This window comes from Glycine soja, chromosome 1 (assembly GCF_004193775.1).
Source record: "Glycine soja cultivar W05 chromosome 1, ASM419377v2, whole genome shotgun sequence".
Lineage (NCBI taxonomy): Eukaryota > Viridiplantae > Streptophyta > Magnoliopsida > Fabales > Fabaceae > Glycine > Glycine soja.
Window position 1 is genome coordinate 52,291,206 of NC_041002.1, and position 115,738 is coordinate 52,406,943.

General features: G+C 32.8%; 14 protein-coding genes, 1 non-coding gene and 1 pseudogene across 17 annotated transcripts; 9 read left to right on the forward strand and 7 right to left on the reverse strand.

Moving 5' to 3' along the window:
• Positions 1-3,304: 3,304 nt before the first annotated feature.
• LOC114421312 (cytochrome P450 CYP82D47-like) lies at positions 3,305-5,910 on the forward strand. The gene is made up of 2 exons (XM_028387185.1): positions 3,305-4,346; positions 5,087-5,910. The coding sequence occupies exons 1-2, from the start codon at positions 3,384-3,386 to the stop codon at positions 5,714-5,716; spliced, it is 1,593 nt and encodes a 530-aa protein (XP_028242986.1). The 5' UTR covers positions 3,305-3,383; the 3' UTR covers positions 5,717-5,910.
• A 44-nt stretch (positions 5,911-5,954) lies between these two features.
• LOC114421304 (extra-large guanine nucleotide-binding protein 1-like) lies at positions 5,955-12,129 on the reverse strand. Its single transcript, XM_028387174.1, has 8 exons — positions 10,570-12,129; positions 10,344-10,481; positions 10,140-10,244; positions 9,848-10,033; positions 8,957-9,134; positions 8,462-8,703; positions 7,481-7,644; positions 5,955-6,921 (listed from the first exon to the last, which is right to left on the reverse strand). The coding sequence occupies exons 1-8, from the start codon at positions 11,710-11,712 to the stop codon at positions 6,330-6,332; spliced, it is 2,748 nt and encodes a 915-aa protein (XP_028242975.1). The 5' UTR covers positions 11,713-12,129; the 3' UTR covers positions 5,955-6,329.
• A 5,311-nt stretch (positions 12,130-17,440) lies between these two features.
• LOC114421322 (protein JINGUBANG-like) lies at positions 17,441-19,205 on the reverse strand. Its single transcript, XM_028387196.1, has one exon. It carries the CDS (start codon positions 19,128-19,130, stop codon positions 17,748-17,750), a length of 1,383 nt encoding a protein of 460 aa, XP_028242997.1. The 5' UTR covers positions 19,131-19,205; the 3' UTR covers positions 17,441-17,747.
• Positions 19,206-26,271: 7,066 nt separating this feature from the next.
• Positions 26,272-28,304, reverse strand: LOC114421330. Its single transcript, XM_028387208.1, has 6 exons — positions 28,144-28,304; positions 28,000-28,062; positions 27,838-27,890; positions 26,956-27,132; positions 26,781-26,864; positions 26,272-26,683 (listed from the first exon to the last, which is right to left on the reverse strand). Exons 2-6 carry the CDS (start codon positions 28,045-28,047, stop codon positions 26,515-26,517), a joined length of 531 nt encoding a protein of 176 aa, XP_028243009.1. The 5' UTR covers positions 28,048-28,062; positions 28,144-28,304; the 3' UTR covers positions 26,272-26,514.
• An 8,292-nt stretch (positions 28,305-36,596) lies between these two features.
• Positions 36,597-42,938, forward strand: LOC114421337 (wall-associated receptor kinase-like 14). The gene is made up of 4 exons (XM_028387221.1): positions 36,597-36,844; positions 37,128-37,886; positions 41,029-41,109; positions 41,338-42,938. Exons 2-4 carry the CDS (start codon positions 37,172-37,174, stop codon positions 42,624-42,626), a joined length of 2,085 nt encoding a protein of 694 aa, XP_028243022.1. The 5' UTR covers positions 36,597-36,844; positions 37,128-37,171; the 3' UTR covers positions 42,627-42,938.
• A 1,316-nt stretch (positions 42,939-44,254) lies between these two features.
• LOC114421347 (thioredoxin-like protein HCF164, chloroplastic) lies at positions 44,255-46,228 on the reverse strand. Its single transcript, XM_028387232.1, has 4 exons — positions 45,903-46,228; positions 45,628-45,822; positions 45,004-45,107; positions 44,255-44,835 (listed from the first exon to the last, which is right to left on the reverse strand). Exons 1-4 carry the CDS (start codon positions 46,077-46,079, stop codon positions 44,553-44,555), a joined length of 759 nt encoding a protein of 252 aa, XP_028243033.1. The 5' UTR covers positions 46,080-46,228; the 3' UTR covers positions 44,255-44,552.
• Positions 46,229-48,634: 2,406 nt separating this feature from the next.
• Positions 48,635-49,530, reverse strand: LOC114421357. Its single transcript, XM_028387244.1, has one exon. It carries the CDS (start codon positions 49,488-49,490, stop codon positions 48,981-48,983), a length of 510 nt encoding a protein of 169 aa, XP_028243045.1. The 5' UTR covers positions 49,491-49,530; the 3' UTR covers positions 48,635-48,980.
• A 149-nt stretch (positions 49,531-49,679) lies between these two features.
• LOC114421366 (polyneuridine-aldehyde esterase-like) lies at positions 49,680-59,464 on the forward strand. 2 transcript variants are annotated; one of them, XM_028387263.1, is made up of 2 exons: positions 49,680-50,042; positions 59,229-59,464. In XM_028387263.1, the coding sequence occupies exons 1-2, from the start codon at positions 49,832-49,834 to the stop codon at positions 59,246-59,248; spliced, it is 231 nt and encodes a 76-aa protein (XP_028243064.1). In that variant the 5' UTR covers positions 49,680-49,831; the 3' UTR covers positions 59,249-59,464. The 2 variants fall into 2 exon arrangements, with proteins under 2 accessions (XP_028243064.1, XP_028243057.1); XM_028387256.1 differs by lacking the exon at positions 59,229-59,464 and adding an exon at positions 53,574-53,749 and having other exon boundaries at positions 49,681-50,042.
• Positions 59,465-69,180: 9,716 nt separating this feature from the next.
• On the forward strand, positions 69,181-70,845 carry LOC114421393 (dof zinc finger protein DOF5.1-like). Its single transcript, XM_028387286.1, has one exon. It carries the CDS (start codon positions 69,490-69,492, stop codon positions 70,498-70,500), a length of 1,011 nt encoding a protein of 336 aa, XP_028243087.1. The 5' UTR covers positions 69,181-69,489; the 3' UTR covers positions 70,501-70,845.
• Positions 70,846-74,842: 3,997 nt separating this feature from the next.
• On the reverse strand, positions 74,843-78,535 carry LOC114421384 (L-ascorbate oxidase homolog). Its single transcript, XM_028387273.1, has 9 exons — positions 78,393-78,535; positions 78,092-78,243; positions 77,887-77,996; positions 76,993-77,263; positions 76,726-76,822; positions 76,263-76,614; positions 75,801-76,166; positions 75,607-75,685; positions 74,843-75,470 (listed from the first exon to the last, which is right to left on the reverse strand). Exons 2-9 carry the CDS (start codon positions 78,233-78,235, stop codon positions 75,267-75,269), a joined length of 1,623 nt encoding a protein of 540 aa, XP_028243074.1. The 5' UTR covers positions 78,236-78,243; positions 78,393-78,535; the 3' UTR covers positions 74,843-75,266.
• A 4,270-nt stretch (positions 78,536-82,805) lies between these two features.
• On the forward strand, positions 82,806-84,372 carry LOC114421398 (annotated as a pseudogene).
• TRNAW-CCA lies at positions 84,213-84,284 on the forward strand. The gene has a single exon. It is a non-coding gene; the product is annotated as a tRNA-Trp (tRNA).
• Positions 84,373-86,144: 1,772 nt separating the features above from the next.
• On the forward strand, positions 86,145-89,749 carry LOC114421407 (probable disease resistance protein At5g66900). Its single transcript, XM_028387306.1, has 5 exons — positions 86,145-86,772; positions 86,960-87,369; positions 87,448-87,815; positions 88,013-88,278; positions 88,598-89,749. Exons 1-5 carry the CDS (start codon positions 86,181-86,183, stop codon positions 89,428-89,430), a joined length of 2,469 nt encoding a protein of 822 aa, XP_028243107.1. The 5' UTR covers positions 86,145-86,180; the 3' UTR covers positions 89,431-89,749.
• A 1,548-nt stretch (positions 89,750-91,297) lies between these two features.
• On the forward strand, positions 91,298-96,046 carry LOC114421418 (probable disease resistance protein At5g66900). Its single transcript, XM_028387318.1, has 5 exons — positions 91,298-92,230; positions 92,732-93,135; positions 93,319-93,689; positions 94,518-94,789; positions 94,994-96,046. The coding sequence occupies exons 1-5, from the start codon at positions 91,606-91,608 to the stop codon at positions 95,827-95,829; spliced, it is 2,508 nt and encodes an 835-aa protein (XP_028243119.1). The 5' UTR covers positions 91,298-91,605; the 3' UTR covers positions 95,830-96,046.
• Positions 96,047-96,949: 903 nt separating this feature from the next.
• Positions 96,950-106,276, reverse strand: LOC114421424 (serine/threonine-protein kinase SRK2I-like). The gene is made up of 9 exons (XM_028387331.1): positions 105,912-106,276; positions 104,623-104,697; positions 104,434-104,535; positions 104,300-104,353; positions 104,090-104,182; positions 99,550-99,642; positions 98,620-98,724; positions 98,434-98,532; positions 96,950-97,693 (listed from the first exon to the last, which is right to left on the reverse strand). Exons 1-9 carry the CDS (start codon positions 106,080-106,082, stop codon positions 97,406-97,408), a joined length of 1,080 nt encoding a protein of 359 aa, XP_028243132.1. The 5' UTR covers positions 106,083-106,276; the 3' UTR covers positions 96,950-97,405.
• A 3,161-nt stretch (positions 106,277-109,437) lies between these two features.
• LOC114421431 (upstream activation factor subunit spp27-like) lies at positions 109,438-114,533 on the forward strand. Of its 2 annotated transcripts, none has more exons than XM_028387343.1 (6): positions 109,438-110,003; positions 111,388-111,505; positions 111,671-111,845; positions 112,290-112,346; positions 112,672-112,877; positions 114,113-114,533. In XM_028387343.1, exons 1-6 carry the CDS (start codon positions 109,645-109,647, stop codon positions 114,236-114,238), a joined length of 1,041 nt encoding a protein of 346 aa, XP_028243144.1. In that variant the 5' UTR covers positions 109,438-109,644; the 3' UTR covers positions 114,239-114,533. The 2 variants fall into 2 exon arrangements, with proteins under 2 accessions (XP_028243144.1, XP_028243152.1); XM_028387351.1 differs by having other exon boundaries at positions 112,699-112,877.
• Positions 114,534-115,738: the final 1,205 nt, after the last annotated feature.

The window sequence follows — 115,738 nt, forward strand, 5'->3', positions numbered from 1 at the left end:
ATTAAATTATAAATGTTTGACAAAATTATATAAAATAGCTAAACAATTGTAAAATGAGAATATATATATATATATATACATATGATATTTTTTATATAAATTTCAATTTTATTTTATGGATAAAAATATATATTAAAGTGTTATAATTTTAGTTTTTCAATTATATTTAAACTCTCGTAATCTTAACAATTATTTTCATTACATTTTTCATATTAAGTATTTACAATTAATCTTATACTATATTTTAAATATTTTTTTATTAAGTTTAAAATAAATTAAAAAAACATATACTCAAGTAGAAATTATATTTTTATTATATTAATTAACATAATGGTTAAAATAAATCATCAAATATAAAATTATTCAAAAAATAAAAGAAAAATAAAATAAGCCTAACATTTATCGTTGTCAAATTCGTGAAGTATAATTATTAAATATTATAAATAGTACAATAGTTAAAATAAATAGTTTAATATAAAAAAATATGAAAATTAATAGTGCAATTGTTAAAATAATAAAATAATTTTTTATTTAAAAAGGAAAATAAGATAATTTAAAAAATATTTTAAGAATAAAAAATAATAAAATATAAACACTTAAAAGTTAGAATCTAATATTTTTAAAAATGTTACTTTAATTAATGTTTTAAAAAATATTAAAATTTATTGAAAAAAACTAATTTATAGAACAAATAAATAAGTTTTTCGACCAATAAAAAAAATTAGATGCTAATCTTAATGGTTTGTCAAATATAGTCATAATATTTCATAGGATAAATAAAATAGAATTAAGTCCTCCTGTTATTATCGACAATTACATTTGTCTTAATGTTAGTAATTAAGTTTTCCATAATTTCTTCATCTCTCTTAAATTTCTTTAGCCATTGAACCACTGCGAACAACCGATGGATCACTCAAATTTAGCTTTCTTTGACATCCTTAGCCTTTGTTGCCTCTACTTAAATGTCCACTTCAAGTAAAGAAAAAAAAATAAACAAATAAAAACAATAAATATCCACCTCACACAACCATATATATAGTCCCAAGTTGCATTCATTTTAAGCTTGGACCAAGTAATCTAGTCAAGGAAAATAATCAATCTCTACTTATGGGCAAAGATGTGTGGCGTTTATTTTACAACTATTGCATATTTTGTGTATAATATTATTTTTTCTAAGATTACACATATGTTTTATGGAAATCAATTCTATTCAATTCAAAAATATATTTATAATACGACGATACTAATTTGCAATTAAAAAAATTTCAAAATAAAAAACGTTTGAACGTTAAGCATCGATTATAGAAAATTATATATGTATTACTTGAATCAACCAAATAGACATTCTACTACCATTTTAAAAAGTTGATATAAAATATAAAAGAATATAAAAATAAAGATTAAATAAATATTTAACAAAATATTAAAAATGATAAAAAAAATATGTATAATTAATTTAAATGAATTTAGAAATGTTTAAACTTATAAAATATATTTTAAATAACTTTTAGAAAAAATGAAGAAATACACAATATCATTCTTTAGAATGAGTATTTTAAGAAATGCAACTTATCAAGTAACTAAACTTCCATTTAGTATATAAAGGTAAAATTAAAAGAAAAATAAAATCTATAGTGAATTGGAAAAGTAAAACAGAGTGCAATCTTCGGTTTTCCACACAATTAGAAAGAGAAGAAATAAAGTGATTGAGAGCGAAGTTTTTTAGATGGAATATTGTTGTGGATGATTTGGTTTGAATCAATTATTGTGAAGCAAAGCAATAGTGGGGTTGAAGTTGAACGATCTTACAGTCACGACTCACCACAACCCTAACGTGCACACACAAAGGATTGGAATTGGATGGCAGCACACAAAAGCAGGGCTTTCAGTTCGGTACCCAGTCAACTCGACAAACTAAAATCATACTGTATTTACATAATTTTTTTATGTGATCAAAATATAAAATAAAATAACTAGTACTATAATACAAAGAAATTAAATTTTTTTATAAAACAATATTATATAAATAATATTACTATATTATATAAAGAGTTAATTAAATTTTTAGTCCCTCAATTTTTTCATATTATAATTTTTTGTTTCTTAAAATATATTTTTTTTATAATTTTTAATCCTTCATTAATATCTTGTAATCAAATTTAGTTCCTCTAAAAAAAATTTCTCCATTTTTAATCCCTCATTTTTTTATTGCTCAAAAGTAATATCAAATATAAAATAAACAAGGACTAAAAATAGATAAAACAAAGACTAGTTTTGAGTAATAAAAATAAACAACGGACTACAAATTTTGAAAAATTAAAATTGTTCACATAAAATTAACAAAGGGCTAAAAGTTGTATAAAAAAATTTGAGGGAGTAAAAGTTAGATTTTAGAAAATTTGAGGCTCAAAATAATTTTCATACAAAGGTCTAACTCCATGTGTATTTGGACAACCTCCAAAATCATGATGAGGTGAGTCAACCTAGATTTTGATCCAATTTTACATGTTTGAATTATTGTCAAAATCATGATAGAATCAATTATGATGTAAAAAAAATTATGATCGAAAACAAGTAGAAATAGTTTCTACTTCTATCAAAATCGATTCTATATAATTAATTCTGTAAAATCAATTTCATTCAAAATTAATTTTTTTACGGTCAATTCAAACAGACTGTGTTGGTAGTAGTTTGTGGGAGATGTTGTAAACCTCCTCATATTTGAGATCCATTTTTATTGATAAAAAAAACTAATTTGCACACCTTGACTTCTCACAAAAATTCAAACAAGTCACTCCTTTGTTTTTGGCTCACCCTCCTTTCTTACAACTTTTTTATATTATGAAACTACTAAATCTACAATAGCCAATTCTTTCATACACTTTCTATGAGACTAAAAACTTGAAAATGTTTTAAAGTACCAATTTTAAGTGAGTCACTAAACATATTTATAATTACTCATTAATTAAGTATATTTTAAATGTTTTTCATTTAAACAACTTGGTTTACAAACCGAGCACGTGAATTAACTAATGAAAGGTTATTTTAATTTTCACCTTAATAAATGATTTAAGTTTATGTCCTGTGTGTGTTAAATATCCAGAAAAAAAAACTTGGTTTAGGATGTGATAATATTATGGACAAAGTGTTTGGTATCTAAGAGTTTTTGTTATTATTGGATCACTTAACGCAACTCCACTACTATTGAAAAAAAAAAAGGACTTAACTCCACTACTAATGGTGAAAATCTTGAAAAGAACACCCAAAGTGACACCCCTATATAGATGGTAAGATGCGAGGCTAAGCTAAGCAACTAGATAACCGACATATGTGTTGCCTATAAATTCTTTAGCTAAATTTGGTATTTCAAGAGCATCAGGGTCATGGATGCTTTTCAGTTCAAAATTCTTATTTCAAGCATTCTTGCCCTGTTAGTGTGCGCCTTGTTTTATCAATTTAAGAGAACACTTTGTGGCAATACAAAGAAGATCTGTAGTGCACCTCAAGCAGCAGGTGCATGGCCTATCATTGGCCATTTGCACCTCTTCAATGGTCATCAACTCACACACAAAACACTTGGCATGATGGCTGAGAAACATGGTCCAATTTTCACAATAAAACTTGGTTCATACAAAGTTCTAGTATTGAGTAGTTGGGAGATGGCCAAAGAGTGTTTCACTGTCCATGACAAAGCATTCTCCACCAGACCATGTGTTGCAGCCTCAAAGCTAATGGGCTACAACTATGCGATGTTTGGCTTCACTCCATATGGTTCTTACTGGCGTCAGGTAAGGAAATTAACTACCATAGAACTTCTTTCTAACAATCGTCTTGAGCCACTCAAGGACACAAGAACGTTTGAGTTAGATGCTGCAGTAAAAGAGCTTTATAAGTTGTGGACAAGAAACGGTTGTCCAAAGGGAGGGGTTTTGGTGGATATGAAGCAGTGGTTTGGTGATTTGACGCATAATATTGCTCTCAGAATGGTGGGAGGGAAGTCTTATTGTGGGGTTGGTGATGATCATGCTGAAGGTGAGGCAAGAAGGTATAGGAGAGTTATGAGAGACTGGGTGTGCTTGTTTGGGGTGTTTGTGTGGTCTGATTCATTTCCATTTCTGGGGTGGTTGGATATCAATGGATATGAAAAGGATATGAAGAGAACTGCAAGTGAATTGGACACTCTAGTTGAAGGGTGGCTAGAGGAACACAAAAGGAAAAAGAAAAGAGGTTTGAGTGTGAATGGAAAGGAAGAACAAGATGATTTCATGGATGTCATGCTGAATGTTCTGCAGGGTACAGAGATTTCTGGTTATGATTCAGATACCATCATCAAAGCTACTTGCCTGGTAAGTAAAATGTTCGGCTCTCTTTTTTTTCATGGTTGCTACTTGCTTTTACAATTGATGGAGTCCAAAAGGAATCCAAGACTTTGTGCTATAAACTACATAATTTAGGACATGCTAATAAGGATATTCATAAGACGCTTTTAAGCCTTTGGTTCTAAAAGAAAAGAGATAAATTATGCTGAATCTAACGTAGCATTTTATAAATCAATAAACGAACCATTGCAATCTTGAGTCCATCTAAGTAATAAATTCAAAAGGAATTATTCCAACAGAAAAGCAGGAGTACAAGACATAAATTTCGAAAAAAGTTGATATATATTTTCTTTTGAATAATGATTCGAAAATGCTAAAGAGTACAAATTTGTGTTGACAAAAACCATTACCACTACCACTGTTATTCCTGTCAATTTTCCCCCTTTTTTTATTTTGTTGTTCAACCTCGCTTCTTATTATTTCGTACGATGTAACGAACTCTTAATAATTTGGTTCGTCTACTCAAGTCTTTTCACAAGGAACAAAGAATATATCAAAAGCTATTAGTTTTGTTTTGCGAGGCCACAAGGGTCCACTTGTTCAGAAGAAAATCTCTCTTATTTTAAAATCCTTCAGTATCACAAGATATCAAAGCTATTAACACCCACAGCAGGAGTGCACTTCTCCAAATTTTACGTTGGTGCACATGAACGTTCTGTTTGACGTCTAATTTTGAATTACAACCATGAACTTGTATATATTTGCAGAATTTGATTTTAGCAGGAACTGACCCCACCATGGTCACGCTAACATGGGCACTATCTCTGCTACTTAACCATCAAACAGAACTTAAAAGAGCCCAACATGAACTGGGCACTCTTATGGGCAAGCACAGGAAAGTAGACGAATCTGACATAAAGAAGTTAGTGTACCTCCAAGCCGTTGTGAAGGAAACTCTGCGCCTGTATCCACCAAGTCCAATTATCACCCTTCGTGCAGCCATGGAAGACTGCACCTTTTCATGTGGATATCACATTCCTGCAGGCACACAATTGATGGTGAATGCTTGGAAGATCCACAGGGATGGTCGTGTTTGGAGTGACCCTAATGATTTCAAGCCTGAAAGGTTTTTGACAAGCCACAAAGATGTTGATGTAAAGGGTCAGAACTATGAGCTCGTCCCTTTTAGTTCTGGAAGGCGAGCATGCCCTGGGGCATCACTCGCTCTGCGTGTGGTGCACTTGACCTTGGCTAGACTCTTACATTCTTTCAATGTTGCTTCTCCTTCAAATCAAGTTGTTGACATGACAGAGAGCTTCGGACTCACAAATTTAAAAGCAACCCCGCTTGAAGTTCTCCTAACTCCTCGTCAAGACACCAAATTTTATGAGGACTAGATTATATTAAGCTAGGTTTCTCAAAATATATATGGTCAGGAAGCTTCTGGGTACTGAAATCGGGGCTTTCCATCTTGTAATAACATGTTTAATTAAGTTGCACTGTATTATGATTGCTGGAGCAATTTGTAGTATTCTGATAATTCTGAACTTGGGTAAAAGATAAATGAAAGTGAATGAATAACCTTCACGAATATTATGTCTTTTTTATGCCATTCACAAACAGGATAGTAATATCTTAGGCTTGAACGATATACCGCCGTGATACATCATGTATTTTCTAGCACGCAGATGCAGGTTTGCAACTCCAATGTAAGTTGACAGACCGACTAAAAGTGATATACAAATTTATCATCAAGTTGCTACCTTACAATATGAAAAATAAAAAATGAATTTGAGCATTACACCATGATCTGTGGTATGTGCTGACTGACTCACCAGCATACTCTAATCGCTGGAAACCTTACCTACATGTGTCTACGTCTAGCGAATCATACAAGTGGATAGCTAGTAGAGGAAACCATCCATTTTACTCTCAGTTAGCAGTATATGTACACGAACAGATATCAAGCCATACATAAGTATGGCTTGCAACTCTTGCCTGAATTAGCAATCAATGAGAGCATGAACTCGCCTCAGTGCTATACATCGAGTACTCACTCAAGCTAAAGTTTGGTCTCTCTTCGCTCCACTTCAAAATTTCCTTGGCGTATTTAAGTGATGAATCAACACTACCAGGCTCCAACCCCTTCACCAGGGACACATACAACTTTCGTCCTGTAAGAGATGAATAAAGCCTTTTAAACTTAACCGCTACGTAATGTGAAGCCAGCTGACCAAGGGAGGGATTATTATTAATGCTGTTGCTATTGCTGTTGGGACGATTGCAACTGATTATTGGATGGAAATCAGAGAACCATTCACACTCGGTCAAAGGAACTTGTTCGATTTTCTCCTCAAACAGATCATATTTGTTCAATATCAACAAGAAGTCCATTTGCTCAAAGGTTGGATGAGTGACAATGGTTTCAAAAAACTTTCTGCTTAGTACCATCTTGTTAGTGAGACAACCGTTGCCATCAACAGAAAACTGATCATAGTCAGTCAAGGAAACACAGAAGATGACCATTTCAACATCCTCAAACATCTCTAGCCACTTGCAATTTTCTCCTAGCCCCCTTGCATGCACCCTAATTAGTTGATACCTGTTAACCAGACAAAAATTATGAATCATCAGAAACATTCAACAGCAGGTGTAACAATGACCTTGAGGGACAATAATATTTCACTTTCCCGCATTTGCAACAAATATAGAAATTGGAGCACATCTTTCTCATAAGAAGTTCAACTTTTACACACTAAGCCCGACTATAAAAGCACTTCAATAACCATTACAGTATGATATTGGCACTTCTATCCAATGAATACAAAAATTTATCTAAAATATAAAAAATAGAGACATTAAAAATGAGAGCACTTCATATCCATATCCAGAGATGGGAGAAACCTCCATTGTGTTTCTTAAACATCATATTAGTGAAGATTATAATTCATCCTTACTACAATTCTACCATACTTATCCTGCATTTAGTTTCTTTAGATATTTTCTAGTTCTGATGTGCTTGCATTTACAACCCTTGTACCTTGGCAGTTTCAGTAGTGCTATTAATTGCCAAGAGAAAACAATTACAAGAGCAATTGGATTTAATCAGAGCGGCAACACATTTCTGATGCATAACAAATGGCACAAAAATTTTCACGTACCTGACTAAAGAATCATATCGATCGGTAGTGTCAACAGTTTCCTCAGACACTGATTGGGGAAATGAAAACTCCACACAAGCCACCCCATTAGATGAAGTAACTCCCTCGGCATAAAGGATATCTAAATCAGAGAGTTCATAATCTGTCCTTAATATTTTAACAGCCTAAAACAGAAAATTGTCATAGTTAGAAACAACAGTGTCCATGAACAGCACAAGTTGTCAAAGATACTAACTCAACAACTTCTTCTAGGAGAGAAAAAGTAGAAATGGAAACCTAGAAGAAAAGAAAATAAGGAAGCAAGCTCGTGCAACAATAAAATAATATTAATGAAGCATTCTAATAATGCTAGCATGTGAAAAGCGGTTTTAATTTATACTCATAAACAGCTGAATTTGCTAGACTGAAATTTAATGTTACTCCTCAAGCTTAATGCTTCTGCCCAATGTCCATTGTACAATAGCCACTACCTCTCCCTGAGAAATGATCCTTTTACAACCAAATTTACACCCACCAGTCCAACACCTACTCTCATTAAAACTTGTGAAACCACCATGTACAACAATTATATTTATCCCTCCATTGTTTTTCTCATCTTTGCAGAAGAAATTGATTAAATATAAAATCCCTTCATAAAATGAAAAGTCGTTATTCCATAAAGAACTCAGTTAGCCAGTTTTAAAATTTTTAAATGTATTTAAGGAGCTTCTTAGATCAAATTTACCAGCCTGAAGCATCAAATTACTTCTTACAAGTGCACCTTAATTAGTTGTTCCCTTTGATACTTTAGAAGATTTATTCATGCTGCTTAGTAGAGGATCTCATTATCTTCAATAATCACAGAATTCATTTTGTATAATTGAAAACGCACAACATTCTCTTCAATATGCAAGTAACAAACAAAAATATAGAGGGTTAAGGGTTTTACACAATTAATTTGACAAAAGCATACAAAGTAATACAATTTAAGAATTATCTTACCCGCTCTAAGAAATAACCGGCAACACTAGGCAGCATTTCTAATTCGCTTCTCCTTTCGTATGTAGCCTTAATGGCAGCATCATTCCATAATTCCTCAATCAATGGTGCATATTCACGAGTAGCAGCTGGAAAGATGGCATCAAGTTTGCCCAACACCATAGTTTTCAGTAACCAATCAGAGAATGCTTTCAATCTTGGACCAATGGAATATACAGTCTTCTCATCAAGCCTTGGACTAGTTCCTGTAGAAAACCATAATTGTAACAGTCAATTCTTTAGTATAATACAGAAAAAGATAAGAACAGAACTACGTACCATAACAATACCTCAAACATACACATAAGCATGCTACAAGCCATTTGGACCAACAAGTGACAACTAAATGGTGCACAATTGGTGCTTTAAAAGGAAGATAGCTAGGATACTAAGTCAAACCTCAATATAAAGCACATATTTCTGAGGGAGAAGTGTAAGGGAGGGAGACAAAGCTAATACCTGTGGTATCTTGTACAGATGATTGCCTTTTTTTTAAATCCCCCAAACTTTCCTCTTCAAAACGCTCACGTCCCTCGAGCAGCATGCCAAGGTAGGCATAAACATTACTCTGAATGATCAACTTTATATTTTCATGCTCATCTTCTGAGAATGGGACACTTTTGTACAGAATCTTGGCCTGCCACAAATAATTTGCAATTCTATGACTACATTGACTATTGCCAGCATCTCTATCAGTGACTTTGTTTTTATATATAGAAGGGAGCTTGTCAAAATATTATTTAAACAATTTCTCAAGTACCCATGAATAATCACATACTGCATCCAACTATGAATTCAGTTGTCATTTACCACCAAAATTGGCCTTTCTGATCAAGGAAATACTAGATGGGACAAAAAAGAGTAACACAATTGGGCATCCAATTAACATTTACAACAGCCTTTGCTTTTACATTGAGGAGGGGGCTTGACAAAATTTTATTTAAACAATTCCACAAGTACCCATGAAAAATCACATACTATGTCCAACTATGAAGTCAGTTGTCATTTACTGCCATTATTGGCCTTTCTGAATAAGGAAATACCAGATGACACAAAAGAGAGTAACATAAATGTGCATCCAATTAACATTTACAGTAACCTTTGCAGGATTGAAACTATTACTGTCCAGTGTCCACAATTTATTGTGATTAACTAGGTAAAATACTCATGTTTAGTGTTTAGAAAACTCACAGAAGTTTCTTTCCTTTCAGTTTAAGAGAATTAAGAAACAATTATTATGGTAGCAGGTGCCTACAAGAGTACAGACCATATTTTGTCCAATTTAATGTAACTAATAAATCCAAAAGAAATTTAAACATGACTTGATTCACAGATCAAATAAGAAATCACCTGCTTAAAAATAGTGCTCGTTCCAGATCCACTGCAACCAACTAAGAGAAGCTTCTGAACTATCCCATGCTCAAGGTAGTCAGGCATTGTTCTGCTAGCCAGACTGGAGGGTTGTTCTCCCAAAGAATTTGAAGATTTAGAAGGAACTGGCAGGGACAGGAAAGCACATACAAGCTTCGTTCCAGCCTAACAGGCAGAAATGAAAGAAGTGTGTAATAAATAACATTTGGCTGGAAGGAAACAAGAGACAAATACCTCCCCCGTCCAAAAAAAATAAAAGAAAAGAAGTTACCTTTCCCCATATATATCCCCTTGTATTCTTCTGCCCCTCTTCTTGGTAGGAACCATCCTCATTGACCCAAAAATGTGGGTTGCCAGCACACTGAACTCCTGCCAACTGCACACAACAACCAAAACAGGATTCTTTCAAAAATTCTGTTTCACAATAAACAAGATATGGTTATTAAGAGAGAGCCTCTCAATATGAATTTTCGACCTGCAACATACGAAGCTCCACTTTAGTTATTTCCCGACCATTGATGAAAACCTGAGTGTTTCCATTGCTAGCATCCGGTTGGATGGGGCCTCCAACGTTCAGATGCGGACTAATAATTTGTGAAGGCTTCTGTCCCTCCTGTGAAATCATAAACCAATCAGCAACCGTAGTAATAACACTCAAAATTCAAAAACCATACAAATCACAAATGCATTTAAATGAATACCTTCCCCCAAAGGCCAGATACTTTATCATACCAATAGTTTCCTGGCTTCAGCTTCTTCGGAGGGTTGGGGCAGTTCTGCAACGTAACCAATTCCTCATAAGAAAGTGGATGTCCATTCACACAAACATACTCAGGTGGAAGCTGATTCGCTTCACAAAACCTCTCAGCCTTCATAATCTGGCGAACCTCCAAGTCATTAAGCAAACGCTTGAGCATCCGAGAGAACTTCCCCAAACTCCCTCTTTTGGCTTCATCAATCGGGAATCCAATGCAAGTCACACATTTCCTCCCCTCGGGCATAGACCCCATAGCTCTAAGCACACAATTACCACAATATTTCGCATCACAGACGAGACAAACCTCTTTCTCAGTAAACCTACTCCCCTTGAAGCACCTATAACAAGACCCTTTCTTCCCCTTCGTGAGAGGTGCCCTTTTAACAGGTTTATTACTCACAGTGTCGTCCACATCAAACTCCTCATCCAACGCATCATCAGTGTCCACATCGAAAGTAACAATAGGGGGACGTTTGGCATCGATATCCTCAGCCTTGAGAGAAGAAACCCGAGTTGATGGATACTCCAAACTCAGCACTGACTCAGTGGACGCCCAATCTTGCTGATTCAACTCGTTGAAATCCAAACTCTCTTTTCCGTCTTCCAAAACCCTCAACGCGCCAGAACTTCTCCCTGACTTGTCCCAAAACTCAACGGTACTAGAGCTTCTAGTTTCTTCCAGCACTCTCGAACTTCCCCCCAAATCGGACAATTCGCCGGAGCCGTCGTTCCCGGTGGAGAACTCGAACGCGCCAGAGCTGCTCAGCTCGCCGGAGAGCTCGCCAACGTTGCTCTGCGAAGCTCGGTGCTCGAACGCGATCACGGAGGTGGGAGAGACCGTAGTTTCGGACGCTATCTTGGAAACCCTAGCTTCGGTTCGGAGGGGCTGGTGGTGTTGCGGCAGCAGGAGCGGCTGCACGACCGGTAGAGATAAAGCGTCGGAGAGAGGAACCTGGGAAACGACGGCGGCGACCGGAATGTTGTCGACGCTGATCGGAACCGCCCTAGGGAGGTCGCAAGTTAGCGGCGGGCCGTCGTACTCGACGGCGAACGAGTACTCGGCAGCATTGGGCGCCGCCGGCGACATGGTTGGAAGAAGAGAAGCGGTGGAACCCTAATCGGAAGCGAAATAGGAATACAATAAAACCATGAAAGGAAAACAGAAATGGTTTGTAAATGATGATTGAGAGAATAATAATGCAGTGAGAATGAATGCGTGCGTGAGAGTGAGAAGAAAGGAAAAGAAAAGAAAAAGGTAATTTTTAGGTGAGGGAGTGAGTGGGAGGGGAATTGGGGGAATCTTTCTTCTTTTTTGGGCCACCTTTGCACATAAGTTGCGTGTGCACTTGTTTTATCAAATCCTCCATATACTTACGTTAGTTTTGGGAAAAAGAAAAAACATGTAACGGATGGAGCCATGAAGGATTGGATTGAAGAAGAATCTGTTCTGGTGCCAATCTCATTCCATCACTCTCTTGCGCGCGATTACATTTAATCTCCCTGACTTCTCGCTATCAATGTTATTATTCCAAATAAACAATTCTTGTTGTTCATATTTACTTTTAATTCTAATCAACACGGATAAATATGTTACTATTAGTGGTATTCATTTATTCATCTAATTAAATATGGATCGAAAAAGCCCAGAATCAAACGGATTGAAAAATCCAAATACTTTGTATCGAATCAATTCAAACCAAACTTATATATAAATATATTTTTTATTCATAAATTTATAGTATCAATTATTTTTATTTTTATTTCTTATATTTGTAAAATTATCATATAATTTATATCTATTTTTAAAAAATATATTTAATTAAAGATATGTGTACTAATTATTTGAGTTAAGATCAATAAATATTCTATTATTACTTATATAATGAGATATAAATAAAACATGAAAAGTATGATTAAAATTATTTTAAATTGAATTCGATTGAATTAGAAATTTAAATTAAATCGATTAAATGATAAATTAACAAAATCAAAATAATTAAATATGATAATTTTTCTATTCAAAATCGATCTAATTCAATCTAATTTACAAACACTCTTGATTACTATCACTTTACTTTTAAAAAGACTTATCAATATTTAGTTTACACCTTATCCAACTTATAAATAGTATCTTTCCCACTCTCAATCAAAACATCATTTATTACAACTTAAGCATGTTATACGAGTTCAATCCAAAACATTAATCAATTAAATGACAGAGTCTCAAAATTAAGTACCGCATTTTTAGGCAAAGTAAGACTTCTAACAAAACAATACTAATAGTTTATCAAAATTAAAAATAATATATCCATTAAACTTAGAACCTTTAATTTTTTATATAAAAAAAATAAGATTACGATGTTAATATCAATGAGTGGTTAGATTTGAATTTAATTTTTTTAAAGTCTCTAAATTCAAATATATCGATAGAATTTAGAGTCATTAAAACGTAGTAAATCTGTACATAAATGACTTCTTAATATTTGTTATTATTATTAAGATGTTTATGTTCACTATTATTGATATTTATTTTCATTAAAATGCTTTTAAGTAGTAATATCTCACAACTAACCATTTAAGACTTGAAGTTATAAATATTTATCAAAATGAATTTTATCTTTCTTAAAAAGATTGTACACGTCGCTCAATTTATTAACATTGTCAGATATTAACGATAAACATATGATTTTTTTTAAAATATATATGGAAAGATAATCTAACTTAAATATTTCCAAAAATATAGAAGTGTAGTTTAGCTTCATTAGTTTAATTAATTGCTACAATGTTTAGTCTTACATCAAATATTAAAACAAACTATTAATTAACTGATTATAAAATATTGTAATTATTACATCAAAATGATGTAATAAAAAACACAACACACCTGATAAAACCCTGGTAAAAATGGACCATCAAAGTGAACATAAGCTAAATGTCAGAAGACATTTCATCCTAATTTTGTTTTTCTAAACCTTAAAATGACATGAATAAAATTTCTGAACATTTGAATTCAAAACCAATAGCTAAAACAGATAAATTAGCATCAAAAGAGGTGCAAAAGCAACAATTAGGGGTAACATTATATAATGCAACCTATTCCAAACTGCATAAATTAAGAATTTCTGATACACAATCTGTAATGACCCCCCCCCCCCCCTCCCCCAAAAAAAAAAAAGAATCATCCCTGATAATTCTAGGTAACTTAGCTCAAACGTTAATATATTATTAAAAAAATACATCTGAATTCAATAATCAATGAACAGAATCCAATCGAATGAAACAACGAAACGGCTAAAACAGTCAAATTAAAAGCAACCTCCTAAAACCCTCGCAAAACCCTAAAACCAAAAAAAGAGGGGAAAATCAAAGGATTTTCGGAAAGTAAATGACTTGTTGGGTGAATGGGGAAGAAAGAGTCATTAAAACGTAGTAAATCTGTACATAAATGACTTATTAATATTTGTTATTATTATTAAGATGTTTATTTTCATTATTATTAAGATATTTATTTTCATTAAAATGCATTTATAACTTAATTAAAAATTGAATCATAAATTAACAAAATCAAAATGATTGAATTGGGTGATTTTTCACTTAAAATTGATCTAATACAATCTAATCTACAAATACTCCTAATTACTATCACTTTACTTTTTGAAAAGACTTATCAATATTTAGTTTACACCTTAATCCACCTTATAAATAATATCTTTCATAGTCTCAATCAAAACATCATTTATTACAACTTAAGCATGTTATATGAGTTCAATCCAAAGCATTAATCAATTAAATGACAGAGTCTCATGACTTTAAGTACCGCATCAAATCCTTTTTTAGGCAAAGTAAGACTTCTAACAAAACAATACTAATAGTTTATCAAAATTAAAAATAATATATCCATTAAGTGGTTAAATTTGTATTTACTTTTTTTAAAGTCTCTAAATTTAAATATATAGATAGAATTTAGAGTCATTAAAACGTAGTAATTAAATCTGTACATAAATGACTTATTAATATTTGTTATTATTATTAAGATATTTATTCTCACTATTATTAAGATATTTATTTTCATTAAAATGCATTTAAGTAGTAATATCTCACAACTAACCATTTAAGACATTAAGTTATAAATATTTATCAAAATGAATTTTATCTTTCTTAAAAAGATGGTACACATTGCTCAATTTATTAACTGTGTCAGATATTAACAATAAACATATGATTTTTTTTAATATAAATGGAAATATAATGTAATTAAAATATTTTCAAAAATATAGAAGTGTAGTTTAGCTTCATTAGTTTAATTATTTGCAACAATGTTTAGTCTTACATCAAATATTAAAACAAACTATTAATTAAGTGATTATAAAATATTGTAATTATTACATCAAAATAAACTAATTAATCGAGTTAATCATTGGTGTTTCATATTAATAAGCAGTGAATGATTGCTGTAAAAATAACCAGTAAATGATTGAATTAGAAAAATCTTAGTTAATTCGTAAATGAATTTGATTAAAGTGTAAGGTAAAGTATTTGGATACGGTCGACAGAGTATAACTATATACTAATTCATAAAAAGAAAAAAAAAATAAAGGGTACGGAATATACTTTTGAATTGAAAAGGAAAAAAAAATAGAATCAATTTTGTGACATAATATTAGTCTGTCACGTTATATATATAAACGAACTATGTTTTGACCTATTATGTCATTTGAGCTTGTCATCGTGTCATAAACACATAGTTTGCATCAACTCAATTTTAACTTATTTGACAAATCAAATTTGATTGATTTTAAAAGTATTTTTATAAATTAAAACCATAGGAACCAAAATCACTCGTGATTCAAATAAAAAAATTCTTTTAAATTTTATTAAAAAAACAGTACAAAGAGAAAGACGTTTAAGCTTCATTTTTCTTATAAAAAATTGATAAGATTTAGTTTAGTTGATTAATGTGAATATTATAAATTTCTGATATCTATTTTTAATTTTTATGAATAAAAAAATCTTTAAAAACAGACAAGAGTCTAAAAATAAATAGAACTTACACAAAAAATGTTAGACTTCAATAGTTGTCATTCTCTCTTTTTTTATTTATTTATTAATGGACTTTTACTTTTTTTATTCTCAAAGTTCATCCTCATTATAATTGAATATATACTAAACTGTTTAACGATTCTCTTTTCCATGTCAACAAATTAATAACCAGTCAAAAATTTATATTTCATCATATTGTGATTTATATAGTCTTGACTATATGCTAGAAAAAAATTAAAGAGAGGAAAAACTACATAATGAAAAAATATCAAACCTTATTTTTTTATGTCAAACCATCAATAATATAATAACATAGGTGGAGTGGAAGTGTACGTGAATCTATTGATAATTATTTGATGAAAAAAAATTGAGTTCTTTGATATTCAATTCTTCTTGATTTTCTCTAATAATGAGGTGTTAAAAAAGGAAAATTGTTCATCTGACTTATACACCTTAACTCTTTTTTATAATTGTCAAGTATTAATCTTTATGAATAATTATGCCTTTAGAACATTACATTTATTCGTGAATAGTTATGGCTATTATATTTCTTATTTATGTTTTCACCCATCATGTATAATAATAGAAATAACATTTATGGTATTTACAAATTATATAACCCTCACTAAATGACATGTTATAATTCTCAATAAATTTATCCTTATAAAATGCTTTTAATATGGACAAAAATCTTTTAGTACAATTTTTTTTCAATAAATAAAAGGAGGCGGAAACTAAAAAATTAATACCCATGCGAAAAAATAAACGAGTTTACATCATCCATAAAGGCAGGCAAAATAAAACTAGCTAGGCACAACAAAAAATAACATAAGATGATCCCTAGAAGACAACTCATCCTTCACAAACAAATATGCAACTTGATTTGTCTCTCTTAAAATGCGACTCTACTTATAAATTAAGTTGAAACCAAACACCTTCACGTTTTATATAAAAAATTAACGATGAGCACACATGCGTTAAAGGACAACCCTCATTGAGGAACCAACTATCTACGAATGAATTCGACTTAACCATGGCACGATGATAACCAAGCTTTTTAACAAAGTCTCACTTGAGTCACATACATATATATACAATAATGTATTATAAAAGTTTAATTATCTATTTAGTTCTTATTATTTTTAAATTTATTCCTTTTAGTTTCTATATTTAATAAGTGAAATTCTCAAAACATCTTTACTGTTAAAAAACTAACTGAATTAAATTTTTTTAATAACAAATACTTTTAAGAATTAAAATGTGAATTTCATGAACTAAAACCTTCAATTATTAACTATAAAAATTAAAAAGAATAAATTTAAAAATTATAAAGAGTACTTAATCCTATTATAAAATAACTCTTCGAACTCAAAATTGTTATCTTTATTTAATATAATCTCTGCAAATCTCGTCCGTCAACTGTTATCTCACAATTCTTAGAAACTTTTTTATTTCGATCCATATATATGACTATATCATCACTAGCAAACAAATTGTCATCCACACCAGAATATACGAGACATTTCAATTTTTTGTTGTTGTATTATCACCTTTTTTTTATCTTCAACTCCTTTCCTTTCCAATTTCCATTTCTTCAACCAAAACATCACATTAATTAAGTTGTATGTATTATGCACTATCTGTCCATAAAATCACATATTTCCGCGTGTGTAATATTTCCATTTAACTCCCCAGGCTTCCTTCCCATCATCACAAAAAGGAAACTTAAAAAAAAAAAAAAAAGTAAAGAGAAAAGAAAGTCATAATTCACAATCTGGTATCCAAAACATTTACAAACAATTGTTAGAAGTCAAGAGGTATACATTCCTCCTCTAACTCATTAATGTATCAATACATATTACACACACTTGAACACGAAACATATATACACCACCAACAACCTAGCAAATGAAACCCAAACCAATGAGTAGTATCATGGTTTTAACTTACAGTCCGCAACATCAACATATTTTAAACTCCAGAATTGCATTAAGATGGCATCAGTGACATATTTTTTGACTCACTATAACCCACAATTTAAAACGGTGAGTGATATGATTATATATTCTCTTGTGCACACAGCTAGTATCTCCTTGACCCCATTTTCCTTAAGGAAGACACTCTGGGGAACTGATCAACACTAAGCCTCGGTGGCTGGTGGTTGTTGTTCTGCGCACCCGCATTAATATTCTCCGACACTTTCCACACCTTCACCGACTTATCCAAACTCCCACTATACAAAATCCACCTTCTCTCGTTACACATCGCTTCAGGGTCCTTCTCCGCCGCCAAACACTTAACAGGCCCAGTGTGCCCCGACAGAATTTTCACGCACGTGTGCTCCTCACTCAGCGTCCTCTTCCACACGCATATCGCCATGTCCGCAGACCCGCTGAACACCAAACTCCCCGCCGCAGCCAAGCACAGCACCGCCAACTTGTGTCCCCTCAAAACCCCTTTATGCTCCAAATTCGTTTCATGAACCCAATAATTCACCAACCCTTCAGAGGAACCCGCGTATAGAACATTCCCCTCTTCATTTATCGCTAGCGACGTCACCGCACACTCCTGCTTCAACAGCGTCTGCGAAAAAAAATGCTTCGTCCCCTTCCCCTGAACCTCGCGCCGCCAAATCTTAACGGTGCCGTCAGCGGACCCCGTGAAAACCATACCATTCAACCCCACAACAAGCGCGTTAACGGCGTCGTCGTGCGCCTTAACGGACTCCAAACACTTGAAATTCGATGTTCGCCAAACCTTAAAAGTCTTGTCCCACGAGGCGGAGTATATGAGAGAATGATCCTCCGTTAAACTGAGGCAGGAAATAGCGTCGTAGTGTTTGATCCATATTACGTTACGGTGCCGTCTCACTTCCACGTAGTTGCTCGGTTTCATGGAACATTTGATGTAGTTTCTCAGCGTTGGCAGCGTCGCCACGCGCTTGTGTTGTTGCTCGTTTTTCCCCGACACTTTCCAAACCCTGATCCTTCCGTCTTGGTGTCCTGTGAGGATTTTCTCTCCGGCAATTACAATGGCTTTCACCAAGCCGCTGTTGGATTTGAACCCCGCGAACTCCTTCTGGTTCTTCCACACGCGGATGTTCTTGCTGTCGGAACCCGTGTATAACAAGTCCTTGGTTGCAGCGAGGGAATAAATGTGACCCTCTTCGCGGACAAGGGAGCCCACGAGAGCGTCATTTTCGTTAGAGCCGGAAAAAGCGTCATCGTTCGTGTGAGAGGACCATGGAGATTTGGATAAGGGAGAGAGGGAAGGGTCGTAGGGAGCGTTGTCTGCTTCCATTTGAGGATCCAAATGAGGCGCGTCCAATGTGATGGGGTTGTTTTTTCTTGGATGGCTATCGGAGTTGTAACCATCGAACTCGTCTTTCTTTAACTTTCCGTACTTTCTTCCATGGATACTTCCTTCATCCATGTACCCGCGTCCTTTTCTCGATGACCCTGTCATTCTTTCTTTCTTTATTAATTATTATTCCTTCCTTGCACTACTCCTCATGCAAAGTAGAAAAAGAAACAATAATAGAAGCCGAAAGGTTCAAACTTCAAAGGCAACTTAAGCTTTTATTTGTTTTACAGATAGGTACAATAAGGGTTGAGGGTTCGTACAATTAATGAGGAAATGTTAATGATTCCTTGTCATGCCAAACCGCCGGAGGGAGCGTTGAAAGGTTTGGTATTGAGGTTGACAAAGGAACTTTGTTTGGCATGTAGTTGTTGTTGTTGCTGATGGCCTTGTCCATGTGGAGCTATTTGTCTAATTATGTTATGCCACGTTTGCTATGTGTGTTGTTTGTCTAACTATGTTACGTGTGCGAATACGTGGGTCAATATTCGTGCCAAACTAATGTAAACCTTGGATTAGGAAAAAAGGTTGTAAGATTAGATAGTGAAAGAGAATTATCAGGTGATGATGATATCCATATTGCTAATCCGAGGAATTGTGCGAATTTAGATGTGTAGAAGAGTAAACGGGTTGATTTGACCCGTCAAACGAGGTTTGATTTGGTCAATAGACTAAAATTGGTAAGTTTTCGTCCTCTTCCAAAAAAATATATATTCTAAGATTGGTGCTTTTGTTTTTTCCTGTAACAAAAATCTGGTTTATTATGTAAAGAAATAAACCTGTCACGAGACCTACCCATGGTTAACGTGCAATTATGCAACCATTCAACACTTCTATACAAGAGAAATTTTAGTTAAGTAGGTACTTGGATGCTAGAGAATACACGGAAATGTTGGAAAAATATTTTAAATCCGTGATCACACTAACAGTAATAATAATAATAATGAGATATAATAGAGACAAAAGGTGTATACAGAGATTTCCAGTACTTAAAGCAAATGTTTTGTAAAAAACAAAAATAGATAAAATAAAATTTTTCCTTTCTAGTATATATGTAGTTGAAAGGAAATGACAAAGGGAAAGATAATTTTTTTAATCTCATTTAATTTTTTTAAATAACATATTGTCAATACCCCTCATATAAATGGCATGTTTATAATTTTTGGGAAATGAAAGAGTTTAGTGCTTGATATATCTTGGTGGTGTAAGTCTTGCAACTAAGTTACAAAGGTTATTGTAAACAAGTATATTTCTTCATCTCTCTGTCTTCCACCTGCTGCGTACATAATTATTCAGTTATAAAAATGTTACACCGATGTTTTACTTTTTTGTATTTAACGGGACTAAAAAGCCCAAAAAGGAGAGACTACGAGGAAAGTAACTGGGGGTTGTAAATACCCCTAGCATCACTGCTAAGCCACTGCAACATCATAGAAGGAGCATGCTCAAAACTCAGAAAGTCATACTCCATATCACAAGCCCAATTAGCCAAAACATCCGCACAGACATTAGCTTCTCTATAAGCATGAATCACCGAAACACTCCTAATCTCAGACATCAGAAGACGGATGGCTCTAATCAAGGAGAATCAGAAAACACACCCCATAGAGGTGCTAGTAATACTTTGCATAACTGCCTTGGAATCAGTTTGCAACACTATATTAGACAACCTTTTCTCCTTAGCTAACTTCAATCCTTGATACATTCCCCCACAATTATGCAACAATGGGAGAAGCACAACCAGTCTTCTTAGCAAAACTGCCCATCCATCTCCCCTGATGATCACGGATTAGGCCACCACAACCCGCCAAAGCAAATTGATCTTTAACAGGTCCATCAATATTAACACAAAAGGAACCAACTTGAGGAGGCTTCCATTTTTTTAAAATTAACATTTCCACTTTAATCTGTGGTTTCAAAGAATGAATGTCTCCCGGATTGTGCAAATACCTTTGACAAGAAAGCTTAATATCATCCCAAGGATTCCTAGGATATATGAAGTTACTATCAAGGATCGATTTGTTTCTCCAAAACCAAAGAAGGTAGCAAGCATAGGCCCATAAATTCATCCAATCATGACTGAGATTGAAGATGATCCAATGCACCTCCATTCCAAAGAAATTGCTTCTAATCTCAACCGAAATTAGATGCATCCACACCAAAGTTTCTTCCTGAATACCACAATGATGACAAATAGTTGTGCCTCCACTCCATTTAGTTGTTCTACTTCTTGTGTGCAGTCTTCCATGGGTCAATTGCCATATGAAGACTCTGACTCTTTGAGGCACTTGCATCTTCCAGATTTTCTTCCAGTGCCCTTCTATAATCAGAAGGTGAAAGCCATTAAGCCTCTGGTGGGCACTTACAACAGAGAATTATCTCAATTTCTTCTCGGCCAAAGCCTCTTATCCTCACCAGCTTGGTGTTGGGGAGGTAACATAGCAATGATATACTGAACAATATCCATAGGTTATAGGGAATTCAACAGAGTAATATCCCATTCCCCATTTAAATCAGTTAGATCTTTGACCCTCAAATTAAGAAAATTGTAAGGAATATGAGGAATAACATCAATCAATTTAATCGAGCTATTGATCCATTTTTCCTGCCAAACATTAATATTACCCTCATCACCAATAATACAAATTTCATTCTCCACAATGATTGGCCATAAATTGGCAATGGCTTTCCAGATATGGAAATTTGCAGCTAGAGTTAGGATTTGGCCAGAATTACCTTCAGCTCCTCTATTGTATTTTCCCAACAGCACCTCGCCCCAAAGACCATACTTGTAAGAGCGTAAGGCCCATCCTAACTTCATCAAATAAACCTTGTCCATCTGCACTAAGTTAGACATCGCCATACCACCATGGTCTTTAGGAAACATCATAGTTTTCCAGTTCACTGCATGCATTTTCCTCATCATGCCTTGGTCACCCCAGATAAAAGCTCCCTGGGTTTTCTGAATGTCCTCAAGAGTTATGCAGGAAGCGTTTGAATCACTGATTTTGCAAGAGTTATGCGCCCAGCAAGAGAAAGCTGCTGGGACATCCAACCAGAGACCCGATGAGCCAGTTTTTCCACAAGATACTGAAAATCTCTTCGTCTAGGCGCTTTACCAAGAAGGGAAACTTCAAGATAACGACCTAAAGAAGTGACCTCATTGAAAGGAGCAATCTAAAGAATACCATTCTTTATATTTTGATCAACGTTCTTTGAGGAAAAAAAATGCAAGATTTTTCAGCACTCAACATTTGACCCGACATATGACAAAATTTATCTAGCATTCCATGACATTTCATTTGATCAATGGTTGCCTCCCCAAAAATTAACAAATCATCAGCAAACGTTAAGTGAGAAATCAAAGGCCCACTTCTACCTGCCTTCATTGGTTTCCAATCACCCACTTGCACAGCTTCCATAATGAGATGGCTTAATTTGTCCATACACATGACAAAAAATATACGGAGACATCGGGTCAAAAGGAGCAGCTCTATTACCATTTCACATAACATTTGATTGCACCAAAGATATGCAATGCATAATGACAGAAGCAAGTTTGTCAGGAATTCCCACTTCATGAAATATATCCGCAATGAAGGACCATCTCATGCGGTCATAAGCCTTGACAAGTTCCACTTTAAGAACAAAGAACCACGGCTTCCTTTTTATGAGACGCATAGAGTGAAGTATTTCTTGAGCAACAATAATATTTTCATGAATACTCCTTGAGGGAATAAAACCAGTTTGATAGGAAGATACAATCCTAGGCATTAAAGGCTTTAGCCTATTTACAAATGCTTTTATTAGAATTTTATAACTAGCATTGCAAAGGGAAATTGGCCAAAACTGGGTGGCAAACTCTGGTTTATCAATTTTGGGAATGAGACAAATGTCAGTATGATTGATGCTATCAATAGAAACGGGGCTGCTCCAAAAATCTTTAGTGGATCTGCACACTGTCTCCCCCACAGTATCCTAAGATTTCATATAGCTAGCAATCGTATTTTTTACACGTTTGAAATCAATAGAAGTTAAATAACTATAAGATTAGCAATTTAAGAAAAGAAACCAACTTCTTTTGGATTTTAAATTTGAAATAAAAGACTTTTACAAAAAATGTAATCAAATATAAATCAAATTAAATTAAAATGAGTACATGCACTAAAATTTTAAAAGATAAACCTTTTTTCCCGACCCGAACCGTACATATTACTCTCAAATTGAAATGTTGTCTATATCTTTTAGAGAAAATAGGTTAAATATAGTATTTATAGATAAATTACAATAGATCGTTATAATAACTCTCATCGATTTGGAATTTAAAATTTACACATCTCCCTAAAAATGCTTCAAGTGTTGAGGAACCATCTCCATTTTGATCTCCAAAATTTGAAAAGATTAGCCCGATACTTATCTTTAAAATTTCAAATTTGCAACTCCCTAAGAAATGACTCATTAACTTATGACCGATATCAATGTATTTGAGAAAAATCTTTAAATTGTGAGTTTTCAATTTTATTTTTGTTCCTTTGAAATCTTTTTTTTAATATAGAACTCTTAGTTGAATTAAATTACATCAACACATCTACAGTACCTACTTAATATAAAAAAAACTATAAAATGAATTTTAAATGAGTATAAGTGGTAACGACTGAAATTCGTAGCTCTCACTAGTCACTAATTTTCAATTTTGTTTCGTTTTCCTTATGTCCTTCCAACATCTCCACGACGATAATTTATTGCCTTGACTTGAAAAGAGTAAAGTGGATTCTTAGTGGAATGTCATAAATAAAGAATATAAAGAGAAGTACGCCATCAGTTTACTTGAAAAATGAAAACTACTTGTAAACAAAATAAAAAATAAATGAAAACTACCCATTGTTTTCCTGCCAAGTCGACTCCATCGAAGAGGAGGGGTGTGCAATGTATTTCTTATGGTCTGTTTTTCCTTTTTGGGGAGAGGAGGGGAGGTTCTGATTTCAGTGATATGAGTGCCAAATTTTGAATTAGGAAGGAAGATCTTACTAAAATTACAACTTCTATCTCGCCATCACACACCACATCTTAAAAATAGACAATGAACTTACCTACAAATTGGTAGATGACTTTTAAGATCCCCTTAATCTCACTATCCAATACACCCTCCTTTCAGATCTTAATATTTTTTCATGGCTGAAATTTAATGCATTATAAATAACTAAATAAGCAAACACCAATCATCTTTATCCTACAAATGAATAATGGAGTCCTACTAACTATTACCCATAGAGTACTAGTTAAAGAATCAACAAATAAAAAGTTTGTTAGAATTGCATTGGAAATCAATGAGAAATGTATTATTACACTTTCTTATAAAAACTTTTCACTTTTGATTTTCTAACTAATGTCTTAAGTTACTGGTTAATATTTTCCTAAATAAGGAAGGAACATATTAATTTACTTTTTATAATTAACTTGCTTGGAATAATAAAGAGTAGTAATAACTATCGCTTGACATCACACAAAACAGCCAGCGGAAACTGTTTGGTGGTTTCGTAGTAATGCACTGAATCTATCTAAATACTTTTGTCAGTTAACACACGTACTTTATGTCTCTTGGACATACTTACGTCCGCATCCCTAGTTTGAGAAAAAACAACAGGCTTTGAGAACCCTGAAAGGGAAACCACTTCCTAACTTGGTGGTTTCCATCTATATATATTAGAACTTCATCCCATTTCAATACTCCTATGCTATGCTATGTTTAGTAGCAGCATTCTACCCAAACAAACAAAAACAAAATGGCTTTCATGATGGAAGACAAGGACTCTAACACACTTGATGGCGTCTCAAGCCAGCTCCAGCTAAAATCCTCGTTGTCTTCCAAAGCCTCATCGCAAACCTTGAACAAACAACAAGTTCTCAATCGCATTCGACACCGTAAGTCCTTAAACAGAATCAGAGGTGCTTTTGAGGATCTTTTGGGTAGTTCCAAAGGCAATACAGCCTCAGCCCAAGACCAGATTTGGCTCCAACAAGATGACGCTTTCTCTTCTCCTTAAATTCCCATATGATATGACTATTGACTTATCGCTGCTACTGTTAGTTTTATTTTGTATATTGAATATGGAAGTACTAAACTACTTAAATGTATCATCACCCTTCAAATTGACTAATTTGTTTTAACGATAAATGATTGTCTCATCAATCTTCAAATGGACTACTTAAATGATGATTGTACCACTGAAATTTATAAGCAGGTCTAATTTGTATGTCGTGCCACGCCTAAATGTTAAGCAGCATCCCTTCTACTCAACAAAAATATACATTTTATAAGGGCCACTTTTTTCCTTGCTCTGTCCTTTCAGACAGAATCTGTAATCAAAAGAGAATCTTAGGGTGATTTTGATTTTGATTTTTAAAAATTGTTTCAAAATGTAATGAAACAATGTTGATTAAACAGGTAATGTAAAGGGCAGAGTGTCAAATTGGAGAAGGGATTAACAAGATAAAAACAAAGATGAAGATATATATCACATACTTGTTTCAGATTTTAGTATTTAAAACACTTATTTTGGAAATAATTTTAAAGCTTAACAATGAGAAATTAATTGTTGAGTAATATAAAATTGAAAAAACAATTTTTTTTCAATAAAATTCATCCCCTCATTTAAAACTAATTCAAGGTACCAAAAGTCATTTAAACAAGCAGACACTTAAGTCCCAATGGAAGTGGGTTAGTTCATGTCAAATAGAAGCTCCTAATATTTGTCCCAAAAAAAGTCCAAAATACCTATAGAGCTACTGGTTACAAAATTTTTAATAATAATTAATACAATGTTTTTGGGAAGGGTGGTCTGTGGGGGTAAACACAGGTGGGCAAGCAATTAACTGCAACTAACATTTACGCGTTGTATATATTAGGGAATATGAGGAAGGAAAGGAAACAAGTAAATAAAAAAAAAAACACTAAATTTTTAACTGTTTTTAAGCTGAGAAATAAAAAGTTTTTTTTTTTTCTGTTTCATCCACAAGATTAAAAAAAAACACACCCACTTCTCCCTCATATTGACATATAATGAATGGAAAATGAAGATCTCTAAACAGTTTAATAATCTTTAATAGAATTTTTTTAAAAAAAAATTATTTTATCTTAAAAAACAAATAATGGAATAAAAAGTTCAATTTTTATTTTTATTTAATATAATTATATTTTTCATAAAATTTCCTTTTTTCTTTCAACTCTCTTCGACACATTCAAAGAAACAGGAAAAAAAAATATTCACTTTTTTTCTTCATATTTCCATCCATTCAAACAACTATTTTGTTCAAATTTCTCTTTCATTTTGTTTGTATTTTACTTCTAATCCAAACAAAACTTAAGGATATCTTTAGGTTACACAGTACAGTAGACCAACAGCAGCACCAATGCTAACAGGTTAAAAATAAATATTGCAACACTAACCTCACTTGGCAAAAAAAAAAGTTTATAAATAAATAAAAATCCTCATTTACTGCGAAGCACCCCTGACCGAGAAAGGAGACGAAATGCTTTGTTAGAATTATTCAAAACCGAAGAAGATCTTTGAACTGACATTTGCTTCTTCTTCAAGAAATCTAAGGCACTGTTTAAGCATGGAGGAGGACCTATTTCGCTCAAAATAACAGGTTTCAAACTGCAAATCACAGCAGGAACATAAATAAATACAGGGTAAAAAGCAACATGAATGCATCAAAATAGAATATAGAATTAAAAGGGATGAAATCTCTAACCCTGATTTCCTTGATTTTCTCTTCCTAGAAGTGGTAGGCTTTATTTCATCTTTCTCCTCATTGTTGTCAGATAAGAAAACTTGTCTTCAAATGAATTATAACCTCTTAGAGATTTTGTCCAAATAAGAACGCATATTTGTGATACAAGAGAAAAAGAAAGATAGATCATACATACTTCTCACGAGCTGCAAGCATTTGGACAATGTTGTCAGGAAGAAATCCTGCTGCTGTATTTGATTCTTGCTGTGGTTCAGAGTCTTCTACATCTTCAGATTTTTTACCAGCTTTGGATGGTCGAGGAGTTATTTTTTGGGCCCATCTCCTCCTACGCTCTTTTCCTTCACGAACAACCCTGCCAGTCAAAAATGCAAAGCCATATAATTAGGCACTCACTGAATTAGATTGCTTTGCACAAGTCCAAAAACAAATCCTGCGAGTGACTTCAACAAAGCTGAAGCGCATGCAATTATATCTTAACCTATGGTTTAGCACAGAAAAAAGAGTGATACAAAAATTGACATTTGCAGGAACAATTTAACTGATGCTAAAGGTTAGCATATATTAAATCATACGATTCAACATCCTTACAAGAATTTGTAGACTCTCATTTAACAAATGTTGAGCTGGAAAGCCATTTTATATATACACTGAGCAGACCCAAGTTTGATCGGATTTACTGAATCTTTTTTCCAACAAATTCTTCAAAACCATTAGGCACCTAATGCTAATCGATTATTAAACACTAAACAGCAGAATCAGAAGCTCGCAAAGTCACGTCTTTCAATAGAAAAGAGTTTTTGAATCTACTCAGTAACATTCTTTGCAACTATTCACCCCAACCCCTCAACGGTATTTAGACCAAGCTAGAAATTATCCCAGTATCTATCAATCTATATTCGCGAATTTTCAATCATGATGCAAAGGAAATACAGAATATTCTCAAAAGCATTTTCTTTTTTTTTTTTAAAAAAAAATCTTAATTCTCAGTTTTCACTCTCAACAACTAGGTAAGTAAACTGAACCTCATAACTAGGTAAACAAAGGTTTGAAGCAATACCTGGCCTTATTTTCTCTTTGAATCCTCCGAATCTCTTCGTCTTGTTGTATACCCTGCAAAACACATGCTTGTATGAAGTATGTATTGATTTTGTCCCAGTCAAAAAAAAAAAAAGATTTTGATTCGATTAATTGAAACAAAAATAAGAAAAGAGCAAGAGACCTGTTCGGTTGTGAATTCCTCGGGGGCGTTGTCTTCTCTGTCAGACATTGTTGCTCTTACTCTCTGTCGAGAACGTCAAAATCAAACTATGTATAAATTTTAAGCAACGCAAACGTTTGGAAAACAATAAAGAAGGTAACTTACCTTCGCCGGCGTCGGGGTGGCTTCAAGCCTTCAACTGGTTCTCCGCGCCTTCACGAGTGAGGTGAGGGAGTGACGGTGCAAGGAAGAGGGTGCTAGGGTTAGGGTTAGGGAACGGGGTAAAGCAGCACGTGAGGGAAGGGGTGTTCAGAGTTCAGTCATAAGCTATGAGGTACAGTGTTGTCCACTCAAAATAATAGGGGTGAATGAAGTAAAAGCCCAATAATGAGGGCCTTAGCGGTCCATTCCACCGTCTAACTACTACTCATACTTATGAATCGTGATCACCAAAGATTCACACTGATTTTTAGATTAAAAAATTTGGAAGGAAAATTAACAAAACTGAAAAAGTAGAGACAAAAGTATAACTAAATCTCTATAAAATTCAAAATTTGATAGTTAAATCACGCGTTAAAGTGGTACTGATGGACATAAAAATCATGAACAAAACACGATTATAAAAAAGTAATCCTTTCTCTATCTCAATATAATTATTGTATAAGAAAAAAAATTAAAATAATTATCATTTTATTTATTTATTTATTTTAGATTTTAAATAATTTGATCTACTAACTACATAGGATATATGTATATATGTGTTAAAATGCATACAGATTTAAATTGTACTTACATGGTCTCAAATCTGCCTTCAAAGTCAATTGAAAAATAATGTTTTTTTTTACATAGTGTTTGATAACTTATCAATATGACAAAAATACATCATCGACATGATATGATTAGTCTTGATCAAACATCATGAAAATTAATTCGAAATAAATGACATGAAAAGGAGTCTAATTGTAACTGGTCCATTAAGGATAATATGATTAATGGTCTTGGCTTCATAATTTTCATGAATTTAAGGAAGTAGGCATATGGGGATAAATTTTTTTAATTATATTCTTATATTTATTCAATTATAAAATATAACAAATAATTAGATAATATATAATTATAATTCAATTATTGAATTAATAAATATTAAAATGTGTTTGACAAGATAAATAAACTAGTCTACAAGCTCAAAGGTTATTTAATTAAAATAATTTTTTGATAAATAAGTTTATTTTACTAGTTTATAAGTCCTTAATTTTTTTTATCAACTTATTAAAACTAGTCCTTATTACTTTTATATTTGGAAACCCTTAATCTTCTCTCTCACCAAAAAATGGAGCTTGAAAAAAAAAAACTTCTTTTTATCTTGTTTCTTTTTTTTTATTTGATTTTGATTCATTATTATATTCTACATTCTTCTATCTTTTAGTTTCCTTTTTCTTTTTCTACAACTAAAGAGCCAACCTGTCCCTCCTCATGCTCTTTTTATTCTCATAAATATTGAAGAATAATGATTTATTTGAATTGAATGTACTTTATTCGAAAAAAATACCTTCAGCAAAAACAAATTAAATTCAAAAATATAATTTATCTCGCTTTTCAAATTTTATTAGAAGATACTCTAATGATGTCATCAGATTTATATAATTTCTTTATATTATAACATCATCAAAATTGTAATGTAAATCCATTTATATTATCTCATTCTATTTAATAAAAAATAATTACAAATGAGAATAAAATTGAAATTTTATTACCCTAGTTAATATAAATTATAAATAAATAAAAATATGAAATTGATCACTATTTAATTAACCTAAATCAGAAATCATAGATATCTTTCAAATCATTTGGTCATAGATTAATTCCGTTTGCAATGCATATTCGTCGTTAATTTAATAAAGTTTTACATACGATAAAAGTTAAATATAAATTCTTTTATTAAATAAATTGTTTTTACACATATAAATATAATATGATCTTACACTACTGTGTGAGATTGAGTTACATTTAACAAATAATTTTGTTGGTGGAATTATCTACCCACATAATTGAACAACTGTTTTTTTGTGCCAACCTTAGAAAAAAAACAATAAAAAGATTCTATTGTTGACCCGGTGGCTTAAGGTTTTGAATTTGTGTTAAAATTTAAGAAATTTAACACAACAAAAAGCTTATGTCTTTGTTATTATTTAGGATGTTTGCACAACTTGATCGAGTTGATGACTCTGTATTTTACGCTATTACTTGTAACGCATAGTCATTTCGCCTACAGCTTCATTAAGACAGGCAAATATTGTGTGGAGGTTAATGTGTGAGAAGGAGAGCCTTTCGAGAGAGCTTTTGGTGAGAAAATATATGGTGTCTTTGATATGGATTGGTTGCTAAAGGGTGAACATCTTATTAAAGGGTCCTAATGGTGGTGTGATATCCTAAAGTCTTGTAGAATCTTTGACAATGAGCTTGGTTGGTTTCAAAGAAATGTAACAAGTGTGGTTGGGGATGGGAGGGAGGTGATCTTTTGGAGAGCTAAATGGGTTGGCCAAAAGAGCCTTTATAAAAGGTTTAATAGGGTTTTTTAAACTCGGTGCAAAAGGAGGATAAGGTTGTGGAAATGGGTGAATGGAGTGGGGTGGAGTGAAATTGGGACCTAAAATGGAGAAGATTATGGTTCTAATGGAAACAATCACTTGTGGCAAAGATGTGGGATGCAATAAAGGATTTCAAACCAAAACAACATGAATCGGTTGGGTGGGCTTGGAATACCAATGTGGGGAAGTGGTATGGGGTTAAGGAAGTCTATCATAGCTTCTTTGAGGAAGAAGGCATTGACAAGGAAGACTTTTACCAACAATTATGGAAGTTGAAAATACCTTCAAAGATTAAAGGTTTCATTTGGAGGGTTTCTCATGATAGGATACAAACTATGGAAAACTCGTTGGAGAGGAGGATTATACAAATGGACTCTAACATAAATTGTGTGTTTAGTAATGAATGTGTAGAATCTCCACAACATCTTTTGTTTGAATGTAGATTTGCCCATTATATTTGGTTATCATGCTATCAATGGTTTGGGGACACTATAGAGTGTTACCATCATCATGCATTCCCCACTTTTGGCAACATAGGGGGATGATCAAGGACACAAGGCAAAATCAGTTTGGTGGGCGTTTGGACATCCATTGTGTGAAGTATATGGCTACACCGAAATGATATTCGGTTTAATGCAAAGCCAATTGACCTGGACTTACTAATGGAGGTAATCTGATATAGAGCTTGGTTGTGGCGCAAGACAAGTCTTGCGGACTTTGACGTTCCTCTCTATGGTTGGAAGATTGATGTACCTGAGAATTTGATGCACATCATGTAAAAATGAATTATTAAATGCGGAATACATTTTGAGGGGATTTTACGTATTTTACACAGTGGGGTTGATAATATTAATTTCTATCACTGCAGGATACTTGTTGTAGCTTCTTTAATGATGTCTTGTTTCTTAAACTTTTTGCATATGTATTTCTGGTGGTGTTGACATTTCTTGTCACAATATTCACCTTATTAATATTATAAGATGTTTGTTGTTGAAAAAAAAAAAAAAGACAGTCAAATAATACCGCATTGGTCTTTATAAACTAAACTTCCCTTCCCTAATTGCCACGATGATCTCAATCTCAATCTCATCCATCTCCTGTTAGCCTAAGCAACAGTAAAATATGATAATAGAAGCATTAATGAATTGAAATGTTACCTTTCTTTATGCAATTTTTTTTTATACTAAGGAAAACATCTTTATGCAAATATTTATATGCATGATTGAATTTCCAGTAAGTTATGATATTATGATAATAGAAGCAATAATAATGAATTGATGAAACTTTACTTCTCTTATGCAATTATATGCATGATTGGATTTGCCCTCAACTGCACGTTAACAATCATAAACTTGATTTTGTTAAAAAAAAGAAGAAGAAGAAGAAAAGTTTAATTGCTTTATTTTTTTAAGTCGATAAATTTATATTTAAACTACAAAATTTAAAACACAAATGATGCATTTTGAATTTAATTTTAATTAAATTAAGATCGTTCAACGACAGTCTGTTGGCTAAATGGTGTTGGAGATTTCTTCGACAAAAGGGATGTTTTGTGGGCGGGGCTGCTGAAAATAAAATATGGGGACTTCCAGAATGAGCCTTACTCACAGCCAAAGTCGACTAAATGGTCATTATGGTGGCGAGACATATGGAGTTTTGACAAGCGAAATGCTGCTGCATTAGGAAGAGAGTGGGTGATGGACACTCTACAAGCTTCTGGGAGCACAAATGGATTGGGGAAAAGCCACTAAGACAACTTTTTCCCATATTGTATCTGATAGATGATGGAAAGGAGGACATTATTGCAGAGAAAGGCAGCTTCAACATGGGTTTGGGAGTGGAAGTGACGGTGCAACCTATTTGTCTCGAAACAGCAGCTTCTACAAAGCTAACTCTCAAGATGAGGGTTGCCCTCATTAGGTGAGTGGATTTGGGTGACCCTTTTAATGGATCTAGAATAGGTTTATGATGACTCTTTTAATGGATTTGGGTCTAACTCAACCTTAAAATTAACTCTTAAGATGAGGGTTGTTTCTTCTTATATACTCTTTCTTGACATTATCTCTACGTGGAACTTGTGTTTTTTTCCAATAAGCTGATTTTCGACCAAACAGCAATGTAGATACTTGGATCTGGATTAATGGACCAGCGAACTCTTTCACAGTGGCCGCAGTGGCATAGAAGCTTTTAGAAGGACTACAACAATCTGAACAAGAGGGTCAGCAGAGTGCAAACTTGTTTTCCAAATTCTGGCGTGCAAAAGTCCCAACGAAAGTACTTGCTTTCTCTTGGAAATTACTCCAAGATAGGCTTCCAATAGCACAAGCGCTCCAGAGGAGGGGAGTTATTATTCAAGACTACAAGTCTTCATGCAAAATGTGTGGCCTTGAGGTGGAAACCAGCAATCATTTGTTCTTACTATGTTCGGTAATTAACAGATTGTGGGAAAGAGTTATGACATGGGTGGGAATCGATTTACAAATTCCAAATCATATCAACCAACTGTTCGGGATGATTAGAGAGAATCTGTTGGGTGCTAGAAGGAAAAGGGCAAAAGATTTATTTTGGCATGCTACTTGTTGGACAGTGTGGATCAATAGAAATCATATTGTGTTTAATCAGAAGCATATAGATGATTTTGATTTTTTATCACAGATTAAGTTAGTGTCCTGGAATTGGTGGATGTATAGAAGGGAGCGTTTTGGGGGAGTTGCTTTCTCAGATTGGTGTATTAATCCTTGGGATTGTGTTTTGAACAAATAACATCGTACAGCATACACATGGGGTTTTCGTTTGTTTTGAATCCTGTTAGAGGATTGATTGGTTTAGGTGATTGAAAGCAATAGGGGTATATTTTTGCCTACTGCAGAACTTTATTGGTTCTGCTTATTGTACTTCTAGTACATGTTACTTATCTAAATACAAATATGTTATGACTTTCAAAAATAAAAAAATAAAATCTTTTAAAACCAACTTTACAAATACTCATATAAATACATGATAAAAATGAAATTCAGCAAAAAAAAAAAATGATAAAAATGAAGACTAATATCAAGCAAAATTCAAACTTGTCCTCTTTCTCCGCTTTTCTAGTGTTTATGTTTTGTTGACTCTGGATTGCCTTGTCTCTTATTCTCTTTGGATCAGAATGGATTGTAGTAAATTGAATTAACTTGGAAATGCAGCCTCCAATCTCCATGGCCCTAGCTGAATGCGTTTTGCTTAATTTCGAGTGGATCTTGGCAATGATGAAATACTGTGTGCCTTTAACTTGTCCACTTATAGACGTGATTCATTGCCTACCATTTAGAATATTATATTACAACAAGATTTTGATTTTTTTTGTTTTGTTTTCTTATCGTTTATTAAATATTTCAGTTTTCTTTTTATTTTTCTTTCTCATATATAAATTTGATACATCTATACGTAACAAAATAAGTTTAGATGAAACGTGATCATTATACATTAACTAGGTACATACACTTTATAAAGATAAAAAGAAAAGAGAGAAAAAAATAAAAGATGTAATTAATAATGTAATGTAAAGAAAGGAGATAAATAAAAATAATATGTAAATGCATCCAAGTCATTGTTGGTTTTAGCTAGACTTCTATTTAGCCGCAAATGTTACTGTTCTGAAACAGTGACATACAGATACAGACATTATAATATCTTACTACATCGACGTCCATTTATGTACTTGCTGGAGGTAATGAATTGACAAATTCATATTAGTTAACTTGACACGGACAAATTTATAAGGAGAAGATAATTGAATGAGATTGGATAATTATTCTTTGATCTTAACTGGCACAATCGCACACGCACATATAATAATAATGGTCAACTATTTTGGCTGTGGATAAATGAACAATAATATTATTTAAATAATATTTAATTGATAAGCAGTAACTCGACTGTGGTGCTTGTTGCGTCACACTTGCCAATTGCCATCTTATAAGTTACTATCTAACAAAATATTCTACCGCCACGGCGCCGAGTCAATCCTCACCGTCTCGGCGGCTCCAATTGGTTCTTTTATGCTTCCCTTCCACTTTTATACATATTTCCTTCACGGTAGCAAGGAAACCAATCAAGCTCCTTAAGCCTTCCTTTGCTCATGCAAACATGTCATTTGATCATATATCAACTCCTCATACAAACATGTGTTTCTTATTTAATCATTTTTTTTATTTTTTATTTATATTAAATGAGAAGTAAAATCTATCAAAATTAATGTTTTTTAAAAAATTCTTATCAAAAACCTTTAAGGGAGAGTGTAAGAAAAAGAAACACTACCCTTCCTTTTTATCTATTTATCTCCTAACATAATGTCACAAGCGTGAGAGATATTTTCTTCCTTAATTGATAGTATGTTTTTTTTTTTTAAAGAAATTGATAGTATTCTTGTTGAGGATAATGTTCACGTTCAAACATAGTGAGGAGTCCTCTAGAAACTCTAATAAGCTATTTCTTCCCACCTATTTATTAATCTGGGAGAGGTTAGATGCCCATCTGTCCTAAATCAGATGATTCATAGTCCTTTAAGTTTTGTTGATCAATCCAAAATGTATACTAATTAATCCATATTGTTTTTAGTCGAGTCGAATTGTTGAAGACTTATAGTATTAAAGTACTGTCATTCGTGCTTTGTCGTCCCCATTCAACCCACTGGCCCTTGTTCCCCCCCGGGTATGCCCACCCTTCATTTCTCTTATTTCTTTATTTCGTCCCCTTCTTTCATTTTCCATTTTAGTAACTTTTATTTCCTGTTTGTTTTATTTTCCACTTTAGTAAATCATGTCATGACCATTTCTAAATTTTAGAAGTCTCTCTCAATCTCTCCTTCTTCCAGTATTCACTGGCTCCTTTCCCTTTCCCTCATTTATTCTCTTGTCTCTTAATTATTTTTCTTTGTACATAAGCAAGTTAAGAAGTGTAATTATTGTGGTAGCATGCTATTTGCATATTTCCAAGTCAAGAAGTCTCTCGACTCTCAATCTCTCTTTCAGGTTTTTTTAAAAAAGTTTAAGAATATATTATTTTAATTAGTTGATACACCCGAGCTAACTAAATTAATTTTGGGTTAATATAAATTGAGTTACTTAAAACATAACGTATCCAATTCATAGGATGGGTCCTACGGCAAGTCAAGTCAAACCTAAAATAAATCTTTAAGAAATAATTATTATTATGTAAAAAAAATTAAATTACTCATTTTATCAATATAGTTTCACCATTCGTATTTTTTTGTCTTTATAGTTTAAAAGTGGTTTTTTTAGTTTTTATAATTTATATTTTAATTCTCTTTTAGTCTATATAATTAAAAAGTGATATTTTTAATTATTATAGTTTATATTTTAATTCTCTTTTAATCCCTATAAGTAGAAAGTCATCTTTTTAATTCTTATAATTTGTATTTTTTATTACAAATCATCTTTTGATAAATTAATTACGAATTACTTGTTAATATTTTTGTAGTTAATTATAATTGATAATATTACTCATATTTTAATAACAAGAACCAAAAGAGAATCGTATAGAAATAAAAAGATCACTTTCAAAGAACTAAAAAAGAATTAAAATATAAAAACTAAAAAATTACTTTTAAATTATATGGATTAAAATAAAATTATATAAACTAAAAAATCATTTTAAAATTATAACAAAAATTAAAATATATAAATGATAAAACTATAAAAATGAAATGAGTAATTAAACTTTAAAAAATTATATACCGCACCATCTTTATCAATTGATTATACCACACCATTTTTAGTTATAAGACGGCACCATTTTTAGTTATAAGGACCACTTGAAAAGCAAACAGTGTGTAGGCCTTAACCAGATAAGCTCTGTCCTATAAGTCAAACGTCGTATGATTTGCCTTATTTTGACTAAAACTTTACGTGGAGTGCGGGTAATTTGGCGCAGGGAAGAGGGGCTTTTTGTCCAGAACAAAATTGAGTGAGGGGTATATTCGCCATTCCATAAGCAAAAGAAGTTGTCGACGGGCACATGTATTTTATTTCCATCAAGAAGACATTGACCCACAGACGCCACAAAGTGTGAACGAGGCTAACTTTCGTATCAGAGTACCCCTCAATTTTTGCAGCTGCTGCTTCCTTTTTATTGTTTCCTTCGCTTGGAGAAGAACGTTAAGCAGACAAAGGATATCTCTTTTTCTTTCCAAAGAAAATTTATTATTCTCTTTTGCACAATTCAACTCCAAAACCGGATCTACTTCTTCAACCGCGTCATTCATTTCAACCTTCAAGGTATATATGCATATTTATACATGTCTCAGTACAATTAATTCAATTTTTGATGTTTTTAATTTAAAACAATTTTTCCCCCATTAAAAACTTGCTATTGGTTCTCTTGTATGAGCCAGCATTTATTGAGATGGATGGCCACCCACCTGTATCGATCACAGCTTTTAATTCTCATTTAATCCGTCATCTGAAATACTATGTCATATTAGTACTATGTTTCTTCTTCTAATTTCCCAAAAGGCTAAAATTCGGGCAATTCAAGCTGAATCTTTGTTCTTATTTTCAGCTACGGAAGAGCGATGAACTCATGATATTGATTAGCATCTAAAAATGTTTATTCTTCGTCACCATACAAATCTCGCTATAGTCCTCACTATCTTCATAGCTTGCACAACAAGAGCACAAAACCTCACCACCTGCAATGGCAAATGCGGGGAGCACACCCTTCAGTTCCCTTTTGGCTTCTCCCAAGGTTGTCCAATCCAGCTTGACTGTTCCAACGACCAAGTCCAACTTCGCAGCGAATTCGGTGAATTTCTGGTCCAAAACGTAACAAACAGCAACATATTCGTAAATCTCCCTGCAAAATGCAACCGTACCATGGAATCAATTCAGCCAATTTTTACTGAGAATTTTGCCCCAACGATTAACAATAGCTTTCTGGTGCAAGATTGTAGAGAGGTGTTTGGTGGGTGTGTTATTCCTGCTAGTTTTGTGAGCAACCAAATTGATGTTGAGAACTGCAGCAACAAAAGTGCTAATATCAGTTGCTTTTCGAAACAAGATGAAGTTTTTGTGACGTACGCTGATTTGAACGGGACTAAGTGTAAGTACTTGTTCTCTGCGGTTTCTTTTGGGCAGAGCAAGGAGATTCCGCTGCAGTTTCAGGTTGTTGAGTTGGGGTGGTGGCTTCCTGGGCAGTGCGATGATCATCAATGTTCTAACAACGCTACCTGCACAACGGTCGACAGGGTTGGGTTCCGGTGCCAGTGTATCGAAGGTTTCACCGGAGACGGCTTCAAAAACGGCATCGGTTGCCGGAAAGGTAACTTCAGATACATATAATTTTTTGACATAAATATTTTTTTTCATATTCTAATATATATATATTGGTTTACCACTATTTTTTTTATTAGGTGAAATTTTTAAATCATTTTTTATATCTATTTTTAGTTTAAATTTATTCTTAAGTGGCGACGTGAGTTAATTTATCTGTGATATTTTATTAATTTATTGTCATTAATATTAATAGTAGGTGTCAAAAGTAAAATTTTAGAAATTCTAGATAATAAATTATAAAATATATATTCAAGTGTGAGTTGATTTATTTATTTATGTGTGTTATTTCTTTTATTATTATATGCTCTGGTTCTTGCTTGTGGAATAATCGTGTGAGTTGACTGAAAAATTAATTGGGACTTTAACACCTGGTTGCGGCTACATGTGCTGGCCAACCATGTGGCAAGAACTCAATTTTGACCCGTCACAAATACTGATCATGATTAACTTGCTATACTAGGAGTATAATAGTGTAGATCATAGAATACAACCTCGAGAGTTTGCATTTGGGTTTTTCAACATTATGTATTTGCACAAGACTTGAAAATTATTCTTTCTTAATTTGCTGAATTGTCATATAAAAACTGACATGAAAGATGCAAATTAACTTTAAACTGTATTATTTTGTTTTCCATTTTAGCTTGAGATGGCCTAAGGGTTATCCATAAAATTAACTTTACATGTTATTATTCATTATATATTATGTTGGATTTTATAATGATTAATTATTATTTAAATCATTTCATTTGTTACACATACATATCACATTTTATAATGATTAACTATTTTATATTTAAATTTATTAAATATTTTGTTTATCATATTTTATAAGATATAAAGTGATATTTATATTTAACTTAAATATAAATAATGATTTCATATATGAATACCTTAGTGCTCAAAATACTTTTCAATTCATACTAGTAATGCATCTAAAAGTCCAAAAAATATTTTTCTTAAACAAAAGTATGAGGACATACATTATCATTGCCTACCTAAACCCTACCTGTTACCATCCTTAAATTAAACCACGTTGACTTTTCCTTTCTGATAAACAACGGGCTCATTATGGTAGTCGTGTAGACCTTAAGGTAAGGCCTTCACAGGCCCCTTAATATTGCATAGATGTGGAACTGAAGCAGCTATTGATAGCTTGCTTTTTTAGTCCTGTTTAATTTTATTCATACTAATTTTGATGTTCCTTCTATAATGATTCCAATTTCAGGGAAAATATATGGAATAAGGAAATTGGATTGGTTCTTGGCTTCGTGTTCAGAATGTTGTTAATTTTGGGTTAGGGGGTGGGGATATGTTACTTGGAGAAACTCTAGAGACAAGTTTAATACATTATTCTTAAACACAATCAATAAGAATTTTACAACAAATAAAAAACTAGAATGTCAAGTAAAATTAAATTTGATATTCTTTCTTTCTTTTTTTTTTATAATTTTCTTCCTTTTTTTTTTGCTAAATTGCATTCAAATTGAAATATACATAAGATTATAATAAGATTTCAGAAAATATTATTTAAATTTCAAAATAATATAATTCGGTTGTGTAAAACTAGAGTATTTAATTTTAAATAATAACTTTATTAATGAAAAAAAAACACATGTTAGCTTTAAGCAATCGTGAAACTTTGTTTATGTTGGGTTTATAATATTTTAATTTTTAGAATACAATTTTAATTAAGATTTATAATTATTACTGTGATGTTAATATTCAATGTATTAAAAAAGAAAGATATATTCAGTTTGATATAGCATATCAAAATTTTAAAATTAAAATCAAATTATAATTATAACTATATTTTAAAATAAAAATTATAGATAAAAACTTAAAATTAAGAAAAATTCCTCAATGTGAAGTCGCATATTGTTTCAAAAATAGCGTGTTTTAGTATTTAACTTTTTGTTTATAATATTTTATTTTAAAAAGTTATTAATTAATCATAATTATAAATAAAACGAAGTCTCACTCCACTTTCCCGAATTTTCTGCATCTTATGCACTTTATAATTTTTTTTATAAGTTTGACTTACCTTCAACATTAATTAATAGATAACATGAATATTATATATTAAAAAAATAATTTTAGAGAAAAATTTTATTTCAATTTATCGTCATTATAATTTATTTATTCAAACAATCTATTCGTTTTTATAATTTGTATTGTGTATTCTTTTATAATATTGTTTATGTACGTGATTAGACTTTTTCTTATCATAAAAAAAATAAATATTACTAATATACTTTATAAAATATTTTTGGTATATTTTTATATTGATAAAATTTTATTATAAAGAACAAAATTTTGTAGGTTTTATTTTTTTATTTAAGAAGTTTCACTCATAATCTATATCTTTGATTTGACAGAAAAGTAGGAAGAAGATTAGGATAAAAACTGAAACAATATCAAATTTATTTTTATTTGACATTCTCATTTTTGTATTTATTTTATTAGTTATAAAATTGTTATTGGTTATGTTAAAATTGATGTGTTAAATTTGTATTTAGCTAAGAGTTTTTCAAGTTGTTTGTTTTGAGTGGTAATTTAATCAAAAGTCAATATTTTCTGGCCCCACATGCGTGGTCGGATGGTTTTGAATTTTCTATGTATTAGTCGTGGTCAAACGGCAGATATCGGTGACTGTATACATTCTCAACGTGAGCAATTAATATTAGGAACTGACCTAATTTTAAGGTAATTACTTGTAACCTTAGGCATATTGACGTCACCGACAATTTGTTTATCACCCTTGTGTTGACAACGTAATTTGAGTGTCAGTGTGATACGAATTACCCTTTCTACTAGATCTACCATCTTACACAAGAGTGTTTTCTTTGCCACTTCTTGTAGATTTTGCGTATTGCATGTGTTTGATTTATTTTTTAAATTCAAAATGGTTTTTAATTAAAACTTTACTGAAGAATTAAAACAATCTTCATAAAATAATCAAAATTAAACAAGCAAATTCTGATCAATAAGAATCCTGTCTTCAAAAGCTAAAAACTGAATAAAGTTATTTTTTATTCAACCAACAATGAAGATTATTTTTTAATATATTCATTCCTTGAGTAAATATTGTCATTGTTTTAATTCTGTCTCTATGTTTGCCTTGTCATCAGCTTCGGCTTCAAGTTGCAGTGCTTCAACACTAACGTCCGGTGGATGTGGGAAAGCAACTAAAATCGGTGTTGTTGTTGGAGGTATTAAAGAACCTTACATCTTAGTGGCCTATTTTTTTCACTATATATATAATCATATGTTGCAGATTTGTTTCATACGAGAATCTTTGTTAATCTGTCACCTCTTATTGAATGCATGTTTTTTCATGTCTCTTTTCCCATTTGCTGATACAAAATGCATAGAAAAAAGAACTACTGAAATTTCATATTTGTATTAATGCTGGCTGCATGATTGTCCACACTTGACAGTAATCACCACTGGAGCTTTGGTGGTGGCTGGTCTGTTTCTTCTATGCTACTGTGCCAGGCGGCGTTCTACTTGGTTGAGAAAACATACCATGGTAAAGCGCCAATTACGCGAAGCTGCAGGCAACTCTAGTGTACCTTTCTATCCCTACAAAGAAATAGAAAAGGCGACAAATTTTTTCTCTGAGAAACACAGGCTTGGAACTGGGGCATTTGGTACAGTTTATGCTGGAAAACTGCACAATGATGAGTGGGTTGCTATAAAGAAGTTAAGGCAAAGAGACACCAACAGTGCTGATCAAGTCATGAATGAAATCAGGCTACTTTCTTCAGTGAGTCACCCGAATTTAGTTCGCCTCTTAGGTTGCTGCATAGAGAAGGGAGAGCATATCCTTGTTTATGAGTTTATGCAAAATGGAACACTTTCTCAGCACTTGCAAAGAGAGAGGAGTAAAGGACTACCGTGGACAATAAGACTTACCATTGCTACCGAAACTGCTAATGCTATAGCATATCTCCATTCTGCAATTCATCCCCCAATTTACCACAGAGACATAAAATCTACTAATATACTCTTGGATTATGGCTTCAAATCTAAAATAGCCGATTTTGGGCTTTCTAGGCTTGCATTGACAGAAACATCTCATATCTCAACCGCCCCACAAGGGACTCCAGGTTATGTCGATCCCCAATACCACCAGAACTTTCAGCTTTCTGATAAAAGTGATGTCTACAGTTTTGGAGTGGTTTTGGTAGAGATAATAACTGCCATGAAAGTGGTTGATTTTGCTCGACCTCGAAGTGAGATTAATTTAGCTGCACTTGCTGTTGATAGGATTAGGAGAGGTGCTGTAGATGAGATCATAGACCCCTTCCTTGAACCACATAGAGATGCTTGGACACTGTATTCTATTCATAAAGTGGCCGAGCTTGCATTTAGATGCCTTGCTTTTCATAGTGACATGAGGCCTACTATGATGGAAGTAGCAGAAGAGCTAGAACACATTAGACGCAGTGGATGGGCATCTATGGAGGAAACTCTCACGGCTTCACCGATTGGGTCCACTAGTTCATCACCTCGTCATGGAAGTGAGAAGTCACTGGGTGGTATCAAAAAAGCTCGGCAAGGCCAAGGGAGTGAGAGATTGATTGTTCCGCAGAAGACGGAGAGCTTTTTGCAATCTATGGAGGTGAAGGACAGCTCCCCTGTATCAGTGCATGATCCAATTCCTTGGTCAAGTGGACACAGCTCACCTTCATCAAACAGCTTGTTGGGAAATGTCATCCCTTGACATATACATACTTGGGGTCTATAGCCTCCATCAATGTGAATACTAAAGGCATATAGCCCCTTGCTTTCCTCGTTCGCACTTGTTGCTATAGGCCATAGCTATTTTTGTGTATGATTATCATTAGGTTTCTGCTTTACTAACAGCTTCCAAAGATTATATGCATAAATCATCAGTAATCAATATGCATATTCCCTGTGCAGGCAGGATCAAAACTACAAAAAGTTGCTAACTTCCTATGTATAATTGTGAAAAACCACCTTTGGCTACAATTGTCTATTTAGTAATAGCAGCTAAAGATGAAAATGCGCAAAATTATGGGGCTTTTGGTGTCTGAGTAGTCCAAGTCATGCCAAATTATAAGCAGCTAGAAGCATGTATGGTTTCATTTTATGAAAAACTAATTATTTGAAATAAATTTAAAAATGAATTACTGTTTTTTTTTTTTTTTGCAAAATAGAAAACAGTTTTATATCGATTCAAAACCAAATTTTAAGCTAAAAAACCAGTTTTAAACTAATTTTTTTTACAAAATTCAGTTTTTAACTGAAACCATGGCTCAAGACCAACTGTTATTGTAGCTGGGGCATTTCAGAACTGGGGATACGAAAACAGAGGGGGTTCTTATTTGGATGAATGTAATATGAACTAGAAGGAACTTGGGCAGAGTTTGCAGTGGCAGCCATGGAAGGGAGATTTGGAGTTAAAGAAGAGGATAAGAGAGAAGGTTAACTTCTGATATATTAATTTGGAAAGACGAAAATATAATTTCATTTCAAACTATCGAGTCTTATATACAGGGTACAAGAGAAGAGCCTTTTACTAATAGGTTGAAATCCACATAATAGAAGAAACTGAAAAATAACAGATTCAACTAATTGTTAACAAGGAAAAATTAATTAGTTGACCTATCCTCTGTCATGGATAAAAACCGATTTTTAAAATCAATTAACTGAACTATTTGTTAAGAAAAAAAAAAAACAGCTTAATCGAGCACTAGAAGATGATTAATACCGATGCCACTTGAGTGAGTAGTAGAGTTAGCTATGGTTTTAGTTCCGAGAGCGGGACCATTTAAAAATTATTTTCATTATTTGATTTTTTAAATATGATTAGCTTGGATTATGATTTGATTTGGGTTAATCAAATTTTTGCTCTGTCCTATAGGCAGCACTTGATGGCTGCTACATGATCCTTGTCTTTGTCTTAACGCTGCTTCAGTGTCTTTGTTGTCAGAGAACTCTAGATCTTCTGGCTGTGACAGGTATTAACAACAATGCTTGTGCCATGCCCTATTTTGCTGCTTGTTTCTTTTTTCTTCTTTTTTTTTTAAAAAAAAAACATTATTTCTATTAAGCCAGTGATGTTTTGAATCTTAAGACATTGACACTAGAACTCGAAGAGAGTCCAAGCAAAAGGAAGATACAAATATTGTAGAAAACATCAAAGATACACTGTAGGATCCAGACTTGCGTCGGGTAATAATGCGAACAACCTATGTCATCAGATGTCGTTTAAATTTCTTTGTCGTGGGTAGTAAACCATGATTGGGGCAGAACAATCATATTGTTTCCACCAAAACCATAACTTTCTGATAGACTAAGAATTCCATGTATTTAGAGTGTGAGGGGTGGGCGGGAAGATATAAATTGTTATGAAACAGATGATGAGTATTGAATAGAGTAGCAGATTTGTAAACATTCAAGTGCATCTTCACCTATAACAAGATTGCAAGAATATAGACACATTTGAGCTAACAATTTCAGTTGATACCTAGATTCGGATCCTAGTCTATGACAGACTCGCACAATGTTTATAATATAGTGGGCTTGTGAAGGGTAAAAAAACAAGAGCAATGAGTTGTTTGCTCACTGACAAATGAACCAGTTACTGTGAAACAGTAAAAGAAGGTACTGTATATTTGGTCATCTAACCATGACTTCTTGGATCAGCAACTTGATGCACCTTCCTTGCCTCAGCACTTGAATATTGACCTACAACACGAGCATGAGGAACAGATGCTTCTCCACGAGCAAGGGCATCCACATTTTCAAGCAAGTACTGTCTTGGTAGCCTACCGACCACATTGCCCTCCTCATTTCCTTCTTTATCCAGGAATGCAAAGTGTGGAATACCCTCCACGCCAAACTCGTCAAGCTCTTGCTCCCACTTTGTGTTATCAACATTCAACATCACAAAATTAACTCGATCCCTATATTGAGAATTAAATGGTGCCAAGACTAGAATTAGTACTAACGAAAATTAATGTTTTACGAAATACTATGGGTGATCATAAATGGTGATAACAAATCTTTAAGGCATCAAAATCCAAAAGAGATAAATGTAGAAAAAGGAAACATGTGTGCATAAAGATGACTACTTGAATTGCTGCTCTACTTTGTAGACGTCAGGAGCTAATTCCCGGCATACCTCACACCAATCTGCATAAAACTCCACCACAGTGGGCTTCCCATTGGAGAGAGCCTGGACCATCCAACACCAAAGCACAAAAACTATGAGAAAAATATGGAGCAGATATCATGTAACAAGTAACAACCACGAATGAAACTAGAAAACCTAGTCAGAACCAACAGATATCTTAAAATGATGGTGAATTAATCATTTGTGTGACGTTGATTCTTCGTTTTATTTCCTATACGTAACAGTTCTACGATTTAATCCTATATGAGGAGGGAGAAGGAAAGGAGAGAGAGAAGACGCAGCTTCAAATTCCTTGCTAATAAAAACTAACAATCCCAACAACTAACATTTGTTGATAAAAAAAAAAAATCATACATGAGGATTTATAGTTTTTTTAGTTCCTCTTATAAGTGTTCTGGCAGTGTAAACTTGCCACAAAATAGAGGCAGAAGCAGAACAACTAAAACATAATTATTCAAGTGTAAGGACTAAAGCGTAAAGTTGGCACAAGGAATCAAATGATTAATTAAACATAAAAGAATTAATTAAGAGAATAGAAAGAGTGAAGCGTGGGGGAAGAAACCTCTTCGTAAGGCATTGCATTGGCAGAGAGATCCTTGAGGGAAACACCGAAATCCAACCTGGCAGATAAGAAAAGCCCCAAGGCCGCTAAGGTAGAAACAAGTGCGATTTTGTTGTTGATGTTTTTGGTCGGCAATTGAGGAAGAGAACTTGTTGTTGTACTCGTGCTGGGCTCGACCACAAGTTTTTCTTCATCCTGAGCAGAGGTTAAAGAAAATTAAGGTGAGAAATAAACAACCTCGTTGCTTGTTTAGAAAAGCAAGGAAAGAAACATACCGTGGTAGGGGTATCCTTTTGATCAAGGTTGGGGTTTGTTTGGCACGCTAAGGTCTGTAATTTGCGGGTGTTGGTGGGACGGCGGCGGCGAGGATTTGCGGAGAAGTGACGAGAAATTGGAAGGCATGGTTGAAATCTGTGGAGGGCGATGGGGTTTGAAGATATTAGGCGAGCCATTCACCAAATAAAAATCTTCTTTCTAGTTGGTTGGTAGAGTGCAAGGCAAATAAATTAGGAATTAGGAACTGGCAGCAGCTACCATGTGATGTGCTGAATTTGACACCCGCACCGCTGGCAATTTAGCAAAGCAACGATTTTTTCTTTCCTTCCCATCACTATGGGAAAAAACTAGATAAATTCAACCTCTATTCATTTTTTAAAAAAAAAAAAAAACTCTTGTTGTAGAAATGGATGATTCTAGCAAAAAAAGGATTTGTCTATAATATTTAAAATTAAAATAAAACACAATTTATTTTTTTTATTTAGGTTATGTTTGAAAAAACTAAAAATTAAAAGATAAAAAACTTATTGGTAGTTGAAAAGGGAAAAACTATTTTCTTCAACATAAGTTTTTTATAAAATTATTTGTTTAAGTAACGGAAAAATATAAAATTATTAAATAATAAAAATAATAGTGTTTTTAATTGCCACAAACTATCATTGTGATGGTTTTTAGAAAGAAAAAAAAAGAGCCTAGGATCAACTTTTTTAGTTCAAGACCCCATGAATAAAAAATTTACAATCCTATTTAAAAACTTACAAATAATTTAGCGACCTATTGAATTTGTCATTCACATTTTAGAAAGGTCATTTTCCTTTCTTGTAAATTATAATGATACACGTTATAATTGTATTTGATCTTTAATTAAAAAAATATTTGCCTTAAAGATAATTATCACAAATTGCATTATTTGAGGTGTTGTCCTCTCCCACGATTAATCTTGCTTTGGATTTTTATTTATTTATTTATTTACTTGGTCTTCAAAACAAGAAAAAAAGCCAAGAAAAAGTTAACCACAGCTTGTCAGTAGAGATCATTTTATAAAAATGAAATGTGACTTCACTAAGCATTATACTTTCACTTGTAATTCATTTTCACCAAGCAATTCACCGAGTAATAAATTCCTACAAAAAAATTACATATCACTAAAAATTACAATGGTTGATTAAGTCCAATCTAGGATTAAACATATTTGTAGTCTCTATAAATATTTAACAAGTTTATTTTAAATTCATTATATTAAATTATCAATTTTTAGTCTCTAATTTTATAAAATATGTCACAATTGAACATAATTACTAACTCCCTCAATTGACATTAATAATGAACTAATTTTCAGCAGTAAAAAAACACTACAAAAAATAATTATAAATTACAAAATGTAACAGTTTTTAACTATCATAAAAAATAGAATAAATTATACTTACTTCTTGTATTTTTTTTTCAAATTACACTCAGTACTTTTTCTTTTTTTTTTTACCCTACATAAAACCTTTACTTGTTTAGTTCATTATACCCACATCTCTCGCTCCTAAGCATCCTTTAATAATCTAACGGATAGACATATGTTAGTCACATGATTTTTAATAAAAATTTATGTCTAAAATATTTTCATCTTCTTCCTCTTAACTCCATAAAAGACATGACACAATTTTCAACTTGAAAATATTTTAAGACTCTTCCTTCTTTTTCTTTTTTCTCTAATTGGATGTGAATCCAATTTTTTGTTGAACATGAACTCACCTTGTTGGCACACATGTGTTAAATCATTCCTTCTTCTTCTTCTTCTTTTTCTTTTTAGTTCAATTTTTATTGTGCGTGTTGGATCATTTAGTTGTTACGTTTTTGTTAAGCATGTTTCCAACAATGCCTATTGATCGAATAATGTCATTTGCTTCAAATTTTAGTGTTTTGCTTCTCCATTTGTGTTTTTAACTCCTTTCTTTGAAATATTTATTTTTTATGGTTAGGTGTTTGATATAATGTCTCAATCAAGAGCGACATCTTCTTTAAGTATTAGCAACAATGAAGTAAATGTCAAATATTAAAAAAAAATGTTATTACCTTAAGAAAGGTCCATGCAGAGGATCAATTGTTAGTTTGTTATTGAGTATTTAACAAAGATGCTAGAACAATTTCATCCGTTCTCATATTTCAATTGACGTTAGTTAACAATGTTAACAAGAGGAGATAAAAGTAATCTAAAAAAGGAAAAGAGTATCAAGTGTAATTTGAAAAAAATCATAGGGATACGAGTGTTACAAAGATAGTAGGATAATTTCGTTTACTCTCATATTTCAATTGACGTTAGATAACAGAGTTAAAAGAAGGGATAAAAGTAATATAAAAAAAATATCGAGTGTAATATGAGAAAAACACACAAAATACGAGTTTAATTCAGTCTAAAAATTGCAATGTCACATATTACCTTCCATCACGGGGCATAAAAGGAACTAGATATTTTCATATAATGCAGTTTTATAGTCACTTTCAATTAAAGATTAATAAGATTTAAATTAATTATATGGCTCTACCTTTATGCAAACTTACTAATTTTGTAGGTGTATATTTGTATAAAGTGATTTAAAGATTAAAAAAACTTATTATCGACAAATTACAAAGGTTTTTTTTTTCCAACAATCCACTCATCATCATAATTCAAAAATCCAAGTCCACACGGGATTAATATAGACATGATAGCTTAAAAATCCAAGTCCACATGCGAGTCCGATAGTAAATTATCATCTATATGATCACAAGATTTGTGAGGAACAGGAATTGCTTATGCTTAATACTTTAGTAGTCTCATAGTCCATAAGGCTAAAAGTCAACAAAAAATACTATGATAACGAACAATTTCTATGCATAGGAACAATGCTATTGGATTCTAGATGCATTGATTCATTCAAACGATATGATCACAAAGCTACAAACATGAACACGTAAAGCGGACATTCTTACAAAGTGACTGGATCAACTTCCACAAAAACATATCCAATTGAACACTTAACACTACGATATCGATGGACAACAACAATGTACTGATAATTACTTATGAGTTATGACCAACTCACGAGTCACGATTTTTGAGCTTCAGGACCCAAAATACCGTTCACCACTGCCGTTGCAACCAAAATCCCAAAAACCTCCGCTCCCGCCACCGCTCCCGCCTGCGCCAACCCCCCAAAACTCACCGTCTCCTCTATCTCCCTCTCCGCTTCCTCTATCCCCTTCTCCGCCGCCACCAACCCCTTCTCCGCCGTCTCCAGCCCCTTCTCCGCCGCCACCAATCCCTTATCCGCAGCCTCAAATCCCTCTCTCACAATCTCCTCCGCTTCCTCCTCCACCTTCTTCAGACTCTTCCGTATCCCGAACAAGGGAATGTCCTGCGCCACGGACGCCGCTTCCCTCGCCGTCAACGCCGTCGTCGCCGTCAGAAAAAACAGCAACTGCCTCCGCCCCGCGCTCGGAAGTGCCGTTAAGGGTTTAACGGCACGCGGCTTGCACGGAGACGGCGTCGCATTGCGTACGACGAGACGCCGAAACGAGAGAGTTGAGAACGGTGATGACGAGATTGCACAAACCATTGCCACAACCTCACTGATCCTCTACGTGTGGCCACTCGCACTTCCAAACTTTAATCAATTTATTTAATTACAATAATGTCCCTTGTTTAATTAACCGTTATAAGCACGACACGTGTCACGCGGCAAAAATGGGTAGTAATAAAACGGTGCGGATTAAATGACCCGCGGGTTTAAATCCAATCCTTTTGAGACTCTTATTATTTATGGGTGGGTAGAAGGATAAGGTGTGAAGAGAGAGCAAAGAATAATGATGGAGAGGGAGAAGAACAAGAGGCATTTGGTGTTGATATAAGGTCGCTGATTTGCTGAAATCAAGTGGACACGAATTCACAGCTCTAGACATGGCTGCATATGGCATCAATCAAAAGCAGAAGGGCGAGCTTAATTCGATCACAGAATATTTTGAGCCATTGATGGAATTTCTGCTGTCTTTGGCAGAAGAAGAGCAAGTAATCCTTGTGGGTCATAGCTTTGGTCGTCTATGCATATCTGTAGCCATGGAATTGTTCCCTACCAAGATTGCAGCTGCAGTATTTGATAAAACTCCAAGAGGTATATATATTAACCATTCTTTTCTGCTAAATAATTTCTAACTCCTAGTTTCATCATATCATATATATACGTGATTTTGTGTGTCTTTGGGCTAAGGAGAATGCAGGTTGCATACTTATGTCTATTGTCATTTGTCAAACCAAGATAATGGAGAGATTAGTTAGTGACTATTGACTAGTAATGAATAAATAAGGGTGTAAGTGACTCTCGATCATATTCCAATCTGAATTGATTTAAACTAATCTAAATAATTTGGGTTAGACCTAAAACAAATTAATTAAATCTCTTAAGATATGTTTGGTTTGCATTTTTATTTTCTGTTTTTATTTCTTGAAAATTGTTTTCATTTTCAAAAGATTAGAATTCTGAAAACAAATTTGGTTTGATTTCTTGTTTTCTGTTTTTAGGAAATAAAAACACTAAAGATGCGTTTAGTTTGAACTATTTTCATAACTGATGTATATTATTTTATATAAATACAAAAAAAACAAGTGAAGAATTAATAAAATTAACTTGCAATTTAACTTGAAATAAAATCATCTTGCAATTTAACTCTAAATAATAAATAAGATAATACAAGCCATTAAATATAAATGAAAGTTCTTAAGTTTGAATGCTAACAAAAACTTAACATTAAATATAAATTCTTTTAAGATCTACGGTAATTTTTCCACATTTCATTTGTTATGGTTTGTCGAACTTGTGCCATTTCAGCTACTTGATTTTCGTTGACACCTTGTTGCTCTACACTTAACCATTGGTCATTCATATCCACGAGTTGTTGAGCATATTGGTCAAAGAGTGTATCCGCACCATTTTTCATTCTTATAAAATTATGTATAGTGCAACAAGCAATGAGAATTAATCTTTGTCTTCTAATGGGATAACTTGACATCAATTTCAAAATTGGAAATCTTGCTTTCAAAACTCCAAAGCATCTTTCAATGACATTCCTTAATGAAGAGTGACTGTAATTGAATAATTCTTCTTTTCCACGTGGACGACCACCTCCTTCACGAAAATCGCACAAATGATATATGTTCCTTCTTAAAGGGGCAAGATAGTCTGACATGTTAGGAAATCTAGAGTCAACCAAATATAATTAATCTGCAACAAGAACAATTCATCTATTCAATAAAAATGTATGCTTTGGACTATAACAATCATTACATTAAACTAATAAATAAATAAAAGATAAACATACCTCCATTAGGCTTTGGGAAATTATTTTCGGGAGATAAAACATCCAAAAATACCCTTGAATCGTTTGCCATCCCTTCCCAACCAGAATAAACAAACGTGAAAAGCACATCAAAATCACACATAGCTAATACATTTTGTGTCACCAACACTTTTCTTCCATGAAAAGCAGTTTGTTTAGAAGCAGGAGCCCAAGCAGATACATGCGTTCCATCAATGGCACCAATGCAATCCTACATTTATAATGATTTTAACATGATACTTACTTCACTAGAAAAATATAAGTAAACTAAATTATTAATAAAGAAATACCTTGAAGTATGGGTAGTATTTTGGATTGCCCCTAATATGAGGATGTGTACTTGTTTGATTTCTTTGATGGATTATGCCCGTGCCTAGCTTGTAAACTGCTTTTAGGATAATTCGGAACCCGATGACGCAATGAATGTTGAAACCGTTTAGCAACTACCCGATGACACAAGTTATGACATATTATAATTAAGAACATTGCAACCGCTTCCTCTATGTTGACTTTCTTACCATCACATAAATTACCAACTTCCTTTAAAGTTTCACAAAAATTCATAAATACATCTTTCTTCATCCGGAAGTTCTCATAACATCTTGTTTCATGACCTACTAAGAATTCTGGTATACATTTTTTCGGTCAACATAGATGTAAGATGTCCTACATGGAGTTTTATCAATAAAACTCTGTTCATATTCCATGATGGTCATAACTAACACTAAATCCATTAAATCGCCATAATCATCCAATTCAGAATCTATGCTACTTGAGTTATTGTCAGATGAATTCAAAGACATATCTACCTGCACATATAAATAATGTAAAGCATTAATTAAAAACATTGTCCCGTAATATAACCTACCATTATACCAAGCATAATGTACACAATGACGTCCTAATTATAAAAACATAAAGCAATCCATCACACCACAATAAAATTAAACAAGTGCAGACACACCACAATAAAATTAAACAAGTTTAGACACATGACATAAACACTTTGAATAAACATTTGCCTCCAATGCTCAACAAGAGATTCTACTCAGTAAGAGATTTTATCAATTGTTTGCTTCGCTCTGCATCCATCACTATGAACATTTGCCTCCAATGCTCACTCGTAAACTTCTCCATCAACTTAAAGTAAGCTGAAGTGGGAACATCTTGCATGCTGTCCAACAATTCCATGCATGCCTTTGCTGAATAAGACTCACTTATTGGACCAGTAGCTTAAGAAGTTTGAGAAGTCTTTCCCTTATATCGCTTTTCTCTAGCTCTTGAAGTTGTTGTCCTTTGGCTCATTGAATCACTCCATATGCTTACAATTTTGTCTAACATCCCTTTGTTAGAAGTCTTTCCCTCTTTACGGCGACGCTCACCCAAAGAAAATATTTCCTTCCTTTTGTGCCTAAGCCCTTTCATATCATCCTTCTCATCATCGGAAACATTAATATGAATCCCCTTTGTAAGGAAATCACCTTCCATGGCTTTCTCCTCATTAGAATTTGGTGGCTCTTGAGTAAAAGCATGACTTAGTTTCCCAATTAATGTGCTTGAATTGAATATGTCACTGAGGATATCATAGTTGTACTCAAAACCATGTTTCTTGAAATTCTTGTAATGCCTTCCTTTCTATAAAAGATAAAGTGTACAATGTCAATACTAAGCAATGACAACATACAACAATAACAATAACAATAATTTTAGGATCAAGTTATACCTTAATCAATCCGTCCCATACTTCATCAGGGGCATTCAATTTGTTGGATTCCATTTCCCAAGTGACTCCGGTACGGGCTAGCAAAGTTGAAAAATCACGATGCATTTGTCTCAGACGATTAAACTTAGACTTCAGCTTATCCACACCATAATTAGTTTGGATCATCTCAAACAAGTCCTTGTTAATTTCTTCCCATGTGGTAGTTTTGAAGGTTGACCCTTGTAATTGCCCATTTTTCACTCTCTCATAAATTTTTTCAATGAAAGCCTTTGATTAATCTTAGTCTCACTATTTATTTTATTGTTAAAAAATATTGAAAATCTTTTGATTAATCTTAGAAATTTATCAAAAAACTTTTTTTTGGTACAGTATAATTTGTTTTGGTACAGAATTTATAAAATTAAGTATTTATTAAGATCAATCTAGAAATTTACATACCGTTTTTTGGTTATCAATTATCATGGTAATAATATTGATAGATTCAAATTAACAAACATAAAATTAGTTTATTAAGCATTATTGATTTTACACTTGATCGCAAACATCTCTTAACCACGATATTTGATGGCATGTGTAAACGACCCAGGACTTGACCCTGGCATTGTCACTATTGAGACCCTTTCCTATCTTTGGTGATGAAGATTTGCAAGAGAATACACAACTCACAAGAGACAACTACGGAATTGTTGCCAAAGTCTATATAGTGTGTGAACAAGATAAATTGTTTAAGCATGATTTCCAACTGTTTATGATTGAACGAAACCCTCCTAACGATGTCAAAGTGATTGCTGGTGCTGATCACATGTCCATGTTCTCTAAACCGCAAGAGCTTTTCTCTTACCTTCAAGAGATAACCGACACCTATTACTAACTACTGAATACATGTCTGTTGATTTTATTTGTAAAATTATGTGTGATGACTATAAAGACCAAAAATCAAAATTTGTCATCGTTAATAAGGCAAAGTGTTTGTAGTTTCAGGGATTTTTATAGATGGACTTCCTATAATTGTCCTGTCTACTTTATTGGGCTTAGTTTTTCCTTGGGCTTTTGTCCACCCATTAGTTAAAGGCCTATAGTGGATATTGTTATTTCCACTGTTAGAGTTGTTATTGACACTTCTAAATCTTAGCAAATGACCATTTATCATTCTCAGTTTTCCTACACTCGCAACCTTTTCTCACTTCTCCATCATAACACTCCCCTATTTTTCCTCCTCTCTCACTATTTTCTTCCCCTCCATCTTTAATTATAATCAAATTTATTATGATATAAATTAATATCACTAATTAATTCGGTTATGTTTATAAATGGTAACTTCTAACCAATTAATTTATGTTTAATTAAAAATATACCATTTACTATTAAAATTAATAAATTATATCATAATTATTTTGAGTTCTTTTAAAAATAGGTAACTTGTATTTAAAATTAATTTAAAAATTCATAAAAATACAAAATGAAATTATATTTTTATTGTATAAAATAGGATGCAAAAACTTTGCATAATACAAACATGACTTCATTAACAAAATACACAACAAAATCTTCGTTTTGATGTGTATTTTTTTTTCACTTTCAAATAACATAATAAAAACATAATTTCGTGATAATGTTTGGAAAAAAAAATAATAAAATCATAATTTAATTGTGTTAGTTGGATGAAAAAAAATAACAACTCCAGCCTACAAAAATCATTTATCATCAGCCGAAAAGAAACAACGTATACTATTAAAACAAATCATAGAGCGTGCATTTCAACATTGATACAGTACATCTTCATGCAACAACTTTAGTGAAATTAAATAGCCAAAGAGCATTTGGAGAAGCATGTGGAAAAGGTTCCCCGTATTCCCCCTCCCCCCTTTCCAGAGACTGTTTACAATTCCCTTAAAGCTGCATCGATGAAGTATATATATATATATATATATATTAATGCTAGATGTTAGTAATCAAGCCAATGTGCGGTGAGGTAGAGGAATCTGACATGCACATGCTTACAATGTTCTAATTAAGGCTGCTGTGTTATGGTTTCTTTTTCCTTTATCTCTTTGTTCCACCTTTATCAGTATATGTACAGGTCATGTTGAATTCGAATGCTATAATAGCATTGCTGATATCATTACTTGAAGGAACTAATAATTTAGAAAATTATACTGTCCGAAGAGTATGTAATTGCCTGCATTGCATATCATCAGAATCTATATTCCTTTTCTTAGATAAGCCAAATAATTTTAATTTATTAAAAGAAATAAGGATACAGTACTAGATCTTAAGCAAAAGGGATGCTCAAGACTAGCATGAGTACATGTGCAATATAAGTTCTGAGATCTGTAACAGAACCAACCTTCAACACCTGTTAATCTCATATAAGCCATGACAAACCAAAGCAACGCCACTGAAGGCCTGAAAACCAAAGCAGCAAACTACAATAAATAACTAAGCAGAACACAATTGACTAATTCTGCACATACTGCTAATTAAGCGTCATATATAATTAATTTATAGCTAATTTGTCTGGTTGGAATCTAGCTAGCACAAAAAAATCAATAAAAATTATCTCTACAAAGCCGGTGCGTCCTAAGACTAAAGTTCTATCCACAACAGTAAAAACAGTAGCCTATTCTTCACTGCATAGTTCTCTCATGGTTTCAGGATAATCCCATAGATCATTTTGGCTCCAAAACCAATCCCATAAAAAAATCTATATATAACTTTTAGCGCCCCCCACCCCCCCAATGCATCCACCGGTTTAGAACTTTAGACAAGATAATTTTCAACTGAAATAACAATGCCAATTCATCCCCTTGTGTTGCTTGGAATTTTTCTCTATATAGCTTCACTGCTGTAGTGAGGCAAATGATGAAGTTATGTATCAATGTACTCATTTGTTTATATATATATATATAACAACAAATAATTCATTTATATGGCTTAATAGTTTGCTTTTGGGCTAGCTTTTGCCTTCTTTTAAGGGTTTTTTTTAGCAAAAGATAATAAATAAATTACGTAGTGGTCAAATCACTACCACAGATGAGATCTTTAAAAATATTTTTTTTTATCTAACCCTTATTAAAAATATTATTAAATTTTTTTAATAACTTTTAAAAAAAATATTATAAAATTATGAACAAATATTGTTAATTTTTTCTGTAACATTTATTAAATGTTATATATAATTCATGTTAATTTTTTATTATTATTTTAAGTTTTAACAACATGAACTATATATATTTTTTGATAAAATATCATAAAAATATATGAATAATATTTATTTATAATTTGATAATATTTTTTTAAATGTAATTAAAAAATATTATAGTAATATTTTTATTAAATGTTAGAAAAAAATATTACTAAAAATAAGTTTTTGTAGGTAACCAACCCTTATATATATATATATATATATATATATATATATATAACATAGTACACAAAAACCTGGCTACTACAAGCTTACCTACACATCTATAATACAAACCATTTATACTCTATTGGATAACTATGACCAAACTCCAAATTTCGTCAAAATAATTAAATACACATTCAACATTCAGTGTTAGTGTCAGGCGCCTCGTTTTTTTAAATAATACTATTTCCATACAGTCATAAGGATCATGACAGATGCAAACTAAATTAACTAGCATGCCATGTTAATGAATTTTCTTTCTATAGAATCCACAATTGTGTTGTGGTTGTCAGGAGTTACATATAAAATCTCACCGCATCATGTATAAAAAGAACACTTAGTTTAATAAAAAAAAATTAAAAAGAAAAACTATCTACCATTCTAAACAGTGTTTGAACTGTATTTTCACTGTAATTTCAGCCTTTCTAGCACTGCAATGATCCCAATTATTATCATCGTGCAGTTAGTAAGTTTTCTACTCATAAAATTTCAGAGACGGAAATATAGACCATGAAGAGTCATAAGATTGCTTTAACAATAAACGGAAGAGAGAGAAAAAATATCATAACTTTAAATTCTTTCATTAATAAAAATTCACAATCTAACAATTAATATTTATTAATTAAAAAAAGAAAAAAGAAAGTGGACCATGAAGTAGCTACTCTCTCTCCCTCTGTATAAAATACTGTATTTTATAGGTAAATTTTGACTATTGCCTAGTGACTTCACTGATCATCTGGTGACGGTAAATGTTGACTATTAAATTTAATTATCAATAATTAAGATTAAAATAAAAAAATTATGTAATTTTTGAAAGTCGTGTGTAGTGATTTTTTAAATAGTTACATATTTTTAATTTTGATTATTGATGTCCATTTAGTTAAAATTTATTTCTTAAATTACTCTCACTTACCCTTCTGATAATTTATTGGCAAAGACATCAAATTTGTGACAGGTAATAAAGTACTGGAAAGTTCGAGTGTCGAATCCACAAGGATTTTATTTGTGCTTAGACTTATGCAAACCTAATTTACAAGTAAGAGATAAAGAATTTAAAATAACCGATAAAGAAACATAGAAGATAAGGTAAAGATTTAAAAGAAAAGATAAAAGATGGTAAAGATAAAAAGAATGAAAGATAAGATAAGAAAAATAAAAGATAAAGATAAAGATAAAGACAAATAAATTCAGAATGTAATAATGTTAGAACTTAGGCTGCCTTATTTGCCTAAGATGTATTATTTTAGATTTTTTTCTATCAATTTGATGAATTTTTTCCTACCCACATATGTTAAAATACTTTCCTAGATCTCTCACGATTAACAAGTCTATCTTACCTATTTATCTCTCAAATGTCTTTGCAAAGACTCACTAGATAAAATATATGAAAGTCTAATTTTAGATGTTTGCTTTGATGCATGGGCATAATGCAATCACTATATGTCTAGCAATGATTTTATTAAGATACCATTCCTTTTAGTTCTATTAGAAATTATTCTCTGTCGAGTGACTAATCCCTAAGACTGATGTATGCAAAATCTTCCTTGTTTTTCTATTAAAGATTATCCTCTGTCCAGCACCTAATCCTTACAGATGATGTAAGGATGAATAATGCATGAAATTAAAAGTAAGAAAGGATAATAGAAAAGAAAACACATGTTATGAAGTGTACAATACATTTTTTGACTTTTTAGGTCTGCTAGACCCTAACTAAGGGTTTAGTCTCTCATAAGACATAGAAAGAAGGATTCTCCTATTTGAGATGCTCAAACTTAAGATGTATTCATTAGAGAATTTTAAGTCTCCGGGATGATGTCTTCCCTCTTTGGCTTGACTCCCTTTTTATAGTTGTTGGAGTAAACTTGGACTTGACTCTCTTTTTATAATTGTCGGAGTGGACTTGAACTTGATGTAAAAAATCTTCCTTATTTATATTTTTGATATTTTATAATTTTTTTATTTTAATCCTTCATTGTCATATCTATAAGTCATAAATAAATAAAATATCAATTTCTATCATTTAAGTAAAAAATAACAACTAAATAAATATTTTTTAAAAATCTTTTAAATATATTTTATTATAAAAAATAACTCATATTTAGTAGCTATCACCCCTCACTAAATTAATACATCTCTACAACCATTATCAGCCGCGAGAGTCTTTAGCAGGTTATTTTAAGATGTAATTTCTTTTTACAGCTTCGCCAAGGAACTCTTAAATTAAATAAATCTCTAAAAACAACCTTTACCAGACAAGAGCATGGACTATCTGTATCTGTTCCTTTCGCTTGGTATTTGACCATATAAAAATAGAATTTCAAGAGGAAACATCAATTAATTAGCACCAAGGGGAGAAAAGAACAGAAGCTACGTGCCACTTCAATTCTTTGTATTATGTGTAGGGTGTGAAATGATATAACTTAGACCCCATTATCCATTAACTCCCCTTCTAAGCAAAGGAAAATTACAAACGACAAATTTATTATCAAAATCATAGTCATTATCTAGTATACATCAATCCCTAATTAACACTATAGCCACTTATTATAACCATATTGTTCTAATAGGACAAAAAAATAATCAAATTAAGCGTGCGATTTTAATTATCTCTAATTAGTTGTTGGGTGAAAATGGACCCTTTCTAGATCGTGATTTCTCATGAGGTAAATATGAGCTTGCAAGTAAACAATTCTATGCGCTTGAAAATTGGCTTCAGATCAGTGCTTTATTGGTTTCTATGCGCTTGAAAGCTAATCTAGAAAGATTCGCTCAATTCGTGAAGGTGAATTGTTTTACCTTTAATAATGTTTTCTGCTTCTATTATTATCCCAGTTTCCAGGTGGCTTTGCTAGAAAGAAGATGCAGGTTATATATAGCCAGAGACGGAGTTGAAATAATTGTGTAAGAGTCACACCCCTTTAACAGAAATTAAATAAACGAGTTTGTTGGACAAACTACTGCGGTGTGCAAAGATTCTCCATATTTAGGATTGTTTACAATCATGTCTTTTATGCACAGTATGAAATGATTATTATACAACAATGGACTTTCGATTGGTTTTTCACCTTGAGGGGATATTTAGCAGTCTTTTGAAACCCATACGGATTATTGAATTAGAAGACACGTAATTTATAATTCACCGATCCTACTGTAATTGAGCCATCTAAACCGATTATAATTAATAATTTTAATTCATATAATATGTTAAGAAAAGAAATAATATAAAATCATAAAAAATATTATATTTTAATTAATTCATTTTTTTATAGTACCTTATGTTAGATACATATAGAATTCAATTAGACTAATTAAAAGAAATAAAATATATGTAAAATTGAATATTGAATTAAAATTGTCATTTTTTTAAAAATAGGATGAACAAATTATAGATCATAAATTAAAGTGAAAAAAAATTATTATTAGTTATTATATATTAATGAAATTTGAAGACACCATGTATATCTAAAAATAGCAACCATTAAATTTATATTTGTCAATTAAGTATATGTGAAAGTAAATAGAAATGGAACAGCTAATATTTCTACTACAATGTGTAAAATTCAACATGTGTGTTTATAAATATTGAGTAGCTTTAAATATATTTTTATAATACAATGCGAACAAAAACTAATGTATGCACTGCAACTATAGAGTTCATATTTGAATTAACAACATTAAATGTGTTTATTTTTTCACTCAACACTCTTTTATACAGTGTAAAGAAAATCTGTGAATATAAAATTACCCAATGGAAATTGAATAAGTAATGTACTTAAATACTTATTATTCTCTCTGTCTTATATTATTTGTTTTTAAGGTAGTATACACACTTCTTAAAAAATTATTAATTATAAAAATTAATATGATAAAAAATTGTCAAAAATGTCCCTTATTAAAAAGAGTTAGGATGTAGTTGTAAATAAATTTAAATATTTAAATGAATTAATACTAATAAATGGGGATATTACTAAAAAAGAATTAATGTTTTATTGATTTTATGAATAATAAATATTTTGAGACAAAATAGAAAATTTAAATGGGTATCTTAAATTATTGGGTAACATGAGATGATCCAAATACTTACCAAATAAGCCTTTAATTAATGGGTATCTTAATGAGTATCTTAAGGCTATAAATTTATTTATAGATTTGTCTAATTAACCCCAACCAAAAATGGGTTTATCCCATTCTTTGTGGTCTAGTCAATTAGAACAACCGTACCATATTAAAAGTTGAATCCATTTGTTTAGATTGTTTTTATACACAAAATTTTAAATAATTATATATTATATTCATTACTTTTTACTAATTTCTAATTTGTCCACTTTTCAGATTTAGGATTTTTTATTTCTGTAATTGTTTTTACACCATCTCTTATAAAAAAAAATGATGACATCTATTTTTTTTTATCCAATCTTTCATCTCTCGGAGAAACTCCTTCGCAAACTGATCACGGTGGAATACAAAAATGAGAAAAGTTTGCTATCTAACACTCACGCACACTAAGATGAATAGAGGAATAGAAACTGCACTATTTGATTTCACTCATTCTCATGAATTGTAAACTGATACCGTAGTGATGGTGCAGCCAAGTTGTGTCCAAGTGCTGCAATTTGCTTAGGCGGTGATAAACGCTTCACGTAGAAGTAATTTTTTTTTTGTTCTTGTGCAATGTAGGAGAAAAAGTCAGGAAGACAAAGGTAGAATATATTTAGTAAAAAATAATAGGAAGAGCATATAATTAATAAAAAAAATTGTGTATAAAAAACTAAAAAAGTGTCTAACTCATAATATAATTCTTATAATTTTATTAGGCTATCTAATATGAGATTATTTAATCCTATTTTTACTTAAGATCAATTAGATCATCTCTTTATTTATTTATATTAAAAATCATGGTATGAATATATTGAGAATATTAAATATGATATTCTTTATAAAAAAAATGCTATTACTATTTAATAACATTTATTTTCATTTTCCGATCCTAAACTAATTATGCTTAAAATTGGCTAATTAAGCACCTAAGGCCTAAAGGAACAAGGCTCTGATAGCTAGCCTTGGTATAACAGTAAACTGAAAATTCTTATAACGACTTTGTTGGTCGTGGTTTTGTGAGCTACTAGTACCTAGTAGCCTAATATGAATTTGATATGTGAGAAAATCCTCTTATAGGTCTCTCCCCACTCCGATTAGAAACCATACGCCCCCGACACATGAGGCGATCTATGGAATTTTAGCTTACTATTTTTGCTACCCAAGGAATCTTGTCCAACAATAGCTTTTGTCAGCTTTGAAACCTCCGTTGGAATTCTCACTCCTCAATCAATTTCATTGTAGGATTCAGATGACCTATACCTATGCATGTAAGCATATTTTGCTGCTTTTAAGGTAGGGACCGTCCAACATGGCGAAGAAAATCTACAACTAAGATGCATTACTTTCTTTATTTACCATATGATTAATTTGTAGAAATGAGGCTAAAATTTTGTATACATTTTTGTTTTGCCTTTGAGGATTATGTTATAGCTATCTAGCTAGCTTCCTTAATGGCCTAGGGTCTAGAAAAAAAAAACGCGCAAGTGTTTAAGCTAAATTTGCTTATCTAGTGTACAATATATGTAGATAGATAGGTATCCGAGGTTAGTGACGATGCTTGTTGTTGTAATGAGACATTCAAGGGTTTGATACACATTAATATGGAACATATAGAGTATCTCTATATGCAGCCAAACACAAAGGCTTCTCTGAATGATCAAAGGGAGGATCATTAAAAGTCAATCACATGCAGTCTTAGATTGGAGAAGGAGTGATTATCATTCATCATCATCAGTACTTAGGGATTTAAAAAGGAGAGAAGGAAGGTGAAAAGAAGTGAAGAAGAAGAAGAAAAAAAGACGAAATGAGAGGAGCCCTGAGAAAGCTGTAGTGCTGGATAAGGAGAAACATGAGACATGAGTAGGGGCCCATGACCCATGTATATAGGAATAGGGGTTTGTAGTGTATGTATCCCATACTATACCATACCATACAATGCAATGACATGGACATGGCCCTTGACGGCGACAATAGAGCTAGATAAAATAGTATGGTATTTGCCCGCGCGCATTGCCCGCGTTGCCCAACATGTCGTCTTTAGGCAAAGCTGGCGTCGTTTCCGCTCTGCCCGCCCAATTAAGTGCCCAACTTTTGATTGAAAGAAAAGAATAAAGTTTTGCTTTGCTTTGTACTCCTTCTCAAACTGAACATAGCAGCAAACACTCACTATCTCTATCTATCTTTCTTTCCCACTTCTCCTAATCCTAATTCCTATAGCATGTATGTAGTATATATGTACTAACCAAAGCAAGCAACACAAAAACAATAAAAAGCCAAAAGCTATGTCGTTCTCATCTTCTGACTTACCCTCCCTCTCCGGACGGCACGCGCGCTCAGGCAGGCCACTCATTTTTATTTTCATGCATTCATTCCCTCACATCCATCACATCACATTTCGAATTATGGATCCCAATAATTGATTTTTGCAGTTTCCTTCTTGTGCTCCTGTCCCTGCATGCTTTCACTTTCCCCTCTCCATCTGTTCCACTCTTTCATCACTTTTTTTATTTCTCTATATCTATCTTTAGTCTAATAGCAATTTCCTTGCTTATTCATATATTCATGATTCACGTTTTTGTTTAATTTACCTGACTGCTATGTTCAATGTTCACACTATAGCACATATATTCCCATTTCCAATTTGGAGAGTCTTTGTTTGCTTTGGTCAGTCGCAATCAACAATATTGTGGTCGACATTTTTATAAGTGGTGGAAATGAACATATAATAAACTTTACTCGTTGGATTTTTGCCAAGTTGGAACAAGTGTGAAAGAGATCATTTCCTTTTGGTCAATTGTAATCTAAAAGAATATTGGACGTTGGATTCCGTTGCTGGTTTTTTTTTAATGTTGACTTGAGGCCCACTGGATAAATGCTTGTATTAGATAGTAGTGATCCATCAATTCCGTTAGATTTTATACCAAGAAGCAATATGGGAGAAAAATATTATGTAAACAATCAAGACTTTGCGTTAAGGTATCACCAATTAATTGGTTGTTATGACAGTTATGCTATCTTGCAACTTAAGTGATAATATGCATTACTTTATCCTTCATCATCAACACCCTTCCTCAATCAATCAAGATCTTAATTGACAAATGGTTCTGCAAATCCTAGACATATAGACCCCTCCTTTTTCCATAAGCTCCTTTTTTTGTCACTTTCTTCCTCTAACTAAATTATTCTTGACTTTTACTATCATGTTTCGAAAAAATAATTCAGGTGAAAATATATATGGTAAAAAGTTTTGCTATAGCCTGATCAGCAATTTACGGAAACAGCTTGTTGACATACACCATATATATGGTACTGATCATAACTGATTGAATGATTGTGCATGCATGGTTACTCTGTCACTTCAGTGTGTAATCGTTCAATAATATATATTTACAGTTCATATGATCTCATTTGTAGCAAATTGACAGATTACATAAAGTTGACACTCAATTTGTCTTCTTTTCATTATATAGGTCAAACAGTATAAAGAAGTATGGACACTTGGTGAGTACAACTTCAGGTTATTACGACCAAAGTCTTTGTTTTGTAAATATTCTAAAATTCCTACTAATTACTGCATGCTTTTTGGCCAATTCATGTAGTCGGTCGTATCAGATTGAGACTGATCAGAATTCCTAGTCGTCTCTGCCTATGCATACAATCGTGCATCCAATTTTAGTTAAGAAAATGTTTCTCTGTACTGTGATATTTATTTTCTATCTTTAACAACTTATATATATATATATATATATATAATATTCAAGTTTCTATTCCTATTGACGACTAAGTTGTATCATTATTAATTAATGGTAACCTTATTTTGATTGTTAGAAATTTTTGTGAAATATTTAGTCATGTATAAGTCATTGGTAGTGATGGAAATTTTTATGGGGTTATAAATAGGATTACTAAATATATTTTATTGATATTTAAAATTACTTGAAAATTAAGTATTAATTGAATGACTTTTGTATGTTTAATACAATAAATAATTAAATTAATTTCTTCTATTTTTTATCCCTCAACATTTATCCTCATACATGTAAATTCAAAAAGTATAGTTACTAATAAAATTTGACACAAGTGCAATATATAATCGAATCTCTTAACCATTGATTAAAGTTTACTATTTAGTCATGTATATAAAAAAAATAATTATTGAGAAAAGTTACATATACTCACTTTAATTCGAAAAGGAAAAAACGTTGTTAATAGTATATCTAAATCAAACTTTTACATTTATTGCATTTAAGTGCTGTGGTTGACCCAATTTCCACATGGGATCCACGGTGTTTGTGAATCCGACTTAGACCTGTGTAAGAAAATGGTTTGTGTGTGTTCAACACTGCCCTTTGCATCTAAAGCGGTTAAAAGCAGTTTTTTTTTTCTTTTTTCTTTTTGGGCTAGAATGAACGGCACGTTTAATCAAAGACTGCGTTATGGTCATGCCATAAAATTTTCAAGAAAAAATTCTACATCCAAAACAGTATGCGAATATGAATATCTAAGAAGAGTCCGAGGAAATAAAATAAAATTAAAATACTATTATGGGTCAAGTTAAGTAAAGTGGACCGGAGAATTAGCATAGGAATTAACAAGGAAGCATATAATCATTGCTAGATCCCCCTACCTACCATCATAGTCATATTCAAATATGCTACTTCATATTTTTTTAAAGATCAATATAGTTTTATCAATGTCTCTAATTAATCCTCTTGTTTTTAGTTCAACTTCTAATAGCTTAAATTCTCGTCTTTCTTTCCCTGGAAACTAAGGAGTTTATATAGGTTTATTTTCATGATTCATTCTCAAGTTAATTACTACACACATGTGATCTTTCTTTTAATAACATTTTTTTTATCTAACACTTAATAAAAATATTTTTAAAACTTGATAACATTAAAAAAAATATCTTCAAATTATGAATAAATTTTATTAATATATTTTTGTAACATTTTATTAGATGCTATGTATAACTTATGTTGTCAAAAAAATTTGTGACATATTTAAACTTTAGTAACATAAGATTCACACAATGTTTAATAAAATATTCTAAAAATATATTAATAATATTTATTTATAATTTGATGATATATTTTTTTTAATTTGTCAAAAACTTTTAACAATATTTTTATAAAGTATCAAATAAAAAAAGTTACTAAAGATGATATATGTAATAGGGGTTAATGTTTTATCTGACATAAACTGAAAATTAATTAAAACTATAAATTATTGGGAACTACAAGTTAAAGAGGTAAAATTGAAAATTGTTATTTTAGTTTATTGAATTAAGAGTGTTTTTTTTGGGTACATGAAGAGTGTTTGATAAAATTAACCATACAAAATAATATAAAAGGCATGTTAAAATTAATAAATTGATGTATTGTTATTTTTAGGTAAAGTATATTTCATAAAAAAAGTTAAAGGGTGAATTACTATCTTGGCACTGGCACATACTATAATTTATTGAAAGTAAGAGCACTAACTATCTTGGCACTGGCACTAGCACATACTATACTTTTTGTTAGTATCAAGTAAGATATTTAACTTGTTTAACACACACTAAGCAGATAAACATATATTCGAACACATATTTAATTTTCAATATATGTTTTATCTTTTTTTAATTTTAGATTTAATTACTCATTTAGTCTCAATAGTTTTTAAATTTATTTCTTTTAGTGTCTATAATTAATAATTAAATTTTTTAATTTCTGAAATTTACATTTTAATTTCTAAAAGATTTTTTATATTAAAATTATTTAACTAATGAAGTCAAAAAATTTAAAGACAGAGACCTTTAAATTTTAGAAATTAAAAATTCTTATTAACTTTAAAAACTAAAATAAATAATTAAATTTAAAAATTATAAGAACTAAGTAAATAATTAAACCTTAATTGTATTATCTCCTTTCTCCTTTGTGAGATTATTCTTTTTAATGAGATCTTGTGATATTAATTTATTTGTGTGTCTCTTGTTTTGGATAAAAAAAAAAATTGAACATGTGTAATCATCTCTATTTATACGCGTGTGTAGAAAAAGATTGAGACCTTGATTGACTGGGATTGTGTACCACACTTATGGACTATGACCGCAGGACAAAAATTACAACATATTTTATAACAAAGTGGTTTGATATGAAGAAAAAAAATAGAAATTAATGTGAAATAAAATGAGTAATATTATAAAAAAATGAAAATTATAAAACATATTGTAGTAATAAAATGTTTCTGTTTTTGATTTTGCTAGAGGCTTGCAGCAAGGAGCTGAAGAGCAAAATTCAAGGTGGTTAGTTGGGGTGCGCAGTGACACATATTTTCAAGTTGGGAGCAGTATAGGGACAATCACCTTTACACGTACTTCCACGTGATTACCCCTATCCTAGTCTCCTTGAACTTTCAATGATGTTTTTTCGAACATGGAGCATCTTTACCTAGGAAACTCATAAGCCCTGACCTTCCCTCACAAGAAGGATTATTATTTAAGAAAACCTTGATTACTACTGCATGAATTGCTGCTTTAATAATAGTATATCGTTCTATTCTTCCGTTTGACTCGAATTATATTGATTATTATACATGATTGATTACTGATATAATGTTACATATGGAAGCAAATTAAGGGATGCCTACACTAGACACAAAAATTCTTGTATATACACGCATTCCAAATAAGGAGAAGACATTTATAGCCGTGTATATATATATATATATATATATATATATATATATATATATATATATATATATATATATATATATATATAGACCAAATTAAGATAAGGCTGAGTCAAAAATCCGTGAGAACAAAAAAGGACGAATTTTGTGTGATTTCTGTTAGTATGCATGCATACAGAAAGGAAAATCAAACTGTTTGGATCATTTGAAAATAATGATGAGTCTTTATCGATCGGCATTGATTAGTCCTAAGTGGGACAGGCAAAATGATTTTTCTCCTTACATAATTCATAATTGGTTGGGCAAATGACCACACGTATGATATAATAAGTGTAATGATCAAGGCATTAATATATGTCTTCTAAATGTGATTGAAAACTTAAGATAAGAGTAACGGTACGGTGAAGTTTATAAGAAACAAGAAAATTTGTAGGTGATATTTTGATTGAGTGTTTTTTATTTTTATTTTTAAAGAAAAAAAATAAGAATGAGAATATTTTTATTTAAAATTTAGAAAATATTTTTTTTTGGAAATATTTTTAAAAATAGGTCCAAAATTAAAAACAACAAATTAATCAATGTTATCTGTTTTTTTAAAGAAATAAAAATACAGTGACACCTTAGACTATTTTTAAAAATAGAAAATAAAAACACAAAATAAATACTTTCAAAAATTGAAAAGTTGTGACATTGTAATTGAAAAACTCTCTCTCACTATACTTAAATTCATGAATCAATGATATTGTATACTTAAATTCATTTAACTATTAGTCCAACAATTAATTGTACCAAATCTCTTAGATTTCTCGTATCAGTATCATGGTAAACTCTCAAGAAACAACAATATCCCCCCCTAATTTCTAAAAAAATATTTAAGTGGTCAGGGGACATTAAACACTTTAAATTACCAATTCACATGTTAAATAAAAAAATGTAATATGTTAATAAAAAAAGTTGACAGCATATAAATTTGTCTGTCTTAACATACTCTTTAACATAAAAAAAAAATAGTTGGTCCAAGTGTTAATATACTCTATAGAAGTTTGAATTTTTATTCTATAATTGGTATCAAGAAAATCTTGTTCAGAGAAGGCAATCCGCCTTTGAGTGCCAATAAATTCTATGAAAGAGATCAGTCTCAGTCAATGATTCAGGATGATAATCTTTGTAATCATTGAAAAGATTATTGTACAAGTCTAAACTACAAGCAATTTTATCTAATCATAACTATGTAGCTCCTGGCTTATTGAAGAGAGGATCAATCTCCTTAAGAAAGATTGACCATCAAACAAGATTTTAGCGATGTTAGAGAGAATCATTCCCACATTATAAAGAAAACAAGAGTTTGTTATAAAACCTTGACTAATGTCAACTAATATATTATACTAATAATACGATATATCATACACTAATTGATAATTTTGTTATATGAAATTGATACGTAATATATTGGCATGAGTAATGTTATTTAACTTCTTGCCATTTAATTTTGTTTAAAAGAAAGAACTATACTAATAAGCTAGGGTTAAACCTAATGATTATTTTTTCAAATAAATGTATAATGACTTGGACAAAATTTATGTATAATTTTATGGATTTTTTAGTATTATTCTCCGATCAGAATTTAAGTTTTACTATGATCATTTATTTGACCTTTAGTGAAATTTTTTATTACATAAATTACGAAACTTTATTGCTAATAGTTTCACAAACTACATCTATGTTGTCTTCCAAATATATAATTTTTACTGTGTTAAAGTTATTTGGAAAAAGGATATAACATAAATATATTACTTTAAATACGTGAGTTGTTTATTTGAATGAATACTATAGACTTACCAACCTAACAATTTTCCCTATAATAACAATAAACGTTGTCTTGAAAAATACAAATTCCAAAATTAATAGAGTTATCGTTTATGACATGGATGGACTAAATGGGAGGTCATGAGTCATGGTTGTCTTTCTCTCACATGGAGTCTATAAAAATAGTTATAAATAATCATGTAAGTCCCCATTCTATACATTCGTTGGCAACAAGAAGGACCCTAACCGACAAAAGAAGCTGTCCTAGCTAGCATAAAACAACCAAGCAACCCAATAGAGTTCAATTCGCGAAGGTGATTCAATTCATCATATAATTCTCTCTCTCTCTCTCTCCCCCCATTTCCCGCATACACAGAGATAGTAAACCCACTTTAGTTTTTTTTTCGCTTTATTTTCTCCCACTAACGCAAAAAGACTCACCAGTCATCACCACACCACCCCTTTTGCTTTTGCTTTGCGTGTTTTTGGATTGTTGTAGATCTAAAAGATAAAGATGATCCAAGAACTGTTGGGTGGTGCTAGTGCTAGCCTCATAGCAGGAGAAAGAAAAATCTCCATTACTAACGGAGGAGGAGCACTTCTACTAACACCACCCACTTCATCTTCTCCTTCTCTATCACCTTCTTGCACAACAAGCATAACCACTTCCACCGCCACCGCCACCTCGTCGAATTCAGAGAACCAAAACTTGAGGTGCCCTCGTTGTGATTCATCAAACACAAAGTTCTGTTACTACAACAACTACAACCTCACTCAGCCTCGTCACTTCTGCAAAACATGTCGCCGGTACTGGACCAAAGGCGGCGCTCTCAGGAATGTTCCCATCGGTGGTGGCTGCCGGAAAAGCAAAAGCTCCGGCATGTCCAACTCGGTTGCCAAGCAAACCGCCACAAAGATGAAAGCAGTGGCATCAGAGCTTGGAAGGTCGTCGTCACAAGGACTCTTGGACCAAGAGCTTCCGCAAACCCCAGCAATCCTGTGGGGTTCTCCACAAAATTCTCAACTGATGGCTTTACTAAGAGCTAACCAAAACCATAACCCTAACCCTAACCCTAGTCCAATGTCAATTGTTGTCAAGGGAGAAGGGAACTTAATGGGATCTCACCACATGGTGGCTGAGCCATTGCTCGCAAATGGGTTGTTGAATCCTAGAACTAGTCTAGGCTTTGATGGTGTGGGAGAAGTACTTCCTTCACTGGGTCTATGCGGCTCTTTTTGGAGGAACAATCAAGATCAGACTCAGCAACAAAACAACGGTTTTGCACTTGGAGAACATCAAAGTAGTGGAGTTCAAGAACTTTACCACAAGCTCAGGTCATCGTCATCATCAATTAATTATTGTGGCAGTGATAACTCACCAGTGTTTCTAAGCAACATGGCTTCTTCTTCCTCTTCTTTGTCCAACATTTTGGAGTCATCTTCAGTTTCTGGGAGTGAATTCGGGTGCTGGAATCCAACCCTTTCCTGGTCTGATCTTCCCACTACCAATGGAGCATATCCTTAATTAACCACCGCATGCAGTAACTACTTTCCTCTTTTTTGTTCACTGTTCAAATTATCTTTTCGAGTTAGATATATAGAACTCCTTAATCTATAGTTTATAGATGTTAATCTGTATCCTAGCTAGAGTCTTTTCTCGTGATTGTTTGCTTCGGGGTGGTGGATAAGGAATATGGATGTGTAGGTACCATTAGATTTTTTTTTCCCAACTCAGCAGCGTCTTTCTATCATTTGCTTCTTTCTGTATTTCTGGTTGATGGTGTGTTTATCTTAGCTTTCTCAAATGATATTTCAAGAACTACCAGAGAGTTTAGAATGAATGGAAAACACAGTGTTTAATTGTCAATTACTTTAGTGTTTCTGTACCTTAATTTGCATTGAACTTCCTTTTCTACTTTTTCCCGTTTCTTTACTTTACCTCTAAAATTTCTATACAAAATACAAATTGTTCTGGCTTCTAATCAGTGTAGGCTATATTAGTGGCTGGGTGTGGATCCTTTACAAAGAAATTTAAAATATTTATAATAGTAGCAAGGCATCATCAGAATGCAAAGATTTAGGGAGTGTTGACGTTATATCAAAGATAACAGTCAACCTATATTTTTTTATAAGAGACTAAAAAAATAGAGTAAAGCTGGCGTACAAGAATATATATGATCTTGGTAAACTCAAAAACTTTAGGGTTTAGTTGTTAAGAAGTGAAGGTGCAGTGGAAGCATGGTGGGTAGCATATGCAAGTGCTAGATTTTGTTTTGTTACGAGAAATCGATGAATCTAATGCAAAAGCAGCCTTAGGAAAAAGTTTCCTCAAACAGCACTAGATTCTTGATGTTGGTTTTGAGCAATGCCACAAGCACTTGGTTCTTGACACAGACTTCGCTGAAAAACCATGCCTGACTTCTGCTTCTCGTTTATTGGACTAAAAATATAAAAAAAAAATGAAATAAAATAAAGTCTCTTCTCCTTTGGCACATATCTCTAGTAGAAAAATATTTGATAGACATCTTATATATTATTCTACACCTAAAGAAATAAAAGAAAAATACACGTATAATAAGATTTATAATATAATAAAAATAAAAAATATTAATGAAATATTTAAAATAAAAAAATTATCCATATATAGTTCCTCCTCCAGTGCAAAATGTTTTTCTGAAGCTAGCTAGCTAGCTTGTAGTTGTAGCAATCTCCTCATGCATTTTGGTACCAAAGGGCAAGTAATATTGCGAGTCTATCTAACCAATTGAGAATTGAGAAAGTGACGAACGCTGTTAAGTACGAATGGTTTCGATTAGAAAAATTCAAGAATTTACCAGTATCCAGACAATAATCAATCACAGTAGATATATTATGTGTTAATGATACGGGCAGAAAAACTTATTGATCAATCATATTTGACAAAACAAAAAAGCAGTACGAGTTCGTATTGGTACTAAAAGGCATTCCCGAATAGAGAGAATAATTCATAATTTTATGAAAACATGTAAATTAATGGTCTTCTATGCTTTGAGTTCTTCAGAATCATTTTTTGCTTCTTTATTAAGAAACTCTATAGTACGAAAATTTTAGCCCAAATTGACTGAGAAAAATTATATTGCAAAGACATATTATGAAGGATAATAATATACCAATATATTTCTTTCTTTTTTTATTTCTCTTCTTATCCCTATCATACTTCCTATTACATTTATAATTTATTTATATTATTTTTTTTATTTCTCTATGTATTGATGACTCATGGATATGTCTGCAAAACATTAATTAGCCAGATGTCAAATGAGTTATTTGTCTTACAATTTTTTTAAAACTTGTATCCAATAAAATATAAGCATGTGGCATCACAAGTCCATAATAGAACTCTTCTTACTTTTTTTTCTTTTTGGTAAGCTAGAAGTCTTCTCACTGATTAGCAATCCTCTTTTTATTATTTTAGAATATGAAGACGTGCGATATAAGTAACTTTCTCTCGTGATACACACACGAGATCACTTTGGAAAGAAGAGAAATATTCTTTTACATCTACTTTACACTCTTACATATCCCTAGCTTTCATCGGAGTCAAAATTGTTGAGTCAAAATAATTTTTAATTAAGAAAACTATGTAACATGTGAAGGATGTCGATAACATATAACAGAAGTTCATGTGGAGTAATTAGGTAGAGGTATTTATAAACTAAGAGTGTTTCTAGAAGTAATTTTTACCGGGTTCATAAGCATAAAAATGAGTTTTTATCTGGGTTCCAAGTTAAGGGAGACTGAGTCATAAGTCATGGTATAAGAACCAATTTTTAATATTAAAATGTTTTTTAACACTATTCAAAGTATAAATAGTGATTAATACATGAGATTCATTTTAAGTTTCTAAGTGGTTTCATCGTTGGAATAAAAAGTTGTTATAATCCTTAAATCTGATATATAATAAGACCAGTGAAAATGAATTAGGAATCAAAGAGAAAGTGCATTGAAAATGTTCTAAGGGTATTCTACCTATTTTTTCTTATGTCTCATTTCTTATTCGGACTTGTTACATTTTTAATTCACTTTCTCTCTTTTTGTTACCTTTTCTTTTATCTCTTTCTTTCATCCACCTATCAATCCTATGCAAAATCACAAATATTGAGGGGGGGGGGGGGAACTATTTGAAAAAAAAAACATAACGTATTCAAAACAAATAAAAATAAACCACACTGTATTTTTTATGATTGAATCAAGTGATTTTTGTAATCTAAAAAGTAGTCGAAATTAAACTTCGAACATCCATAATATTATGATATTGAAAAAAGAATAACAAGTATTTGACTCGCATGTGAGTGCATGCACCCCATTAGAAAATAGAATAACAGAAGAAAAAAACGTTAATAATAAATGTGATTAATAATACGATAATAAAAAAGAAATAAAAAATATAAAATAAATGTAAAGAATAGACAGTAAAACAATTAGGATTACCATGCATGACTTACAATCGGGATTATCCTAAAATGAGATTTTCCGGGTCTAAAATGCACTCTAGTAGTGTGTCTATTAGTATATACACACAACGGTTGGTAGGTCAACATGGAATTGTTAGTCTAATTTTGTCATGAGTTAACCATAATCGTATTACAGATTATTTTTCATAAAATTTGCGGAAAAAACTAGGGGATGTAAAGGTAAGAGGAAAGAGAAATATTTTAGAAATATGAAAAAAAAAATTGGGATGTAAAGTGTAAAAAATGTGAATAGTTTGGGCCTAAGTGGGTGACTCGTTTTGTATGGCTGGAAGCCTGATTGCCTGAAACAGTTGTTGATTGGCCAACGTGAGCATCAAGAGATCCTACATTTCCTGCAAAGTATGAACTACTTCTATTAATTTGAACGAGCTTCATACTGATAAAAAAAAATTAAAAAAAAAGAGCTTCCAAGAATTACTCTAAAATTGGACAGCCAGAAGAGTTAAAAATAGAAGCATTTGAACTATAGGAAATAATGTGTTTAATGTGGGTGGAGATGCACGATTAATTAGTAATTACCCTCTCCATGTAAATACAGCTGAATCTTTTTAGTCGCTTATGAGAAGAATATCAGGTACAGGAAGGCTCTTGCCAATGTACAGTATATGGTTGCCTTAGTACCTGCAAATCAAATTTGCAAATGTGTAAGGAATAATTTTTTCCCATCTATAGATGATATAATATAAATGACTTAAGTGCTGCTGACCTTGTCGCCTAAAATGTTTTATTTACATGTTGGATAAACTTCTTTACAAGAAAATAAGGTAAAACATATCAAGTTTGTCTGTAAGTAAAAATCAACTTATTCACATTGACTTTTCGAAAAGTTAAAGGAAAAAAATTTCTATATAAAAGTATATGCGGATGGATTGTGGATATGAGTATATGACAGACCTTAGGGCAATGTTGAATCCCCTGAAACACCATAGAATTTGATCACATGTGAAAATTCCAACTTGATCTTTCTGCTGATGTTGGGAGGGATAAAGCTATTGGTAAAGTTCCATCTTACCATGAAGTTTCCATCCATTTTGTTAATAATATTCACATGGATACTAGTTGTCCTTAGTGACGGTCTCCATTGACGATTGTATGAAAGGTAGGTAATGTAAGCAACAGAACAAAAAAAAAACCCCTCGAGGAACACCAATAGAAATTGTTCCATTGTAAAACAAACAAGGGTCTTCTGCAAATGAATTATTAATAATAGTAATAAGGTTCTCCCAAACCAAATCAGCATAAAATCTCCAAATCCAATGATTATGATTTCTTAATGTGCCAATTCAATTACAATAGTAGGAATTAGTTGAGATGACTCAATTATCGATTTGCTAAACTTGCACGAGATGGATCTGTCAACCTGACCTCCCATTTTATTTTTTACTTAAAGTATCACCAGAAGGTGTTTTTACACTAGTCTCTGTTCAAATATCCAAGTTTAACCATGATTATAAGGTACTCGAATCCTAAAATTGAACGTAAGATTCGGCCATGTAAGACTCAATTTGCTGGTTGATCAAGTTTAAACGAATGAAATCTAACCTGATTTCTTCACAACTTACAGCTATAAATAAATTAAGTATGAACTCAATTGTTAATACATAAACGAGCAACGAAAAATTAATACAAGACTTTTTTCTCAAATATACGCAAGTCTATCCGAAATTTGGAGAAATTGACTTCTCCCACATTGTCCTTTTCTTTCTTAAGAAAAAGGAAAAATAATTCTAGTTGTGTAGTCAAGCCCTCATGACCAGAAAATACACCGATATATATACTAAGGGTGATGTCCAACAGCTTTGCCACAAAGCAGAACATTATTGGGAATGTCATATTCATTAGCAAGGCTTTTCTGTGCATTCCACACTCTAAGATAGAACTGTTGCCCAAGATATTGCCTTTCCCATATTGCAGACCTCAAGTTCCACATGCCTTGGTTATCCAAAGACACCAATATAGTAGTCCAGGATTTTGGATACACCTACATTCATTTGAAGCACACCAGCTATGCATGTCAGAAACAAACAAACAAATAGCCACATTCTATTAATTATTATTATTAAGGGTATCTAAAGAAAACTCAACAGAAGGAATAGGGAACTTTCATGTTAAGTTACCTGTGCAGTGTGTCTAGTCAGGGCATCCACTAGATTATATGTTTTTCTGCTAGCATCTGTCCACTGGCCGAAACCATGACTGCAAGGGTCAATGAACATCTTTAGAACTTTCTTAAGCTAATTCTAAATTGCTTCTACTAATAAAAATATTGATAATAGAAACAAAAGTTTATAAATAAAGGAAGCTGGCATACCCAATGACCCAAAAATCATAACCATCAAGATGCCAAGATTGCATGGTGTTTTCGTTGTTCTGGAAAATAACCTCAATAAAATCATGGAGAGAAGTTTGCAACACTGAGGTGCCTATGTATCCTGGACCGTTTGAGGGAGAGTTTTGGAGTAAATTCACACTGAAGACTCCGGGAATGTTGAAGTAATCAGCAAGCTTGAGAGGGGTGTCAGGGTTAACATATGAGACACTGTTAACAGCATAACGGAGCTTTCCATTGATCAAAGGTGCTGAATTGGCCAACTTAATTACTTTTGTAGGAGTAATCTTCCCATAATGGAATGACCCTTGTGGATTAGGCCTAGCAGCATTTGCTGTCAGATTCCATCTGCAGAAGTAATTCATTTTAAACAGATTAGAGTTTGTAAATAGATCAAAACAACTCAGGAAGCCTTTTTTTTCATTATTTTTTTAGTGACCTCACCTGTAGGTTCTAGCTTGCTTCATGGACCAATCAAAGTCATATTTATCAACGGGGGGAGCAGGCACGGGTCCTAATGCAGAGGAAAAAGAGTTTGCATAGTGTAGTACTGCAGTTGTAGTGAGAGGTGTCTCGGTAAATCTTGTTGAGGCAACAATGTAGCAGTCCTTTGGAGGCTGATTCAAGGTTACTAACACTGCAACTGATTGCCCAACATGCACATCAAGTGAATCGTATAGGTTCTGAACAGTGTGTGATCCTTCAACCTCAACTAATTTTAGGGTATGACCCTGAATTCTGAAGTTAATTGAGGTTGACAAGCCTACATTTGAGATCCTAAACATATAGGTTTTCCCTGAAAGAAAAGTGCAAATACGGTTGGCAAAAGCAATTTTAACAAAGTTGAACTTATGGCTTAAACTTTGTGCATATTTGAACTTTATCCTTTAAAAAAACACAGGCTTACCCTGGTTACCAGTGAAGGTAGAATGAGCCTGACCATTAATAAGGAGGCCATCAGGAAATGCAAGAGATTTTCCAGAATCTAAAGTTTGCCTTAGTGTCTGCAAACAAGAAGATAAAATGAATGAAGATAACTGGACAGGAAACATTACAATAGTGATTTTAATTTTCCCTAAAATCTCATATTTTTGGGTGGAGGCAAACTTGTAAGTATGAAGGAATATTTTGCAATAGTATGTATATGAGAGAGGGTAAAAAAGATCTTATTTACCTTGTGGTTGGTCTTGTACCAATCACCAACGAGTAGAGTAAAATCTCCATCAGGGTTTGGATAAGGGATTGGGATGACAGATCTGTGATAAACATTGAGTGCTCCAAACCCTCCAGCTGCTTTATGCAGTTGAGTTGATGGAAAGTATGTATATGTGCCAATCTGATCCTTGGCCTGAAACTTGTATGTGTAATTTGAGTTTGGAGGAATGGGGCAGTTGGTTCCCAAAACTCCATCTTGCCATGAATTCTTCCTTTGTTTAATACCGTTCCTGTTTTATGACTACAATGTTAAACCATGTTCTCAAAGAAAATCTCACAAGAAGATAATATAAACAGCGACAAAAAAAAAAATTCAAATCTGTTTGTTATGCTATTACCCTGTAGTTTGAAGCAAGGTGAGAAATTTAAGGCAAAGAGAAATAAGAAACAAAGATTAATAGATTACGACAACTATACTGAAAAAAACAGCAAAGCATCTCTTCCGGTTCCTTTAGGTAAATATGTCTTCTCTTTTTTAAAATCTTGGGATATACCGTCAACATAGAGAATATCGTCAAAATTATGAGAATGTGACTTTCACAAAGTTAAAACCGCAATTGCTACGAAAAGAGAATCAATGTAGCAATATCTGTGGAAGTTAAAACAGTAAGTGCTCCACATAACAAAAATGACACCTTTTTTGTCCAACTCCGTTCATCCAAAATGTTGAAATAATAACAAGATCTATCACAATTAAGCAGCTAGAGACAACAGATTCCCTTCAGTTTCAAGGGGACAAGTAAAAATCCAAAGCAAGAAAACACAAGTTGCTGTATGCACAGAAAGGAATTAATGCAGACCATAAAGCACAGAATTTGAGTCAAGCAAGAGACCCAAAGAAGTAGAACCATACCAAGTGAGTAAAAATGGTTCGTCCAGCTTGTTGATAAGGTTGAGAATTACATTTTCATTAGTTACCAAGTCAAGTCTAGGCCCAGGAAACTGACCATTGATAAGAATAACCTTCAAAAAACAAAAAAAAAGCACCAAAAAGGTCAGAATCAGAGTTCAAAAGATATCTTAGATCCAACAAAAACAGATTGGTTACACTTGCACACCTGCTGGGGACTAGCCAAGGGATAAAGAGTCCCATAAGTCACCGTCCATGTGAAATACTTATACGCATCTTCTGCTTGCACAAGCGACACACTTACTAAAGCAATGACAAGGCATATCAAATGTAGCAAACCAGTGCTTCCCATATTGTCTACTGAAATAACCAGAGAAAAAACACACTGTTATTATTTCACAGTCCAAACATCACTTTAAGAGAAGATAAAAAAGAATGCTGGGCACTAGGAACTCAAAAATGAAACATTATGGTTGAGTTTCTATAAAAGGAAGCAATTTGTAAACTACCAGATCTGGGTTCTGCAGGAAGAGTGACTCACTCCCAAGACTCACTTACACCCACTTAGGCCAGTGCTGTGCCGCCTTAATATATACAAAACAAAAAAACTAAAGAGTAAAGAGAGTAGAAATCATGATTGGACTAGCTAAGGTGAGGGTTATTTTAATAATAAAGTGAATTTTGTTAATGTTTGTTTCATAAGGTTGCATTTTCATCATCATTCATATTCGGCGCGGTTAACGCGTTTCCGCGTTGCTTAGTAGGGACTAGTTGCTTCCAGCTAAAGAAAATACCATGCCACTAGGAATTTATGTGTCCGATATATTTATGAAAAAAAAAATTTATAGACTAACCGTATAAAATTTTATATTGTTATCTTATCATAATTTTTTATGCATCATAAATTTATTATTTTTTTAAAATAATTCAAATAATAATTTATAATTAAATAATTATAAAATTATACATAAATATTAAACTCTATATTTATCCATTATTAAAATAAAACTTTCTTTCTTCCTTCTTTACTTACTCTCTCTTTCCTGTTGTGGTTTTTCACTTGCAAACGTGTACAGTAGCTGCATTTTCTTCATCGTTCAGTTTGAACATTGAACCCTGTCCTAAACTCGGTACCTTCCTATATAAAAACTTGTAACAAAACATTTTTTAAAGTGATAATGTTAGACCAATTATATTATAATGTGGAAAAAAAAATTGTGTATGTGTAAGAAGGAACACAATTTAAGGCAATCTACGCGGTTCTACCCTTGGGAACATTGACACCGTCCAAAAATTTCTCGCAAAATTTTCTATCGAGGTTATACATACCCCCCCAAAAACATAAAAGTGTTCACCAATTAACTATAAATTATGTGATAATATAGATTTCTAGTAGTTTTTTCTTTAAAGTAGATTAGTAATTAATGCAATTAACTAGTTGTCAAAAGGAAAAGAAAAAGCAGCACCGACAAGACCACATTATTTTGAATTTTGTTCGGTGTGGTTTGACGAGAATGAATTTTTATTTATAGTATTTTAATAAAATATACCAAACAACGTCCATGTGAAGTTCTTAAAGGGTACAAATAATGTGATATGATAATTTCTATAGCCACTTGAATTTAAAATGAAACAATATATAAAAGAATTAGGTTGAAACAAAAAACAAAAGTAACCAAAATGAAGAAAAAACGAGCAATTACTTAGATATTGCGTGTTTGATTTGTTTTAAATCCTCAAGTTTGAACTTAAAATATAAAAAAGCATTATTTATCATTTTGAGATACATTTATTATATCATGCTTTTGCTATTTTTCTTTTTGCCAAGCATTTTCCGCCATTGTACCAAACTTAAAATAAATAAATAAAATGTAGAATTTGTGAGAATATCCACTAAGCCTTAGCTAGTAATTGCTCAAGTTAGCTGTGAGTGAATAGTGATGAAATGTTGTTTCTTTTTTCTAGATATGATCATATGAACTTATTTAATAAATATAGTTGTGTATTATTAAAATTTAAATTTATGTATTATGATATATTTAATTGATTTTTTATATATGCTTTAAATATTAAGAATTATAAAATAGTATTTATTTTAATTAGTAAATATTAAAAATTATAATAATATATCTTTTAATACTATTTTATATATTATTTAATAATACTATTTTGACCGCATTCAACCAGAATTTAATCATTAAAACCTAGATGAGTTGAATGTCCAGTACATTTTAAGAAACACTGGGTTACATGTTCTGAGCTCTATAGCTACGCCACCTTCAAAGAACAATATGATGGGAAATTTAGAAAAAGTGTGGAACAAAGGTGGGCTAGGCCAACAAAGAATGGGCATACATGCGATGAGACATTGGAGAAAATTATTTTCGCACCATTTTTATACTATTTGCATAGTTTTTTTTTTTTTTTGCAGTATTTAAAACATTTATTTTTAGAAGAGCATTTAATGTGCTTTGCACTTTTTTTACTATTCTCATTATTCTTTTAATTACTTTGATATATTAAATATTAGAAGAGTATTTAACTTATGAAAATTTAATTCTGAAATTATTAAATATTTTTCAAAATTTTATTTTCTGAAATATTTTTTTATAAATAATTATTAAAAAATAAGATAGAGTATTTAATATATTTTAAAATTAAATTTAAAAATATAAAAAAGTTATATGACTTAAAAGATAATGCAAGAAGTAATATTTTAATATTGAAGTGTAAGTCACATCAATGAACAGGGCGAAAAGCCCATCTGCTGTACTTTTCAACTAAGCGATCATCAAATATTTTTTAATGTTACATGATCATTTATATATATCGACGTTTATTTATTTATTTTAGGTGTACATAGAGTATTTTCTAATTTTTTTAGAGAGGTGAAAATATATTAAGAAAGCTTATCGTGTAATTGGATTAGGAATATAAAAATATTATTTAAATGAACAAAAATTAAAAAAAGAAAGGTGGAAATTTTCTCTACTTATTTGAGTAAAAATAAAAAAAATTATGTAAAAAATACTTTGTACTAATTAAAATCATTTTTAACCTAAAATGATTTTTTATATTATAATTTTTTAAGTTTTTACTTAAAAAAAGAGATATCACTCTGCCTCTCCATATGTAGGTATTAAAAATGGAAAATTCCTTCTTTCACACTGTTATTGTCAAACAAATTATGGAATCTGATATTTTTGTCTTATCTTTCATGTTTCAATTTCATTTCTTTTATTTCTAAAGAAAAAAAAAACATATATAGTCTATAGAGTTAGAGATGAGAAACCATTAAATTTATGGAATCTGATTTTTTGAGTTTAATGTTTTCACCTAATTAACAACCCACCAAGTACCGACTAAGGCGGAGTAGTATAATATTTGGGATACAATTTAATACAGCTCTATAACGATTTACAGCAAATGTTAGTCCAGATTATCAAAGTGAAATTCTAATGTGAACTAGAGTATAACACCAAAAAATAAATATTTGTAGAACAGCATCGATCTAAGTTTTGTCCTAATATTTGACCTGATAATTTTTAAAGTATTTTTTTAAGAGTTAATAAACTTTTTTTTAAAAAAAAAAAGGAAAGTTAATAAATCTATTATATATGTAATTGGATGATAACGTAAGTACACATATTATTTATTTTAATGTTAAATGGAAAACACTAAAGGCTACTAAATTTTTATTGTATAAACCAACATTAAATACGTGTCTAACTATTATGTGACTTTTTCTTTCATGATTTCTCATGAATTACACTATGATTGGTTACTCGATCAATTTCAACTCTCTGGTACAATTTTTGTGCTTTCATTTTTGTTGCAGTATAGTAGTACACATGTAAAATAATAAATATCATGTTTAATTCTCATGAAATGCACTGGGTGACATTTAAAATCGTAATATATAGGACTGTTCACTGGAGCAATGATGATCAAATGCTAAAATTGCCACTTCTGCCAAGGATGCTTAGGATGGAAGAACATACCATGTGACAATTCAAGTACTTGTTCGGCATGGCATTTAATTCAACGTGTGGGGACATATATATGGCTGTAGTAGATATGGTGCATATCTTCATATTTGTCAACTGTTAGAAACTTGTATATATTCACACTCTGGCTTTTGTGTTTTATTTATCATGGAGTTTATACACTTTGTCTTTGCGCTTGTTGTAATTAATTGTATGAATAACTGAATACGTGTAATAACAAGGTTATGGCTACATCATTCCAACTGAACCAATGATGAGTATTGAGTAGAAACTAAGTTTGTGGTTTTCTGATTAATATATACTCCCTGCTTTGTTAATTATAAAATATTTTTTAGAAATTTATTTGCTTTTCTTATAAGATTTTTTTAAATTTTTAGATGTATTAATAAAAAAATTCTTATATATATTTAATTATTCTCTCTTCAAATATTAATAAAAAAATAATTAAATAGACAAAAAAATATAATTTAAAAACAATAATATAAATAATTGACATATTTGTTATAATTAATTATTTTTTTCAAAGAACATAAATTAATCGAAAGAGACGAAGGAAATAGTTATTTATGACGTTCATTGGCCCTTTGCCCTGCTGACAAAGTTATACATTACACGTTATGCATTATTATTGCTCAATTGTTGTTCATTAATTTGTCATGTATATGATTGATCGTTCATCTCACCCTTCCTATAAATTTTTCGTCGCTTTATTTGTTACCTTTTTTTTTTGCTTCACAGGCTACACTAATCCTTACCTACTTGCTACTTGTGCTTATCTCTGCCAGTTTAATTAAAGCGGCACCGTTGGATAAAAGAATGCAAAAAGTAGATGAAGGTGCCACGAATGCTGCAAGGTTTCCACGTCTCCTCAGAATCCTACACGTGTAAGTCAGGCACAGAGTCATCCGAAACACCACAATATATTTGAAGATGAAAGTGACTTTGCTTCCAACACTCGAACATCATCTACACTTCATCACAATCTTCCTCATGTCTTCAGAAACAAAAGTAGAAACACAACCCTCTTACTCCTCGGGTAATTTATTTGATCATGGTTTTGTAGTTATAATCTTTACGCTGTGATAGTATCTAGAGATGGGAATTTAAAACCCTTTTGACTCAACTTTTCACTTTGACTTTGTGGTGTAGATGTTGACAATGGTATAGAGAAGGATGTAGTCCTATGGAGAAGAAAGAAAATAAATATAAGCGTTCTAGTCTGCAACAGTAGCATGGGTGTTGATGGAAGTATTTGAATTCAACTTCCTCGCTGTCGTCTCATGGGTGGCCATACTCGTTCTTGCTTCAATATTCCTCTATGCCAATATGCTTAGACTTTTGGGCAAGTAAGCACCCTTCTCTACATGCTCTTCTAATGCAAAAATTTGTCTCATGGAAGATGCTTCTCTATTGCATACACATAGTAATTAGCTTCTTTTTTTTTTTTCCTTGTGACGAGAAATTGTTACATGGTTTATATCACTACTCTTTACTTGTGTACGCGTAATTGATTATTACTATTTTTTTCTTATAAACTAAAAAAATATTAATTCTTTCTTATAAATTAAAAATCTTGATTATATGCAGGTGGTTTAGAACTATGTAAATATGTAATAATTGTTTCCTTGTGATTTTTGTGAAATTTAGGGAACCACCGAACTTGTTGAGGTTGGAAGTGACTGAAGAAACAACGAGAATAGCAAAGACAGTTCGAGCATGGATTAAAGAAGCAATAAGGTGGTTGTTCCTTGTGGGCGCAGAGAAAGAGTGGCCCGTGTTTGTGGGGGCTGTGGCTGCATTGTTGTTACTGTCTTATATAGGAAGTTGCATGGACCTCCTAACACTAGTTTATATGGGTAAGTACGTGGTTAAGTTCTTTTACCATTTGTTTTTCTCTCGATCTCACTATTTGTTTATTTTTAATTTTGATGTGTAGGTACATTGGTGGGAATGGCAGTTCCATTAACTTATGTGAAGAACGAGGACAAGATTAAGAGGTTTGTGGGGTGGTTGAGGGAGAAACACAAGAGATATTATCAGATTATTGATGAGAAGACCATTCAGAAGATCAAAAGCAGAATAGCCAAGGAGAAGAAAACAGAGTAATTACCTTTGTAGGTGGTAACAAGGTATATAAATAAGAGAAATGTGCACGCTTATACTGTATTATTTAAATGAATATAAGTAAAAGTTTACCATTTGTCTTGTTATATTTTGGTAATTTTATGGACCGATCAGTATAGACTAAGGATTGTGATTATGGCCCTGAAAAGTTAAAATATATGTACAATAGTATTATTACGAGTGATAATTAGCAAATGTGGATCTGTGGCGCAATGGTAGCGCGTCTGACTCCAGATCAGAAGGTTGCGTGTTCGATTCACGTCAGGTTCAATTTCTATGTTTTGGTCTTATTTTTTTGGGTATATAATCTAATCTCAAATGATGAGCAATAAATTGATTTAACCAGATTCTAGATTCACAGTATTAGCATGCCCTCCAAATTCCAAACGGGTGTTGTATGGTGTTGCGAATCTCAAAATATCAAATGATTGAGTTCTATTGCGAAATATAGGAATGATTATGTTTTACGTTTCTTGCTCCACTCTAAACATTATGGAAAGGTCTAACAGATTCATTTTAGACTACACTAGGTACTAGTTATAAGTGGAACTCTTCCACTTACTAGTTACTGCATCCTATTTTAGTGATTTATTGTTAAAAGTAGTTTCTATTTTTTGTGAAGGCAAAGAGAATTTTTGTAGCAGCTTAATTCTGTTTGGCTCCATTAAAATACGTGACTAAGTTTATCATAAGATACTATACCATGAAAACATGTAAAAAATCTGATGTAATAAAAGTGTGCGCCATACAATTATTTGTTATCATTGTTAAAGTTTTCGGTTATTCAAATTATACTTAGCAATTTAGCCATTTAAGAGGTAAAGTCCCAGCCATTTTTTTAATTGTAAAAATAAAAGGTGAATTCTGATTAATACACTTGGATTTCAAGTAAGATTTTATTTATCGGTTTTATTAGGCTCAATACTCACTTAGAATCTGGTTCACCCATGGATTAGGGTGTTTAATTTAAAAAATAAAATAAAATTCACTTTACTACAATAATATATATACATTTATTCTATCCTTAATTATTTGATAATTACTTCAACAATTACAAATGACACAACATTAGTTTAATTTTAAATGTTTAATTAGTATAATATTTTGTCATAGAAAAATTAAAATAATGTTCCTATTTTTATTATATATATTTTTAATTTTAAGTGATTCCTGATTAACTAATCAACTAAACTAAGTCGCCTTTTAAACAACCCAAAATGAGCCAATCCAAGTTTTGGTCCAATTTTGGCAACTAATATTTCCTATTACTGGGGGCCTAAATATGTATAGTAGAATGTTCTAATTCTAACTTATTAGTTTAGGCCAATTTGATTCACAATCACCACAGGATAAGGCAGGGGATTGGAGTGAACATATTGACTATACTTGAGCCATGGCCTACACAAAACAAAAGCGTGTAGCGAGTTGGTGGGGAAACTAAAGAGAGGCATTGTTCAGCAAACACATTTTTCTAATATGGTTAATTAAGTTTTTAGTGCTCAAAAGAGGGAGATTTTGAATTTTTGATTTTTAAATTATTTTTGAAAAAAAATTGATCCTTAAAAATTTGTTGTTATTAAAAATAATTTGTCATTAATAGTTTTTATTAAATATTGTATTATTTATTTAAAGGATCACGCATATCATTTTAAATTATAGATAATGAGAATGAATTGTTGTTGTCCATCATAAATTTGTATAGTGATTTTCATGAGTGTTTGAAGTGTTGGGGTTTAACAATGATCTATTTCTTTTTCTTTTATATTTTAATAATTTAATATTTTAACTATTTAAAAAATATAATAAAACTTACGTGATATATATGTGACATACATGTGATGTAATATTTAATTTGCATAATAACATTTCATCAGAACAGAAAACATTAGCTGAGAGTATGTTTAGGGATTAATTTTTTTTTAAATAATAATTTAGAGACCAAAAATTCAAAACCCCATAATTTAAATACTAAAAAATTAATCAACCCTTTCTAATATTAGTGTATATCGAAGAGAATAAAGTAAACTTTTTATGTTTTGATTATGCGAGCTAAAAGAAAATAGCGTAGTCATCGTCAACGGAAAAAACGCGGGTTTGGTGTGTCTTGTGAGTAGTACATATTATTCGTTTGCTTTCATTTCATTCCACGGGTGTGTGTGAGTAGTGATGGCAGAGCCGTTCGCTGGAGCTGCTGCGGGAGAGTTGTTGAAAGGGGCTCTTGAAATCATTCGCAGCGGTTACGAGTTCCGACCCACCCTCGAAAGAAGCAGAGAAACCTTCGACTCTTTATCTTCTCGAGTACAAAAGATTAAACAGTTGAACAGGAACCTGGATAGCTCCACAGAGGAGATAGATAAGTTGGAGGCTCTTGTGCGAGATGGTAAAGAGCTTACTGACAAGTACTCCAAAGTTACTTGGTGGAGATTTCTCTGCTTCCCTTGTTACCAGTGCAAGCTTAAGGCCAGTGAGGATGCTCTGACGAGACACACAACTACGATTGAGCCGGTTCACATTAGGCTCGGAATGATGGAGATCCAGTCCGGCATCAAAATCATTCTCCAGACTCTGCTCATGTCAGGGAAGGAGAATATTGGCGGAGCAATCGAAGAACCAGAGTGCATTGGAATGGAACAACATTTGAACAAGTTGAAAATTGAACTGCTCAAGGATGGCATGTCGGTCCTTGTCTTGACTGGTTTGCCTGGATCCGGCAAAACCACACTGGCTAAGAAGATCTGTTGGGACACTGACATCAAAGGTAAACTGTCGAAATGTTTTATGTTTAAGTATAAAATTGAGTTTAGAGCGATTCTCGTTGGTTTAGAAATAGGAAATTACTGGGTTTTTTTTTTATTAGTTTATTAGTTTTATCAGAAATGTTAGTTGAGGGATTGGAACCTTATAACTCCTAAAGCTAATGTACTGTATTTTGCTTTGACTTCTAGGCAAGTTCGGGGTAAACATATTTGTCACAGTCTCCAAAACACCCAACTTGAAGAGCATTGTAGGGACAGTGTTTCATGGCTGTAGACGTCCGGTGCCGGAGTTTCAAAGTGATGACGATGCAATTAACCGATTAAGAGCTCTGCTGCTGAGTGTGGGGGGAAATGATAAAAATCCAATATTATTGGTCTTGGATGATGTTTGGCCTGGCTCAGAAGCCCTTGTTGATAAGTTTACAGTCCAAATACCTTATTATAAGATCTTGGTGACTTCAAGGGTTGCATATCCAAGATTTGGCACCAAGATTTTGTTGGGTCAACTTGATCACAATCAAGCAGTGGCCCTTTTCGCTCACTATGCTAAACTAAATGACAATAGCTCATACATGCCTGAAGAAGATCTTTTACACGAGGTGCTTACTCTTTTAATTGATCACAATCGAACAGCCTTTTATCTTATTCACTGATTTGCTCTGAAACTAATATTGCAGATCGTGAGACGTTGTATGGGTTCACCATTGGTGCTTAAGGTCACTGCCGGATCACTCTGTGGGCAGCCTTTTGAGATGTGGGAAAAAAAGAAGGATCGTTTACAAAATCAATCCAAAATGGAATTTAGTCAAACTGATTTGTTTTGTCATCTTCAACGAAGTTTAGATGCGTTGGAGGATGAGTTCCACATCCACGAAAAGGTGTGCTTCATGGATCTAGGGCTTTTCCCTGAAGACCAAAGGATCCCTGTTCCTGCCCTCATTGATATGTGGGCAGAACTGTATGAACTTAATAACGATGGTAGCAACGCAATGGCCATCATCCATGATTTAACCACCAGGAATTTGATTAATTTCATAGTTACAAGGTACTACTTGACATCCTCCCTCTCTCTCTCCCTGTTGTTTGTTTAATGTTTGATTAATTTCATATATATGTGTTCGCACACGCTGAGATAAAATTAGTGGTTTAAATTCACCAAGTAAAGAATGCATGGATATATATGGAGCAAAAAGGTAAAGTTGTTCATCTTGTTGACATTTTGGTTCTTCCCTGGTTGTCTAGGAAAGTTTCAAAGGATGAAGACAAGTACTACAATAACCACTTTGTAATTCTACATGATCTCCTTAGAGAGTTAGCAATCCGTCAAAGCACAGAGAAACCATTTGAACAAGACAGACTGATTATTGACATAACGGGAAATGATTTTCCTGAATGGTGGGTGGGAGAAAATCAGCAAGGAACCATCGGCCAAATGTTCCCATGTTTCTCCAGAATGATAAGACAGAAACAGCTAAAGGTTGCTGCCCGCATATTGTGTATTTCAACTGGTATGTATGTTTCTTTTCTGTCCAAATTATACACAAATGAGAAATTGGAAAAAGTAATATAAGTTCATTTGACTGTATTATCCTTTTGCTCTGTTAATGATTTAAGGTGCTCTCATTCTACTTAATTGAGATACAAGAGTAAAGGTGGAAACTAGAAAAGTAATTAACGCCTTCTTAGTTGTATATAGTGACATATTTTGAATAATTATTTTTTTAAAAGTCACAATTACTTTGAAAACGGAGGGACAAATAAGAAATACACTTGTGTTTTGTCACACTTCATCTTCCATTGTTGATGTCAAATATGATGTTTTTGCAGATGAAACGTTTAATTCAGATTGGCGTGACATGAAACCTTACAACACTGAGGTTCTGATTTTAAATCTTCACTCTAGCCAATACTCATTACCGTGTTTTACAAAGAAGATGAAAAAACTTAAAGTTCTGATAGTTACAAATTATGGTTTTCATCGTTCTGAGATAAAGAAGTTTGAGCTGCTTGGTTCTTTATCTAACTTGAAAAGAATCAGATTGGAAAAGGTTTCAGTCCCTTCCCTCTGCGAATTGAAGAATTTGCAAAAATTGTCTCTTCGTATGTGTAATACAAGGCAGGCTTTTGAAAACTGTTCTATCCAAATCTCAAATGCAATGCCATATCTTGAGGAAATGAGCATTGACTATTGCAATGATTTGATTACATTACCTGATGGACTGTGTGAGATTAGCCCATTGAAGAAACTTAGTATCACTAACTGCCACAAACTTTCTGCACTGCCACAAGGTATTGGAAAACTGGAGAATCTGGAAGTGCTAAGGCTATGTTCCTGCTCTGATTTGCTAGAGATGCCAAATTCTTTTGAAGGGCTTAACAAGCTAAGCTGTCTTGACATCTCAGACTGTGTAAGTCTTACCAAATTACCAGATGATATTGGTGAGTTGAAGAAGCTTAAGAAGCTATACATGAAGGGTTCAAAACTGGGTGAATTACCATACTCCGTCCATAAGTTTGAACAATTTAAGCATGAAATAAATGTGATCTGTGACGAAGAAACGGTTACCTTATGGGAAAATTTTCGTGCCTTTCCCAATTTGAAGATAGAGATATTTAGAGAGGACATTGACTTGAATTGGCTTCATGGAGTTCATTCCTGAGACTTGTTTCCTGAAATTGATTGTGACTCAGCATCATGTTGGGATTGGAGAACGATGTTCGTCTAGTGAAAAACACGAGTTTGTGTTAGCATCAATGTGGAATGTGTTGAAAGAACATTCATGTGTTATTTTAGCATGGTCATTTATACTTTTTGTTATCAAGTAGAGCAATATTTTCTCGTTTGTTTGAAAAAATAAAAAAGGGAGATTGTCGTGTATGACATCTTATTTTATAATTAACTTTGGCATATATCTGCAGAACCTTACCAAAGTGTTTACTACAAATAAATAAAAATGACACGGTCATGATTGCATGATACCCCAGGTAAAGTCCTCAATGAGGTTAAGGACATCGTTTGTATTTTGTTACCTTTGCAAGGGTTTTTGAGATCTATTATTCTATTTCAATTTTTTTTCTTTAATCCTCCAATTTATTAGGAGAAATAAATTTTAATTAATTCAAAGATTGGTCGGAAAATAAGTAAAGTCTACTGAAAAATTATTTATAATTTGTAATTTTTGTCCTTTTATTTTTTTTTAGTTCTTATGTTTTAAGAAAATTATGTTCAATTGTTAATTTTATATACGTTTATTCCTTTTATATGTTAATTAATTAAATTATTTTTTATAATATCTCAAATGAATATGTTAAATTTAGGATTTGATTGGAATAAAATGAAAGAAATAAAACAAATGCAACATTGAGAATTGAAAAGAAAACTAAAATTGCAAAAAAAAAAATGAAGACGGTCTAAACTATTTTACAATTATTATGTTTGATAAGTTTATTAACTTTTATAATAATTATATTTTTAGGTTTACAATAATTATCTTAAAAACTATTTCTATTTTGATTTGTAATTTAATGAAAATATAAATTGCATAGTTTTTTCTGATAAAATTATTCACCATACATTAATTATTATTCAAGATATAATATCGTAAATTTGGATTTTCTATAAAAAAAATGTTTTAAGACCAATTTTAGAATGGATCACCGGATTGGTCATCCATCATAAATTAGGTAGTGTATTAGTGTTTGGGTTGATTATAATTAGATATATTTGAGATTAAAATTTTATAAGTTTGTGTGAGTCTCATATTTTTATATTCTACTTTAATTTAAATATTTTATCTTTTTATCTCAATTAATCTTTACATCTCTTTCATTCCTTTTAACTAAAAAGATCTTCATATTTACAAACTTTTATCCTAGTTTAATAAGTTAATGTCTCCTTATTTATGTGAAATTCTAAGATAAATAATTAAATTTATTTGTAAAAATATGAAACGCTGACAAATTGATCCTTCATAAATGAATGATCTATAAATCTAAAAAAAAATACAACAAATATATCATGTAAATAATTTAATGATAAACTAATTCTTAAACTTTACAACTTAATATCAAATTGAGCATAAAAAATATAATTTATTATTAAATTGATTGTTAAATATTATAATGAGCGTTTGGTTTGTCATTAGAAATTTTATTTTGAGCTGAACCAACTTTAAATATCTTTTGTATTGAATCAAAAAATTTATATTGAGTTTTACTCTTAACTTAATTCTATAATAAAACATTCAAACATAAATCATATCACTTTCAAATTAATTTTAATCAAATCAATTTCATAAAATTAATTTAATTTAAAATTAATTTTATCAATTTCATTCAAACTCATACTTTAAGAATAAAATAATCTCATAAATATAACCTAATTAATTTATCATATTTTTTATATATTCAAAAATTAAATTTATATTTTTAATCATTCAATATCAATTTACCACCACATCACATAATTTTCATCACAAATTTAATTATTTATCGAAAGTTTTATCATAGTTTATTCCTTAACGAGAGTTATTCATTCAAACACGAAAATCCTTCCATTCCTGTTTCCTGTAAGTAGCTGGGCAAAGAGGACGAAGATGTGTATTTGGTTTAGCTAAAGTTAATAGATACTATAAATTAAACACAGCGAAAGACAAAAAGCAACAACGAAAAATCGCGTTTGGCGATCGATAACAGCTTCCTCACACTTCATTACAACTTCGATTTCATCGTTACTCGTTTTGATTCCACACAACACAAAAGTTGCATCCATTGCTGTTGTGTTCGGCTTCGATTCGAGAAAAGTTCGGATTTTTGTCATCTGGGCGTGGTTAGTGATGGAAGATCTGTTCAGTGGAGGTGCTGTGGGAGCAGTGATGGGGGAGTTACTGAAAGGGGCTATTGCGACCATAAACAAAGGTCGAGACTTCAGACCCACCCTCGAGAGCAACATAGAAACCTTAAACTCTCTGGCTCCTCAAGTGGAGGAGATGAAGCGTTACAACAAGATGCTGGATCGCCCCATAGAGGAGATAGAGAGGTTGGAGTCTCAAATGCGAGCTGGCGAAGAGCTTGTTCGCAAGTGCTCCAAATTCGGTCGCTGGAGAATGCTCTCTTTCCCGTATTACCAGAGCAAGCTTCGGAGCAAGGACGAGGCTTTGAAGAGGCACTTTTCGGTGAACGTTTCGGCGGAGAACAAGAGGGACTTGATGGAGATCGTGGCCAGTGTGAGACAGATTCTGGATATTCTGTCCAAGAAGGAGGGTTTTGGGCATTCGTTCCATTTAAGGGGTCTAAGTGGGGCCCCCCAAGAACCGGAGTGTGTGGGAATGGATGTGCCTATGAGCAAGTTGAGGATTGACTTGCTCAAGGATGGTGTGTCCGTTCTTGTCTTGACTGGTTTGGGGGGATCGGGGAAAAGCACGTTGGCTAAGAAGATCTGTTGGGACCCTCAAGTCAAAGGTAACTCTTCCCTCTCTTCTTCTCATTCCTCAGCATAAGATTTTGTTTCAATTGCTCATTTGGTGCATAATCTTGACGCTTTAGTCATTACGCTAATTACCTGTTTGGATACAAGCTATAAGTGCTTTTGAGAGCTTCTCTACTGGAAAAAGCTCTTTAATTCCAATAGAGAAGCTCTCAAAAGCTGTCAAAAGGACTTTAGCCTTGTATCCAAACTACTCGTTTTAGCTCTTCATATGCACTTTTTAATCCATTTTAGTTACGATAAAGACTAAAACAGATTAACGAGTAATTACTAAATGTAGAAACTAAAACATAAAGATTGTACAAGTATAGCGACCAAACGAGTCATTATCTTGGTCATCGTATGATATGTTATTAATCTGAATTATTACTCTTTTAGTGAAATCACTAGCTCGTATAGTGAGTTATGTATGGCATGCATTGTGGAATAGTATTTCAGATTCTCGTTGGTTTAGAAAGCTGTTTTGTTTTGACTAGGCAAGTTTGGGGGAAACGTCTTCTTTGTCACCGTCTCAAAGACACCCAACTTGAAGAACATTGTAGAGACACTGTTTGAACACTGTGGTTGTCCGGTGCCTAAGTTTCAAAGCGATGAAGATGCAATCAATCGATTGGGATTTCTGCTGAGGCTTGTTGGGAAAAATCCAATATTGTTGGTCTTGGATGATGTTTGGCCTAGCTCAGAAGCTCTTGTTGAGAAGTTTAAACTAGACATACCTGATTACAAGATTTTGGTGACTTCAAGGGTTTCATTTCCTAGATTTGGCACTCCATGCCAGTTGGATAAACTTGATCATGATCATGCGGTCGCCCTTTTCTGTCACTTTGCACAGCTGAATGGCAAGAGCTCATACATGCCTGATGAAAATCTTGTCCACGAGGTACACCTTTTACTTCTCCAAAATCATTCACCCCAGTTAGACATGATTATATATAGCAATACAGAAAATTTATGTTTGTTTGTCATGTTCATCCTTGCGCATTAGGATACGAACAGCTTAGTTACCTGAGCCTTTTATCTTATTGTTCACTGATTTTACTATGTTGCACTGAAATTAATGCAGATTGTGAGAGGTTGTAAGGGTTCACCATTGGCGCTTAAGGTCACCGCAGGGTCACTCTGTCAGCAGCCTTATGAGGTGTGGCAAAATATGAAGGATTGTTTGCAAAGTCAATCCATTCTGCTGGAGTCTAGTAGTTCTGATTTGCTTTTTCGTCTTCAACAAAGTTTAGATATATTGGAGGATAAGTTCAAAATCAACGAAAAGGTGTGCTTCGAGGATCTGGGGCTATTTCCTGAAGATCAAAGGATCCCTGTTGCTGCCCTTATTGATATGTGGTCAGAACTGCATAACCTTGACGAAAATGGTAGGAATGCAATGACCATCGTCCATGATCTAACCATCAGGAATTTGATTAATGTCATAGTTACAAGGTATATATGGCTTCTCCCTGTTGGTCACATTAAATGCTTGATTTAATTTAGACTTAATTGCAAAAAGAGTCCTCCTATTTTTCTCATTTCACTAAATCGGTCCTCCTATTTTTTAATTCACTATCGAAGTCCTCCTATTTTTCAAAATTCACTATCTGAGTCCCCGGAGGAAAAATTGAACGTTGACCGTTAACTTTTTTTACGGTCTCATTTTCTCGTTGTTCAATTTGAATTCGTGTTGCTGATTTTGGGAATTAGAGATTTTTGGTAATGTGAAGGTTAGGGATTTTGGGTGGATGAAGTTTACGATTTGGGGTTGGAGTATGAGACACATGGATTAAAGAATTCAGTTAATAACATTTAATTAATTTTTTTTTCCAAAATACCCTTCATATTAGTACTTGTAGAAGAGGAATAAATGATTCATGGGAAACAATATTTTATTAAATGAAGAACATAATAGGAATATTATCATTAAATGAGATAAAAGTTAGTTAGTATTTGTTTATATTTAGATCCAATTTTTTTTTCTTTTGCTTATATTTAGGTCCGGAGTAGTATGATGGAATAACAATAATTGCTGATCCAATGCATTAATTGGGCGGATTAGTTGCATTTATGCACGGACAGATAGGATGGTTAGTGCATGAAGTAATGTAAGTTTAAAACGTTATAACTTCAGCAGAGTTCATAAACTTAGTAGTTAGTACATGCATGAGACGTTTTGGGATAAATTTAGTAGTTTAAATTCAAGAAGAATGCAGGGTGTGTAACTTTTTGCTTGTCATTATGAAGCAAAGAAATAAAATTGTTCATCTTGTGGTCCAGGAAAGTAGCAAAGGATGCAGACATGTACTACAATAACCATTTCGTTATGCTGCATGATCTCCTTAGAGAGCTAGCAATCCGTCAAAGCGAAGAAAAACCATTTGAACAGAGAGAAAGACTGATTATTGACTTAAGTGGAGATAATCGTCCTGAATGGTGGGTAGGACAGAATCAGCAAGGAATCATTGGCCGTACTTTTTCATTCATCCTCGGAACGTCGTATAGACAGAAACAACTAAGGGTTGCTGCTCGCATATTATCTATTTCAACTGGTTTGTTTCTCTCTCTCCAAATTTTAGGGAATGCACATACACAAATGATTAAGAAAGTCAATAAACGTACCCTTTAACTATTCTCAACGATTAAAAAATTAAATTTCGCAACTGTTTTGGAAATGTATGGACTAATAAGAAATACTCCTGCGCTGTGCCATACTTCATCTTCCACTGTTGATGTCAAATATGTTGCCTCTGCAGATGAAACGTTTACTTCAGATTGGTGTGACATGCTACCTGATGAAGCTGAGGTTCTAGTTTTAAATCTTAACTCTAGCCAGTACCCATTACCGAAGTTCACAGAAAATATGAGCAAACTTAAAGTTCTGATAGTCACAAATTATGGTTTCCATCGTTCAGAATTAAACAATTTTGAGCTACTTGGTTCTTTATCTAACTTGAAAAGAATCAGATTGGAAAAGGTTTCAGTCCCTTCCCTCTGCATATTGAAGAATCTGCGAAAATTGTCCCTTCATATGTGTAATACAAGGCAGGCTTTTGAAAACTGTTCTATCCAAATCTCAGATGCAATGCCAAATCTTGTGGAGATGAGCATTGACTATTGTAATGATCTGGTTAAATTGCCCGATGGGCTGAGTAACATCACCCCATTGAAGAAGCTTAGTATCACTAACTGTCACAGGCTATCTGCATTGCCACAAGATATTGCGAAGCTGGAGAATTTGGAAGTGCTAAGGCTATGTTCTTGCTCTGATTTGGTAGAGATGCCAGATTCTGTTAAAGGGCTTAACAAGCTAAGCTGTCTTGACATCTCAGATTGTGTAAGTCTGTCCAGATTACCAGATGACATTGGTGAGTTGAAGAAGCTTGAGAAGCTCTACTTGAAGGGTTGCTCAAAACTGAGTGAATTGCCGTACTCCGTCATTAATTTTGGAAATTTAAAGCATGAAATATATGTGATCTGTGACGAAGAAATGGCTGCCTTGTGGGAAAGTTTCCCTACCATTCCCAAGTTGAAGATAGAGATATCTTCAATGGAGATTAACTTAAATTGGCTTCCAGGAGTTCATTCCTGAAACTTGTTTCTTGAAATTGATGGTGACTTAGAATCATGTTGAAACTGGAAAATAATGTTCATGTAGTGAATAAAGTAGGAGTTTGTATCAGTGAATTTGTAGATATAACACGTCAATGTGGCCTGAAAGAACACTTCATGTGTAATTTTAGCATGTTCATTTTTATATTTGTGATTAACTACGCAATATATTCTCGTTTATTTGAAGAAGAAAAAAAGGAGATTGCCTATAATTAATTTTGGTAGATATTCGCGGAACCAAAGTATTTATTTTATATATAATAAATAAAAAATGACATGGTCATGATAACATGATACACCATGTAAGGGATACCTAAATGTGGTTATCAAGGGTATCTTATGTGTTTTGTTGCTTTTGCAACAGTTATCGAGACCTATTCTTCCATTGCAGCTTCATTAGTCCCCCACAAAATTGCATAAATATTAGTGGATGAGTTGAATTTGACATTGGCTTGCAAGTGTCCGACTAATGTGGAGAAGTCATTCTCATTTTTATGTTGGAAAGCCAATATATTCACCGTATTTGAAAGGAGACGAATAACGGTTCTTCAATATAATTGTTTGCAGAGGGTAAGATTCATTGGAAAACGTTTCAAGATAATCATCACAATTCAGAAATTAAACGCTACAAAAATTTAATAATGAAAATGGACTAGGGAAACAGTTCAAATAGTTTATTCAAGTTTAAAAAAGTAACACATGATTCTTTATAAGTTCTAATTACTTATTTAACAAGGTTCACTATCAAATTTATGAATAAACTTTTATTTGATAAAATAATTATTAAATATATACTTAATGAAACTGGTTATCTAACTGTACCCGAAATTATTCCACACGTAAAGCAAGAGGTTGAATGAAAACATTTTATCATACACATAAAAATACCATTCCGAAGAAGGCAATTTAAGGAATAAAAGGATCGAAATATAACCCACAAGCAACGAGACGATTAATACAGGCTCAGGAAATAAAATTCTAAGGCCGTCCACCCCATTCTAGTACACTATTGTAGAATCTTATCACATCTTTTTTAGTAGCATTCACAGCTTCGTGACTTGCATTGCAGCACAGAAGAGGACAAGAGGTACAACAGTGCCGAAACGAAAATATGCAAAAAATAAACTGAAATGGTGAACAGGAATGAGATGTTCTAGATCACAGGATAAACACAAGAACTCCTAAAGGAATGGTCACAAGGCTGATGTATATGCAAACAAGAATCCTGACACCAATATAACTGACAAGAGACAACAAAAAGGCTAGTGTATATATATGATATAAAACAAGTATTCAACAGGAAAAGAGGAAAGGGTAATTATGATTTCTCAGCCACCAACCCTTCTGAGTGTAAGAATCATGTTCCTTCCCTCGGCAGTTCACGAAGTATACAACATACAAATTAACATGATGAACTTTGTGTATCATCCAATCTTACAGGAAATACGATCTCCACACTTTCTCTTTCCTTGATTAAATTAAGGGAGATTGCCCTGTTGAATATTAAGATGCTGTCCATTCATTATGCTGTCTCTAAAATGCAGACGATGATTAAATTATATGGCATACACTATCTCCCCACTGCTATCTACATCAAGCTCAAAGTCAGAGTCTAATTCATCCATGTCATCATCTATTATGTTATCAGCCATAAACTGGTCTAAAGAATAGGTCCCCGCAGCTGGTATGGTGGCTTCTGAAATTATCTGCATGATCGTATCAATGTTCTGCATGGGCTGATCTGATTCTACAAATTGGTTACCCATGATCTTTTCATCCATCAAGTAAGGAGGAAGATTTTTCAGAAACCATTCATTTTGCAATATTTCAGGAATAGTGATTCTCTGTCAAATTAATGTCCAAATGCATAAGGTTCAAATAAATCAATAAACTAGCAAGAGTGGAAGTTAATCCCTACCTTATATAATCAAGAGGTTCGATTCATAATATGCAATCAACAATTTTCCCTGCTGTCTATTATCACAATTTTTTATTATATAGTATTGAATGTGGCCGTGCCTACAATATTCTTATCAATGCTAGATTTACAATCTAAGCAGCGTAGGACCTAGAAAATGGAAGGTATAATATTAAGATGTGTCATAAAAGGTAGACATTCCTATCTGATGCTAGATATAAAACTTAAGTGGCTCTAGACGTAGAAAATGTGAAAAACAGGTGCTCCCTGTCTAACTGCTTTTTTTCATGTTTTTTTTTTAATAAAAAAGAAAGATAATGGAAGTTAGTGGGTGATTTGTGAAGGTAGTTATAATGATAAAATATTAACTTATAAATGTAGTTATAAGGATAAAATGGGCATAAAAATGTGTACACCAAAACACCATATTTCTTTTATATATAGCTATAGATAATATTATTTGTATTAAGGAAGATGCCAAACATAAGGTTATCCTTCATCAACCCAGATCATAATATAGTGCTTGAACTGGGGAAAAAAACTTCTACCAACACTTTCAAGTGGGAGGCTAGTAGTGGTAGTGTATAAAAATGCATCTACAGAACAAAACTCCTCAGGAATTGTATATATGCAGAAGTAGGTGATTTATTAGAAAATAGAAATTACCTCTGCAGGGTCAAAAACAAAGATCCTTGAGATAAGGTGGCGACACTCAGGAGATACTTGAACATTGTCTGGAATGGAATACTGGACACTGAGAACCCTCTGCAAGGAACCAACCAAAACAGGTTGTGCTCACGCAACCAGGAGCTTGTAAAGAAAACATGCAAATATCTTAAATATCAGATCAACCTGAATTGTCTTCCGGAAATCCTTTGGATCATTAGGATCTTCAAAAGGATATGATCCCACTAGCATCACAAACAAGGTTACTCCACATGACCAGACATCTGCAATCTGATATTAAGTGCATGACAACATTAAAAAATCCATTTAATATACCGAACATACACACTAGAAAAATAAAAAATTTAAATGTTCGATCACTGTGCAATCCAATTTCATCACATGGGTGAGACTCAAGAATACACAATTATCTGTAGGAGCTTCATTAGTGTATTGCACATTAAAAATATGAGAAATACAATAACAATAAAAACCACAAGTCCACAACAACCAATCCATTTCCCATTAGGTGAGGTTAGCTACATGAATCAATTGACACCATAATGTTGCAATGTGAATCATGCTATGGCACATAATATTAAGAACCAACAGTTATCTGCTCTCTTATAATTAATAAAAAGAGATTTAAATAAATACTGTAAATTAAGTTAAGAAGTTCAATTAGTGCCAAGACATGAACTATGTATAGACAACAACCAGAAAAACAACAATCTTTGTCTAGAGTTCAGGCTAAAATTACAACTGGAGTCAGTGATGACAGATAGATTATCAAAAAAAAAAAATTGCTTTAGCTCCTTATTCCAGGGTTTATAAGTCAATATAACTCACTAGCCCACAAATTATTTCTATCAAATTATAAGATTAAAAAACTTCGTACCCCATTGCCCAGAGGCTCTTCGCTATGCGAAGGTATGGGGGAGGGATGTTGTACGCAGCCTTACCCTTGCATATGCAAAGAGGCTGTTTCCGGATTCGAACCCATGACCAACAAGTCACCAAGGCACAACTTTACCGCTGCACCAGGGCTCGCCCTCTATCAAATTATAAGATTAATACAGAAAAAGAGTAAGACTATGAAACTAAAAAGTACTCTACCTTGCCATCATACTCTTGCTTCAGCAATACTTCTGGAGCAATATATGCTGGAGTTCCCACAGTTGACTTAGGTTGTGAATGAAGCACGGAAGACTGCCAATAACAAAATCTATTACATTTGCAGGATACAGAAATTGATCAAAACAATTCAAATTCTTTAAAATAAAATAGAATACAAAGGACGAAAGAAAAATCCAACTATTAATGGACCTCAATGTGTCGTTACATGAACATGGATGACCTCTATTTTAATTACAATGTACCATAAAATATACAACACAAATGCAAGTTGAATTATCTTAATAACACCGCAAAGGTGTGCAACAGCTAAATGATCAGATGCCTCAAGAACCTCAGGAAACATTTCAGTTTTTTGTTGTCCTCCTGTACGTGAAACATTGAAACATAAATACAAAAGAAGAAAGTTCAAAGATCAGAACAGAGCAAGGGAATGCAATGATCAACTTAAATTCAAATTGGCTACTGTTAAATGGATTTTCTCCTTCACAAATGTAAATAAATCCTGTCAGAAAAACACTAACTAACAGCAGATCCACACCTCTACAAATTCTTTAATCTTCTACTATATACCAATCTATAATACGTTCCACAATATCCTACTATGTATATTCATTCCTCAAGAACCCAGAATGTCCACCCATAGGAGTGAAACGGAATACTTTCAAAAGTAAAGGGGGAAAAACAGAAGCTGAGGAATAAGGTATTTACAACCTGCCCTTAAGCATAAAACACCCGTGTAAACTGAAGTACAGAACCCAAGTCTAGTAAACCAAAAGTACATCTAGAGTATTAATCAATAAAGGTAACAAAATATCTGAAACCAAAAGATGTGACACGGCTTGGACCCCAAATATCAGAGTGAATGGTGGAAAAAGCAGAGTTACATCTTGTTTCAGTTCTTTTTGGAAAAGACGACCTAACATGTTTTCCTAACTGACATGACTCACTTCAAGACTTGAAGTTTGTTGAGACTAGGAACCATTTTCTTCAGCTTAGACAAGTGCGGATGACCCAAGCGATCATGCAAAAGCTTAGGAGACAGAGACATAAAACAAGACACTGATGAACTCATTTCCAAATAGTAGAGACCTCTGGATTCATGTCCTACGCCAATCAACTGACCTGTACCACATTCCTGTATAACAAAGGAATCAACATCGAATGTTACAAAACAATTTAATGCTTTTGCTAGCTGACTAAGAGAAACTAAATTGAAAGGACAGTTAGGGACAAAAAGGACTGGATCCAAGTTTAAGGACGGAGAAATAGAGCCTTTGCCGACTCCTTTAGAAGTGACTTTGGTGCCATTTGCTAGTGTGATTAGATGAAGAATTTTAGGAGGAGACAGAGAGGTGAATAGAGAACTATGATCAGAAGCACCTGAATCAATTACCCATGGATCTTAACTATCCACAGAATGAGAGATGCAAGTTGTTGAAGTACTTGGGCCTGAGGATGATTGAACCTAACTGTTGGACTTCAGCTGGAGGTACTCTTGATACTCCTCTTCAAAAAACTTTGGCTCATGTGTTTTCGATGTGGAGACATTTGCTGTTTTCTCAGGCTAGCCAACTATATCATAGCAGGAGTCTCGAGTGTGGCCCCTTATCTTACAATGTGTAGTAAAGCTGACCATTTCTGCCACCACCACATCCTCCACGTCCACGATTTTCGTGGCCTCTTCCTCTTCCTCTTCCTTGACTGGACACCATTGCTGAAGATTCAGTAAGCTCAAGTGAATTTTCATTCTTTCTCGGATTAGGAACACGAAGAAGGCATGTAAGAAGACTCTTCATTGAGGGAACTTCTTCATTAGTCAAAACTTGATCACGAATATGATCGAAATCTGGGTTCATGGCCCGCAAGGCCAGCACCATATACAGGTTGTCATGCTTTCTTCTCATTTCTTCCACTAACTCAGCATCTAGGAACATTCTTAATTCTTCAACTGCAGACTGAAACTGTGCTACAAACGAGGTCATATCATGATTTGTTTAAGAGAGGTCAATTTGTCAACTGCATCATACAATCTCTAAATATCATTGTCATAAATCTTTTGGGCCTTTTTCCAAAAGGAGTAACATGTTTTGAAATACCTTAAGGTCACTAAGATGTTTGGCTTTACTGACTGTCACTGCAAGGCACAAAGCTGGAAATCAAGTTGTTTCCATTGTTCTTGTTTTTCTGCAGGTATTTCAGTAACCTGCTTCTGAGTGCTCATGATGTCCTTGGCCAAGGAACCAAAGTTCAACAGAAGAGGACCTGGACAAGTAGTTTTTGCTGCCATTCAGCTTTTCTGAGGTTATGACTGGTGTCCCAGAAAACAAAACAGTGGGACCCACAGTGGAACTGACAGTGGGACCAACTCAGGAGGAAGCTCCAGAAGGATTTGTGGAGGCCATCTCACAACAAGAGACAAAGACAGAAGATTCGCACAAAGAGAACCTTCAAATTTTCCAACTTGAAGAAACACTGACGTTGAAGAGAGATAATGAAGATTTGAGAGCAGAATAGGGCCCAGATAGGTCCGGCGAACCTTTTTGGACTGTCAGAGCACAATTCTGACTGGTAGAAGGTGACGCGTGGATCTCACACTCCAAGAAAGGCGTCGTGGGGAAGCTGGGCATGACGGCGCGTAGCAGACTTTAGGAGCGCGTGAGTGGATAGGTCGCGCTCACTGAGGTGCACCAAACCCTGGTTTCTCCGGAGTTATAGCTGACGGCGGACTGACAGCAAACAGTGGCGCCGGTGATAATCAGGTAGAGCGGGATCACTTGAATGTAACTAGAGATGATTGAATGGAAATCCTCAAGTGTGTTCTCTACACTTAGGCTCTATTATATTAGAAAACTTAGCTTACTCAGTAAGCTGAAGAGAGGTAAGTACAAAATACAGAGCTTTGAACAAAGCAGGTATGCAAGAGACAAAAATAAAATGTAAGCTACTACTCTAGGTACATCATGACCTATTTTCCAACATTTACAATCATCCTGTAAATTCTCAATTATTTGCTTCAGCTTCGGATCAGCAGTACTTCATATTAGAGCTCTTTTCCTTGTTCGCAAATTGGTCAAGAAATCAACACCAAGAATTCCCCTTCCTCATGAATGCAGTACAAGTCATCTTCTCTCTTCCCAGCTTGTAGACCACTCCAAAATGGTACCCCAATAACATTGATACCCAGCATGGAACCGATTACAACTAGCCACCTTTTGTTGCAACAAATATTTTAAGCACGTTTGGTCAATAAAAACTATGAAACTTCTGCCAATAAGGTAATGTCTCCAATGTTGTACTGCTAGCACTAGAGCATTAATTCTTTCTCATATACTGACTCCTACCTATAACGAGATGAACACAATGTCTGCAATATACTCTTCAATTGTTCCCATTTGACAAAGATAAAAAAGATCTTCAATCATATTGTTGTAATGACAATCTCCATACACTCTCAGTGCTTGCTTCAATCTAGTCCAAGTCAAATGTTCTTTGGTCTCCTTCAACAAATTAAACAAGTGGATGGTAGCACCATCCATGCTTAGCTTAGCCAACTTAACTTCAACTTCATCCGACATACTTTGAACTTTGAAATGAGTCCCCACCCCATTTATACACCCAACAGGATCCATGCCATCAATTAGGGGAAGCTCAACCTTACAAACCGCCATAAAATACTCATCAATGGGGTCTTTGACCAGCAACGAAGTTCCTCCTCCACTACCAAGGGTCACACCATCACCCATATTGCTTCCACTACCTCGTTCATCAAACGAGCATGGATCCAACATTTTTGAAGAAGTCATTGCTTAAATTACCATTGAAAACTTCATTGAATCCTTGAATGCAACAACTTTGGCTTCCAGCACTTCTACTTTATCCACCATCTATGGAGGCATGAGTCAGCCTTCCACAAATGGAGTCTGAGCCATTTACTATGCAAAACTAACTTCCACTGTTCCTCCATTTCCCTATATTCACCCCACACCCCCAACCAACCTGCCAACTTATCATTCTCCTAATTCTCTTCTCACTAGTTTTCCTCTTCTTATAAATACTTTCCAAATCCTGGACGTTTCAGAATTCAAGCCTACATTCTGGTCTAGCACTCTATCACTTAGCCTTGGGATAAGCCCAATTCTAATGAATGGATCAGGCACAAATTTAATTAATAATTCAGATGATCAAAATTCGCAATGATAATCATGCACAATTGTCCCTTCCAATAACAAAAATGAATAAAATCACCTTTTAGAAACTTAAGGAGATAGCTACCCAAGTTCAATGCAGTAGTCTATATTAGTAGAACAAAATAGCTTCATAAGAAAACTAAAGAACAACCTTATGGAGAAAGTAATTTGCAGATATGCTAGTTTTCGAAGGAGCCTGAGCTGCTATTAGAAAGGTGCAATTAAATATATGACAAAAGTATTATTTAAAGGTAAACTTACTGAACCAGAGTCTACACTTCCCAGTAAAATATATAAGCAAGGAACCCACACTATGATGAAGAAACACTTACCTTGGAGTATCCAAAATCACATATCTTCAAATGAAGCGCCGGGCTTCCATCCAACAACGTGTTTTCCAACTTCAGGTCCCGGTGACACACTTCCTTCATGAGGAGACATATTATGATGCATAAGACTCAAAAGATTGACACATTGCCTATACTACATTCTAGCGTAGGTTAAATTTATATCAGATAATGTGGGAGAAAGAGATCAGTTACCATTGCATGACAATAGCTGACCCCAGATATGAGTTGTTGAAAGAAGAAACGAGCCTGTGGCATGACAATGGGTTAATAGTTACACAGGAAATAGAGAGCTAGCACAAGCAAAAGTAAACAAATTGTATAAGAACCTCATCCTCATTAAAACGCCCTGCATTGCAGATTTTCTCAAATAGTTCTCCACCAGATGCATATTCCATTACAATGGCCAGATGAGTAGGTGTTAAAATAACCTGAGTCAAATATCAAAGAACATTTTCCATGAATATGATTATTGTACCTCTGAACATAAAAATATATAAATACAAATATATACCAACCTCCTTAAACCTGATAATGTTAGGATGTCTTAGAGACCTGTGATTAATGATTTCTCTTTTAACATTTTCATCAATCTGTGACACACAGCAAATGATAGGGAAGAGATAAGTCCACTGCTTCATCAACATGAAAAAGAAAGAAAGTGGCAACAAATAAAGATTGATCTAAAAGATCATACTTGAATCATAGTATGATTTAGAACACCCAAAAAGATTTCCTTGTTTCACTATTTCTTTTGTGAAACTGTAAACCTAAAATTTACTTAAACCACGTGATCTGGATTCACCACCTGAACCAGTCCAACATTTGACTGCACACCTCCTTATGCAAAAACCCTTCTTGGCTTGAAGCATAGACAACAGAGGCCCACATTACATTGTGCTGAAATTTATCTTCTATTTAGATTAGAAGAATGGGATAATAAGGACCGAACTACAGATCACATGATTATAGAAGCTTCAATGCCATGTCATGAACCAACTATTCCAAAAGCTCGAGCTAACTGGTGAAAGCACACAATTGGCATTGTATCTAACATTATCCCAACAGCTCAAGCTCTCGCACGAGAATGATTTTTATCAATTTATGTCTCACACTCCATAAACTCCACACTTAATCTAGTGCACAATCAGAAGAACCAAAACCAAGCCAGACAAACAATAAACACCAGATCCCCACTTAAACTTTCCCTCATTTCTTCAGCAGCCTCTCCTCATCAATGAAACTTACCTATCATCCTTTAAGTTAGTTCTAAACATACTTATGCAGCAACACATGAGTAGAAGATTTTATTTTATTTTTTCAAAAAATAATGACAACAGCAGAAAGTTATAATTAGAAAAAGGTAGGAAGATAAACTGAATTGCCACATTGATGACACTTCAATCACCAGCACCCAATTAGAAAACCGAAAAAGTGCATGATTAATTGATAACTAGCATTCTCTCTTTCCGTTTTCCCTACGCATCATTAACTGGCTCCAGTAGCCAGCTGAGCTACGCAAATTTTCCGTATTCAGCAACCATATCCCTAGCAGACGTCACCAAAACTAACGAAACAGCCCAAAAGAACTTAACGGCAGAAAAAAAAAATTATTTCACAAGCACCGAAACAAAAATAGAAACCCAAACCATCGTATTACGAGGTAGCATCATACGTCAGCATCAATATACAACCGACACCAATAAAAGGAAAACGATCATGTGAATTATTTTTTTTCCTTCCTTTTTCTCCTTGCCACCCCAAAAAAATCGAAAACCTTTATTTTTTTTTGTTGATTGGCACTAACCTTATCTCCGCGTTCAATATACTTGACAGCAACAAGCTCTTGCGTCTGTTTATCCCTCATAAGCCTTGCGACGCCGAAATTCCCGGAGCCAATATCCCGAACGAAATCGTAGCGGTCGCTATCGTGCATGATCGGCATGTCCACGCCAGGTCCGGTCGCCGGCCGATCCATCGGTTGAAGAAGCAAAGGAGGATACGGCGGTGGTGGTTGCGGATGCGGAGAAAGATTCGGCGACCGGTGAGTGAGGGAGTGAGAGAGAGAGAGAGAGAGTGCAAGTGGGAAGGAAGACTTGTGAGAGATAGTGACGACGTCGTTTTGCGGATGACGCCGGCTAAGGTTGTTTGCCTCGTAAGCAGCATTTTCGTGTTTGCGAGTATTATTTATTGCCCAAAATGCTGAGCCCACAGTTTTCTTTACTGTTGCGCTTATTTTATTTAATTTTGCCTTGTGTCTCACTTCACTTACTTTGTAGTGATGTAATGTAAAGTGAAATTGGGCATTTATCTATTTATCTATCTAATCTAAATCTAGCATTGGATGGGGGCTAGTATGTATTTTGTTGACTGGTTGAGTGTTGTTGTCAGACCATGCCCACTTGACTTGAGATTTTCTCTGTCTTGTATTGTTGTATTACAAAAATGATAGCGGCTTCCCTCATTGGACCAAGTCCATGTGGCACGGTCCATTCTCTTTGCTTTACTGTGAATTGTGATTCTCACACCAACTCAAATGTATTCTTTGAATCATTATATAATGCAGTTATGTATTCAGAATTTGAACCCAAAGTTACACCAATCATACACTAGTTAATCCACCCACTTAGTAGTTGCTTCTTTCATTTTAAATTACTATGCCTTTCAACATAAATTTATTATTAAATTATAATATAAATATTATATGTGTGTATAATGTCGGAAGTGAAGAGAATGGCACACAAAGAATGAAGGATGATCATGGTCTTATCAATGAATAGTGGTGATGTGTGGGAGGAGGGGGAATGAGGTCGCTACAATTGATGTTGGTTTCATAGTGTTAGTGTGGAAAGTTAGAGAAAGGAAATGAAAGCCAAATTCTGATTGATGAGGATGACTTGTACGCGATATACGATTTCAACCAATTTGTGTTGTCGTCCATGAGTATGGTGTGAAGTGTTCTTCCCATTTACTGCAAACCAAGTTTTAATGATCTTCTGATTCACATATTACATTCACATGTGTTTCCTTTCTTTTCTTACAACATCTTTTAAACGATCTTTACCCAGACCAATATGAAGAGTACATCTAGTTAAAAATCACTTTGATAGTAATTAATGGCCTAGAGGAACTATTGGTGATGGACGCCTTGATTTTAAACAAGAAGTCAACAACTATGCTTTTTGGATCATTTTTATAGTGGAGGAAAAATGTAGGAAGAAATGATTTTGAGAAGAAAAAAACTTTTTTTATTTGCTGAATATCAAATTTACAAATTGTACTATATTTATACTTGTTATATTTTAAAAATAAGTTTACTCTATCAACCAAATAAAATGAATCCTTCCAACTCACAGAAAAAAAATATTCTCAATTTAATTTTAATATTATATACAAATATAAATGAACACCAAAAATAATAATTTTGGTGTTGATTGGGCTAAAGAAGAAAGGAAGAAAGAAAAAACATGTGTTTGTTCATTTTTTTTATATAATATGATTGATTATTTATTTGTTTTGAGTTAGTTACCTTTTGTTCATAGTATTTGTTAGCTCAGCAATATAACACGTAATGATAAGTAGAAAAAAAGAGAGGGTGAAGTAGAGAGTTTCGCCTAGTTAACTATTAGAGTTAGAGGTGAGTAAATCGGACGACTAAACTCATCTAAGATTTGTTCATGTTGGCCTGCATTTTCAATGGGTCGATCTAGCCCAGTTTGTAAAATAAGTGGACTATATTTTGTTGGTTATGATTACCCAACAGGCCGAAGATTAAAAAAAATAGTATTTGAAAATACAAAAGAAAACTACAAAACAAAAAATAACTAGAATTCTAAATTATCATTTTATATTTTATTTTTTGGGATATATTATTTTTCAACAATTATAAAACTTAATAATATAATAAAACACAATTTTCTAATAAAGAGTCTAAATAATGACAATGAGATAATAAAAAAGGAGTCAGAAAATGACATTATAATTTACTAATAAGTAACATTGCCTATATATATATATATATCAACCAAATAATAAGAATAACAATACAATAAGTTAATTATTAAAAATAATGTCTATTGAAAATAATTAATAGAAATTATTTTAATGGTCCACATACCAACTGGTTAATCCACAAGCCCAACACACTAATACAAATTATGCAAACCACAAAAGCCTATTCTAAATGGACCTCGTTAATTCTGATGTCCGCACAACTATTTAACTATGCTATATTTCCATTCTCCATTATGGACCTTATTATTCCTACACACATGATTTATATGTTCACCTCCAACTTTATCATTTTTTGGACAGAAATATCCTTAACAAGAAGGTATTTTCATTATGCATTTGAACAAGATTTGCCTAAATACACAATAGAAATATATTTTCATTGTGTATCTTAACTAAATCATGTCAAGATATACAACAAAAATATATTTTTTAGTTTTGTATGGGACAATATTTGTTAAGATAAATAAACTTTTTTAAATACATTCTCATGTTACCTGTTACTGTTAGATCTAATAAAAATAAGTATTTTTTTTACCAACTGATAAATATTATTATCGAGGAAAAAAATAAACGAAGGAGATGATAACAAATTTAAAAGTAATCACAAGGAAGAAAAATACATCAATTGCATTATGTATCGCTGTATTATTCAGAAAAAAATATATAGCACTGTATCGAAACAACAGACATGAATAAAAACAAAATTTAAGATTAACACTACAAATATTGCCATCTTTTATCCAGGAAACCAGGTATAACGTTAATTTCATCGTACAAATTATTAAAGTAAAATTTCAAATCAATTAAAAAAATAAGGACAAAATGATTGTCTTAATTTTGGTACATAATTTCGACACTCAATTTTTTTCAAACACTTAATTAAGGACGGAGGCTAATTATTTTTTTCTCCTATTACATTATATTATCCATATTTTTTATTTTCTATATCTCTTTCACTTCGTGTGTTATAACATTTTAGGTGTCTGAAAATTATTTTTCATAAAAATAATATGGAGAACTGGGGCACGTGTGGCGCTGGCAAGTCGTAACTGCTTCCTCCTTATTCCTTAACTTCACGAGTAACGAGAAACGGGCAAGCAAGAAATAGAGACAGAAAAGAGAAGTTTTTATTTTTATTATTATTATTAGTTGTGGACAAAAGCATTTGGTGCTTCTTTCTATTTTAACTAAAAAATTAAAAGAAAAAAAATTAAAAGTAAAAAAAATAACATGAAAATAGTGGATAATTATTAAGAGAATTAACAAAGGATAAAACGATATAGTGAAATATGTATACAATAGAATATTTCTTTTATCATTAGTAAGTATAAATTACTTATAATTTGTTATTTCCACTTGTGTCCCCGGCCGAGGTATTCCATTTTCTTTTTCTTCCCTGAGACGGAGTCATTGGGTGAGTCACCCGCTGCAACCCAACTCGTGCATTTGAAGAAAGACAAAAAGGGGTTGGTTTTTGGTTTTGGTTTTGGTTTGGTTAACTCCCTCTTCCTCTTCTACTCTCACCCATGGTCTCCGAATCCGAACTCATCGGCCGCCTCCGCGAGTTTCTCCGGAGCTCCGACCTCAACACCACCACAACCGCCACCGTCCGCCGCCAGTTGGAGGCCGATTTCGGAATCGATTTATCCGACCGAAAGGCATTCATTAGGGAACAGGTCGACTTGTTCCTCCAGACCGAACACAACCAACCACAACAAGAGGAACGCCAAAACGACGACGTCGAGGAACAAGAAGAGGATGCGCCTAATAATCCCGAACAAAGCCAACCCTCCGATTCCAAAGAAGAAACCGATGAAGAAGAAGAAGGCGAAGAGGAAGAAGATAAACCTGAACAGGCCAAAAATGCCAAGAAGAATAAAGGACGGTTAGTCAGTTTTTCGCTTTCGATTGAAAACTAAACATTTGCGTTTTTTCTTTCAATTTTCTTCGGATTCTAAGTGTGAGGTTTCAACGAATTTGATTGGCGGTTACTGCGAGCGTAGATTCCATGCCATTTTGCAATCATGGCGTCATCGTTGGATGTTCATTTTAGGGGATTTTCCCTTTTTTAAAATAATAAATAAATAAAAACTGATGATTGCTGTGTGATGTCACTGCCTCACAGGCACTTGTCTTTCTGTTATTTTGAACAATTGGGGTCCACTCTCAGACTATGCTACGTTGCTCTCTATAAAAATTTGTGTGCTTTTCAAGTTAGTGACGAGGTTACTTGCCTTGCAGGTTTACATGAACCAAAAGTGTTCAATTTTAGTTTTTTTTTTATTATGCATCTCATTCTTTGCTTTGCCTAGCAATCTAGTGTCCTTAAGCATGCTTTCTGCTACGATAATGCCAATCACGGATCAATTTTTAATTCTTTTTCGGCTCTCTGCATTTGTGAAGATTGCAGTGAGTAACATGTTCTCATTTACTGGTCTATGACACTGCTATCAAATTAGCAGTTCAGTGTACCTATTCCACAATTGTAGAATCAGGCCCTCGTTTTTGGAATTGTTGATTGTGAAGTGAATTTTTCTGTCACCTCACTCGTTTCCTTGGATTTAGGCAGCAGTTGCTTTAGCAAGAAGTTCCTCAGAAAACTTTTGATCACGCAATGGGATGTTCTAATCCCTCTTAATATATATTTAGTCACTTTTGCTAATTGTTACTATGGTTGGATACTTGGATCCCTGAAGTGAAATGCTGATACTCATACAATTGAATGATTGCTGACTGGAGAATTGATCCATTGGTGGCCTTTTTAAGTTGTACCGTCACCAAGTCAAATTCTTTCCCTTCCCCAAACTACAAATTTTTTTTAAAAAAAGTATGTAAAGCACTATTATATATTCGTCATTATATTAACACTTTGCTTATCTCCTAAGATTTTTGAAGCAAACACGATCTGAATGCTGGTGTAACTCTATCAAGACCATTGGCTTTTGCTGTCTTTAGTCCAAGAGTAAGAAAATATAGACTTAAACTGCAGTACAGTGTTTTTCTTGAACTATTATCCGCAAGCAACTTATTAATTTTTATAGCTCTGGAGCCATGGCAGTAAATCATTCTCAAAAAAAAGTTTCTAAATCACTCATGAAAATTTTCTCTAGAGCAAGAATTAAGATTCTAATTCTAATATGATACTACATGTTAATATATACAAGTACCATTGGTGTTGCTACATAAAATATATACAGGTACCTAAGTGTAAATATTTTCCATTGGTGATGCCCTTGTTTTAACAGCTTCTGTTTCATCTTGTGCTTCAGATCTAACAAGTTAGGTGATGAGGTAGTAAAGAAAAGAGGTGGTGGTTTTTGCAAATTATGTAGCCTGTCTCCGCAACTTCAGGAATTCATGGAAGCTCCAGAAATGGCCAGAACTGAGGTATACATTCTTTTATCATTTCTTTCTGTTATTTATGTAAAAATTGTAATTAAGATAGATTACTCCACACTACTTGTCAAGGTTACCTAAAATTTCTTTAAAAGTGTGTATGTAATGTAATTCTGTTTCTGGCCTTATAGCATCTATTCAAAATGTTGCCCTTAGGTTGTTAAGCAATTATGGGTCTATATTAGGGAGAAAAATTTGCAAGACCCGAACAACAGACGGAATATAATTTGCGATGAGCGATTGCGTTCCCTTTTTAATGTCAATTCCATCAACATGTTCCAAATGAATAAAGCATTGTCAAAGCATATCTGGCCATTGGAATCAGATGATGGTATGCTACTACAACCTTACCCTTTCTTGTTATTATTATGTTATTTCCAAGTAGGGATGTTGATTATTCTTTTAGATTGTTATTTTTCATTGTATTTTTTAGACCAGACATCTATCTTTTAAATTCCTCCAGGTGGCCTTATTGTGATTGTAGGGTTTCCAACACCTTAAAATTGTGAAGTTTTCTGTTTGAGAGTTTCTTGTCAAAGTATTTTTTTGGGACCTGGTATTAGGCATGATAAAATTATACCACTGCTTTGTGCACCAAACCTATTTACGTATTTTTACATTAAAAAAGAACTTCTATCATTTTATAATATATCCATTGTAATGATTGTTCACTTTTATTTGATGAGACTGCAAACTTTTGCTTCCCTGTTTCATTCTTTTAGTCAATATTTTGTAGATAATTAAAAAAATGTTTAAATTGCATCTCTTGATATAGTTGTCCAGGTGAAGTCCACACCAAAGGAAAAGCAGAAGAAGCAAGAGAGAGATGATGGTATGAATCATGGATTTGGTTAATATTCTATATTATTTGTCTACCTGATCAGTCAGTTCCTTGCCAATTATAAACTCTTTCTCCTGCATACTTTTATCCCTGTTTACATATTTTTGTTTATATTTTCAATTTTTAATTGTTCATAATATTCCTTTTTTACTTATTGGGGAAAAAAATGAGAAATAATGTGTGTAGTGTATTTATATTGGAAATCATTTGAACACACAGCAACAGCAACTGGATAAACTTTATTTGTTTTAGGGATTTAGGGATATTCACGGTATGTGGTACTAGTTTTTCTCATTTAGGGACATTTGTTTTATAGCATACTGCATCATAACCTCTATGACAGATTCAGATGAAGCAAAAAAAAAGGAAAAACGGCAGAAGGGAGGAGGGAAATCAGGTTTTCTTGCTCCTCTTCAGCTATCTGATGCCCTTGTAAACTTCCTTGGTACTGGAGAAAGCGAGTTAGCGAGAACTGATGTCATAAAAAGAATGTGGGATTACATTAAAGGAAACAACCTTCAGGTTTGTCATTGCTCTGAATTGTCCTGTGCCATATAGCTCTGATTTGTGCTGGGCTTGAATAAAGCTCTGATTTATCTCCCCATGTGAAAAGCTTGAAAAGTTCTATTCCATTCAAACTATGTACATTTTGATTGAATAAACTACACAACAGCCAATGCCAGAGTTATCATAGCAATTTCAGATGGTGCACCTCAAGCAATGTACTTTTCAGATTATAACTAGCTTGTGTTGTATATGGTAATGTGAAAAATCATTCCAAGATTTACAGTTGTGTTTCAAGTTAGCTGTTAACCCAATCATAAAATATCCAACTCCCCACAAGCAACAAGCAAGTCCATTGGCACTTTGACTTTTCTGTAAGTCTTTGCCTCTGTCACACTAAGCTTTGACTTTACTGACAGATGCTCATGGTCCCCTCTGTATACATTTATGTTCTTATCTGCTTGGTCTCTTTTCTGATTTCCCTTCCAAGCTGTAAAGCTTCCAACTCCCCTTGACCAAGAAAATTGGCGCTATCTAACTCTATTGTGCCTTCTACTCCTCTGTTTATGCCTTGCATAAACATCTTCATTATCAATCAATACATTCAGAGTATATTTTGTCCGCCAGCATAGAATACGTTCTCATTGCATATGAAGAAAGTTGTAGAATTTCATAATTTGTTCAATGGACATACTTGTTGGAGTGAAAATGGAAGGGAAGAAGGGGATAAAGATGAAATTTAATTGACAATGGACAATCCATGCATCATGTTTAAATAAATTGTGAATCTTCACCTCTTTCCTTTTTTTGTTTCTACTACAAGGTACTACACACACCATAGGTTTCATATTAGATTGTCAACCTTCCACAACCAGTTCTCTTATTAACAGCTATGTACGTGCAGATATTATACGAGACTTAAAATTTGAAATAAATCAAAATAATGTTGTTCAGGTTCTTTCTTTGATCTATGATTATTTTTTCTTAACCATAAATGGAGCTCATTTCTGAATAAAGAATTTTTCAATCATCAACTTTCCCAAAAGCTTTACACTATTCAGTGCAAGTTCATGTATGGCTTCATTACATTTTTACTCTGCCCTATCATGCTAGAGCCCTTTGGGTTTGAGCTTGAAGCGTGGGCAATGCTGGCTACTTTTAAGCTGCATTTCTGAGCTTTGTAATTGTATGGCTTACTGTGTGTTGTTCATGTTAGCTAAAACACTAGTTAAATTTCCGATTGCTTTGTGAAGGATCCTTCTGACAAGAGGAAAATAATATGTGACGAGAAGCTGAAAGAACTCTTTGATGTCGACTCCTTCACTGGCTTCACCGTTACAAAACTGCTGGCTCCTCATTTTATAAAGACAGAGCAGTGAGTTGCTTGTACATTTTATTAAGGTTTTCTTTTTGTGTCCTGTTGGCAAGGTCTGGCAACAGGAGGAATAGAAATTAGTAAAATGACAGATTTTCTGTAATTTTTTCTTGAAGATTTTAATGTTATGTGACCGTTTATTTTGTTTTAAATTATCCTGTTTTGCCACTTGGCAGTTGAAAATTTTGTATATTTGATTCCTGAAGTTGCAAGGACAATGTTGACTTTATATTCTCCTGCGCCAGTTGGCAGAATAGGAGAATACTGATATTGTATGAAGAAAGCAAAAGTAATTGTAATTCGGTCGAGCTAAAAAATCTGGATTTTGCAGTCTAGTTAGGAAACCAGAAGTTGTCAAGTTGAATGAAAAGAACCATCAAAATATGGGAGTTTATGACCAAAGGGTCAAATCCAATCCCCTTTAGGATTGATTGGTTCAGTGGCTTTTATGATGGACAAAATATTATATTGTTTTTTCACTGGAATAAAAAGTCTATTTTATTTATTTATAATTTATAATAGCAAGACTCTTTGAATTTTAATATTTGCTAGTGTTTCATATACATAAGACTCTCTCTTCCCCTAGATTTTTTTGTTTCTTTTGGGGACAATAAGCATGAAAATACAGACTAACTACTCAATTTTGTCGTTACATTTTTATTTTACTATTGACTCAAATTTTAACATGTAATTTTTATTAAATACTAGGGGAAGAGAGACACTCCATGTCTCTTTGAATTTTTTAAATAATAAAAAATCTGAATTTTTTAAATAATAAAAAAACAGAAGTTAAATACAGTTAATAAAAAAATGACAATAAAAAAACTAATAATATAAAAACTGTGAGAAATTAATGTAAGTTAGAAGGAAAATTTAAAATTTAAGTGATTTAAGAGTTAAATTATTCAATAAAATGTGTGGATCAAATGAGGTAATTTTCATTATTAATAGTTATAGATAAAATATAAAATAGTGTAAAAAAATAGGGGAGTTTAAATATGCCTTTGTTTCGGGGAAAAATTATGTACTTCGTAATTTGTTCCTTTATTTTTATGTTTTTCATTTCTTAAATAGTGTTTTAAAACGATAGGGATTTCAAGGACTAAAAATAAATTAAATAAATATTTATATAACAGTAAATAAAAGTATCTATGTATTTTTATATTTAATTTTTACTACCAAAAAAGAAATGATTTTTTGATATTCAGTTATGATTTCCTCAAAAAAAAAATCACTTATGATAAAGAAATTTTTATATTTCCCAAATATTTTTGTTGTTTTTTTTAAAAAAAATTTGAACACACAAATAATATATTTTTTAATACACACTTTAAAATAATTTTCAAAGATTAAATCAAACTAAACTAAAGAAAAATGTCTTTACATTTTTTTTACAATATGTCATTATATTTTTATTACCTATCATTTTTCCACCTTTTTTTTAATCATTTTCGGGTTAACTCTACCAAAAATTGTAATCCACGTAAAGAAAAATGTTTTTATT

Coding starts and splice junctions, on each gene's coding strand:
- LOC114421384 (XM_028387273.1), bottom strand. CDS start 78,235: ATGGGAAGCACTGGTTTGCTACATTTGATATGCCTTGTCATTGCTTTA. Junction 76,167..76,262: donor AAGCAAGCTAGAACCTACAG/GTGAGGTCACTA, acceptor TTACTTCTGCAG/ATGGAATCTGACAGCAAATG. Junction 75,686..75,800: donor TATGATTTTTGGGTCATTGG/GTATGCCAGCTT, acceptor TGACCCTTGCAG/TCATGGTTTCGGCCAGTGGA.
- LOC114421337 (XM_028387221.1), top strand. CDS start 37,172: ATGTTTATTCTTCGTCACCATACAAATCTCGCTATAGTCCTCACTATC. Junction 37,887..41,028: donor CGGCATCGGTTGCCGGAAAG/GTAACTTCAGAT, acceptor CCTTGTCATCAG/CTTCGGCTTCAAGTTGCAGT. Junction 41,110..41,337: donor AATCGGTGTTGTTGTTGGAG/GTATTAAAGAAC, acceptor CACACTTGACAG/TAATCACCACTGGAGCTTTG.
- LOC114421312 (XM_028387185.1), top strand. CDS start 3,384: ATGGATGCTTTTCAGTTCAAAATTCTTATTTCAAGCATTCTTGCCCTG. Junction 4,347..5,086: donor TCATCAAAGCTACTTGCCTG/GTAAGTAAAATG, acceptor ATATATTTGCAG/AATTTGATTTTAGCAGGAAC.
- LOC114421357 (XM_028387244.1), bottom strand. CDS start 49,490: ATGGTTTGTGCAATCTCGTCATCACCGTTCTCAACTCTCTCGTTTCGG.
- LOC114421424 (XM_028387331.1), bottom strand. CDS start 106,082: ATGGATCGGCCGGCGACCGGACCTGGCGTGGACATGCCGATCATGCAC. Junction 104,536..104,622: donor ACATTATCAGGTTTAAGGAG/GTTGGTATATAT, acceptor TATTTGACTCAG/GTTATTTTAACACCTACTCA. Junction 104,183..104,299: donor TCAGCTATTGTCATGCAATG/GTAACTGATCTC, acceptor CTCCTCATGAAG/GAAGTGTGTCACCGGGACCT.
- LOC114421330 (XM_028387208.1), bottom strand. CDS start 28,047: ATGTCTGACAGAGAAGACAACGCCCCCGAGGAATTCACAACCGAACAG. Junction 27,891..27,999: donor AGGAATTCACAACCGAACAG/GTCTCTTGCTCT, acceptor TGTGTTTTGCAG/GGTATACAACAAGACGAAGA. Junction 26,684..26,780: donor AGAAAATCAAGGAAATCAGG/GTTAGAGATTTC, acceptor TGTGATTTGCAG/TTTGAAACCTGTTATTTTGA.
- LOC114421322 (XM_028387196.1), bottom strand. CDS start 19,130: ATGACAGGGTCATCGAGAAAAGGACGCGGGTACATGGATGAAGGAAGT.
- LOC114421431 (XM_028387343.1), top strand. CDS start 109,645: ATGGTCTCCGAATCCGAACTCATCGGCCGCCTCCGCGAGTTTCTCCGG. Junction 110,004..111,387: donor GCCAAGAAGAATAAAGGACG/GTTAGTCAGTTT, acceptor CTTGTGCTTCAG/ATCTAACAAGTTAGGTGATG. Junction 111,506..111,670: donor CAGAAATGGCCAGAACTGAG/GTATACATTCTT, acceptor TGTTGCCCTTAG/GTTGTTAAGCAATTATGGGT.
- LOC114421347 (XM_028387232.1), bottom strand. CDS start 46,079: ATGGCTCGCCTAATATCTTCAAACCCCATCGCCCTCCACAGATTTCAA. Junction 45,823..45,902: donor AAAAGGATACCCCTACCACG/GTATGTTTCTTT, acceptor ACCTCTGCTCAG/GATGAAGAAAAACTTGTGGT. Junction 45,108..45,627: donor ATGCAATGCCTTACGAAGAG/GTTTCTTCCCCC, acceptor TGGATGGTCCAG/GCTCTCTCCAATGGGAAGCC.
- LOC114421418 (XM_028387318.1), top strand. CDS start 91,606: ATGGAAGATCTGTTCAGTGGAGGTGCTGTGGGAGCAGTGATGGGGGAG. Junction 93,136..93,318: donor ATGAAAATCTTGTCCACGAG/GTACACCTTTTA, acceptor AAATTAATGCAG/ATTGTGAGAGGTTGTAAGGG. Junction 94,790..94,993: donor CATATTATCTATTTCAACTG/GTTTGTTTCTCT, acceptor TTGCCTCTGCAG/ATGAAACGTTTACTTCAGAT.
- LOC114421393 (XM_028387286.1), top strand. CDS start 69,490: ATGATCCAAGAACTGTTGGGTGGTGCTAGTGCTAGCCTCATAGCAGGA.
- LOC114421366 (XM_028387256.1), top strand. CDS start 49,832: ATGGCTGCATATGGCATCAATCAAAAGCAGAAGGGCGAGCTTAATTCG. Junction 50,043..53,573: donor ATTTGATAAAACTCCAAGAG/GTATATATATTA, acceptor TAAACGACCCAG/GACTTGACCCTGGCATTGTC.
- LOC114421304 (XM_028387174.1), bottom strand. CDS start 11,712: ATGTCGCCGGCGGCGCCCAATGCTGCCGAGTACTCGTTCGCCGTCGAG. Junction 9,135..9,847: donor CGAGCACTATTTTTAAGCAG/GTGATTTCTTAT, acceptor TATTTGTGGCAG/GCCAAGATTCTGTACAAAAG. Junction 8,704..8,956: donor ATCTGTACAAGATACCACAG/GTATTAGCTTTG, acceptor GGTTTTCTACAG/GAACTAGTCCAAGGCTTGAT.
- LOC114421407 (XM_028387306.1), top strand. CDS start 86,181: ATGGCAGAGCCGTTCGCTGGAGCTGCTGCGGGAGAGTTGTTGAAAGGG. Junction 87,816..88,012: donor ATTAATTTCATAGTTACAAG/GTACTACTTGAC, acceptor CTGGTTGTCTAG/GAAAGTTTCAAAGGATGAAG. Junction 88,279..88,597: donor CATATTGTGTATTTCAACTG/GTATGTATGTTT, acceptor ATGTTTTTGCAG/ATGAAACGTTTAATTCAGAT.